General features: G+C 31.2%; 2 protein-coding genes across 6 annotated transcripts; one reads left to right on the top strand and one right to left on the bottom strand.

Annotated features, from left to right (window-relative positions):
* Positions 1-16,247: 16,247 nt before the first annotated feature.
* LOC142320403 (uncharacterized) lies at positions 16,248-102,996 on the bottom strand. Of its 5 annotated transcripts, XM_075358103.1 has the most exons (9): positions 102,808-102,996; positions 97,057-97,322; positions 54,989-55,168; positions 46,887-47,165; positions 44,209-44,520; positions 34,295-34,528; positions 27,524-27,774; positions 20,620-20,771; positions 16,248-18,134 (listed from the first exon to the last, which is right to left on the bottom strand). In XM_075358103.1, exons 1-9 carry the CDS (start codon positions 102,867-102,869, stop codon positions 16,613-16,615), a joined length of 3,258 nt encoding a protein of 1,085 aa, XP_075214218.1. In that variant the 5' UTR covers positions 102,870-102,996; the 3' UTR covers positions 16,248-16,612. The 5 variants fall into 5 exon arrangements, with proteins under 5 accessions (XP_075214218.1, XP_075214223.1, XP_075214220.1 ...); XM_075358108.1 differs by lacking the exon at positions 97,057-97,322 and having other exon boundaries at positions 16,251-18,134; positions 102,808-102,950; XM_075358105.1 differs by lacking the exon at positions 46,887-47,165 and having other exon boundaries at positions 16,252-18,134; positions 102,808-102,993.
* A 3,811-nt stretch (positions 102,997-106,807) lies between these two features.
* On the top strand, positions 106,808-130,392 carry LOC142320402 (uncharacterized). The gene is made up of 3 exons (XM_075358102.1): positions 106,808-107,288; positions 126,639-126,783; positions 129,949-130,392. Exons 1-3 carry the CDS (start codon positions 107,000-107,002, stop codon positions 130,298-130,300), a joined length of 786 nt encoding a protein of 261 aa, XP_075214217.1. The 5' UTR covers positions 106,808-106,999; the 3' UTR covers positions 130,301-130,392.
* Positions 130,393-132,850: the final 2,458 nt, after the last annotated feature.

Raw genomic sequence — 132,850 nt, 5'->3', positions numbered from 1 at the left:
CCATCTTTAGTAATTCTACTTCCCAAATAAAATTCTTCTACCTCCGTAATCTTTTCTCCTCCTATTTTCACATTCATTCATCCATCTTTGTTATTTCTAATACATTTCATTACTTTTGTTTTGTATTTGTTTATTTTCATGCGATAGTTCTTGCGTAGGACTTCATCTATGCCGTTCATTGTTTCTTCTAAATCCTTTTTACTCTCGGCTAGAATTACTATATCATCAGCAAATCTTAGCATCTTTATCTTTTCACCTTGTACTGTTACTCTGAATCTAAATTGTTCTTTAACACCATTAACTGCTAGTTCCATGTAAAGATAAAAAAGTAACGGAGATAGGGAACATCCTTGTCGGACTCCCTTTCTTATTATGGCTTCTTTCTTATGTTCTTCAATTATTACTGTTGCTGTTTGGTTGCTGTACATGTTAGCAATTGTTCTTCTATCTCTGTATTTGAACCCTAATTTTTTTAAAATGCTGAACATTTGTTTTATTCCAGTCTACGTTATCGAATGCCTTTTCTAGGTCTATAAACGCCAACTATGTTGGTTTGTTTGTCTTTAATCTTTCTTCTACTATTAATCTGAGGCCTAAAATTGCTTCCCTTGTCCCTATACTTTTCCTGAAACCAAATTGCTCCTAACACTTCTTCCACTCTCCTCTCAATTCTTCTGTATAGAATTCTAGTTAAGATTTTTGATGCGCGACTAGTTAAACTAATTGTTCTGTATTCTTCACATTTATCTGCCCCTGCTTTCTTTGGTATCAGGACTATAACACTTTTTTTGAAGTCTGACGGTACTTCCCCTTTTTCATAAATATTACACACCAGTTTGTATAATCTATCAATCGCTTCCTCACCAGCACTGCGCAGTAATTCTACAGGTATTCTGTCTATTCCAGGAGCCTTTCTGCCATTTAAATCTTTTAATGCTCTCTTAAATTCAGATCTCAGTATTGTTTCTCCCATTTCATCCTCCCCAACTTCCTCTTCTTCCTCTATAACACCATTTTCTAATTCATTTCCTCCGTATAACTCTTCAATATATTCTACCTATCTATCGACTTTACCTTTCGTATTATATATTGGTGTACCATCTTTGTTTAACACATTATTAGATTTTAATTTATGTACCCCAAAATTTTCCTTAACTTTCCTGCATGCTCCGTCTATTTTACCAATGTTCATTTCTCTTTCCACTTCTGAACACTTTTCTTTAATCCACTCTTCTTTTGCCAGTTTGCACTTCCTGTTTATAGCATTTCTTAATTGTCGGTAGTTCCTTTTACTTTCTTCATCACTAGCATTCTTATATTTTCTACGTTCATCCATCAGCTGCAATATATCGTCTGAAACCCAAGGTTTTCTACCAGTTCTCTTTGTTCCGCCTAAGTTCGCTTCTGCTGATTTAATAATTTCCTTTTTAACATTCTCCCATTCTTCTTCTACATTTTCTACCTTATCTTTTTTACTCAGACCTCTTGCGATGTCCTCCTCAAAAATCTTCTTTACCTCCTCTTCCTCAACTTCTCTAAATTCCACCGATTCATCTGACACCTTTTCTTCAGGTTTTTAAGCCCCAATCTACATTTCATTATCACCAAATTATGGTCGCTATCAATGTCTGTTCCAGGGTAAGTTTTGCAGTCAACGAGTTGATTTCTAAATCTTTGCTTAACCATGATATAATCTATCTGATACCTTGCAGTATCGCCTGGCTTTTTCCAAGTGTATATTCTTCTATTATGATTTTTAAATTGGGTGTTGGCAATTACTAAATTATACTTGTGCAAAACTGTATAAGTCTGTCCCCTCTTTCATTCTTTTGCCCAGCCCGTATTCACCTACTATATTTCCTTCCTTGCCCTTTCCAGTGCTTGCATTCCAATCTCCAACTATTACTAAATTTCCATCGAAAATTTCATCAGAAAAACTGATTATAAGCTACAATGAAAAGTTGATTATTTCAGTAGAAATAGATAAACCAAGCACTCATTACCTATAGAGTAAACTATTTTATTATTATTCAGAATATGTATGTCCCAATCTGCTAACATGTGAGGTGTCTTGTACAAACCCAGGCCGACCATTCCTGAAATTTATGATTAATTGAACCCCAACCACCAAAGTAGACCAGTATCCACTGTCTAGTATTCAAATCCATATAAACTAAACTAAACTTTTACTAGGATTTGAACCTCAGAAACTTCAACTTTAAAAATCAGTTGTTAAGCAGGTGATTTGTGACAATAAGTACAAAAAAGACCAGCTTGATGGAAATATGAAAACGGTCTTCTGAAATATAAGTACTCTATGTAATGAAAAAAATGTTATCAATATATAACAATTACTAAGTCTGAAATAATGAAAAAATATTAATTAAAATATACAATGATTACCCAGGAAATAGTTAATACCATCAACTAAAGAGGTCAGTACAATATTTTGACCATATTATGAGGAACAATAGACATCCTTGTTTGTGTTACATCTTTTTACCTTTAAAATGGGTAAATATAATGCCACTAAAAAAAAATGAAAAACAAATACTACATTATAATTAAACAGAACTCAACAAATTTATTTTATAGTAGAACACAAAAAAATTTAAGAAGTAACTAATGATCATAACACTCGATAAAACTACCTAAAAAAATTAATTAACCTCATGAAAATTCTACATTAATTACTTAAGCAAACTTTAACATTATGATACAAATTTACTAGTATTAAAAATTCAAAATACAATCAATTTTAACATTTTATCAGATGAAATGTGTATTTATTAATATAAAAATTAATTATAAGGTTAAAAATGCATTACAATCCCCAAGTAATGGGAGTAGATCAATTTTAGATAACTGAAATTTGTAATAACTCACATTTACTTAGTTCTGAGTTACAGTAGGATAATTTAATAAGAACAGCAGTTTATATAGGAAAACTATTTATTTAATATACAAAAGTAACACAAGACACATTAACAAATAATAAATTGTTTGAACTTATTTTAACTGCTTGAAAAATTGCATAAAAACTAGTTCCATATAACTTACACATTTTTTAAATAACAAAGAAAGTAACAAACTGGCAAATGGGAAGCTAGTATAATAATGCTAGATTTGTAATTTATAGTTTTGTTCATTTACAGAATGGGAATGTATATGATGTAAATAAAGATATGAGAAAATCACCTTAAATGTACCAAGTGCTCTAATGTGTTTTCTTTCTTTTTCAAGGAAGGTTCAAATACAGACAATTTTCATTATCTCTCTTGCAGTGATTGTAACGTAGACTCAACTAATTGGTAAAACACCAGCATATCTAAATCTGCAATCAGTGATGTTAGCTGCTCGTTTTCTCCTCCCTGTAAGTTGCAATTAACATAACTGGAAATATCCATTGAATTATTTAATTTTCACATGAAAAGGATATTTCATCTCTCAAAACTTAAAAACTCAGTTTGGGAATTAGTATCTTTCTCGATCCAGGTTAAATGAAAGGTGTAAATCATTCTGAAAGCTGTAAATAAATCACACACCCATCTGCTAAAACCTCAATACAGACAAATAAGACTTAAATAGAAATACTCATAAAAAATTTATAAAAATAAAGTATTAGTGCAAAAACCGCACAAAACATTTTCTCAAATTTAGTAAATGATGGATAGGTTATTTGCAATTTGTAAAAACAAAGACAGATGTTTACCGTCACATAACTTCTGCAGCTACAAGTATATGACAAAGACAGACAAGTTTTATATTTTTTAATTAACTGTGCTAAAAAAGAGTGCAGTATTTCACCATTCGGAATAAGGAAACAGGGTACTGAGTAAACATCAGGGGGAAAAAACATCAAAGAAATAAAAAAATGGAGAAAATTTGCTATCAGATCATCTCACGGACAACACATATACTGAAAATAAAAGTTGTTTAATAGAAAGTTTTGAAAAAATACATGATATTAATAAATTGCTTAAATTGACCGAGTTATTAAGTATTTAAAAGTTACAGTAATATAATTTAAATAAGTTTCAAGTTATCAACATCAATGAAATTGTAAAACACAACTGACACTAGCAAAACAATTTCAAAAAAAAATCTACAGAATTTAACCTTAACTGACAATTACTAGTTTCAGTAAAAATAATTAAATTTGAGAAATGAAGTAATGGAAACGTTTTTTTAAAATAACAAACCACATTCTAACAGCCTTTAATCACGTGAACTCTCAGATTTCTTAAGGCCTAGTCATGCGTAAAACTATGGTCAAAACTGGTCATCATATTCACAAGTGTAGATTACCTTATAATCACGGGTACACATTTATATTAAATACTGGCCATACTCATACATAAAAATCACATTTATGCACTGTCCTTTAACTATTTTTTTAATTGCGCCATTGACTAATAAGCACGGTTAATAGTACTTAAATGTAACATGTAGCAGTAGGTTAGGGATTGGTTCTGGTAGTTTTATATATTTCATTTCCATTATTATAATTCATCACAAAGCTCGAAGCTTGTCATGGAAATATCAAATGTAAATTTTATAGTGAATGAAAAGTGCCATGCTTGAACAGGATTGCTTAAGATTGTTTATTACTCAAGAATGGAGTTGTCTTTTAGCAGATAGATCATTTTTTAAAAGAAAAATCCTATTTTTTACAAATACAAGGGCTGTTTTTATTTTTCAACCTCCAATGGGCTACAAAAAAGGGTACATTGACATAAAATTATTTTTACTAAAAGTTAAGTAGTATCCAACTTATTTTTCTACATAATCACCAAAACAATTGAAGCATTTGTCGTATCGTGACAATAGCTTTCCAATGCCCTCTTTAAAGAAGTTTTCCGCCAGTAAGGTAAGGTGTATTTTGACAGCCTCCTGAAGTTTTTTGTAGGTGGCAAAGTGTTGTCATTCTCAAAAGAGGTAAAAATCACTAGTTACTAGAGCTGAACTACAGAGTGGATGGTCAAAAACTTCCCGCTTGGAATTTTTTTTTAACCTCTGGGTCTACCGTTACTACGCATTGCTTCAGAGGATGAGATAAATGATTTGTGTGTGAAAATGCCATGCCTGACCGGGATTCAAACCCGGAACCTTCGGGTCCCACTTGGAATTGAGAAAGTCTTGCATCACATTGGCACGGTGCAGTCGTGAATCAAAACCACACCAGACAAGAGCATACTTCTTCGTTTGTTCTGGATCGCTCTACAGGGGCGACATAAAGATTCACAATAAAATTCCTTTGTTATTGTTGCCTTCAGCTCCATAAATTCCACCAACAAGACACCTTTATGGTCCTAAAAAACTGTAGCCTTTGTTTTCCAGTTGCTCAGTATCTGTTTGAATTTTTTCAGCTTGTTTGGAGAAGTGTGCATCCACTGCTTAGACTGTTGTTTGGTTTCTGGATCGTCATACTGGATCAAATCTCATCGCCAGTAATGGTAGACTTTAATAACTCTTCCCCCTTATTATCGTAACACATGAGAAACATTAAGGTTGAGCCATTTGCTGTTTTGTGATCATCACTCAACATTTTTGGGACCCAACATGCACACAGTTTCTGATATTCTAGGTCTTTAGTCACAATTGTGTAAGAGAAGACCTAGAAATTTCTATGATTTCTGCAGAAAGAAACTTATCATAAACCTCCATTTGTCATGGACAAAATTATTAACACCCTCAACCAGGCGTACAGCAGCAACAGTCTTGTGTCCTTGCCACCTTCATAATCGATGTCCGTTTGCCCTTCTTTAAATTTCCTACACCATTCCCATACGCTACCGTCACTCATAAAGTTTTCACCGTACACTAGACTGATTCTACAATGGATTTCAGCAGCACTACATCATTCTCGTTGTAGAAAATTTATCACACTTGACGGGAACATCAATCACAGTGGCCATGTTCAATAGCTTGTAGCTCAGACTGATGCAGTAGAGCCGCTAATGAAAAGGTTGTGGTGGGAGGGGCGGTGCAATCACACAATGCCCAGACCTAGTTCCTACCTATCTCTTGTTTACTTAAGATGCACGATCGGAAGTTGAAAAAAAACAACCCTCGTATTAACAGACTAAACCACGAAGTTACATTTTTTTTACCTGTAGGATACTATCCTATCGTTTTACCAATCGCATCTAAATTTATTTAACTACTGTTTCTGAACAACTGGCAGACATTCAACCAGTCATCACAGACAGAAATGTTATACAGTAGTTATTTTTTCAGAATCTAGGGCAAAAAATTGATAGCTATTCTGATACGAGAAATACGTGTTGTACATCCTACAGTTTAAAAAAACATTTTCTTTGAGAATATCATGTTTACATGATTAGTCACAGTTTTTCTATTTCAAAATAATTTGTATTACGAAAACAATTTATATTATCAATAATAATGTAAAATAAATATTTTTTAGCAAAATTAAATTTTTTTAAAAATATTTTAGTATAAGTTTATCATGCTATAGTATAAATCTCAGTCATCTGAAAGATAAATCTCAGTAGAAATCTCTATGATTATTCAAATTAGAAAGTCATCCATCACTGTTGTTTAAGAAGGCTTGAAAGAGCACTAAACCCCCTCAAAAATGTAAATAACAATCAAAACAATTGAATATGAAGCAGTAAAAATCCACACAATTTCCAAGAAAATTTCACTGAATTACATGCAACAATACATAATTTATCCTGATTAAATCCAACAGTTTACTACATTATTAATGGGGGAAAGTGTTGGTTTCAGTAAAATGCCACTAATATTGCTAGCATAACAAAAGCCACATTGCAAGATTTTTTAGTCACTGCTTGACCTCAAAACACTTGTGGCCCTCATGTTCTCCACATATTTTAAACCATTATCGATTGGAGATATGTTAGTAATACTGTGAATAGTAGGTAAATCTAGCTAATTTGTACTTAATAAAACGAGCTTAATGAAATTGAATTAATCAATGAAAATAATAAAACACTACTGCTGATTATGGGATATTCATTGAGATGATATGGGATATTAGGCAACAATTTTAAGAAATTGTTGCCTAATGACTTACACTATATTCCCATATTTTTTTTGCACTTAAGAATTTTTCCTTAAAACATCATGTCCCACAGAAATACAATAAAAAAACAGGTTTATCAAAGACCAACATAAGATTAACTATTAATAGAATATTAAGAGGCATACACAGGAACTCAAGAGAAACACAGTAACAGCAAAATTAGACTTAAGCATTTAGCAACATATAAAAAGTGAAATATTTAATACACTGCTGCTGAAAAATAGATACAGATGGTGGTAACATTAGGAGTAGGTTGAACTGTAAGTGGAAGAGGGCTATGTATTGGTGGTTTGGTAATGGAAACTTGCCATCTAAAAAGATGTCTGCTACCATTTTGAAACAGAATTTTTTTTGGAAAACCATTACGTATATTCTGTTCTGTCCAATAGCAAAATTTTATAGAAACTACAATTTCTATAAAACATAATTAAATCATAATTAGACATAATTGCATTATAAACATACAGATAAAATATCAAAAAAGGTTAATTAAAATAGGATCTTGCATCACTCTGTCAAAAAAGTATAGATTTCAGAGTAATTAAAATGAACTAACTTAAAAATAACATTGAATGTGGAATTTCAAACAATATGAAAAGCAAATGTCTTGAAATAGACTTAAGAACCAACCAACATTCATGTTAAAGCTGATCGCTTTCAACATCTATAGTAAAAAAAATAATAACTGAAATATATATTATCAAAATTTGGGTTATCATTTAAAAGCACGTATATCTAACAATTGTAATGGTTATCATATACCTTTATTTCCTTTTAATTATAGAACAGAAATGTATGGAATCATACTTCTCATAATTTAAAAAATGTTCACTTCGTTTGCGAATCCACCAATAGTTTCCCTCATGCTGCTAATTATGCATCAGTGAAAACCAAGTTGAGTACAATATATTTCAGAAAAATTGGTTTAATACCAGTCTTCTAAATTAGCACATATGTGTACACTAGTGAATATTTTTTTTTACTAACACTACATTTAGTAAAAACATTAACATAATTATGTTTTGTCATCAGACAACATACATTTAAAAGTATACAAATATTGATACATAAAATTAGTATGTATGCTGCTATCTATGGTATATTGAATTTCCCCCAAAATCTTACTGTACTAAATATTATTATGTAATTTACATAAATAGAAACAAACACATTTTTGTTAAGTGCAATATATATGTATATATATATATTTTTTTTAATCTTATAACTAGTATAAATATAGTCATACATTTTTGTACACAGTACAATCATAATACAGAAATAATAACAATATCATTTAAACATAATCTAAATAAGATGAACAACATAAAATCTGTACAATATAAGTCGGTTTTGATCTGCACTACTTAAAAATATTTTTTCAATATACAAAAAAAAAAATTATTTAAAACCTACTTGAGATTACAAATATTATAAAATTATTAATATAAAAGTCAGTTTACCGTTTCAGATTTTTTAAATTTATTAATTCCTGAAACAATAGGATGATGATGTCCAAATATAATTTAATAATTAAATGAATTTTGTATATGAAAAATGCGAAGCCTGAACATTATTTGAGCCCAGACCTTCTGGATGAAAGCAAAAGAGATGCTACCATTCCACCAGCAAATTATTCAGTATTATAAAATAAAAAAAAATTCATGACTTTCAAAATACATTTTTCAACAAGATCTTTTTTAAAAAAAAATAATAATACTAGACCCTTTGTTTTTCATTCTTTGGGATAAATACAAAGATGATAGGGCAGCATTTGAATATTTGCCGATTAAAGTGTTGTAAAATTACATATAAATTTAAAATTGTATCGTTGTTCAATTCTTTAATTAAATTAGATAATTTAACTTGATGTCAAGCTGATGATACCGCTAAAATAATTAGAATTTGAGTACAATCACAAAAATCTAAACTATATAATAAATAATTTGCTTAATTTAAATTCACCATGTAATTTACTTTATGATCACTACTATATATATATTAAACTGGTGGTCTCCTAACATGATATTAATTTAGAAACACCACTTAAAATATGTCAAGTTAGAGAGTGGTTAACTTATACAAGAACTGGCCATTTTTTCTAAATGAAAATTAATAATCATTTAATTATTTGTATTACCACAAGTTTATTTTTTAAACAGATTAAAAAAACTGCAAACATGACAAAAACTGGTATATTCCTGTTAAAATTAGGTATTTTTTTTTTTTTTTAATCAGTGCCATTATCTAGTCATGAAATTACAGATGCTTATTTTTTTTTTAAATAAAGTTATAACAATACAAATTACAAACTTCATTTACTGTAAAAATGGCCAATCCTTACACAAGTTACTTTGAAATAAATAGAATCTTAATCTAATCAAATTTATATCAATTATTAATTTAACATTAATTTACTTTAAAAATATGTCTGTAAATTTTTTAATTTCACATAAATGACACAACGTTTAGTATAAGAATTTTGACAAGAGATCCCACCAGCTTGATAAAAATTTCTTTGGAATATACATTTTGATTATGATTAACAAAGGATCTAAAAAAAAGATGATGGAAGCAAACAAGTTTATCTTTGTTAATTATATCTTCTATACATAATTTACTAATTTTATAGAGCTCTGTCTTATACAACTCAAGAATAAAATTATTGTTAGATCACACGCGATTATATATCTCCAAGAATTGTTTAATAAGACTACTTGATAATAATAATAATAGGTTATGATAATACTTTAATACGGTTGCTGTTTTTCAAAACAAATAATACATACACAATGCTTAAGAGAATTGTTAGCTACAAACATTTCTTAATCTTTATAAACACGACGTCAATGAAAATGGTAAAATTTTAAAAAATTTACAGAAATGAATGTAGCTTACATTACTATACATTAACCCTGGTTAACTATATAGCCAAAAGTCATATTGTAAAAAAAATTTTCAGTGACGTTTATGATTCTACAGTAATAAGATTGGGTTACCGGTTTACTAACTTTTCTTTTTCATGTTTAACATCTGGAAATTACCATTCAGGTATCACTTCCGAGGATGAATGAGGATGATATGTATGAGTGTAAATGAAGTGTAGTCTTGTACAGTCTCAGTTCGATCATTCCTAAGATATGTGGTTAATTGAAGCCCAACCGTCAAAGAATACCAGTATCCACGATCTAGTATTCAAATCTGTATAAAAGTAACTAACTGCCTTTAATAGGACTTGAACGCTGGAACTTTCACTTCCAAATCAGCTGAATTTGGGAAGACGCATTCACCACTAGACCAACCAGGTGGGTTACCAGTTCACTACCTGATCCATTTATACTGCATTTAATAATTCCAAATATGGAACAGTATAAATAACACAATCGCACACAAAAATGGTAAAAACAGCAAAATATAACAAAACCAAATATGGAAGACATAATTAAACAATTAAATACTGTGTATAGGGAAGGTTTTTTTACAATAAAATTTAGCCTATTCATTTGACGGCCTTTAAACATACTTAAAGAATGTTATTTTGAGACAATTTCATAAATTAAAAAAAAAAAACTGTTTTTATAGCAATGAATTTTTAAGATCTAGTACAACTTGGCTAATTGTAACTGACAAACCCCACAATCAAATTATTTATATTTTTTCAGCATTTTAGTAATGTTTTAAATGGATTTTCCAAATCTCAAAATCACTAATTCCATTCTGTTTTTATTACAAAATGTTAAAGTGTGAAACTTAAAATAAATCCAGCAATGTCGAGCCCTTCTCTACCACATAAATCTATAATATTATTTAACAACCTTGTGCATCATATGGGTGCACACTGGGTTTTCTGCAAAGACCACGTGGGCCTATACGGGCACACTGCATGTCCACATTTAGTGGATCTAACAGGAACGCAGATACAGTGTATTTAAAAGCAGTATTTAGTAGATCTGGGCCCTGGGGAATATAAAATCTTAGGTTGAAAAATTAATTTCTATACCTTTACGTAAAATAAATTTTTTTGTGGTAGTATAAGTATATACTTTTGTGTCATGAGTGTTATTATGAATTTTTGCAACCATAAAATAAGCTCTAACAGCTGTGCACGACATAGAAGGCATGACACTATATTTTAGGGCAGTAGTTTATGTTACTGTTTTACAGTTGTCTGTGTGTTTTGGTTGTGTATGGTATTCATATTGAGAGTAAAAGACGCTAAATTTAGTTACTGTTTTACAGCTATACCGTGTTTTTGTTGTGTATGATACAAGTGTGGGAAGTAAAAGAATATCTGATGAATATCTACAAAGAATTTTGGAAGATAGTGACTTTGATTGCAGCGAGAATGAGACAGCTCCTTTGACAACTAAGATACAAATTCCACATTTGAACCAGATGCAGGCGAGGGGTCGGTGTACAAGTAGTGATGAGGTCATCTTGCCAAGTAAAAAGAGAAAAATAGATCCTACACCTGGGCATTCTAGTAGGCATGATTCACCTGATAAAGACTTAAATGGGTGATCCTGATATTTCTAGTTTTGCTCCAAGAAGTAATCAAGTAGTGTGCAATGAAGTTTCTTTATCTGAAAAACTCAATGAATTTATATTTTCTGCAAGACCAGGATTTAGACAAGAAGAAATCAATCCTCTCAAAAATCATAACCAGATTTTTTTTCTTATTTTATGATGAAGTTCAAAATTTACTAATTACAGAAAGAAATAGATAAACCAAACAACAGTTGCTCAAGAGTATATGTGAAGAGTCAATCAGTGAACATTCTATTTTGTGGTATGAACATTCTAAGTGGTATGACACAGATGCAAATGATCTTTTGCATTTTTTTTTATCTTATATTTGGATGGGACTTGATCAAAAACCTGCGCTTAGGGATTTTAGAAAATAAGTCCTCTATAAAAGCAAAGTTCCACACTCTACATCTTTCTGATAATGAAAACTGCCCACCAAGAGAAATTTCAACATATTTGCATGCCAAAAGAAAAGGTCTGTACTGAAGAGACAATAGTTCAGTTTTGGAACAGGTTAAGCTTCCACCAATACATCCCTGGGTGTAAAACTATTCAAACTTTATATTGATAAAGGCTACATTTATTCAGTTAAAAGTTACAGCAGCGGCAATGAAAGCCCTTAGCCACAAGAGTGGTGATGGAACCCCTCCTGAATACAAATAGAATCCTTTTTGAACAGGAACAAGGGGCTACCACATGAACTAAATAATAGCCAGACACATTTACTTGGTACCCTAAGGCAGAACCGGAAACTTAATCCGAAGGCATCACAAATGCCAAATTGAAACGGGATGAAATGAAGCTTCAAAAGAGCAACACTAAAGTTATTTTAGGAAAGTGGAGAGTAAGCGCAACATCAGTAGTAAAGTCAACACTTTTATTTTTAAAACTCAGACCGCATGAACCGATTTGGTGCACAGGTAGTCTTTATATAAAATTCCTTCCCAGCAACATTTTGACCTAAGGAAATATACTATAGAACTTACTTTTACCAGAATACAACAAAAAACTGCCTTGGTCCAGCAGTAAATGTTTAAAATTTTGGGAAGGTCGTTAACATGTAAATCATGATTGTAATAAAACAACTTCTCACCATAACTTAGTATTACTACTTAATCACTGAATCAACAACGGAACAAACACAATATGTCCCAGATCTATACTAGTTCAGTCAAGTTTCAAAAAACACATACATAATGGTAAAATAAGAACATTAGTCATTTAACATTCACCATATCTACTTATAATAATTCTGTAAAATTATTAGCGATTTGGTTCAACATTGTATGACTCATAATCAACAAGTAATCTTTACTAATTGTGGCTCTAAAAGAGATATTTTCCATACTTATAAAACACTCACAAATACCCTTAATAATAATATCCTTGAAAATTTGACAGTCTACTCAGAGATATTTAACCCTAAACTCAACCGAATATAACATTGATTCTAATTGTAAGTCAGTTTTGTTTTACATTACGACTCATCATCATCAGAAAGATTCGATGTGTTTATTTAAAATAATTTATGCATAAAGTAAAAATTCAACCTAATAAACAGTATGATGAAATGCCTCTGGAGAACAGAAAAATATTTCACACATAAACAAACAGGTGAGCCATGAAAATGTGGCCCTGACAGAATATGGAATATTGAATAGAACATATCATACGTTTGCATACAGGACATAGGGAAGGAAAATTGGAACAAGGGAAGGTGACATACACATTCCTACAAAAGAACTCCTCTCCTGTGATTGTAAGTCCCTCCCTTTCATGCTCCGACCATCAGTTGTCTGCTGAAATTATGGTGAGGTGTGTTGTGTTGTGCATTCATTAGCGATGTATTCAATACAAAGTGAGTGAATTTAGTTGTTCATAAGAACTGGTTCTTTGAAGGGAACACAAGAGTTGTACTGTAAAATTTTTCTTAATCGGCCTAAAACTAGCTAAACACAGTGCCAAACAGGATCTGTTGTAAATAAAACTAAACAACAAGGCGCCATCTGACATGTAACTTTCATTTATGGGGTATATTGAAAGGACTTGTACATATAAAGCTCCACACAAAATCGATGAACTGAAGAAGAATATCAGGACATGCATCAACAGTATTACCCTGGCAGACCCATGCATAGTTACTGGTGAAGACCATTTTCAATATTTACTATCAAGATTAGTACAGTTATGTTAGTTCTTAATATCAATCCTATTGGTGAAGACCATTATCAATATTTACTATCAAGATTAGTACAATTATGTAAGTTCTTAATATCAATCTTACATAGTTTACTGTAGATGTTGGCAGGGCTAAATTTTCATGACCCAACTATATAAATGCAATTTTCTGACTATTGCATATTTACAATGTATAGAGTACGTTTGAATTAATATTCCTGTTTAGATTTTGTATTAGACCCTGCATAGCTGGGAAAGTAAACGCAAAACCATTATTTCTCCCAACCAACTATACCTCCACAGCATTTTCACAAACTGCTATGCACTGGTGCCAAAACACTAACATTATTGAATCCCTCTATACTGAATCCATTATTGTTATCATGTTCAATACAGAATATAACACTGGGGCCTTTTACTGATGGAAGAAAGATAAATGCTTTTATTTTTTTTTACCAAAGTTCAAAAACTACGCATTTGAAAATTACCAGATATCCTAGAATTTATGATGAACTTCAATATAATCTTTTTAATACAATTCATTTTTATCAATTTTTTATTGGTCATCATTTTTTTACAATTTTTTTATAACCACCACTATGAATTAATACTTTCCCTATTTTCAACAGATATTTGACCTCACTAAAACTTTTCCTAAGTTCAGCCTAGAAAGAAAAAAAGGAATTTAGTTTTTAGAATCTAATTACAAAAAAGAAAGGGTGAATTCATTTACCTTTGTATTTTTTATTTAAATGATTAATATCTTTGACTGTCTGCAAAGAAATATTATCCACAGATACAGAGGCAAAAACTGCTAACAATACAGAATTTCAATAAACAGCTAATTATTATTCTAAAGACCAGATTATTTAACTTCAACAAAATGTATTGTTGATGTTAAACATGATGTCGCTTTAAACTGTCACACAAGAGGGATTATATTAATTTTAAGAGCTATTTCAAGAAATGGAACAAAGTAAATATTTATCTTGAAAACTTTGTTTTCAGATAACGTTCTCTTTTGTCTAAACACAATGATGTTGAAGAATTAAATTGATGGCCACTTTTACCATCAAAACCAATCTGCAGAAAATGATGAATTAGGGCAATTCCTTCGAGGTAATCATAAAAAATTATATTTTAAAAAATAATTATTTTTAAAAGACTGCAATAAATCAAGAGTTAAAAGCAATAAATCTTAGAAAAGCAAAGAAGCCAATCTATAATCAATATTTAGCTGACAATATAACAAAAATGTACAAAAAACAAATTTTCTAATACAGTGACAAATTATAAGACTTCCGTTTCATTACTTCATTTTTCAAAAGATTATATGAGAATTCCCTTACCTAGAAAAGGTCAGACCACATAATTCTGCTAAACAAGATTTTTCAAAAGTTTTCTTTTTTCAGTTTTGTAGTTTACATTTCAAAATAAAAAACAGTATTTATTATAAATGAATGTAAAGAAATCTACCAAAATACCAGCTCAGTGATTTAGATGAAATTTACACATTTTGAAAACTTTAGATAATTGCCAAAACTCTCTTTCGTACAATTGTTTTGTATTTTAATCATTTAACGACTACGTGTAATAGTAAAAACTTTTTTTTATATACATATATAACAATTAGAAGTTAAAAAACAAGATTCAGTATAATGGCCAGGCATTTTAGGTACAAAAACATATATATATCCATGTTTCATAAAAAAAAAAAAAACAGGTAAATTATTAGAGTTGAAGGCTAGATTTGACATTTGCTGACATTTTTGTCTTTTTTTTGACATTTGCTGATTATATTACATATATGATAATAGTCCTTTTTTAAATCTTATAAAACAAAAAATAAAGAATACATTTTTTTTTGAAATTAGAAAAAAATTAATATAATAAAAAAAATTGTTTCATCTTTGCATTATTTTTTCCTATGTAGGGCTTTTAGTAGAGTGAATCTCAAAAAAATTCTTTAATGATAATGCAAAATCACCAAAATTTGTAATTTATATTCCTTTATAAAAATAAAATGTTCCAAACAAATGTAAAATGTATTTTTTTAATGAAAATAATCAGATGATTAAAATAGCATTTAAGAGTATGAAATATAAAGTTCTTGTTTACATCTTTAATTTTCAAAAAAAAAATTGTAATTTTACAAACTTAGAATTATGAAGACTGCATATATGGGCTTAGAATTATAATTTAAATGGAAAAAAGATAAAGAGAGTTTGATATAAATAGTAAAATCCTATCACGCTATTGATGTTATAAGCAAGCATTCAAATAAATTAAGCCAAATGAGTGCTAAACTAACAATATTATACTTTCCTTTATAGAGATTAAAAATAAAATTAATATAACAAAACGCAAAGGGTAATTGGTAAATTAAGCAATTTAAAGTAATAAATATTTTATTAAAAATATTTTATTTTTAAATAGATTTATATATAAATTTCTCTCCTTAGAACTGGAATTATTTTTTTTGTTTATCTCATAAAAAAACTTTAAAAATAAATAATTTAAACATTAATGAGTAGTAATTTCAAAGATAATTAAACAGAGAAATTGAATCACTTTTTTACAAGTAGTGCAGTACATAATAATGAATAGATTAATTTAAATAAGTCATAACTAGTATTTAAATAAGTTATTCAATAGCTTTATTATAAATATAAAATCAAAAATTATAAAAATATACTATAATGCAGAGTAATAATTAAATAATCAAAAAAAAAAAGAAGCAATATTTAACAAATAAAACACTTTTCTTTACTTATTATTAAATTAAATTAACATTTTATCTAAAATATATAATATCTTTATTTATTTATTATATTTATTCTAAGACTGTCCTTCAGTAGGGATTGCATTAACAGTTGTTAATTTAACAGAACACTTTTTAACACTACGAGGTTCAATTTTTAAAATCTCATTTTCGTCGTCAACATCTACTTTCTCTTTTTTTATTTTAATATTTTCTAAAGTTTGAACTTTACTTTTATTACTACTGTTATTTTCTTTTGAATCGACTTTCCGTTTACCAAGAGAATGCGATACTGGTTTTCTCTTCTCTTTACTTTTGACAAAGACAGTCTCATCATATGAATTATCAGACACTTCCGTTTCATCATTATCATTAGTAATTACTTCTTTCTTGATAGTAAATGTACTCGGCAATGTCCCTGAAACATTCTTATCCTTTGAATCCACTTTGTTTTTCTCATTTCCACTTTTACTCGTTTGTTTTGAAGTATCGTTCCCTGCCTGAGACTGTTGATCACCTTCTTCAATTACTTCCACTAAAGCCATCGGATTAATATCTTCTGGTGGGTCGGGATCAGCATCCACACTCTCTGGTACTTCAGTATTACTTTCAGGCGGTTTGAAAAATTCAGGGAATTCTCTTACGATATCATCAAAATCATTTACGGTTATTTCTGACTTATCAATAAACTCTTTATAATTTTTCAGTAGGTCACAATCTACTTCCTGCATTTTAGAGCAAGACACTTTCAATAAATTATGTAACTGATTTACCAAAAAACTTACTTCATTTTGCGATATAAGATTTGATGTTGAATTTCTAATAAATACCAACCGATTATCAATATTTTTCATAGTATCCATCAATGAAGTAAGAATACCATTAAACCACTGAAGAACGCCCGGTTCTGACTGTCCGTCCTTACTTCTAGTTGTCATGCTAGAACCACCGTACATCATTAAATGACTTTGACCACCATAAGAGTTTGCTGCAATCGGTGGGGATGGTACAAAACCAGGCTGCTGGCCAACAAGAGCTGTCCTTAATGTACTTTGTTGTGGATGCGGGTACATAACAGACGGTTGGGTCATAGGAAAACCTGGTGGCTGTGGTGGGACACGTTTTCCTGGTGGTGGGTAGTATTCAGGTAACAGTTGTGGTTGTTGCCAAGGTGCTGGAGGTGCAATTTGTTGTTTAGACTGTTGTTTAGAACGTTTAGATGATGAAGGTCGAGGAGTTGACTGTCCATATACATTTTGCATCTGTGAACCCTGAACCCCTAAATTATTGGACATATATGGGCTGTCATTAACTTTATTTTGAATAGGTGGTTTAGCAGGAGGAGTTCTGACATTACTGACTTGACTTGGAACTTTAGTATCTTTTGTTTTTGACACCCTATTATCGACCGGTAATGTAGGTTGTTTAACTGCATGTTCACCGACTTCATTTGGAGGAGGTGCAGATGCAGCTGCTGCAGCAGCTTTTACTTCCTTAGGACAACAAGTAGACAGATCGGTTTCAAGAGCCATCAAATCTGACTTGCTGACTTTGGCATTTGAACTATTTATAGTCTGATACATTCCATTACGGTAGGCCCTGGAAAAAATACATTAAATGTTTAAAACTGCACTAAAAATTTCTCTATAAACTACTGTAAACTCTCTCACTGTTAGAGAAAGCAGATGATAACTCTTAAAACCAAGCTCAGGCTCAAATAACATTTCTTTGAAAACTGCACTCATATATATATATGAACAAGGTTAATTCTATTTAAACACATAATTTGATATATATATATATCATCAGAAAAATAATAAATTACCATCAAATTAGAAAATTCAGTGTATTTTGCCTTCTGCATCTAATCTACTGGAAACAGTTTTAATTTTTAACTTCATTTAATGCTACATGTACTTTTCATTAGCATAGATAAGGAGATCCAGCTTTAACAAACAGGCACTTCATCCATTAATTTTATTCTGTAACCATTGGACTGGAAAAGTCTCATCATCTCTCCATAAAAGCTACAAAGGTGCAACAGATTCTTACAAATTCACAGATAACATCCATACCAAGAATCTAATAGTCTTTAAAGCCAACATGATCCAAAAGAGAAAGAAAAGTTTAAAAATACAAAAAAAAGAGGTTAATATTAAGAAAGGAGAATCTCCCAATTAATTAATTACAATGTAAAATGAATAATTCAATTCAGAAGAAACTTTTAAATCCCACTCCAGCCCTTGTGTATCCAACTATAAATACCTTACAGACTGAGCCTTTTTACCTAGGATAGATGCAGCACTTGACTAATAAATGATATTGACCACTTTAATGTACATTGAAAAAGTAACTTTCCTCCAACAATTAAAGAAAGCAGCCTTCCTCCTCATGAGAACAGCTTTCTTAAAGGAACACGGAACATGGATAAGGATCCATGGTATCCTTATCCATGGATCCATGGATAAGGATCCATGTGTTTGTGTAACGTGCATATCTGACTGAATTATTAATTATTCAGTTTGAATTATACAGGAGAATTATATATGACATGCCTCATTCATTCCTGTCTCCAAGATTAGAGCAGATTTAAGAGTAATATATGATTATTTTTTGTCAAAATTTAATAGCTACTGTCAGCTCTTCAACCACCCTCCAGATAACATAAAAAATCAGATTTTGCTCATTCAAGAACACAAGATGCATAAAGCTTTACACATCAACTCTTATTGGTCATGCATTTCAGACTCATGTCCACAACTGTAAGCCACCATCACCTTTCTGAATACTCTTATCAAACAAATTTTAGGTTACAATAAACAACTTTCCATAATTTTCTAATTAATTAATTTTAAGGCATTTATGAATATCTGTTAGTGGAACATATTCTGCAAACAGAACAATCTTCTATAAAAGCAAAAAAAATTGACAATAAAATTAAACAGCCAGTTAACAAAACAATTTCAAATAGTACCAACAAGCTAAAGACATGAATTTATGCTGCATATTTTTTCAATCAACCAGCTTTTCCTTAATCTGTCTAATAGTTTCTTACTATCTTACTACTTGACATTATTACTGCCGACATTAAGCTACTTATCAGAACAATCTAAAAGATTTAAAATAAAATATTTTTTTTTAGTTTTTAAGTCCTTTGTCACTACTAGCTCAACCGACTATATAACCATTCATCACTTCATAATTTTGAAGTAATAAAATTCACTCTTGAGCTAAATCTGAACTGTTGCTGAATGGTGGACGAGAGAAACAATTCATTCAAATTTTCCCTCCAAATCATGTGTTAAAATTCCAGAATGTGTAGACTTATTATGCGATAATAAGTCCACACATTCTGAAAGTCCCTTATCAGTCAATCGCTAATCTCTTTTGAATAATACAGTCCAATATGGAATTTGTGTACTACTGTTGATTTAAAAAAAAAATTTATAAAATGATTTTCAGTTTTTTGCAACAAACAAAATAACCACCCTACACAATATTGTTAGATTTGACAAATTTTTTTTTCATGCAAAAGATTTAAAACAATGTTCAGATACCGGTTACGTGAAAAAAATTCTCATCAGTTCTATTTTTCCAGCACTCAAGAAATATCACAGCAGCAATATCAGTAAATTCACTGCTACAATATCACTTACAAAAACATACAGACAGATAGAATACAAGTGGGAAACCACAAATGGTCCTAGTCAATCAGTAAATGTATCACAAATGTATCAACCTTGACAAAAAAAAAATCCTGACCCAAATATTTATTTCTTTACAGAAAATCTTCTTTTAAACTTTAAATATGACTAATCATCTCAAAAGTCATACAATCTTAGTTTTAAAATACATCTTCAGTCATTAAATAAAGCAGTATTTTATACACAAGAACATTTTGTTCACCCAGCAGCTAATTAAATAGTGGAATTTTTTTAAGTATAATTAAATTTTAGTAGTAGGATCGGGGGTTAGGAGTAGTAAGAGGTTAATAACAAGCTGTATCTCGACAAATACTCTTATACAACAGCAACTACTCATTACAAAACTTACACATAAATAGTTAGTTGAAAGTAGAACTTACACGACTTTAATCCTGCGAACATAAGTAAATAAAGCAAAGGCAATAGCTCGTAACGTCCAAAGAGGTCTTGTATCACAAACATAACAGTCCCAGTTCTCTAATCTATCAACTCGTTTTACTTCTTGCATACCAAAATTTCTCAAAATACATGCCTGCAAAATACATTTATATAATAATAATTTAACATGGCAAAACATTAACATAATTATTAAATTTTATTACTACATGGTGGTGGTATATTACTTTTGTTTTGATAAACTTTTTTTTTTGTTTGGTTCAAACATCTACTTGATTCTGAAAGAAAGTGGTTGAAATTGTATAACAATCCTAGAAACAAATAACAAATTGTAAAAATTCAAACTAACCTGTAGGCCGAAACTACATGACCACCATATTTTCCAAATATTAGAACATAATTAAATTATACTTCATACTCAAAAAAATTTACTTAATTACTGAAGTAATTTACGAAAACAAAAAAAAAAAATAAAAGTAAACATCAAGAACTGTAAATTTAATCTTTAATTTCACCATAATAATACAAGTAATATTGTTGAATTTGTAATAAATTGATCATATGTAATATTTAATAAATTTGTATTTATTTATGTTGGCAACGCCATGGAACATATGAGAATAAGATAAATAATTTTAGTCTTAATAAAACAGTCAAATGGTACACATCAACACACCAATAACTAAATATTAACTGTTATAATTTTATTAACTATTTTAATTTTGATGATTATTTTAATAAAAGTTAAGTTTATATAATCAAATTCTAATGTTTATTCAAAAAACTGATAGCAGAACACGGTTTTATTAATGAAAAGAAAGAAAATAAATACTAAGTGGTTATTGAAAGTTAAAAAGAAGAAAACTTGTAAAAGAAGAAAAGTTCTATTTGTTGATTTTTAAAAACTAAGCAAAGTAGCAAATATGAAAACAGATGATATTCAAATTAGTAAAAAGAATTGTCAGATTTTTTTGAGTTTAGAAATTATAAAGACACTGCTACAAGAGAAAAAGGAGCTGCGGATAATAATGTTTGGAAAGCAGCTGATATGAAATCTAAACAGATAATATTGATGTTTGGAGAATAGCTGATATTAAATCTACGAATTATATCTATCTTTAGTGCCATTCGAATAAAAACTGGAATATATTACTGAACTTGATTCAGTGTTAAATTAAGAAGTTTGATGAAATATATCTGAAAGAAAACTAAGGCATTACAAATTATACATATAAATAATCTAAGGTATCAAACTGAAACTTTTTTCAGAAGGAATGTTATTTTTTTATCAATTCGAGAAAGAAAAATACAAGCTCAAAGCGGTTGGTGCAAAAATCCCTAACAGGAGAAACTACGATACAAATTGAAAGCACTTCTGCCATCTTATAGTTATATTACAGACTAATTGATGTATTATCCAAAGAGATAGAACAGTTGATTACCTGAAAAGTAAAATAAAGTTGAAATGGTCACTCGGCCGAGGAAACAATCAAAGTATAACAAACAGGTCAATGAATAAGCACGGTCGTAAAAATTTTATTATTCCTTTACTACTGAAGTAAATACATCAGAGATTAATAATAATAATAACAACAGTAAGTATGTAAATGCTACTGTTATTCTTTTTGTTGTAATGTAACATATTTAACAGTTTAAAGTAACATCATTATTTAAAGTGATCATTCCATTTCTTTGGTAAAAAATTCACTCAACACTACTAATGAAGATGGCTTGACAGAAAACACATTATACAAGCAACAAACAACGGAACTATAAAATACAAATGCTTTGCTAATTAAAAAATATAATCACTGGAACAAAATAACTGTACATAAACAACACCCGTTCAGGTACGTAGCTGACATTGTTGTAAACAGTGAGAGCAAAAACAATGTATATACACAAACGGTATTCAGATTAGTCAACGTGAGATTATGCTAACTATTAAAAAGGTAGTGCAATTGAAAATGTTAAAAAAAAACTCAATCTAAAAGAATCGGGGCAAAATTTTGAGGTTATGATACAAGAAGCAAAAAAGATTAAAAATTAATTTAATTGAAAGTAACATGTAGATGATCAAAATAAATGTAAAGTCTTATAAATAAATTTTTCATTGTCCAATCAGCACACTAGGTGCAATAGTCTCGTGCCAAGCAGCCTAACTGATACTCAGCAGTATGAAATTTTCAAATTCAAAATTAGTCATGTTATTGAAAACACCGACTACCCAACGTTACATAAGCATGGTAAAATCAATAGAAACAAATGATGATAATGGCGATGGAGATCCTATACAGATTGAATTAAATACAGAAACCAATATTGGAAGTTTTGTAGTTTGAAATTAGAAGTATAATTAAACAGTCAATTATTTGTTCTGAAACATGGTATCTTAAATGCCCTTATACAGCAAATCAGGCGGATAGAGCAGTTTTGTATGTAAAAAAGTTTCTTGCATACAAAATCAAATTTGAGTCAATAGGTAGATAAAAATCTTAAGTGCTGTTTTTAAGGCAAACTAGAAAATATAATTAAAATAAGCGCTATATATTTATAAAAAAAGGAATCGTCAAGAAAACAATAAAAAAAATGTTATGGAACAGTAAATATAATACAAAATGGATCACAGAAATTAAAGAAGATATGAAGAAACTCAAAATTACGATTGAAGATTTAGAAAAACTGACAAAATCAGGCAAGATAAACCAGACTACAAACAATAGGAAGGGTTATTTCACTACAAAAAAAAGATTAAGAAAAAGATCTGATTGAATGAAGAAATATTTGGCTGACAGGAAACTGAAGAACCCTTCCTATAAAGATTGACTAAAGTGGTCCCAAGAAAATCAAAAATTAATTATTACAATTTGATTAATAAAGTAGGTTTATACAATCTAATTCTAAACGTTATTCAAATAGTATTCTAATAAATATAATTAAACTACAGAAGCATGAAAAACACTATGATTAAGGGGATTTTTATCTAAGATTATACTTAGAACAAAATACTTTTTTCTGTGATAAATTTGTTTTTTCTTATACTATTCTGTACCATCGTAAAGTCTTATTAATTCATGATAAGTATTAAACAGATATTAAACCCGAGTGATAATTTAAAAAAGGATGTAAATGCAATGAAATCTGAAAAAGTCACAGATTCTATGATCACAGTACAATTGTAGTAATCAGATATTATACAGGAACCAACACAGCTATACAGCTACTTACATCCAGATCCAAGCTGAAAATCAAACCTGAGACAATCTGTTCAAGAAGCTAACGTGCAACTTTCAACTACTGATGAATTGCAGACAACTAAATATTATTTATATCCAAGAATTAATAATAGTCTTCAGTTCAGTTTTCACTAATAAAATAATTTTTTTTTAACGATTGTCAAACAATAAAAAATTTCTCAACCGTAAATTTTGATGACCATTATTAAACAATTATAAAATTTATTTATTAGGTATTCAACCTCAAAACATGAGTAAAATAAAAATTCCACTGACGGTTTGATGCCTGTCTGATTCATGCCTATAAAAAACCAGCTTTTGTTTTTCTCCACCCTTAATAAAAATGTATTACAGCAAAAATGTATTACAGGAAAGTTAAGGAAAATTTTGGGGTACATATTTAAAATCTACTAATGTATTAAACAAAGATGGTACACTAATATATAATACAAAAGGTAAAGTTGATAGATGGGTGGAATATACTGAAGAGTTATACGGAGGAAATGAATTAGAAAATGGTGTTACAGAGGTTGAAGAGGAAGTTGAGGAGGATGAAATGGGAGAAACAATACTGAGATCTGAATTTAAGAGAGCATTAAAAGATTTAAATGGCAGAAAGGCTCCTGGAATAGACGGAATACCTGTAGAATTACTGCGCAGTGCAGGTGAGGAATCGATTGATAGATTATACAAACTGGTGTGTAATATTTATGAAAAAGGTGAAGTTCCGTCAGACTTCAAAAAAAGTGTTATAGTAATGATACCAAAGAAAGCAGGGGCAGATAAATGTGAAGAATACAGAACAATTAGTTTAACTAATCATGCATCAAAAATCTTAACTAGAATTCTATACAGAAGAATTGAGAGGAGAGTGGAGGAAGTGTTAGGAGAAGACCAATTTGGTTTCAGGAAAAGTATAGGGACAAGGGAAGCAATTTTAGGCCTCAGATTAATAGTAGAAGGAAGATTAAAGAAAAACAAACCGACATACTTGGCGTTTATAGACCTAGAAAAGGCATTCGATAACGTAGACTGGAATAAAACAAATGTTCAGCATTTTAAAAAAATTAGGGTTCAAATACAGAGATAGAAGAACAATTGCTAACATGTACAGGAACCAAACAGCAACAGTAATAATTGAAGAACATAAGAAAGAAGCCATAATAAGAAAGGGAGTCCGACAAGGATGTTCCCTATCTCCGTTACTTTTTTATCTTTACATGGAACTAGCAGTTAATGGTGTTAAAGAACAATTTAGATTCACAGTAACAGTACAAGGTGAAAAGATAAAGATGCTAAGATTTGCTGATGATATAGTAATTCTAGCCGAGAGTAAAAAGGATTTAGAAGAAACAATGAACGGCATGGATGAAGTCCTATGCAAGAACTATCGCGTGAAAATAAACAAGAAGAAAACAAAAGTAATGAAATGTAGTAGAAATAACAAAGATGGACCGCTGAATGTGAAAATAGGAGGAGAAAAGATTACGGAGGTAGAAGAATTTTGTTATTTGGGAAGTAGAATTACTACAGATGATGGACGAAGCAGGAGCGATATAAAATGTCGAATAGCACAAGCGAAACGAGCCTTCAGTAAGAAATATAATTTGTTTACATCAAAAATTAATTTAAATGTCAGGAAAACATTTTTGAAAGTATATGTTTGGAGTGACGCTTTACATGGAAGTGAAGCTTGGACAATCGGAGTATCTGAGAAGAAAAGATTAGAAGCTTTTAAAATGCGGTGCTATAGGAGAATGTTAAAAATCGGATGGGTGGATAAAGTGACAAATGAAGAGGTATTGCGGCAAATAGATGAAGAAAGAAGCATTTGGAAAAATATAGTTAAAAGAAGAGACAGACTTATAGGCCACATACTAAGGCATCCTGGAATGGCTTTAATATTGGAAGGACAGGTAGAAGAAAAAAATTGTGTAGGCAGGCCACGTTTGGAATATGTAAAACAAATTGTTAGGGATGTAGGATGTAGAGGGTATACTGAAATGAAACGACTAGCACTAGATAGGGAATCTTGGAGAGCTGCATCAAACCAGTCAAATGACTGAAGACAAAAAAAAAACAAAAAAAAAAAAACAGCAAAAATAATCTCTTACCAACTGTCTCTTTAGTCCTTTAAAATTTGCCATATCCTCTTGGCCATAAAATTTGGCTACTTATCTTTTATTACATAGATAGGGGTTTTCATCACATTCATTGTTGAAATAATACTCAATTTTACTAAAAGTTATGAAGACACAAGATCAAGATTATATATATATAGGAATGATTAACATCTTCCCAATCAAACTATATCAACATTACTTATGCTGTGATACATCTTAAGCAGACTTTATATCACATTTCAACAAAAATAGGTTATAATTTTAGAGGCAACAAATCTACCAAAATGATTCCTTTCTATACTGCAATGTTTTGGCCATATAACTAAATGAGTTTGGTTAAATCTCCATGGTACTTTGGAGAGAGGGTACAACATTCTCTGGATTGCCACATGCTATTGGATGTGTAGTGGGAAATAAGACAACTCTTGTCATGTGTAGCCCAGGGATTCATAGGAATTGATATACTATTTCATACCAAAAATGACAGAGCAGCAACCATGTGTTTATCATCCACCATTCTTAACATAACCATTTTACACATGACAGACCCCATATGGAGAGCCTCATTAAGTTTTATTAATAAGTAAGCAGAACAAAAATGCTGAGCTCTCACCACATTCGGTTGAAGTAGAGGCTTCCTATACAAATTTGTTTAGCAAATGGTGAAACTTAAATATACCAATTACTGAATAGAACATAATACCCTTATGCATCCTTAGATAAATCCTACCCTTGCATCTTACATAAATCTCTACATAATAAAATCTACAATCAACCTACAGTGATAATAAAACATTCAAAGAAATAAGAAAAGATTAAAATTTCAGGAAAGAAATGAAAACAAAAATTATGATTTTTAAAGCTGGAATAATCTCTAACTCAATTTAATCTTCAACTAAAATTTCTAATTCCAATGGCATAAGGGCGGTTCAGAAAGTAACCTCAGTTTGGTTATAAAGTAAAAAACCTGCATAGATAAGTTTCACAGCATTTGGAAGTTCACATCAAGTCATTTCTTCATCTGAATGAAGCGATGAAAATCACTCGGTACCAAGTCCAGGCTGTAAGGGGGATGATTAAAAATGCCCCGTTGAAAATGATTCAGAAGTTTATGAGTTCTTAGAGCACTATGAGGACAAGCATAAAACAACGTGCAAAAAACAATATCAGATGACAGCATAGCACAACCATTTGTTCTGAATGGCTTACTTTAAAGTTTGGCTGTCTTCAAAGTTTCACAGTAGACAGCTGAAGTAGCACTTCGTGACAACGAACTTCAAAATGCCGTGAAAGGTTGGCTAGATACCCGGGCGGCTGAATTTTGTGACTGTGTTTATAAATTAGTGAAATGCTATGACAAATGCTTGAAATTTAAATGGCAACTGTGTTGGTGTTGAAAAATAATTGAAAGCTGTAGTTTAAGTTGTGTATATTTTATATGTATGCAGTTTTTTTATTTATAGCCAAATGAAAGTTACTTTCCGAACCACCCTCATAGAAAGGAATGTATCTGGTCAATTCATACTAACCTGGCAGAACACATTGCTACATGAATTGCACAAAAATACTTCACCACCTTCTCCACACCATCGGCAGAACTCATCTGAGCCATCATCTTGTGGAAAATCACCTTGACCGTAAAAATTGGCACATTTCCGACATATTAATACTTTTAGGAATCTGTGGCACACCATGTTCTTTGAATTCTGAGGGCATGCACCTATGTGTATATCACATATTGTACAGTGCAACCTTTGTTTCAACACATTAGATGAAGGATCTAAAACATTTTTGAAAAGAAAAAAGAAAAAATGAAAATGTAATACAAAAAAAATTAAATAAATAATAGAAAATTATTATTTGTTTACTATTTTATCAATCAACATAACTTTTTTTATCACATTCACATAAACTGTCTCCATATCTTTTACTCTCTGTTACCCTCTTAATATCCCACGTGCTATTTGCTTTCCCTTGCAACTTTAATTTTTTAAGCACTGCATTTGCCAACCCAACAGGTTTCACGTTAAACTTTATTCATTATTCAATAAATACACATGGTTGTTGTTACTGCATTCACTGTTAAAACTGAATAGAAAAGAAATGAACTGCTTGCCACAGAAAGAGAGCATAGCATTTCTGTCATTTATTTATATAGTTACTGCAGATATTTAAATGCAATTACAATGACCAACAGTAATGACAAATGAATTTTTGTTACAAATGAAAACTGGCAACCTGATCAGAATTTGAACTCTGAACATTTGAGAGATGTTGGAATACGGAACAGCAACAAAACACATCCAGTGCGTATAATAATTTACTAAGTAAATTACAAGAAAAGTCTGTCAATTTGTTAGTTATTTGTAAATAACTCTTGATATTTAACTCACTTTGTTTCACTTTTATCAAACCACCACCATCCTTACAAAACATTCTTACAAAATATAATTCAAAATCATTTCTTGAGACTTTATGGTTTTTCTATTGGGCACATCACAACCATAAAAACTCTTGATCTGAAACAGTCATAATAGATATCCCATCTGTAAGCAATTTTATCCAAATTCACTACACCAATGTTTGCATGTATGGTTACAGACATTTCTGTTATCCAAAGCTGCAGCAAGAGGCAAAATAAAAACTTTGTCCAAAAGGTAGCCTCACACAAATATAAGTAAATGAATAAATGTTAAATCACAGTCAATGTGGTTGGCTGTTATTCTGCCAAGCCCAATCTACACAATCATGGTGAATGAAGTTAAGAGGTAGACTTGTGATAAAAATGTGCCACCTCATTACAAATAAATTCTTCCTATACTTGTATCTATAGCATTAAATAGTGTTCATGTACATCTAGATAACCATTATAGTCGGTTCAGCAACAACATTATCAACTTTAAGAAAATTTAAATCAGAAAAAAAGATTTACCTTGGGCAAGTCCCACGCAAGTTCAAATATTCATGCGGTTTGTATGTCATTCATTCCTGACATAATGAAACAACATGATGTCATGCAATATATAATAATTATCATTACGCAGCAGCACATTACCATTATTATACATTATATTTACCACTCAGACGGAAAATGTTGTCATCACTAACAAATTTCATTACAGAAATTTTTATTCATTTAACATAAAATTCATGTCATCCTTTGTCACTATCATTCAGAGCTTTCATCAATTGTAATCTGTATTGATTAAATTACAGATATCTGTTAAGACAATTTTGTCAGAATTATGACAAGGAACATACGAGGTGCGACAATAAAGTAATGAGACTGATTTTTCTTTGCAAGATGTGGCAACCCTGCAGCTTGCGTAGGCACACCAACTTTGTTTGACCTTGGTCTATAAGCTACTTCTAGTCCAAGCGACACATTGGTGCAACTGCTCAGTTGTGAGTTGTGCTGTAATAAGTGAACACGTGTTTGTGTCTCTCCTCACAGAAATGAAACCGCAAAATATTGCGCAACGGTATGCCATTTCTTTATGCGTTAAATCAGGTGAAAACGCGACAACTTATGGTAAGCTTCAGAAGGCTTTTGGAGAGGAGGTTATGTCAAGAGCTCAAGTTTTTCGGTGGCATAAAATTTTTAGTGAGGGCAGAACAAATGTTGAAGATGAAGACCGCAGTGGACGACCATCAACCTCACGGACAGATATCAACTTGACCAGGGTGCGTGAAATCATACGATCTGATCGAAGATTATCCGTGAAAATGATTGCAGAAGAACTCAACATCGATTGAGAAACGGTTCGTCTAATATTAACGGAAGATCTTGGTATGAGAAAGATTTGTGCAAAAATGGTCCCTAAAAATCTCACACAACAACAGCGAGAAACACAGAAAGATGTGGCAGCCGATCTGTTAGAGCAAACGGAAATCAATCCAGATTTGTTGAGCCGTGTTATCACTGGTGATGAAGGTTGGTTTTTTCAATACGATCCAGAGACAAAACGCCAAAGTTCGCAATGGTGCTCAAAGGGATCAACCAGACCAAAAAAAGCTCGCATGTCAAAGTGAAAAGTGAAATGCATGCTTGTGTGCTTCTTCGATTCCAAGGGAATTGTTCATAATGAGTGGGTGCCTCCTGGACAAACAGTTAACCGATATTTCTACAAAGAGGTTTTAGAAAGACTTCGTAAAGGAGTTCTTCGTGTCCGTGCCAACATTGCTGATAATTGGATTCTGCATCACAATAATCCGCCATCCCATACTGCTCTGTCAGTACAGCAATTTTTAACCTCAAAACAAATTTCAGTACTACCACAGCCACCTTATTCACCAGATATCGCTCCGTGCGACTTTTTTCTATTTCCAAGAATCAAAATGGCGGTCAAGGGACACCATTTTCAAACAACACAAGATATCCAAAAAGCTGTGACGCGGGTCTTGGAGGATATTACAGAAGATGAGTTTCAGAAATGTTACCATCAATGGCAGAAGCGCTGGAATAAGTGTGTGCAATCAGAGGGGAACTACTTTGAAGGAGTCAACACTAAACATAACTAAAACGGTAAGCAACATTTTTTTTCACATGTCTCATTACTTTATTGCCGTACCTTGTACATGTGTGATCCATATGGGTAATCACACATGTAACCACAAATATAGCATTCACCTTATTCATAATAATAATCAACCAGAATTCAATGCAGGTTTACGTATCATTTAATGATGTATCATTCCCTTTTGGATTAGGCAGTATTACAACTAAAGAATATTTTGTCACAATATAAATTTTATTACAAAATACATTAATTTTTTTACTCCCATTATAATCAAATATTATTTTCTTGGTATATCATATTCAGAAGATAAAAAAACTGCAGTAACAATCTAACCTTCTTGGAATATGCAACACATGATTAAAAAGAGATTGGGATTTTGGTTACTTCCACCCATTCTTCAGATTCTCACACTTTTTTTTTACACAATTGCTTAACCGTAACAAAATTACTAAGATTTAGTTTTAATCCTATTACCACACATACTAAAATCAAGAACTATGCATTTGTCAAATTTCAACATAGCGGAGTATCAGAGAATGTAATTTCTGACATATACTCAGCAGACAAAATGGTTATTACATTATTACTACATCAGTTTAAAATATATATATAAAATAAAAATTATAGAGCAGAAACTCTACTAACCATGCTTTTTATAAACAGAGATCCCTGTTAACCAAACTACATATTTTTAGGCAAAAAGTAATTGGATATAAATAGGACAGACCAATAAGATAATGCATCATCAGAATACAACTGTGCTTTAATGGAAATAACTACACTTTTGTAATCAAGTCATGAATCTTTGGGAAGATTATAGAAATTTTATTTACTCCTCCAACCCAACATACTGAATTTCTTTTAATACTTTTTAAGAGAGTGAGTGAAAGATAGAAAGTGAGAGTGTGTGTGTGTGTGTGTATACAGATGGAGGTTAAATCCATGTCTATCTGTATTGTAATTACATGAATATTTTGTTATAATTAAATTTATTAACTTCCGGAAGAGACTGATATTTTAACTGTACAACACTTTTAATAAAAAATAAATTTAACATTCCTTACAGTCTTATTCATAAAATGAAATGTAACTTTAGTCATTTAATAAATTTAAGCTGAAAAAGAACACCAACACTTACAAGGAATGTCTTTGTAAACACCGTTTCTTGATATCCAAGGCAATCGCTGCCTCAATTACGGGGATAATCAAGGTTCCACTGTAGTTCCACTACATCTAAGTCCATAAAATTAAACTTTTACTAGCTGATGTCAAGTACTTCGAATATAGAATAATTCAATTCACACCGATTACACACACACTGCAAATACAAACTAATGCTCAGCTTATATTTAATATATGAGAAGGTACACGCAATTTATCATTATAAATCATTAATGAACCTGTGGCAAGAAAACCTGTACAAAGTTTATTCCGATTTTTTGTTCCTGATATTAAATTGACCGCAATAAATGACACAATTGTCTTTCTCCAATAATATGAATGGGAAGATTCAAAATAACACAGAGAATGATAAATCACAGCATATAATAACTTGGATAGAACATTATATTAATACTACATTTTCTTTCTTTAATGAAAAATATAAAACGCATTTAATAAGATATTTTTCCAACAAATATATAGTTTCACGGTATTAAAAAAAAATTACATTATGAAAACTTATCAGTTCTACAAACTGAATTAACTTTGAAAAAATGGAAATGAGACACCTTATGAATATTATACTAACTCGAGTTCATGTAATATTCATAAACAGTCCTATAACAAGAAAGTAATATAGTCAACCGTATTGCTAAATTTCATATTTTACTACTTAGTTGCTTTTAACTCTTTCAGCTCCTTGACCAGGGTGGTCCCACTGTTTCAACATTCTGTTGATACATATAAACTGATTTTATTAATTTGAATTTATATAGTTAACCAGTAATTCTTCATTAAACTACCTTGCCTTGCAATCTTGTGATATGTTCAGCACTTATCTCAGTCAATTCAACTGGATATCACGAACTGGTAGGAGAAAAAATGTAAAAATACGTTGACCTCACTTCATGTTTGTAAGTTTTATGGATAAAGTGCCAGTTCCATATTTTGTGTTATTTTAAATAACTTCAATTTATTAATTATACTGTAATATGACTAATTTATGGACATTAAATGATGCTGAAATTCTTAATGGAGGACTCAGAATGTGATCTTTTTAGTGACAAGAATTATTTGCACTGAAAGAATGTAATTCAGATTGTGATAAGTGTTATTTCAAGAAGGTAATTTAGAATTAGAAAACAATATTTTATTGTTGGGAAATGGAAGTTTATCATTAGAAAATACTATAATTTGTTTACAAAATATTAGAAAATTTTTCTATTCACAAAAACATTCTGAGACCAAAAGAGATCATTACTGGTAGAAAAAATCTAAATAAAACCAGTTTCAAAAATAAATAAATAAATGCAAAAGTACCCAGCAATTCATTAAAAAAATCTTCTAGGCATATATCTAAAAACAAAATTATAACACAATTGTCCAAAATACAATTCCAATTGAATACAAGAAAATATCAAGAAAGATAATTTTACTATACAGCCACATACTGAATTGTACGGATATAAAGCCTCATTCATATAAAATAATTTTCTCCATTTTATAATTCCAAATGACTGATCATTTAAACTTACATATGTAAAAATAATTACAAATTTTAAAAAGTTATCTTTAACTGTAATAATGAAAATAGAAAATAACTTAATTCAAAATTTAAAAATAAAATGATTTTGAAAGCAGCACTTCACTATGCTTTTTACTAAAGCTAGTAAATATACAAAACACACAATAAATGTATCCTTGCTTTGTATGTTTGAGACATTACAGAAGCACGAGAGAAGAAAAAGTATTAACTCTAGTATTAAAGTGAAAAAAAATTATTAACAAATAAATGAAGAGGCGTCTGCATAAACAATATAAGCAATTGATGCAAAGAATGCAAAAATAAAAGGAACGCAGAATATTGAGCAATAGCCAGTAAGTAGAGATAATCAATCTGCCAGCAAGAAAAATCAATCTGAGACAGGAAAAAATGGCATTTGCGACACTAGTGATGATGTCACACATAAGGAACCAAGAGTAATAGACACAATAGTCATCCAACAAATTAAAGGTTGGTTAAACTACCTGGAAAGTCAGGAAGACTTACTGCGATCTTACTGTGCATTATGTTAATAAATAACTCTTGATGAAAAAATTAGTATTTCACATCTAAATAACAACAATCAATCAGCTCATGTTTAAAATTGTATTAGGGAAGCAAATAATATACCAAATTCTTGTTTTAATTCTTTTTTACATTACTTATATTGGGCAATAACATATACCTTAAGTTTTTCATATGATTTGCACGTTAATATATTATAGAATACTACTTTATTATTATAATACTGATATCATCATTAAAGGCTAATTGTTGGATTAACCATAATTCTTTCCTTTGTCTACTCACCGATTTACTTCCTGGGAATAATTATGGTTTATTAGGAGTAGACTTTATATACAGTAATATAAATTTACAACAAATTAAATTAAATTATTTGAATTTTTGGCAATCGACGTTTGTTTTTTTTTATGTTTTCACCTTATATATATGCACAAGAATAAAAATCTAAAGACTCATAGTATATGATTCTATATACTTGTAGCCCATGTAATATCTGAAATTATCATTTAAAAAATTCCTAGGCTTTTAGGTATATGTCGATTACTACTAACCTTTAAAGTAGTCTTTTCTAAACTCTCTCTCTTCAGTCGAACATAGGAATACATTCATCGGGTCATTTTTATTCATTGGTGAATCATCATCAACGCTGACAATTTGAAAATCGGAATTATTATTATTTCTTGCAGCTGGGGAAGTGTTAGTCATATAAGAAGTCCTATTATTAACTGTCCTATTATTCTGCCTAAGTTGCATATTACGTGTCGCTACTACCTTTACTTTTGGCTCTGTAAAGACATAAATCATTAGTATAACATAATTTTTTTAAAAAATCATATGCGGCAACCAATAGTTTACAGGCAATAGCCAATTTTTATCACAAATCAGAAGAATCCCCACTGTGTTATCATATCAAAATAGACATAACACTGTAGCAGGAACAGCCTGTATTAAGTATTAAACACTTTACAAATCACTTTTTATTTTTTTTATTTTATAAAAGAATGTGAATACACCATTCATGTAATAAAATCAAATAATACTGTTACACACATTTAAGTGAATTGCTCAAAAACTATCTAAAAAAAATAAAATATCAAACATTAAAAATCTTCTTTAGATCAAGGACCAAACTTAGATTGTATTGACAATAATAGGGCAAATCACCAGATATCCTAATAACTGTAACATGATGAACATTTTTTTACACAAAAATAATACTTAAGTAGATATAGATTTTTATTGCTTGTCTGAAAAAATCTCAGGAAGTACAAAACTGATCTCAAAACTTCCTTCACAATTTAAAGTTACTTCCTTCTGAGTGACAGATTATATAGGCTAGGATTTACATCTAGGATGTAAAAATAATATTAACATCCAGGATTTCCAGATCTAGGAAGTAATTTTTCAGTTCCAGGAAACGTGATCGAAGTTTGGTAAGGGTCAACACTGTTTAACAGACATTCAAATCCTCTGAAATGTACAAAAATTGAAATATTCCCTTATTCACACCTTTATTTTCACTTCCTTGTACGAAGTAAGGATCTATTGTTATCGTAAAAAAATTTCGGTTTTCAGATTTCAACAGAAATATCCATTTTGACCATCTCTGAATCTATTTTGACTAGTTTTGGCGTGACGTCTGTATGTACCTACACACATATATATATATATACACACACAAGTATGTATCTCTAGCATAACTTGAAAACAATTAGTCGTAGTATGTTGAAATCTTGGATTTAGGACTGTTGTAACATCCAGTTGTGCACCTCCCCATTTGATTGCAATCGACTGGATCAAAAGTGTCAAAAAAAGCCTAAACTCCGAAAAATATGGATTTTGGACTTTTTCTTAATTGCAGTAAAGCTCTCACTGAGAGATTTTCAACAATATATCATAAGCGGTACTATTTTCATTGGTTTCAGAGTTTTACCCAAATAAGATTTTAATTAATGAAGTATTTGGATCTTACAAGGGGAAGGTACATCAGTTTGAATCAGACTTAATTTCCTTTTTTTAACTTTTTTTATTTATATATATTGATTTATTAACAATTTATTAACCTCAGACTGTAAAAAATTTTTTAACAAAAATAATTCAATAAAAAAAAAATATATATGAAAAAATATTAGAAGTTATTAATGAAATAAAATTTGATGTACTTCATTTAAAAAAAATGTATATGTAAGGCATCTAAGTAAGTCATGTGGCATCCACATCAGATTTTTTAAAATGTGATCTTGACAAAACAACTTCAATGCAGTTACCTCCGTGAATTTTAGTCCCCCATTTATTAAACTGAGGACCTAGTTAAAATTTTTTTTAGAAGTTAAGATATTTATTTTTTTTCTTTTAATTGTTCCAGACGCTAAATTTAAACTCTTGAAAAACCTCTATTGATTTTTGGCCTCCTTGCCTCCCAGGAATTCTTTCAACTCTTATAGTAACAATTAATTAACAATAATCAACTTACAGTGATATCAAAGTATCAATTTCTCCCACTAACCCCTTCAACTTTTTTGTCAAAAAAACACATTTTGACATTCTCCAATTGTTCTTCAAGTGTTAAACAATTCTTCCACTTCTAGAGGCAAATAAAAAATCTCTGGGTATTGTTAGGCACTCTGCTCTTCCTTCAGATCGCCATCCGAAAAAAATTTCAAAAAATCTGGCAGATCTCACAACTTAATAAAAAATCTGTATGCCTATTAAATTACATATATGATTTTTTTTTAATTGAGTAGTACGTAAAATTTTATTTCATTAGTAATTTCTGATATTTTTTCATATTTTTTTTTACTGTTATTGAATTATTATTTATTGGAAACTTTTTTTACAATCAGAAGTTAATAATTATTAATAAATCAATATATTTAAATTAAAAAAAAGGAGATTAAGTCAGATTCAAACCGATGTCCCTTCCCCTTGTAAGATTCAAATAATTCATTAATTAAAATTTTATTTCACTATAACTCTGGTTTTTTTTTTTTGTTCAGTCATTTGACTGGTTTGATGCAGCTCTGCAAGATTCCCTATCTAGTGCTAGTCATTTCATTTCAGTATAGCCTCTACATCCTACATCCCTAACAATTTGTTTTACATATTCCAAACGTGGCCTGCCTACACAATTTTTCCCTTCTACCTGTCCTTCCAATATTAAAGCGACTATTCCAGGATGCCTTAGTATGTGGCCTATAAGTCTGTCTCTTCTTTTAACTACATTTTTCCAAACGCTTCTTTCTTCATCTATTTGCCGCAATACCTCTTCATTTGTCACTTTATCCACCCGTCTGATTTTTAACGTTCTCCTGTAGCACCTCATTTCAAAAGCTTCTAATCTTTTCTTCTCAGATACTCTGATCGTCCAAGTTTCACTTCCATATAAAGCGACACTCCAAACATACACTTTCAAAAATCTTTTCCTGACATTTAAATTAATTTTTGATGTAAAATTATATTTCTTACTGAAGGCTCGTTTAGCTTGTGCTATTCAGCATTTTATATCGCTCCTGCTTCGTCCATCTTTAGTAATTCTACTTCCCAAATAACAAAATTCTTCTACCTCCGTAATCTTTTCTCCTCCTATTTTCACATTCAGCGGTCCATCTTTGTTATTTCTACTACATTTCATTACTTTTGTTTTGTTCTTGTTTATTTTCATGCGATAGTTCTTGCGTAGGACTTCAGCTATGCCGTTCATTGTTTCTTCTAATTCCTTTTTACTCTCGGCTAGATTAACTATATCATCAGCAAATCGTAGCATCTTTATCTTTTCACCTTGTACTGTTACTCCCAATCTAAATTGTTCTTTAACATCATTAACTGCTAGTTCCATGTAAAGATTAAAAAGTAACGGAGATAGGGAACATCCTTGTCGGACTCCCTTTCTTATTAGGGCTTCTTTCTTATGTTCTTCAATTGTTATTGTTGCTGTTTGGTTCCTGTACATGTTAGCAATTGTTCTTCTATCTCTGTATTTGAACCCTAATTTTTTTAAAATGCTGAACATTTTATTCCAGTCTACGTTATCGAATGCCTTTTCTAGGTCTGGAACTCTGGAACCAATGAAAATAAGTACCACTTAATACATAGCATTACAAATCTCTCATTGAGGGCTGGCTTATAACTGCAGTTAAGAAAAAGTTCAAAATTCAAATTTTTTTGGATTTTGGGCTTTTTTGGACCCTTTTGGTCCAGTTGATTGCAATCAAAAGGGGAGGTGCACAACCAGATGTTACAACGGTCCTTAATCCAAATTTCAACATCCTACAGCTAATAGTTTTTGCGTTATGCAAGAAACATATGAACATACAGACATCACGCTGAAAGAAGTCAAAATGGATTCATGGATGATCAAAATGAATATTTCCATTGAAATCTGAAAACTGAAATTTTTCACAATTACAATACTTCCTTTACTTCATACAAGGAAGTAAAAATGTATTAATGTATATGCATACAATTAACTTCTGTGTACAAATTACGGGAAAAAAATTATAATGAAAATATTCCTAATTATTATCTTATTTTCTATAGTTTTTTGCTAATTACATAACTACAGAAAACTATTTTTAATTTAACCAATACAGGGAGTACATCTTAACCACAAATAAAATGTATGCTACCTTCTAACATAAAATATTTACCACGGAAGGGCATTCCTCCTTTAATTTTTTCTAACTTAATTACTAATGGTGCATTTAAACAAAAATTAAAAACACATAAATATGTGAATAATACTGGAAAAATCATTTTTTTAAATTTCACCCAAAGCTTGGTCTCTTACAAGTAAATTATTTTGTGATCTACCGTGCTTCAAATACAATCTACGAAAAATTTCAAGTAAAAAAAAAATATAAAAAAGATACAATCTAAAATGAATTTCACAGTCATAGAATAGCAAAATTTATTTTTGTTACATGATGTAACAAGATTAGACAAAATAAAAGTTCATAATTGCATAATAAATTTATTTGACCTTAGATTTTTTTGTGGACCAATATGTGCCATTTCTTGTCTTAGTCATGGTAGTACATGACTGCCAGATGAAGTCTATTAATAGTAGTTAATAAATAATATTTCAATTATACACTTATACTCGAATATTTAAAAAAATAAAATATAGGGATTATGTTAATAAATAATATTTCAATTATACACTTATACTTGAATATTTAAAAAAATAAAATATAGGGATTATGTTAATAAATATTTTATTTTTAAACAAAAGCATTTAATAACAAAGATTTATTAAGCAGATCAAATTTAAACTTAAGATATGTATATTGTTATGTACCTTCCATAATTCACTATTTATTTAAAGAAAAAAATTGATTATTTCAATTTTAACTGAACAATTCCTTCAGTTTCTCTATTTTCAGCCAAAAACCAACCAGGCTTCACAATTAATATTAAATAATTCTTAATCATTTTTTTGCTAAAGATAATTGCTATATATCTAGTACGCTGAGTAGCACGGCACCAAAGGATTAGTTTCAAATTGATAGCTTCTGTTATAATGTTATTTATAAGGTTCACATTGTCATAACCGCTTTTATCTTTGCTGTTTTGATGATAGTTGATCAGAAGACATATGTGTCTTAACATCTTTACTTCCGTTTTATGTTACAAGAGAAGAGTTTTTTCTCGGATGGATTGCATTAAATTAGATTGGAATCATCATGTTACGTTTTTGTTTGCTGCACGGTTTCATGAAGACAAGGTTTAATTTAGAACATCATGCTATATTTATAAATAATAATAGCATTAACATGCTGTATAATAACATAATGTAATAGTACAGAGGAATAATAGAAATTTAAATAAGATTAATTTCAGTAAAATAATATAAATAATATTAAAAGCTGGAATTAACAAAATGCAACGAAAATATAAAACAGATCAATATTTAAAATTATAAAGATGAATTTTTTAAGTGAGAGTACAGAACTAGAAAATGCAAAACAGAAAATTTATTGATGAAACCTTGTGATAAAATTAATGCCAAAATGTGAGTAATAAAAAAAATTGAGCACGAAATGTAATGAAGATGATTCCTACTACACTCTTCCTGTGCTTTATGTTGGTGAAAAAATTCTGCTGCTTTCATTGAAGGTTTTTTTTACAAGTGTATATGATACGTTTGATTTAATTAGCATTAATAATAATTTTATTCCAGTAAATTTCACAGAGTAAAAAAAAAATATTCATCAAACTATTCACGGCAAATAAAATTACATGGATTAAATAAAATCTAAAAAAAGGGGGTTATAAGCTGGAATAAACATATTATTGCTTTATATGTATTATTCGATTATCATTCTATTTATTCGTTTTTTCTTTAACAAAATTACCAAACATTATGCCTGTAAAAAAGAACAACGGTAAAAACTAAATTCAAACCACTGCAGTGACTCCCTAATCTTTCAAAGATCTTTATGGAAGAGATGCAAAATCACTTCGGTTTTTAGAAGTAAACAAAATAAATTTTTAAAAGAAAAGTATCAAGTAGCCACTTTGACTTTTTTGTAAGGGAAGGATGTATCAAAGCTCACAGGTAAATCTCTTTATGAATGTTCTGTTAAGTCAGGTAGACAAGATTATTAGGAAGTGTTGTGTGTTGTCTGTCATCCTAACATCTATCATTCGTGATTCTATCACAACCCATCATTTGTGCGATATAATTTCTGCACATATGTTCAACAATAAAATAATTAAAGAAATTTAAATCGTACAGAATAGAGAGTTATGCATTTTGTGACGGTTTGAATCATTTTTTATGAAAAAATCCACCACAAAACAAATGTTATAACTGGGAATATATTTACTCATTGGAAATGTTAAAAATTTATATTTCACAGGATTTTTCTCTCAACAATTACTTTTCCTTTTGTATATAACTGATCTTCCAATGAATACCAGTTCTAAACTATTAAATTCAGACAATGCCTACTACAATAAAAGTGGGTGAGGATGGTTAAATACATCAATTATCTATAAATAGAAACTTCACTTGATATGACCAAATTATATAATATAAATTACATAAATCAGTGATCAATAATTCAAAAACTACAGGTTAGATTTTGTTATTAAACTGTCACTTTTCATTAGACTATCGAGAACAATGTATTTAGCTGATATACAGGGTGTCATTCACAGGAACCGGATGTTTTTAAAATAATCATAAAAAATTGAATATTAACTTTAAAAAAGTTTTATCGGTACTGAAACACTTGTTAAATTAAAGCATTTGTTACTTACTCATGAACGAAAAATTATGTCCGGCAAGTGATGTCCATTTTGGGCAATATATTGTTGTAGCCTATCACGGGTAACTGGCCTCAATTCTTTGCAGCATGTCTACATCAATCTGGGTAACGTGATGACGAATTGCAATCTTTAGGTCCTCCGATGTACGTGGTTTATTGCCGTACACACGCGATTACAGAAACCCTCGCAGAAAAAATCACAACTACTCAAGTCAGGAGACCGAGGGGGCCAAGGAATGTCGCCGAATCTGGAAACAATCTGTCCCAGAAACAAGTTACGAAGAACAGCCATCGTTGCCCTCGCTGTGTGCGCTGTAGCTCCATCCTGCTGGAATAACACATTTTGAAAATCGATTCCCCGGTTTCGTAACTCAGGGATGAAAAACGTATTCAACATCGCAATGTAACGATCAGCTGTAACAGTTACGGCGTCATTTTCTTCAAAAAATACGGTCCAATAACACCGACCTTTCCTATTGAACACCAGACAGTCACCTTTGGGCTATGAAGTGGTCTCTCGTGAAGCCGATGCGGGTTTCTTTCTGCCCGATACCGGCAATTCTGTTTGTTGATGAAGCCATTCAGATGAAAATGGGCTTCGTCACTCATTAACAATAACAAATTTTCATTTTCTTCAAAAACGGTAAGCATTTGTTGACAAAATTGTAATCGCTGCGTGAAATCTTGCTCGTTTAACTGCTGCACGGCAGCTATCTTGTAAGAATGGAAATACAGGTCTGTATGCGGAATTCGTCTTACCGTACTTGTGCTCATTTGAAGCGCTGCTGAATGCCTCTGAATAGAGCAGCGTGGGCTTCTGACAATGGCTTCCCTTACTCTTTCGATGTTCTCCGGAGTGCTAGCAGTTCGTCGGGGACCCGGTGGTTTTTTTCTTCAATAGCGAAGCGCTTGTTCAAAGGTTGTTTACCCGTCGTAATATTGTGTTATGAGAAGGGACACTTGCATTACGATGGATATTAAACTGACGGCGGAAATCTCGCCGAACAGCGGTTACGGATTCGTCATTTTGCACAAAACTGTCATATGCGTATAGGCGTTGGTCTAGCGTCCACGGCTCCATCTTAACGACTAAAATGTAAATGCTATGAACAAAGGAAACGTCAGACACCAGCCACCAGCCACGTGCCCCTCCCACCACAAACGCCCAAGTACAACCCACTTCAAAAACATCCGGTTCCCGTGAATGACCCTGTATTTATTTATTACTTGTCCCACATCACAACTCTGTTCTATATAACTTGTTAAACAAGGTGAGCTCAAGTTTTATTTATAATGTGATGTGAGCACTCTGTAGGAGTGTGACTTACAAGTACTGAGATGGTCACATTGCATTCCCAAAACTCGACCATTCGGTTACCACCATAGTTCCATGAAGTAACAAATAGCATGCATGTGCTACAAGAATGGATCGTTTAAAAGCGGTTATTCCACAATGGTCAAGCAATAGAGATTCCAAATGCACTTTAACATCGGTTGTCACAGATGTTTTCCTTCAATGCCAACAGTATTGAAATAGGTGAACATATTCAAAACTAATCAAAAACCTGGAGGACTACCACACATTCAAACCCCCAAAAAAATGTAGAACCAAGCCACAGAGGCAAGCAACAGCGATCAATAAGTAAACAAGTAGCTGCATTCAACATAACATTAATAATGTAACTTATTGTAGCGGCAATGAATGAAGAATTGTTAAATTGAATCTTTCCAGAACACCTTATTTCTTTGCAGGGAGACATTCCATGGTCCCATGCTCACCAGACCTTTGTCCCTGGGATTATCTTCTTTGGATATACTTGAAAGGGAAAGTGTGAAAAAACAGAACACTAAGTATGCCAGAATTTCAGTTAAACTATATGAAGAAAGTGTTGGCTATCCCCCAAAACATGTTTCAGCATGTCAAGCTGAACTTCAGCTCAGCAAGAGGCTAGAAGAGTGCAAGCCCCGAAATGGGACTATTTGGATAACTTCACTTTCAAAATATAGAGGAACTGAATTCAAGATTTTCATTTTTCATTACCAAATGACATATCTCAAGTACAATTTTCATTAATATTATTCTTTATGAAAATTTTGGTTTATCTTATTTTTTTTTGAAATCGTAAATAGAACAACACCCACCCTGTAAAAAATAAGCCATTTAATTGGGCCTAAAATTATAACCATATATTAATTTAGATAGTCACAGTTTTATACATGATATATATGAAACCCATAATTTATAATCATAAATTAAAGCATTCCAATATTTTTATTAGGTTACTCTGTTAACCCACAATACCTCAAAGCCCTCCAGCATCTCAAGTATGCTGATAAGTTGAGCTCAGAGACGTTATTCTATCTGGAATACAAAGAAAGCTATTTCTTCAACATTTAAAGGAAGTACATATTCATCAAGTAGTGTTTTAGTAGCATTGATCAATTGGTGGTCTATATAAAACTCTTCCACAAACTTCCACCCAAACAAGCATTTCCCTGTACCACTGTGTATTAAATATTCTGTACTCTCTTATCTACCTATTAACTGAAATGAACTGCTTTCTGTACTTAAAGTAACTTTAAAACCAATTAGAGCATTACCCTGAGCTCATAATAATTTCAATACATTTATAAGTTTGTTTTTACTTTCTACAAACAATAAAGTTTTGATATGGTAAAAACCTTACTTACTAAGACTTGTTAATGGTCAAATACGACAATCGAAAAACTTTTTGTGAAACCGACTATCCGACATTTCATTAAATATTAAAAAAATTTGTTGGTAGTGGTTTGTCTTTACAAAATTGTAATTGGTTTTCATTTAAAATTATTTTACTATAATTTTTTAATCGTCTAAATGATGTTCTGTATAAATGCAGAAAAAAAATTTTTAATTAATTCTAATAAGACTATATTTGAAATTATCTATCAATCATTATTAGAAGTATGTGAATGAGAAAAACAATTCAAAGAGTAAACTTTGTTTACTTTCACTGATGCCTCCATATTGCACTCTTAAAAGTGAACTGTATGATTATAATATTTAATCGCTTCTTCTTTCTTCAACATCCCTTTAAAGCAAGACAAGTAGTTTTGGAACAAGTTGGTCAACAAACAAATTTACAAAAAATTTTGTTCTTTTGAAAAAAAAAAATAATTTAAAAAGTAGAAATGATTGTATGTGAAACACTTACTTTCTTCTTTTTCTTCTTCAGAATCAATCAGTACTATTTCATTTAGAACAGAAGGTGGTTCTTCTTTAATTTTGACAGTCGTCGTATCAGTTACTGTATTACTACTACCCCTACCACTTGCACTAGTATTTACACAACGTCCCACTGTACCACTGTATTCATTGACATATTCGGTAACAACAGGTTCTGGAGGAGGAATATCTTCATTATTATCACCAGTCCTACTTACATTACCACTGCCATCACTACCACCCTCATTACTTTTTTTAACATCAGTTTTTTTACTATGTTTACTAGCTGTAATTACTCTATCTGCAATAACAAAAATAAACAATATTTAGTAAAACAAATAACGGGCATAAATTTATATTAAGTAACATCTAAATTAATGCGCTCAAATTACAGAATAAGTATAACCATCAGAGACTTAATAATTTAAACACACAAAAGATACAATATGCCAGTCATCGACTTTTTTAAGTATTATACAATATACAACAATGGATAAAAAAAAAGTGGCAAAATAATTTACAAAAAAATTAACTGAGCGTCTCAAAAACTATCAAAATGAATTGAAAAGGGAGAGGTGTTCTGTCAAAGGCGGAAGACTTGTTTATTCAATTTGAAAATTCTAAAATTTTAACTGTATCAAGAATAACACAATGATATATCATACCATAATCATCAAACTAAAAAATGCGTTTATTTTATATGTTTTTTCAAGTTCAGCGTGATTCTCATATTTCTTTAAATAAAATACAAAGAACAGAATACTTTCATACATCGTGTGGTTTTATGCTATCTGTACAAACAAATTGGACAAAAAGGCTGTTAAAAAGGTAACAATTGATCTTTTACTCTCAGTGAAGTAAGACATAGTTATCGTAAAAAAAAAAAAACTGAGCATTATAAAGAAGTTCAGCACTACAGGTGGAACAGCTGAGTGTCACAGATGGAATTTTGGTACAACATATTACTCAATAATACACATATTATTTATTTAAAAAGCTGTTTATTTAACATTTATTTAACAATTATTTATTAAAAAATGATAAAACCAAACAAATATAAACTTATAAAACACTTTTATTTATTTTCATTGCTTAGATTAGTTTTCACAATGTAAATTCACTACTTCGTTGGTTTTCACCTATATCTCCTACAGCTGGAAATCTGGAACTCTCACATTTTAATAATAATATAGATAATAAAAGTATATGAACAAAATAAGCATAATAATTTTCCTTAATGTATTCCTTATTATATTTCTCAATAATAGGAATTTCACTACGTCATCATTGACAGTGCAACTCTCTGCAATGCCATCGTATCTGCAAATCTTTCTGAGAGATGCTGTGCTGCGTATCCACAATCAAGAATTTTAGAGCAATTATTTATATCTACTACATAGTTAGTGGCTGATTCGCTATTACTAGCTGAGAATTTTATTATCTGGTCTGTCAATCAGATTAGAATTAAAGTCTTGAATTAAGAATCTTGAACATTCAACATGAAAAAGTTTGCACTTAAGACTGTATGGACTGAAATGTGTGCACAAGAATTTAAACTTCATTTTTGTCACAGTATTAAAGAAAGACCTTCACTAAGATCCAACTGCATGGTCTCAGGTAGTAGCAAAGAAGTCCATCCACCATCATATTTCTTTCTCAAAATAGAGCATAATGGACTCATTTTTAAATTAGTTCTTCATTGTCAATAAATTTAACTCAAATCTCAGTCAAACTTTTTATTTTTTTATGGTATAAAAGAAATTGTTGTAATGATTCAAATAATCACTAGTTATACCCAATGAGAATTTCTTTTTACCAGGAAGACATCTGCAAGCAATTAATAGCTATTTGTTTGGACTCCAATGTATGCTCTGAATTTCAATCTTTAGCGATTGCAGAAAGAAAGCTTTTGGCAAATTTTTTATCTGCAATATTAACTTCAGACTCTACTCTCACGCTAGTTTATGTTTGTAACAGACTTAACGTTAATATGATCCTTGAAATAAGGAAACTACAAGTTCAGTTTACAAAGAGTTAAACTGACATTTATTTCTGCTTCAAAAATGATATATTAATTTCTTTCAATTCCTTCGGCTATAGCATTATACATATTTATGTTCTCAATAAATTCCACATTAGATCTACGGTTCAACCTTTGCAATAATCTGCAATTCCTAAACTTTTTTAAATCATTACAAATAATTTTAAAGTTTTTTGTATAGTTTGTGGGAAAGTTCTTATCTTACTTGCTAACACCATTTAAAATGAAAATATGAAATTTACCACACGCACTTAAGTACAAAAATATGTGATATTTATTTCACTTGTTAGCAGTAGGATGCAAACTCATAAAATCTTATAAGTCCCGGTCTTTATCATGATTCTCCAGTTTTCAAAAGTAGCACACGTATTCCAGTGATATACAGCCACAGTTTCCTCCTAAATTAGCTTGTTTATACTTGTAACTATTATAGACATCTGAAGAGTGGCGACTGATTTTTCCTTTCATAAAAAGATTAGATTTTTATAAACAATTCCTCAGACAGATCATGTATGCTAAACTTTCTTTCCTTTTTTTTTTACCGTTTGGAAAAAACTTAAGTTCTATCTGGGAAGTGCCATAAACTAATTTTCTTAATAACAGAAAATCCCAACTTACAGTCTTACCAAGATAAAGCATATACGAATAAGAACCCAGAATTGCTTCAGAGGCATCAGTTTTTTTAATATTCTTCCAGATCTGCTTCAGTTCTTGGTTCTCATCAATGTACTTCCTTTGTCTATCAGACTCCTGCTGAGATAAGAGACAAATTGTTTTCAACTTCTGTCTTCGCTTTCTAGCTCTTTCCCGTTCTCTCTCTAAATATCTTTTATATGCTTCTGCATCTTCTTTCAGCTTTGCACGAAGTTTCCGCATACGGTCAGTCGAGGTTGACTTGCCAGTTACTGGAAAAAAAACAAGACTTTAAAAATTACAAACCTATAACTTATTATTAAACACATTAAAAATATAATTTGGTATATTATTTCTTTACACAGGCTTTGTTTGCTCGTAGCGAGCAAATATTAGAAAAGAACTCTTAAAATTAACTATGAAAAACAGTTTTGTATCTAATTTAGTGAAGGAATAATTACTCCCGCTTCCACTTATTTCTTAATAAAATATTTGTAATAAGAGATGTTAATATATTTAAGAAGAGAACATTCCTTCCTCATTAATAATGTAAGCTTTTTTCACTTAGAACTTAGGAATTTTGCAGTATGTTTCTATATCAGTTGTTTAATTTTGAGATGCACACTAAAAATTTTAAATAAAACTGATAATTGTAAATTACAAATAGTAAAAATATTGTAGGATTTCTTAACAATAAGGGCAGATTAAAAAAAACATTCCAGTTACTTGATCTAACATACGACAGTATTTTTCAAGGGTGAAACGCAAGCAATTTAAGTTAAAAAATAATACCTTGTTTACCTAACACAAATGATTTTCATATTTGAATAACTTAGATACAAACTCTGACTTTAACCAAATTTATAAACCTAACTTGCCTATCATAAAGCTAATATTAAACAGACTAAGTTTTCTATATTTTCTGTCACGGGCATTACATTGTGAGCACACTTAAAAAACATACTTTTATCGAAAATATGCTTACCTTTGAAATAAACTCTCAGATGATTCCTGAAGAAAAATCATTCGGCAATCCAGACTCTGTTAGAATACCAAAAATTCAAATAGTTGATCTTCTGCGGGGACATCAAACTTGAGCACAAAACTATATTCTAAGCAAGCAACTGTTAACATGAATTTCAACCGTGATTTAAGTAAGTCTTTAAATAAAAAAAACATATTTTATTTATTTGTTACCAAACAATAACCAAAAGACTGATGATATGTGTTTATTGGATTAATTATTAGTCAGGATCACTTTCTCACAAAATACCCCAAAACATTTCGTTAATACAATTAAACAACTAATATACAAGTAAATCGCCTTTAAAAAAAAGAATCAAATATTATCTATTTATTTCTATAAAGTTAAGCAGATATATATATATAAAAGGCTACCTATCCAGTCAGATAGCAATAATCACGTAATTCGGAAACCATGCAATTAAAAGACAGAGAATAATGAACCAAACCATTATAGTACTTCTCTGTTAATATTATTCTGAGGATAAATTATTATTTTATGATAACGATTTGATATAAATCAAAACTTTTCAGGACACCAATACACAAGATCATGTGGGGATGTGTGTATATATATATATATATATATATATATATATATATATATATACACTGAGTATACACCAATGATTTATATATATATATATATGAAGCAGGTACCTAGTGACCTTTACTTAACTTTATTAAATATACTAATAAGACACTGACACACACTATCTGGACACATAGAAAATAAAATCAAATAGTTTCAGTTAAAGATGATATACAGCTTCTGTTAAATTATACTAGCACTAAGGAGTTTACAGGTGTTAACATCTCACAACAGAACTGAGAAATGTTTTAAATTCCACTTCTTTATAAATATTATAACTCTTTAAAAAAAACTATTCATTTTACACAGATTCTAGACAAAATATTAATTACAGATAGGGTGAAATAATCAGTTAATATTGTTTGATTAAATACAATAACTTCAATAAGAATACTAATGAAATATGACTATTTTTCTCGATTAATTGAATGATACTAATATATTAACATTTTATTTATAAGAAATTATTTTTTCAATCAGCAATAAATCTAAAAGTCATCTTTTTTGACTGATATAATACTGAAGATAAATATTTTATCAAGGCACCACAAATACACAAAGCTTGTCATTTGAAATTATTAACGGAATATAGGCAAAGTATGTCAATCCCAACTACTTTTCCCAATACCCTAAAACTTTACTCTTAATGAAAAAATGTTTCTATGATTAAAATAATCATAACATACTACAAACAGACCAAGTATATATAGCAAAGATTAATCAAATCTTCTTTGAGTTTTAGTTTAAAGCTGATTTTACTCATTTGAAAGCTTTTAATCAGGGATTTTTCAAATTTTAACCTAAAATTGATTACTCTTACAATAAACTAATTTACTGAAAACATAATTTTCCTTTTTTAATAATGAGCCAACATCATTTGTATTTTGTATATGGATCATTTGTATTTTTTTTTTACATACGGTTTGGTAAAAATTTCTCTATAAAATTTACGTTAACATAATCATACTTTGTGCGAACTTGTTAAGTTGGTCCAAAATGGATACTGGAAAATAGTGATCAGCAGTTTCTTAAGCCTAAGCCATTTTTAGGTGGCAGCCCAACCCACATGATGAAAATCACAGTAGCAGTTGCTAATTAGCAGATATGCTAATATGTGCAGTTCGGTTTAAAAATAGTGGCTGCCCTTGACTGCATCAGAAGAGCAGCACTACAGTTTTGTCATGGACAAAAGGATTCCCTACAAAGAACCATAGAGAAATGTTTGTGTTTCAGTAAAAAGGTGGTTACTAAAAACAGTATGCAACTGCATCAGTAGATTCTCTCAAAGAAAATCAGAAGTTGTTGGCAAAGAACGACCTGGTCATCCTGTCTAGATCGCTACTATCAAACATAGCAGGTGAAGCAAATTATTTGAGCCGAGAAGGACTAATAACTTCAATGGGGTGTTCTCATGGTTTAACCTACAGTATAATGCACGATCATTTGAATTTCTACAAGCCATAAAAAGTGTGCTCACAATGGATGCCCAGAAAACAATAAGTACAAAATTCATTAAGTGGACCAGTGCCTGTAACATTTCTTATGGTATACCGATAAAGAAAAATAAGACGTGCATAACATGGACGTTATTGGGAATGACTCAAGGGTACATCGCTAGCAACCCTAGTCAGAACACGTTTCAATGTAATCATCATCCTTCACCTTAAAGCATAAAATTTCAAGGTTGAAATTTATGCTCTGTGGTGTAAATTATGCTTACAGAATTCTGAACATGCTTCCAGCCCATTTCCAATAGTGAAGTGATACTGAACATGCTTCCAGCCCATTTCCAATAGTGAAGTGATATTGTTAAGTTCTACTGAAGCTTTCGGCTGTAATTCAAAGAAAATTGAAGTCTAAAAACCACAGGAGAACTGCCCAACAAAGCAATGCCATACCTCATAAGGTGTCTTGAAAATGAACATTACAAATCACCTCGTATTTTTGACGTGAATTTATTACAAATTTTAAAAAGAATGTTTAACTGTTTATTTAGAAGGTTTTCAAAACAACCACAAGAACCATAAATGACCATAAAAATTAATTTTACTCATCATTCAAATATACGGTTCCACTGAATTTTAAGATTCATTTTTCCTGACTTACAAACATTTCTTGAACAATTTAGTAAAAATTTCCTAATTCTCATAATTTATACTACTGTTGTTTACTCTGAAAAATGCATACTTTTTTTTTTTGCAGACTCCACCATCCCCATAGCTACCTAAATCATGCCTTTTTTTTAAATTTATTACATTCATTTGAAAATTTAATTCTTAATGATTTTTTTAAATATACATTTAAAATTGGACTACTTTTTTTTATCATAAATTGCTTCAGTAAATAACATTTCAAAGTACAAAAAAAAAAAAAAATATTTAAGTTTCTTGCATAAAAATGAAGATCATGTTAACTAAAAGTAATATAGATAATTTATAAAAAGCAATTTTTAAAAATAATTAGCACCTAAGATTGCTTAAAAATTTTTCACAAAAACTTGCCTATATTATTTTTTAAAGTAAACAAAAAACAATATCAATAATTTAGTTTGCATAAAAATGCTAAAAAACACACATTTCAATTTTACAAATATATATGATCACAACTTAAGAAAACTAACATCACTGTGAATAAAAGTAATAGATAAGGAAACTAGAACAGAACAAATTATTTTGTACAGAAAACAAACACTAACATTTACTTAAAAATTATTTTTTCATTATTCTAACGTATTCAAAAAAAAAGAAATAGTAATTATAATATGAGATCTCATTACATACATATGTGTATAACACATAGCAACTTTTCTTCAATATCTTTAGATTCCTAATAGTTTGCCCTTTTCTAAAAGCTTAATTTTAGTGGCTATCTGTTCTTCTGCCACGGTTGTAGCTCTCAAATTTTTCCTTTCTTTCACTAGTTTTTTAATTTCTGCTTGCATTTTCCGTTTCAGGGCTCTATTTGATTCTTATAAGGTTTTTCTTTTTTGTTCAAGACAATCTTCATATCGTCTTCTAGAGCATCTCACAGCAGTGAGCATCTTTCAGTAATGAAAACATTCTCCTTGCCCCCAGCATCTACAATCACATCAAAAATCTTTCGTCGATAAACTATTATCTCTTCATGCAAGTTTTCCACAGAAGATTTTTTTAATGGAAAAGCCACCTTTGACTGTTGCATTTCCAGGTGAAAAAATTAGGCATAGTTTTACTATTTTCCACAGGTCCACATATTTTGGATTTTTTGCTAAAATAGATAAAAAATTTTATCAACTTCCTCTTATCTTTCAACTCTTTACTGTCATCATCTTCAGTATCTGGTGAAAATATTTTGAACTTGCTACTGAGAGCTCCTTTAGCTTCCACACATAGCAAAGAATATTATTTCTTCGCTTTTTCAGCTACATTTCCAGTAAATCTATTAGCTTCATACAATGCAGCCAATAAACACTTAGTCACAACAAAGTTCAGTATTGAAGGATCACAGCTGAACCTAACGATGACAGATTCCTCACAACTTTATATTTTAAAGGACTTTGTTCAACAAGCTTTGAGATAAGTTTAACTAATAAAGTTCAGCATTTTTATGAAACCTCAATTCATCACCTTCTGATGTTTTTATTTCTTTCAGATATTTAGGAGTTTGAAATCCAAGACCGATTTTGCTTAATTCACGTAAATTTTCTAAAACAATCAGATCAATTGAAATAGGTTTTGAAGAAGTTTTTGCAGCAGTTATATTACTTGATTTAATTTCTTTATGTCATCTAAAATTAGCAAGTTTCCTTCTAGGCATTTCTCACCGTCTAACCATCTTAGTTATTCAATTTTAAAGAAATTTATAGTTTCCTGTGATCGAGGTAAATTCTGCACGCCGTGCTGGGCTATCATCAAACAAGAAGTAAAGATCTCTTAAAAAGGTATGAATATACCATTTGACAATCTTTGTTTCCATGGCCTCATTTATAGCGTGTAAACCGTAAACACCAATATTCACCAAATGCTTTTCTTCAGGGCATTCCTGTATCGGCTGATCACTGAACATTTTTAAAAAACTTAAATTCACATTTGATCTGTCCACAGATATTTGCAATATTTTGTTTTTATTTAAAGGGGTTACCTTCTATGAAACCATTGAGAAGATGTTGAGCATTGGACTTTCCCAAAAATATACTGTTACAATACTTTGTTTGTACTTCCATTTGTTTCTGTATCAAAAAATTGCACAAAAGTTCATTTAACTCCTCTGTACAATTTTTGTATAATGCTTCATCAAAGCATACCACATAATTAACACAAGAACACATGTGATTTGTAGAATGCTATCAAAGTATGGTGTAAGGCCATGATTGATATCATAAGAGCATTTATTAGCTCCAAGCTGGAACTTTGACATTATAAAACTATTAGGAAACATAAAAGAAACATAATTTTAAGTTGCACCAATATCTTCACATGAACATAAGGAAAACTTATTTTGTACAAAACTGAGAACCCACATAATCTTCATCTTAGAAATACCATGTTTATAAAAAAAAAGAAGAAGACAAGGATTCAAATTTATCATTTGCTGCTGAAATGCTACTACTCTGACCAGAAGACCCAGGCAAAGAATACACAGACGTATCACCACCACCACCACCATCCTCACAATTGTTGATCAAAGTTTTAGTCTGCAGAGTTGAAGTACCACTTTGAGATAAAAACTATTTCAGTGAAGGCTGAGAATTCCTTATCTTTATTATTTTATTAGGCTGCTTTCCTTTACTATCCGAAGCCACGGCCTTTTGGCCCATATTGCCCAATCCAGAATGTTTTTTACACACATCATAAAAAGCATGATACCCATCACCTCAACCGACTGAATTCTCAATGTAAGTTTATATCTAACTGCTGGTCAATAAATTTTTCAATGGTAACTATTTGTTAAAATTTCACCGGTGAAAAAATTAACTGCAATTTGGAATATTCCTCCTTTCATATAAAAAAAAAATTATTAGGTAATGAAAACAAAAACAGGACATGTTAATGGCTGCTTGCAGGACGTAGTTGCAATGAGCTGGGCGATGTAGATGTACTTTGATATATTTTCCCAATGCTGGGAAAGTATATATCAAATATGTTTTGGTATTATTAATAAAAAATACTTTATTAATAACTAACATTATTAAACTTAATTCGGTAACAAAAATGCCCTTCTCTGAAATTTTTCCTGACTACTTCTGATTTTTTCTAAAACTAAGTTTATATTTCCTGACTTTTCCTGCCGGTAGGAACCACGATATATCACACCGTTCCAACAATTTCTTATGCGATTTCTTATGTGAATGACAATTTTCAACTTCACTAAAAAGACAATCTAACAAAAAGAAAATTATTTTCATATGCACAAAGCTTCAACAAGGTTCAAATTTTCTAGCTCTAAGACAACCATGTACTAATCAGCTTTAACAGTATTCTGAAAAACACAAAATCTGATTCAATATACAGATATATTTCCAAGAATACAACAGTATATTTTTAAAACATTTAAAAAAAAACATACGTATACAAACATAATGTTTTTTTTTTTCTTTTAACAGCCATTTCAATCTGGAGCAACATGAAGTAACCTTATCAACAGTCACCTTTTAACAAATTTTTCTGAAATTCCTACCAGCTTTAATGGGAGTTTTTCTTTATAACCCTTTTTCACTTTCTTTGTTAAAACTATGTACAATAGATAATACAGTCATTAAATCTAAGTTCAGACAAAAAAAAATGACAGCTTTACCAAAAATCTGAAATAACAACATTTTTTTTAATGACCGCCATATTAAAGTTGATATTAGAAAAATTATTAAACCTTAAATGAAATAATACTCCACCCTTCAATGTACTTGAACACTAATATTTTTTCTATTAACAAGTTGGAATGTTGGAAACACTACCAGAAAAACAATGTATTTTTACATGTAATTTTTTATTATACTTCCTACATATCTTCTTCATATAATCTGAAACTCTCAAGAATAGGGCAGAAAGGAAAAGGTTTAACACCAAGGTATAAAATCCTATTTTTTTCTATAGCATGTATTGATTTAACTCTTGAAAGAAATATTTTTTCTTTAATATAAAGTATTATTAGTAATCTTAGCCTAATAAATTAAGAAAATTTGGGAACAATTTAACAGCAGGTGTCATGGTACATAATAACATTAGGATCTCATTTATAATATAAATTTTGTAATCTGATTAAATTAATTTTAAATAGATTACATCACTCTAATTTTATAATATATATAATCATCTTGAAATGTAATGACAGATATTACAGATGTTCTGAAGGAATATGGTGGCAAGAACAGTGCTCTACTACTGTGGAGTTTCAGTAATAATTAAATCAGTACACTAGGTGTAGATATTACTAATGTCAAACAATCAGTTTACTCTTCAAAAGGAAGCAAAGGAGATAATACTTGACACTTTAAATTATCAATACCTTCAGTTTCATTATCCTCTAATGGATCACCTTCTTGAGGCTCCTCATCAACTTCCATTACAACACTTGTCTCATTATCATTTTTCTCTTCGCTTTCTTTCATACTCTTTTTATCAACAATGATCATCTGATCATTTTTATCACTATTCTCTTCACTTTCTTTTCTATTCTTTTTATCATCTGTAAATTAAAAAAAAATATTAAACAATAGAAAATAAGTACAATAGGAATTGCATTTACAGATTTATCTAACTATCTACTTTACAGTTAATCTATTTTAAATATATAACTTATTTCATCAGCGATAAAAAAGATTATTTAATTAAAATAAATCAGATTAACATGGATATTTAAAAAGAAAAATGTCCACACTACAGCGGACTTAATACATACCTTTACACTTAAAATTAGACATAATGAAGAATACTAACAATAATTAATGAACTAATATTATTAATTTAATATTATAATACTAGACTGCAAAAATATTATAAATTAATAATTAATATTTTGATAATGTCAGAAATTATATATACAGTTTAATATTCAGCACCTTTATTAAATCAGTAATAAAGGCTAATTATACTAAATATAATATTTATAAACATAACATTATATTTATTAATTATAATTAATATAGGCTAATAATAATAATAATAATAAAAGGCTAATTACACCAAATTTTGATCTCAAAAACAATAGATACTAACAAGTATATATCTAACCTCATAATTAAAGCTAAAAATGAGGATATGAAAATGAAGTCATATGATCAAGTAATCAACAAGCTGCGAAAAAATTGTGATCACAATTAAAAATATAATTAATAAAATAGGTTTTATCATCTTATTAAGATGTACAAATAAAAATTATCTTTATGTAACGTATGAAAGCTTCATGAATTAGGGTGAACATTATGATTTAAAAATGTCAAAAGATAAACCTTCCTAAAATCAAAACTACAGGCATCAACACAGATATGACCAGAAAAGAAAATTGGCTGATATTAAAAAAAAATTGATAGATTGATATAAATAAGAGAAATTTTCGAGGCTCTCTCCAAGTGTAAATTTTTTCTTTAGTACAGCTATAAAAACAAAAAGAAATTAACTACTGTTATACTTGAAAGGCTTAGTGAATTAGATTAATATTTAGGGGAAAAAAACTTAGGATATTAATGTTACAGAGCATATGATGATCTTAATGTCATGCCCTGCTACAAATGTGCACGCATTGGACAATGTGGCAATAAATATACACTAGTAGTCATAATTGGGCAGAGACTGCTACTACGACACTTCGAGGTGACTGTTTTGCTTAATGGCAAGGACCGGTTGCCTTGGAGGTGTTTAAAAGGAAAAAAGTCATAATTGCTTGAGGTAATCAATGAGTCATAATTGCTTAATCATCTCCTCACAAATGATCGCAAAAATCTTGAGATCTATAAATGAGTAAATTGCACTTATAGCAATGAGCATTATGGAAATACTCATATAACAAATCATACAACAAATACAGAAAACTATGAATATTTAAAACACCAAATAAGCAGAAAAATAAACAGCACTGAATACTGAAATCCAACCACATATTCCAAAACAACTTGGATTCCTGCGAACACTATATGGCAGAATAAGTGAAGAAGTACCAACTCAATCTTCAAGAAGAAGTGATATGGTACAGGATTTTGATTTCTTAAAAAATATTCAACAAGAAAAATTTTTCAATAACATCCAAACTCACAATAAAGCCATTAACTGTACAAAAGATTTAATATTACATGTAAATATCAGAAGCTTAAATGCTAACTTTTCTAAAGCAGAAATATTTATTAGAAGTTTAGCAATCATATCATTTATCACTATTTGTACAGACTTTGTTCCTAGAACATTAAACAGGGTGTATCACAAAGTTCTCCTGGGACTTTTACAACCTATTCTACTTATGAAAATAATGGAAAAAGTTCATATGTCCTAAAATGCTTCATTTGAAAGTTGCAGCTAGTGAAAAATTTCGCTTGGATTTCAGCTTCACTGGTGAATCTGAAATTTGTATGGTTTCTGACCTAAAAATCGAATAAAATAGGTCCCAGAAGCTTATATGCAGTAGTTTTTGAGAAATGTGGGGTGAAAATCAATAAACTCGGGTAAAAAACCCCTATTTTTTTTTTTTTGTTAAACGTACAAGAGCTTTGTTAAATGAGTAATATATAAAACTTAAAAAAAAAAACTTGTAGAGTATTTAATTCTGAACAAAATGGTGTAAGTTGAATAAAACAAAAAAAGTTAGAAAAATTAAATTTTGTTTAGAAACAATACATTACTACATTTGTCAGAGAAATACTTTCTTCACGTAAACAAAAACCAAACTCTTTTTTTGTGATGTGAAAAATTTGTAAACAAAATTTACTATTAAACATTTTTTTAAAAATGGAAATTACACAATTGTAAAATAAAAATGACTTGGATAATTTTTTTATTAATTACAGAAATGTAACAAAATAATCTGAAAAGTTATTATTTCAAAGTTGGTAATAAAATAACAACAGCTGACCAACAAAGCACAATACTATATTAGTGTTTAAGTCACCTTTTTTTTTCTGGTTGAAAAACACTTCAGCATTATCATTGCCCGAACACGATGTAAGTGTTTTAAAAACTTTAAAAAGCAACAAAATTCACAATTAAAAATGTTAAAGAAACGCCTACAATACATGTAATATAAACACAAAACAATAGTATAAAAAAAATAATAAAACAAAATGTAAACCCAAAGGAAAAATTTGTAAAAAAAATCAAAAAAATGAAAATATTAACATAAAGACACAACAAACTTAAAAACTAAATGTTAAAACACAAAAACATACAACTACCAAAAAAAGTGTGTAAAATAGCATCCCGAAGAAATAAAAAACACCCAGTCTAGAGTATCTTTCTTATTGCCCAGCATTTGACGAAAATTCCCGGGCAATTTAAACTTACGAGGGCCGCATATCCTATGCATTCCACAAGAATGTGGCGCACAGTCAAGCGGCAGTTGCATCACATGAATACCCATGCATTTACTGCTAACATCAGATACCCATGAGTAGCTCTCATATGTCCTATCTGCGATTGGCAGAGGATGACTTCCTCTCACAATGAATTTTCCTGTATGAGAAGACCCATGGCAACACAGAACCTTTAACATGCTAGAGTTTGATATCTACCGTAGCCGTCCAGTTATCTTGCCACTTTGCGCGAAGAGTGAGTTTCACACGGTTAACAAAGTCATCCTGTGAAGAACATTAGTATATTGGATACTGTGAACTGTACTGTTGTTGGCAAATGTTTGTAAATTTTAATTTGAATGTGATCAGTTTGTCATTAACCTTTTAATCACTAGGAATTTCCAGAGTGAATTGTGCCCTACAACCAAGTTTTTTTTAAATTTTTCTCCTAATCAATAATTTATTTTTTTAAACCATGTTACGGCCACTAACAGAAAATGGTTTCTACTTTTTTAACTTAGGGTGCATATTATTCAATAATTGTACAAAAGGTCAATAACCCAAGGGGGTGAAATCTCTAATTTTAAATAAATGTTGCACCTATAAGTAAAATATTTGGACCAAAGTAAACCAGTACCGATAACTTTTGGCGAAAGCTTTCAACAGTCTACAATCAAATTTTATTGGAAAAACTCTACTGTATAGTAACTGAGTTTCTATAGCAGGCTTTGAATTTACTTACAAGCTATCTTGGAATCAGATATAAAGTCAAAATTAATGATAATGAAAGTAGTTATAGAAAAGTAAAATACTGGAGTCCCACAGGAACAATTTTGGGACCACTGCTGTTTGCGCTTGATATCAATCAACTCCTAAAAGAAATTCCCCTTGAAGCAATTCTGTCTTACACTGATGATACAGCAATTATATCTGCAGGCGATACCTGGGATAAAGCGCAAGAATGGGTATCTTAGACAAGTAGATGGTTGGTTGGAATTAAACAAACAATAATTAAACGTTGATAAGATTGTACATGTAAATTTTGGTAACTACTGCGATAGTGTGTTATCACAGTCACACCGACTCAAGTAATGTAAGAATTAAAGGAACCATATTAAAGAGGTGAAAGTTGCAAATACTTAGGCATCTTCATCGATTTTAACCTAAAATTGAATAAACACATTGATTATGTTATATTTTTATGTTACAATACCAGGTGTGTAAATGTGAAACTGGAATTTGCCCATAGATGGCCCTAGCTGTCAATGTAGTTACCATCAAACCACATCATTGGCATCATTTTCTTTCTTTGACAGCTGACAAAGATTTTCAACTCGCAACAATACAAGTTTCATACAACAGCGTAGTATTAATTAGCGATGAAAATGTCGAGTTTTGAACCTACAAACTAACATTTGCAGACACCATTGATTTTCTGTTACCATTTACAGAAAACTGCTGCAGAATCGCAACAAATGCTTGTCAAAGCTTACAGTGAGCATTAGTAAATGTGATGACTTTGTAATCACAATGCTTTGAGTGGTTTAAAAAAAAATTCAAAGTGGCAATTTTGAACGTGAATACCACCAAAAAAAGTTTGAAGACAGGGAATTGCAAACATTGGATGAGGATGATGCTCAAAGGTAACAACTTCAGATCAACTAAATGTAACATGAGAAGCCATCTCCATACGTTTGAAAGCCATGGGAAAGATGATGGGAAAATGGGTTCCACATGAACCGAATGAAAGACAGCAAGAAAGCCAAAAAACCACTTGCAAAATGCTGCTTGCCAGGTACAAAAGAAAGTCATTTCGCCATTGAATTGTGACAGGTGATGAAAAGAGGATACATTTCGAGAATCCTAAGTGTAAAAGATCATGGGTAACTCCAGGCGAACCATCAACATCGATTTCAAGGCCAAATCGCTATGGAAAATAAGACAATGCTCTGGTTTTTTGTGGGATCAGAAGGGTGTGACTTATTATAAGCTGCTAAAACCTGGCAAAACCATTAATATTAAACACTACCGACAACAAATGATAGATTTAAATCAAGCATTGCGTGAAAAATGACCAGAATATTAAAAAAGTCAATACAAAGTGATTTTCCTTCAAGATAATGCACCATCACACACAGCAAAACCGATCAAGTTAATAATTGAGGCGTTCATTTGGGAATGCATGTGGCTGGCTTAGTCACCAGACTTGGCCCCATCCGACTACTATTTATTTGCATTGATGGGACATGCACTTGCTGAACAGCGCTTCACTTCTTATGAAAATGTACAAAAATGACTCGATGACTGGTCAAAAGAGTAATAGTTTTTTGGCGTGGCATTCATAAATTGTCCGAGATGGGAAAAATGTATAGCTAGCGATGGACAATACTTTGAGTAAAATATTTTTTATTATTTTAATACAATAACGTGCAATTTCTAACAAAAATTCTGCTTTCATATTTACACACTAGTATATTTTATTTCAAGCACTAATACAAGATTTACACAATAAGATTATTCAAAATTGTAAACAAAAACAGTTTTATTATCAAAGGCAATCCAATGAATTTGGAACAACTATTTACTTTTGAAGCATTACGATATCATTACCCTAGCCTTCATCAAACACTATTTTGAAAAAAAACAGTCTAAAATTATCTATAAATAAAAAAAAAAGTTAGCAATAAAAATAGTTATAATATAGCCATCAAAACTTTCAGTGAATTACTAAATGATCTAATAACATTTGATATTGAAAGTTTTTTAAAAAGTGAAACTGAACGCTGGATCAAATCTAATTTATAAGAAGGCAAGAAAATACATAGGCTCTACTGCACTATGTCTGATTAATAAAAAGTTTGTAAATTTTTATAGTTTTACATTCGTTTTATGCTTAACTATTTATATACCACATATGCATTCAGGTAACAAAGTTTACCTCTTGAGGGATTTATATTTTATATTTATATTATGTAAATCTTTCTGGTTCAATGAATAAACAATACTAATTACTTCAGGCCCTGAAGTAAACCTGGAGTTTACCTGGGGATATGCTCTGACAAGGGGCTGAATGTAATGTAAAACAATCAAATCAGCACCAATAAAATTATTATTTAATAAAGAAAAAAATTCCTCTTACTCCCTCCACTTGAACCTCAACATGTGGCATCCCTGTTAAGCTGGGCAACCCAGGAGTGAAAGTTAAGGTAACCAACTCTAGGAGGAAGGTGGGTAAGCGAGCTGATTTGTGTTGTATGCTAAGGATTTCATCCTCAGTATTATCACAGTAACTTGATGGAAACAGATTTATCTCAGAAGTGGAGGAAGTCTAAATCTGACACCTGAAGTAGTAATATACTTAAACGCAAGCAAGATTCACTTAAGAGGCGGTCCACACCATAATAGTAGTGAAGACTTATACCCTAGAGCCAGTCAATCCGGATTTAGGTTAAGTGTGTACACATATATATTATATATATATATATATAATGAAATGAATTATCTTTTTGGGATATGGAATATATATGGCCTATGAGGAAAGTTAATGAATATACTTACTAATGAGAATACTTGTTAATGATAGATGGCAGTGAAAAGATCTCCGTTCCTTGACAACCAGAAGGTAAAAGATTTAATAAGCAAAAACAAAACCGCTCTAATAGTAACGTAATTTGATAACTGTTTTATAATGAACAATACTAAAAATACATTACTAGGAATTTTTCTGTAAACAGATCTCCAATAATTATTCTTTTTCTATTTAATTGTTATATAATATTCAAAGTGTTCCATAGAAATTACACAATATTTTTTTTTCTTTATTTTGACAATCCTCATAATTTTTATATTTTGAGTGTATGCACAGATATCAGTGAACAAAATTTTAACAAAGGCAATTTTAGGCTTTAGAAACAAATCATTTAAACACCTGGAACATGTTAATCTGAATTATCTTTTCTTACTTACATGACCACTTCATTTGTTAAACAAACTGTGGTCACATTGTGTCCATTGTCTGTCTTTGCATTTCTGCGGTAAAAGTTTAACAAGAAACTTTCTTACTGAATTTAGTATATCGCAATTTTAATAGGGAATCTTAAGATTGTAGCATACTTCAGTCTACAACAAACAAAGGGAAAGTCAAACTATATTTAACAATCCAAAGTTATTTCTAACCAACCTAACTAATCGCATGCTTCACTTCGAAAAGAATCTAAAACAATACTAAGCATTTTTAAATGTAACATTTGCTGAAAAAATTATAAAATTGTTGAGGCCCGAGTTTTAGCCAATGAATAGAGTATATTAATAATAACTATATTTATTCATACTGATAACAAAAGGAAAAAAAACTACATTGTTGTGTTTGGTACATCCATACATCACCTGACTCGACACTACAATACATAAATTGACCAGTAGATGTCACCACTTGGCCTATTATAAGAATAGTAAAAGTATACGTACTCAACACGCCTCCTTACTTTTACTATTTCCAATTTTACCTTTTATAAACAAAATATTTTTTACATTAAACAATTCTTAACAAATTCCTACATTTTCCAAACTTAGCTTTAAGCGAACTTTGTAAATATATCAGCAATATTATCTCAGTTTCAACTTTAATCAAATCAATAATTCCTTTTTCATAATTTTTATTCATATAATGATATTGCACTTGAAAACCCCTTTACTACTAATCTAGCTTTATAACTATGATCTGATTTTCTAGAATATACCCACTTTACATCCAAAGTTTTCTTACAGACTTTCTTTACATTATTTACATTTCAACTAATTTCCATGTTTTGTTTTTCTTTAAACATTGAATTTCTCTATCCATTGCTTTCATCTAGAAATTTTTTTCATTATTATTCATTGCCTCTTCAAATGTACTAGGAGTATCAGCTATATTTATTAGCATAAATATTTGTATTATAAACATAATAATCATCAAATCTCTTTGGAGGTTTCTTGTTCTTTCAGATCTACAAAATACATTTTCATTTTTAGTTTTAGATTTTTCATTCAATACTTTGGTTTTCATCTGAACTTTTAAAGCCACCATTCAACGATTCATTATCTGAATTATCACTACGCTCTCTCTCAGAACTTTCACTATATACAGATTGATTATCATCATTTAATCCTATACATTTTTCATTCTTTTTAACAATTTCAACATTTCTAGCAACTATAATTCTACCATACGTAAGTACTCTTTATAATCTACTTCTGTCTAACCTAACAGAATTCCAATATCGGCTTTTTTATCCCATTTAGATTTTCTTTTTTGTTCTGGAATTCTTACAAAAACTTTACTTTCATATAAATTTAAAACATCTGGTTTCTTTCCAAAAAAATATTTCATATGGCGTTTTTGTTTTTATTGTTAGCTAAAGTAAAATTTAAATGAGTAGCTGCACAAACAATTTCAGGCCAATATCTCTTATGATATCCTGTGCTTCATCCAATAAACATCGTGACAAATTCATAATTGTTCCATTAAACCTTTCTGCTGTTCTATTTAATTCATGTACAAAGCACAGAAATTATTAATAGTTATTCCTTTTTCTTTAGCAAAATTAAGAGATTTTATTATTCAAATATTCCCTGCCATTATCACATTTTAAAACTTTAATTCTCTTACCTAATAATTCTCTAGTTATATTTTGTTACATTTACAAATTCAATATATATATATATATAGTTTAGCTACTTTACTAAAAATTTTAATATTTTACTTTTACCATCAATAAATAATATGAAATATTTTTCTCCTTTATATTCTGTTGTACTAAAAGGTCCAGGAGCCAACTGTGTGTACAATTTCCAATATATCCTGCTTTACGTCTGTTATTTTTAAATGATTTGTTATTCAACTTATTTTCAATACAAAACTTATATTTCATAAATTCATTTTCTAACTAATTACAAATTCCTGCATAAAATATTCAAGTATTTAATATTTAAATAGCCTAGTAATCTATGCAATTTCTTTTTCTCTCATATTTTCAAATTTTCTACTAGCAATGTTCACATATTTCCTCTGATTTTAAATTGCTTTTCATAATGTATAATCCTTTTTCTTTGAAAGCTAAAGCTATAATATTATTACCGCTATTCAACATTTTTGTTGTTCCTACTTTGGAAATAATGGTACTGTTCTCAGTTATTTTACTATAATTTATTAAATTCAAATGCATATTTTTTACATAAAAAACATTTTTCATTTTTACTTTATGAAGTTTAACATAGACATTAAACTAACTCACCACTTTTCCAACTTTAGTAGCTAGCTTAACAACCCCATTATCTCCCAAATAAGCATTAATATGTTTTTTTTAATAATATCTAATTTTCCATCGTTAAGTATATGATGAGTAAATCTACTGTCAAGCAACCATTTTATTTCACTTAAATTTGAATTACTTAGCTTACTATTATTTGCCCCATGATAGCCGACCGTTGTGACCCAAGTGCAATCCTTTGTCTGTGTTGGTCAAACCATTGTGAATTTCCCTGTTGCAGACTGCTTGAGTTGCCACGTCCTCTCATGTTGTTACCTCTTCCGGCTCCACATCATCATGCTGCTCGCCATCGTTCACCGCCTTCAGCTGCTTGGCTGCCATATTTGCAATTTCTTTCCAAATGACCAATTTTGCCACACTTGAAACATGTTCTTCCTTCCTCGTTTCTATTAGCCATAAATGCATTGGACTTGTTTTCTTGATATTCTCCCCCTTGATGTTTTAACTCTGCCATCTGTATTTTGCTCTTTGCATAATCTGTTGTCTTATCTGCTGCTTTCAATGTATCTATCAGATCACCAACATAGCTGTATAACTCTGGCAATGTATTTAAAATATAATTCAACTTTTCTTTCTCTGTCATTGTCACACCAGCACTTTTCAATTCATTTACAGCCTTCTCAAAATAAGAGAAAAACGATGCTGAATCACTATAATTTTAGCTTGTTTTTCCAATCTGTTTCTGTAAACTACCTGCAATACCATCGATTCTTTTTAATATAAACTATCAAATTTCTTGATTATATCGTATGTTGTCATCTCACACACAAATTCCAACTCTTTATTTGAAATTGCACTGTAGATATAATTCATTGCTTTTGGAACTTTCATCCCGATCTTCTTTGTCTTGTGCCATTTTACTTCTTGTAATAACTTCATCACATTTCTTGAATCGTAAAAATAATAATATTCTTTTCCACATGCTGTATTTCTTGTCAATCAAAATTTATAGTGATATCTCCTGGTTTGGAAAATGTCCAAACCAGGAAAATGTTCTCTTAAACACAACACTTTTATGCTGGATATAAAACACATTCACAAAGAAATAGTTCTGTAGTAATAACTTTCAGATTACTGAACAGCTTCTTGAAATATTAAACATTAATAATATGAAACACTAAAAATTATGGTAAGAAAAAACTATGATAAAGTAACAGAATAATAATAAACTGTAATAATTTGTTAAGTTATGACACTACTCATTCACTTTCTTAATTCCAGCCACAACAATTAAATTTTCTTGTAACAGCTTTCTCGTAATCACGCTCTGCTACCATTTTGTGGTCCAAGTTTTAGCCAATGAATAAAAAGAGTACATTAATAATAACAATATTTATTAATAATGATAACAAACGGAAAAAGAAAACTACATTGTTGCGTTCAGCACATCTGTACATCACTTGACTTGACACCACAATACATACACTGACCAATAGATATCGCTACTTGGCCTATTATAGTAATAGTAAAAGTACACATACTCAATAAAAACATGATAAACCAACATTACAATGATTATCAGTACATATTTTTCCAGGAGGTTCTGTTAACGGAAAAAAGTACCATTTTGATTTTTTGTTTTTAGTCAAATAAAATTTAACATTTTTGTAATAAAATACAAAAATCACATATTATTGATACTGATGAAGTAACACATAATATGAAATAATCTAAATAACCAAAAAAATAAGCTAGCATTATAAAAGTAAACTTTAAATTAAAATTTCAACTAGGATGACAGTTTTTAAACTCCGAAGTTACGTTTTCAACAATCTGGACATGTGTAAAAACATGCTATATTTAAGGTAGAATTATTGCAAAATCCATATTATTTTCTGAAAACATGTATCGTTTATATATCTCCATTGTTTGTGCCACACTGGTGGCAGGTATATTATGTTGAATTGAAAAAAGATCATAATGTAAAGATGTAGATGGTAAGCATCAGTTTTATAAATTAAAAAACTTTTTGAAATTCATCTAGTGAATTATCAAATAAATCTGCTTAAAAAGAGGATTTTTCAAAAATAAATATTAAGTTACTGGCGAGTATAAAAATAATACACATATTGGGCAAACCTAAAAACCTTTTTTGCTCCAATTTATTGGGCTTTTCATAAAGTAATACTTCTAAGACCCATTTCATTCAATGTTTCAGGTCAAAAAAACTAGAAAATCACCAAATTTATCCCCCTTAATTTGGATCCCAAGAATTTAAAGCTTCATTTAATCCTTGAATAGTTTAGTGTGAAATTTTTCACTAGCTGTAGGGCAATGTTTCTTACTAGCAATAATTTAAAAACAAAGCTAATTTATTACAGTTTATAATTGTCTTACTAACATGGATTTAAAAATAGACTATACATTGTCAAAATTTCTAAAACCCAATTTTGCAAAAATATCAAATTCTAATCTACAAATGTATTTAACAGCAGCTTCTACACAGATAATAATCGCTGAAATATTTGACAATTAAGAGTTACAATATAAATAAAAAGCATTACACTGCAATTGTGTTAAACTGTATAAGACTCAGATTCCCAATAAGGAAAACAATAGAAATGTTTAAAATAAGGAAATTAGTTTCATATAAAATAAGGAAAACAGTTTCACAATAAGGAATACATTAAATTATTATATACCCCAGTCTTTCCTATGGTTGTAACATATGTAAAGGATGAGAGGTACCAAAGATACAAGTCGGAATTGCTTTTTCTCAACACTAAAGACGCTTATTACACATCTAGTTCTATGGAGAACAGAGTAAAGATAACAGCCATGGAACTGAATTTCACCTGCATTTTGATGGGTGGGCATGCTTATATGAACAAACATCTTCAGCTTAGTAAAAATATGCAATGGAAAACCATTTCACTTTCAAGTGTTGAAGTTGTTTCATTTTATAGAGTGACGTGTGATATCAGTTTGTCTACAATGATTATGGCTTTTAAAATACACATTATATGCAATCTAGGAGAAATAATTGAAAAGGTTTTTTTTCTTCTTGTTAGCATCCAGAGATCACCGTCAGGTATTACTTCAGAGGATGATATGTATGAGTAAGTGAAAAGTCTCAGGTCAACCATTTCTGAGATGGTTAATTGAAACCGAACCACCAAAGAACACCAGTAGCCATGATCTAGTATTTAAATATGCGTAACATTAACTGCCTTTACTAGGATTTAAATGTTGGAGCTCTCGACTTCAAAATCAGCTGATTTGCAAAGATGCATTCACCACTAGACCAAACCGGCGGGTTAATTGAAAAGGTTAGCTGCCTTTATCTGGGCTACCTCACTCTTGTTACCAGCTTCTTACTTTACATTATTTGTCTAATTTTGCTTTCCTACATTACCGAGATCATTGGCCAATTTAACACTAATCTAAACCAAAAAAATATTGGCGATAGATAAGCTAAATCAACTGTTTAATAACATTTAACAAGCTAATGTGATAGCTGTGGTACCATTTGTACTAATTTCTTAGTTTATTTTTCTTTTACCACCCAAAAGCAGCAAATTTTAATAATTATTTTAAAATATGCTATGGATAAATTATTTATCTGTAACACCAATTACATCTTTGTTCATCCGCAATTTTTTGTTGTATACTTATTTTATACTTATTTTACACATTAGGCATGGATGATTAAAATATTCACCTAATTCCTCAGCAGAAAAATTAAACTCTAAATTAGTATTAAATCTAATACCTCCATTAATCATATTTAATGCACTACTAAGAACATTAAATATTTTCAATATTACACACCCATTTACAAAAAAAAAATGTTTCAATTTGATAACTATCTAATGGAGAAATACAAAAGTTATAATAAAGAATCGTACATCAGAAATTATAAGTTTTTCTAATTTTCAGAGTTTTTCTAATTATAAGTTTTTGTTGAAATGATTACAACAGCAGGCAGAATTGTAAACTATTATGTCCCCTGAACTATAAGCAGAACACAACTGTAAAAACTTTAATTTCATTGAAAATTATTTAAGACAAAATTTGTGGTAAAATGTATGAATTTTTTTAATATTAAATATCTGGCATTCAAAACATAATTAACTGTATTTCTTGATTATCTTTTGGGAAGTAATATTATTTGGCTTCATCAGTCCCAGACACATAATTAATTTACTTTCTGCTTATTTCACAGATGAAGATTCCAAATAAATAGCATGATAATTATATACTGCAGGAAAAATTCCACATTCTGTGAAAAAGTAATCATTCAAAAGTTTAAATTACAAAAGTATAAATTTATTTCATCATGCTGTAAACAAATGAATTTAATAATATTAAATTTATATTTGTAGTCCACTTTTAAGTAAATTAATACTAGAAGAAAACACAAAGAAAAAACAAAACATAGTTTCTGACCAAGAGACAGAGTATCTCTGGCATATTTCTTTAATATTATAAATTCTTAGCTTGAAATAGAGCCCAGATAAAATCAATCCTAAAGTTTCTAAAAAACAGTTAAACTATTCAAAAGCAATAAACAATTATGTGTCTATTAATAGATAAAATACCTACAGAATAAGTACTTTTCCTTTGTTTTTCCTGTTTAGGCTCCAGTAATTACCTTTCAGATAATACTTCAGAGGATTAATGAGGATGATATGTATGAGTGTAAATGAAGTGTAGTCTAGTAAAGTCTCAGTTTGACCATTCCTGAGATGTGTGGTTAATTGAAACCCAACCACCAAAGAACACCGGTATCCATGATCAAGTATTCAAATCTGTGTAAAAATGATTTTACTAGGACTTGAACGCTGGAACTCTCGACTTCCAAATCAGTTGATTTGGGAAGACATGTTTCACCACTAGACCAAGCCGGTGGGTTTACGGAAAAAGTACTGCATCTACTTATTCTATTACAACAAAAAAACCAATTTCAAAATGAAACAATTTTCAAAAATGTTTTGAAAATTTCTTGAACTGAACAAAATGGTGTCCAAATTCATCATTGTTTAATTTCTATTATAACAGACTGGTTCAAACTAATAAGTACTTTTTGTCACTAAAGGAGTATATAAAACACAAAAATAGCAAACCATCAAAATTAGTGCGACAAATCACATCACCAGAAACATACAGACTGGTTGAAATCTTACTACAGCCATATAAGTAAGTATACAGTTAATTCTACTGGAAATCAAAGAAATAAGTAATCTGAATACTGAAATGTAATCAAGACACTGAAAGTCTTTATAGAGTAGTGATTATCACTTCTACTTTTAATATAAGTATAATACTTGCAAGTAATTCCCTGCACAACTTGTTTTTAATAATTGTAATTATACAATGTGCCTTTAATTCACTACGAAAATGTTTTAAAAGATTATATCTGAAAAATATGTGCGAGTCCTTTTGAAAAATAAGTAGTCTAATGAATGCACATTAGAATGAAACAATTTCAAAATTAAAGTAGTTTTTAGAAACAATTTGCTAATAAAAAATGTAAAAAATCTCAACAGGATAATTCAAATAAAAAAAAATTATAAAAGTAAATGTAAAAATGATACAAAGATACAAATCGATTTTAAAATGTAACACAAAAATCTAAAACACAATTTTTTTTCATGGTCAACAAATTCATTATTTTCATAAAATATTAATGGAACTGACTGACACGACACAAGCACTACAAACTTTTAACTTTTAAACTTTCACAAAAAAAAATCATATTTTCTTTTAATATTTTAGTTGACAAAGTACTACAATAATTTACAACAAAACAGAAAGAAATCAATTATCAAAGATTTTTCATTCATCTCATTGTTGGTAAAAAAGGGGCCAAATTATATTTTAAAAGAAAAAGATAATATCCCAATCATGAGGTACCTGTTTTAAAGTAATTATCTAAGTAAACAGATCTACAAGCATAAACTGTACAAGCCAACTTCTTCTAAGTAATGTTAGTTATATCACAAATTATCCAATGTTTTTGCAACAATACTGCTCTGTGTATATTATGTATTCATGATCATAAAAATATAAGATGACCCATAATAAAAAGGTTTCAAATTACAATTTTAAGCAAATTAATTAGTATAACGCATTGTATGATCACAAATTGTATTTTTAAAACACTGATCAATCAAGGCAACTTGTAACATAGCAGGTTGTTTACAACAGAATAGTTGTTCATAACCTGACCTAAAAATACAATATTTTTTTTTGTGTGGCATAAAAGGTATTATTAAACCCAAATTTTTAAATCGGCAGATATTACAAAATTTTGGATTTCTTAATTAAATAATATCGACACATCCGCAACAAACATAAATTTAAAAAATTTAATGGGACTAATACTTACATTAAAAAATATAAGTTTATCGACGAAGTAAACTTAAAATAACAGAAAATAATACCTAAAGCTCGGAGCAGGTGATTTCAAACAAAATCACAAAATTGCGTACATATTTAATGTATATATAAGTACAAAACAAGAATACAAAAGCGGCTAATGAGCCATAATTGAATAAGGTTAGAAATAAAATCTTACCATTTTCTTGTTTTCCACTTTCAAAACTACCATCATGATTTTCCTCATCAACAACCATTTCTAGTTCTGTACCGTAACCATTTTCCACTGCCATTTGATAAAAAAATCGTACAAATAATACTTAATACCAACAACGAAATCCAAGCAAGTATGGCAGTTCCCGAGGGAAACTGCGATATGTGGACAGGTAGCGAAGAGCAATTGAAAACGAACTTATAAACAAAACGCGCCAAATTTCATTTTCAATTATCTAGTAATACTAAATCAGGGAGTAAGATTTAAATCAAACTAACATTAGAAGCCAAGAACAACCGCAACAATTTCAAAATATTAACAAAGCATGTAAACATTACAACAAACCAGAGGTCAGCGAATCTAATCAGTACCGCCAACAGTTTGTAATTTCTGTAACTAGTCATGAATACATTAATAAAAATTCAACAGTTAAACATTTAGATAGAAGCAGCATTCAGTCCACTTTTTGAATACCCGGAATAAAAAAATAATGAAGAAGCAAGATTAATTATATTTTCGGTAATAAATGAAAAAAATAAATACACAATTATTTGTATTAACTAGTAATAATTTTACATAAAGTGAAAACAAAATTTTGATTTTCACATATCATCGAATCTCATGTTTACAGTTACAATGATTCATATTATATCTGTATGTCTTAAATTTGATCCATAACTACTGTTCATAAACCTTTCAACTAAAGTATCGCTAAGATAGTAATAGTTGAAAACGTTTTCTATTTCGTATGATTTAAGAATTAATAAATACAACTTTTCTATTTTTCTCTAGAAAAATAAAAATCAGTACCGAAGTTTTCTACGCTTACCATCACGAAATGTTCACTCTGATCTCATTAAACAATTAAATGACAAATCCGAGGAATTTCACTTTTTAGCAAGAAAGATTTAGATAAAATTTTAAATAATTTTGCTTATTAGTGAAACATTTGTGATTATAAGCAGAATAACTTGGCATAGTAAATATAAATTTTCCTCTTGAAAACAATTTTACGGGTTCAGGAGGGTAAATCGGGAAAAGCTTATCGTTCTTTGCTATGTATTTTACCGTGAATTGGCAGCACTGAATGTGTATAACATCCGTTCCCAATCTAGAAAGTTCGATGACGCGGCGTCGACGCCTGGTATGTTCAGTAAGACCCCGCCCATAATTCGACCCATGGAAACGGAAACCACTTCTCCAACATTAAACCGATAAGTAAAATTCTCGAACACGTTAGCTGGTGGGGAGAGCGTAGTGGGGAGTTTAATACCAGTTTCTGACGTTCCTTTGTTCTACTGACTGCCGCACTCGCATCCGCCCAGCAATACGTCCAGAAATACTCACATTCAAAGCAACTTAGCTACCCACTCGTCCTCCGCAATCATCATGAAACAGCGCAACATTACCCCCTACCCGCACCATAAGAGCACACCGATCCAGTACTAGTACGATCGCGGTTGCCCGTAATCACAACCTTGCGCTGCTGGCAACTTCGTTCATCATTATGAAAACCTGCAGTATGATTAATCAAACACTTATTTCAATGAATGAACTGTAATCATCATACAACAGTCTAGCAGATCTTTACAATTAATTACTAAAAAATGCACCTAATACTTTTACGTACAGAATTTATAATAAAATTTATTACACGGCATGAAAGCTTATAAATGTATTAATTAAATGTTCTAGCATAAATTTAATCTTTTACAATACTGTATTAAGTATTAATCTTAATAATTGTTTGTTTAATCGATCAGTGGAAGAACCGAGTTCGATCTTTAATGATCGTTTTGATTTTCAGTTTAAATAAATGTAATAACATCAAACTTGTTTTAAACGATTAAAAAAAGATTTCTTACTTTGATCGTTTTTTTTTTTATTTAGCATATTTTCTTCGACAAATGCTACAATCTTATAAATACAATTGATATTAAAATAGAATTACATTTCATAACTTTATCGTAAATGGAATCTTTCTCCTTGATAATTTGAAGTGTCAATTCTTGTATAACACAGATCTTCCGGATGAAACTTATCGGTAAAGAGTTACAATAATTAATTTTCTTGTTATAGTACAACTGTATAGTTCATGAAAAGCGGCAGTTTAATCATTCGTCGAGGCTGATTATAAGCTAAAATTCAGTTTTCATATTGGTTTTAGCAAAGAAATTTAAATGGTCAAGAAAGAATACATTTTTTTTGTAAATCCTTTACTAAAGTAGGTACAAAAAATATTTCTTTTGAAGGTTCCGAAAATAGAAGATCCAAAAAAAATTACTAAATTTTATATACATCCCCATCAAAAAGCATCATCTTGCAACTACTTTAAAAATTCAGAACGAATTTTCAAAATATAAAAATAGTCTGTTATTTCCTTCTTTTGATGTATATAGCGTAAAAATGATTCAATAGACCGATTTTTAGTAAATCAAACTTCTGATATTTCCTTGCGTTATACATTCTATGAACGAGAAGTCATCGCTTAAAAAATAAAATATTAATTTATTCCAAAAATAAATATTCATAAAAATAATAACTATTCTCTTATATGAAACCAGACAGCATGAATTCCGGATTACGTACCAAGTACCTGGGTATGAAAGATAATACAAAACATACTGCACCTTAGATTGGGAGACTTTATAACAGACAAACTGCGGACCGTTTATCTAACTTAAATAAATAATAATATCAGTAAATTGTAATAACTCTAAAACATTAATTAAAAAAAGAACCCAAATCTGTTTAACAAAAAATTAAAAGAATACAAATTAAACAATTATAAAATAAAAGTCATACTTTAATATTATTGTTTATTAAAATATAAAATTATCGTTTATTAAAATAACCCAAACATTTTACATACTGCAATCTGCCGATTTCGTTTCATAATATTTACTTATTTTGTTCTTTTAAGTCGTTTCGACATCAGGTTATAAGATCCTTAAATCTAACAGATTCGTTCGCGCTTTCCAGTTTGATTTTAGAATCGAAATTCTAAAATATATTTACAAGATTATTAAAAAATAGTTTTGTAAAAGCTTCCATTAAATCCTGAGTGAAACGATTCGTAACAGTTCGTTGTTCTTTCTAAACTACCTGTGAAACTGACCCGTGACGTTGATGGAAGCACTGCATTTTCCGATATGCATGTACCGATTAAAGAATCTGAATATGGTTTTAATCTTTGGTCTTGCAGTTGTTCACGTATTAAATCGAAAATAAAACAGTTAGATATTTCAGAAAATTCCAAAGTGGCAAACCAAATACATAATTTATTTTTAGCTCCCAGCTGGATTTTCACTGTTACTAAACCTAATTCCTGAATTCTTCTATACCAACTCCGAGCAAAATGAAAACGTCAACCAATTAACTGTACGTCAAACCAAACTGATAATAATGAATTGTGAATATCATTTTCAAAATCGACAAACTTATCAATCATTTTCAGTTGTTAATGTACTAAAGGCATTCGATAACGTAGACTGGAATAAAATGTTCAGTATTTTAAAAAAATTAGGGTTCAAATATGGAGATAGAAGAATGATTGCTAACATTTACAGGAACCAAGCAGCGAGAGTAATAATCGAAGAACATAAGAAAGAAGCCGTAATAAGAAAGGGAGTCCGACAAGGATGTTCCATATCCCCGTTACTTTTTAATTTTTTCATAGAACTATTAATTAATGATGTTAAAGAACAATTTAGATTCGGAGTAACAGTGCAAGGTGAAAAGATAAAGATGCTACGATTTGCTGATGATACAGTAATTCTAGCCGAGTAAAAAATATTTAGAAGGAACAATGCACAGCATGGATGAAGTCCTACGCAAGAACTACCGCGTGAAAATAAACAAGAACAAAACGAAAGTAATGAAATGTAATAGAAATAACGAAGATGAACCACTGAATGTAAAAATAGGAAGAGAAAAGTTATGGAGGTAAAAGAATTTTGTTATTTGGGAAGTATAATTACTAAAGATGGACGAAGCAGAAGCGATATTATATAATGCCGAATAGCACAGGTAAAACGAGCCTTCAGTCAGAAATATAATTTGTTTACGTCAGAAATTAATCTAAACGTCAGGAAAAAGATTTTTGAAAGTATATGTTTGAAGCGTAATTTTATATGGAAGTGAAACTTGGACGATCGGAATACCTGAGAAATGATTAGAAGCTTTTGAAATATAGTGCTATAGGAGAATGTTAAAAATCAGACGGGTGGATAAAGTGACAAATGAAGAGGTATTGCGGCAAATCGATGAAGAAAGAAGCACTTAGAAAAATATAGTTAAAAGAAGAGATAGACTTATATGCCACATATTAAGGCATCCTGGAATAGTCGCTTTAATATAGGAGGGACAGGTAGAAGTAAAAAATTGTGCAGCAGGCAACGTTTGGAATATGTAAAATGAATTGTTAGAGATGTAGGGAGTATACCGAAATGAAACGACTAGCACTAGATTGGGAGTCTTGGACAGCTGCATCAAACCAGTCAAATGACTGAAGACAAAAAAAAGATGTACTAATAAGTGATTATTATAATAGATAGGGAATAAATATGTCTAGGAAAACAAACATTTTCATTCTCAGACGAGATTACATTCGAGTATTAATATTTATGTTGTAAAAAAACGACGATAAAGAATTTTGGTTTAAAAAAATGGACGAAAGTAAGGCGTTGGAATATGAAGATACGTATAATCTCTTCGAAAAACACGTAGATGAAAGAATATAGGATAAAATCGGAAAATTTAAAAGATATTGTGAATCTCCATACCCTCACCGAATTACCGACAAATTGGCAAACAAATTTTACATTCATTTCAGAACCGGGTTTATATTAACCCTGAATACTGGAATATTCAAACAGAGAGAAAGTGAAAAATTTTACGAAATAAATTTATTAGGAAATTACTCCCTTCATTCGACGCGAAGGAAGTAACTTCACGTATTACGTAGTAATATGGATTATTACATAGCCTACATACCACATCCAAATCCAAGTAACAAAAAGAAAACTTATCTGATGCTCTTTTAAAACAAATCAAACTTAACACCGGTAAAAATAGTCTGACACAATGTTTAATAAAAAGTGATGGGTGTAAAGATGAAATTTGCGAATAAACAATATAAATGGAAAGTCAAATAGTCGTGATGACCGACGATTACTACACGAAACACATGTTCAATTTATTGAAAAGAAAAAGAGACCAAGAAAATGATGAAAGCGAATTACCAGGCGCTCTGGTGTCAAAAAAAGAAAATCGAAAATGGCTTTGAAAAGTATAGACACAGACCGATACAAATAAGTGCGGTAAGAGAATGACATCTTACCAAAATGAAAAGAGATCCTGAAACGTGAAAACGAAGTACAAGTCGTGGGGCAATAACAAAATAAAAACTGAACGTTAAATTTCGAACGACTATAGAAAAATTGCTGGACAGCAATCGTATATTTTTCAGAGCAATTAGATATGTTTCTACGCTAAAACAATATCGTCCCAAAACATATACATTAAACAAAGTTGAATAGTTTTAAAATCTATGTTTACCTATTTGTTTAATAATTTGGAATTTCTTGTACGACTGTAGTAATTCACTCTGATACAATCTTTTCCGGTCCCGCAGTCTATACTTTAGCTTTTACATGTTTTAATAGGACACCGCTAAAACTTTTCATTATTTTTCAACAATTTCCTAAAAGGAAATTTCCCACCGTCCAAAACCGTTGCCTCGTTTACTTCTTTCAAACAGGCTCCACGTCGCTAATTCAATCGCATCAATACCTTACGGTGCAACAAATTGACGAAAAATATTAAAATTATTAATACGGACAAACAAAGAAAGGTGGGATTTCTATTAAAAAAAAAATAATATTTTTCAGATAAAATATAAATACGTAAATATTTTAAAATACGGATTAATGACCCCGTAGGATTGGTGCGCTATTCTACATGTGTGCACCCAACAGGATGAAGAAAGGGATAAAGCGAGTGCGCATTTCGTGAACGCTCATTGTAACGTAAATATGATTCAAATAGAACGATTTTTTAGAAAATTAAAAATTCTCATGTATTCATTTTACGTAAGAAAATCGGTCACGTAAAAAATTAAATATTAATCTATTCAAAAAATTAAGAAGATAAAATAAAAATAATAACTATTCACTTATATCAAACTAGAAATGCATTACACAGCATACCTCGGGCTAAAAGAAAGACTTCATATTACGCTTCAAATCTACTTTTAATAAATTATCTAACGATCCAAAAGATTTTCTAATTTAAAATTAAATTTGAAAGAATATAATTTCCCAGAAATAGTATTACTTAGTTAAAGAATTTTAAGTTAAAGTTAAGAATCTAAAGTTTTATTTAAAGAAAATTAAGAAAGTTAAAGTTAAGAATTTCAGTTAAAGAATTTTTAAGCGATATTAATTATATAATACAAGTAGTTTGTATGCTCGTTTAATTTCTTTTGAAATATTGATTGATTAATTCCTTCAAAATTATTACTTATTGTAATGAATTGATTTATTCGTTATTTTCATATAATTGCAACGCTATTATTGATAGATTATACAAACTGGTGTGTAATATTTATGAAAAAGGGGAATTTCCGTCAGACTTCAAAAAAAGTGTTATGGTAATGATACCAAAGAAATCAGGGGCAGATAAATGTGAAGAATACAGAACAATTAGTTTAACTAGTCGTGCATCAAAAATCTTAACTAGAATTCTATACAGAAGAATTGAGAGGAGAGTGGAGGAAGTGTTAGGGGAAGACCAATTTGGTTTCAGGAAAAGTATAGGGACAAGGGAAGCAATTTTAGGCCTCAGATTAATAGTAGAAGGAAGATTAAAGAAAAACAAACAGACATACTTGGCGTTTATAGACCTAGAAAAGGCATTCGATAACGTAGACTGGAATAAAATGTTCAGCATTTAAAAAAAATTAGGGTTCAAATACAGAGATAGAAGAACAATTGCTAACATGTACAGGAACCAAACAGCAACAGTAGCAATTGAAGAACATAAGAAAGAAGCCATAATAAGAAAGGGAGTCCGACAAGGATGTTCTCTATCTCCGTTACTTTTTAATCTTTACATGGAACTAGCAGTTAATGATGTTAAAGAACAATTTAGATTCGGAGTAACAGTACAAGGTGAAAAGATAAAGATGCTACGATTTGCCGATGATATAGTAATTCTAGCCGAGAGTAAAAAGGATTTAGAAGAAACAAGGAACGGCATAGATGAAGTCCTACGCAAGAACTATCGCGTGAAAATAAACAAGAACAAAACAAAAGTAATGAAATGTAGTAGAAATAACAAAGATGGACCGCTGAATGTGAAAATAGGAGGAGAAAAGATTACGGAGGTAGAAGAATTTTGTTATTTGGGAAGTAGAATTACTAAAGATGGACGAAGCAGGAGCGATATAAAATGCCGAATAGCACAAGCTAAACGAGCCTTCAGTAAGAAATATAAGTTGTTTACATCAAAAATTAATTTAAACGTCAGGAAAAGATTTTTGAAAGTGTATGTTTGGAGTGTCGCTTTATATGGAAGTGATACTTGGACGATCGGAGTATCTGAGAAGAAAAGATTAGAAGCTTTTGAAATGCGGTGCTATTGGAGAATGTTAAAAATCAGATGGGTGGATAAAGCGACAAATGAGGAGGTATTGCGGCAAATAGATGAAGAAAGAAGCATTTGGAAAAATATAGTTAAAAGAAGAGACAGACTTATAGGCCACATACTAAGGCATCCTGGAATAGTCGCTTTAATATTGGAAGGACAGGTAGAAGGGAAAAATTGTGTAGGCAGGCCACGTTTGGAATATGTAAAACAAATTGTTAGGGATGTAGGATGTAGAGGGTATACTGAAATGAAACGACTAGCACTAGATAGGGAATCTTGGAGAGCTGCATCAAACCAGTCAAATGACTGAAGACAAAAAAAAAAGCAACGCTATTATATCGTATAATTATTAATTTGGACTAAAATCACTTATTTATTTGCTATTTTTTAAATTGTAATACTATTTTGATCTAATTTTTTTCACAATTTTCGTTGATCCTTCCAGGCTAGTCCTGTATTAATTCCTTTCCATTTTCCGTTAAGTTGATTATTTAGATTTTCATAGCTCATCTCTTTAACTACTTTACGATCTGAATTAGTTTTTTTCTTGAATTTCAATACCGGAATACGTTGATCGTTCGTTACAGTTCGGTTAGCGGCATCGTATCAGAAGCGGTTAACTTTATTCTGGAGAAGATCAACTGCTATATTGTGATTTAGCTAATAGCCGGTTGTGGGAAAAACTACATACATATGGAAGGAACACTCCTAGGAATCGGAAATGAAATGCAAGTAAATATTAAGCGGTGAGATTTTTTTTCAGAGAATAAGTTTGAACTCGTAATTACATAAACTATTTTTACTGTTTGACTATTAATCGATTTCGTTTTATTTTTTCACCAAAATCAATTTTCGTCGAACATAAGAACAATAAAACCAAAACTATACGAAATCAAAAAGTAAATTTATTTATTCTTTACGCCAAAATTTTAGACCGCGAGGTTCCATATTGACCTGAACGTTCCACGATATACGAATTTTCTCGATGGTGTTTTCCTTTACGTAGTTAATCAATACTCAAGTAGTACTCCCGTGCCTTTACGTAGGAAGACTACACATTATTTCTACCTTGAAAAGCATCGAAGAAGCCTTCATCTGTTAGCCCGGTACTTTAAAATAACTAGTCCATCTCTAATCGATACCGTCAACAAAAAAAAATGTTTATTTTAACATCGCGTAAGTAGAGTCGAGTAACGGTTATCTTGTTCCAGTTCATCTGCAACTGTTAGATTCAGAAATCCAGCATACATTATAGAAATTTAACATAAGGCTTATGTTAATTTATTTCACGCACCGATAAGATGTGATTATTTGATGAAAAAAACGTTTGCTGCTTCAACTCTCTACATTTTAAGGGTATTTCCATTAATAGATGAATAAAATGGTGTTATTACTTTAAAATTAAAAGTTTGGCTAGATTTTTAATATAGATTATTTTATTTAGCATTAAAAAATATCGATACATCAGTTCTTACCTCGTATTAGAACCGTTAAATATTTTTTAAGCCCCTGTTAATCTTGAATTTATTTTAGCGCAAAATATAATAAATTGTGAGGAAGCCTAAAGGTAAATTTATTTATATGATTAATTTACCGCATAATATAGAACCTTATCCGTTGAAATTCAGTTTGGAAAGTTGTAGAGTAAGATAATTAACACTTGAACTCCAAACCTTTCGGATGAAAGGGTGAAAAAAAACACTCCGCTACAGAGATCAGCTAAAAATCTGACTCTGACTATGATATATATAAATAATAAATCTACGAATTATTTTAGAAATCCATAATTTTTAAGAAATAAAAACCTATTTAACCTAAATTTACTAATAACATGAAAAATTTGTTGTTTTTGGGGAACTTTTCTGTTAAAAAATAACTTAGATGGATGGATTAATACAATGAATTACACGTAGAAATTAAAAATGCTAATTTAAAACAATACCCGGCATGTTACTAATGACTGATATGCAGATATCAAATTGTCTTCATATCAAAATGTTTTTTTACTGACCTTTCCAAGAAAAGTACGGCATTATTTTTGGTCTCGTAGTGGGAGCAGGGGTAGAATGAATTTTCTTTACGTTTTGAGGTATAGCAATAAGAAAATAACATTTACTTAAATTCGGATTTCCTTATATATATATATATATATATATATATATATATATATATATAATAGTAATTCTAGCCGAGAGTAAAAAGGATTTAGAAGAAACAATGAACGGCATAGATGAAGTCCTACGCAAGAACTATCGCGTGAAAATAAACAAGAACAAAACAAAAGTAATGAAATGTAGTAGAAATAACAAAGATGGACCACTGAATGTGAAAATAGGAGGAGAAAAGATTACGGAGGTAGAAGAATTTTGTTATTCGGGAAGTAGAATTACTAAAGATGGACGAAGCAGGAGCGATATAAAATGCCGAATAGCACAAGCTAAACGAGCCTTCAGTAAGAAATATAAGTTGTTTACATCAAAAATTAATTTAAATGTCAGGAAAAGATTTTTGAAAGTGTATTTTTGGAGTGTCGCTTTATATGGAAGTGAAACTTGGACAATCGGAGTATCTGAGAAGAAAAGGTTAGAAGCTTTCGAAATGTGGTGCTATAGGAGAATGTTAAAAATCAGATGGGTGGATAAAGTGACAAATGAGGAGGTATTGCGGCAAATAGATGAAGAAAGAAGCATTTGGAAAAATATAGTTAAAAGAAGAGACAGACTTATAGGCCACATCCTGGAATACTCGCTTTAATATTGGAAGGACAGGTAGAAGGGAAAAATTGTGTAGGCAGGCCACGTTTGGAATATGTAAAACAATTTGTTAGGGATGTAGGATGTAGAGGGTATACTGAAATGAAACGACTAGCACTAGACAGGGAATCTTGGAGAGCTGCATCAAACCAGTCAAATGACTGAAGACAAAAAAAAATTCAAAAAATTTCAGTAAAAAAATACCCGTATGTAAAACAGTCATATGGAAGAAATATGAAGGAATGAAATCTGCGTCTCAATATAAATAACGAAAGTATTGCAAGGTAACAACGCTACTGACTGTAGTACCAGGAAAGAAAGTACTACCGTGAGCTAAATTTCTCTCCAAATGGGAAACAAATTTGTGTACGAATTACTTTATTTAGATTAAGTTTTCTAACAATTTTTTTTTTTTTAATTCAAGAAAAACGATTAATATTTTAATACCAGATGACAACAAACTTTTAGTTTTTTAAAACATCACACAAGAAATTTGTTCAGATGAAAGAGGGTTTTTTTTTTCTATCCAAATACACATTGTCATTTTTGTGTAATATTAATACGATATTCTAATTTCGCAAATACGAATGCAGGCGAACACAAACGAAGGTATTATATCTTTTATCAAGATTACTGTCTCGACAATAATAGTTTCAACAATTAAGAGGACCTTAACAAAAGCTAAAAAAATATTTCTACATTTCGATTTCTGTTTCGTGCGGTTCGATCGGGTGATTACCGAGAGAATTGTTCAAACACTATTTGTAAAAAACAGATTTATTTTGAAAATTTCAGAATTTATATAACTCATTTACAAAATAATAATATTTTAATTATTTTAAATAAATAATTTTGCACTTTTATAACGAATACGAACGTTTTATTTCCTGTAAATAATAAAATGGACCTAGCGAAAGAACTCTTTTCGATAAGAATTAAAATGTTTCGCCGTGGTATAGTCATGACAAGGTTAAAATGACTACGTCGTGCCGGTTTACACTGTCACGAATGACTACAAGAGAAAGGACTGACGTCATCAGCAGTCCCGTATTTACTAACATGAAATATGACAACTTACAGTTCTCATTCTCATTATCAGTTTTTATGTGTCGATGAATAATATTCGATCGTAATGTTTTATATTGTAACTAATGATATTAATTAAATGTTTCATTTCAAACACACAATTAAAGAAATAATAATAATAAAATAAATTTATATAGAGTATATAATAATTTGTATATTAGATCCTATGCCCTGCTCCAATTCATTGTTATTTATTTATAAATAATTATTTTTTTTTTTTTACAATAACAAAGAATTGGAGCAGGGCTTAGGGTTTAATCTTATACAAATTATTATCTATACAAATGTTGGTATTCTTTTGATCATCAGTTTAGAATTGATTCGTTAAAATAAGAATAATAAATAAAATAATTATTTATTTTAAAAAAAGGAACCGACAACAAAATGCGCTAAAATGTAAGAAATAATTATAAATAATAATAGTCCAAATACTTAATTCCTAAGACGCTTTTTAAATTGCCTGCTTCTACAATACTAATTTCTTGATATAATGTAAATTTCTTCTATAATACTACGTACATATACTTCATAAAAACCAATATCGATATTATCAGTGGAATTTATATTTGTGCTTTGATTGCTTTTCCGTTTTATATACGCCATCTACAGGACCGTTCAAATACCACATAAATATGATCATGTATTTTGGCGCCGATTCAAAGAAGTGCATAAGGAATTAATTACGTATTTGGACGAAATTGTTTCTTACATTTTAGCGCATTTTGATATCAGTTCCTTTTTTAAAATAAATAATTATTTTATAATCTTCTTTGTCTGATTAATAACGTTAAGTTATTCGGCAGAGCTAATGTGCTCCTTTTTGGTAATACAATACAGCTGCCTCCAGTTAAAGATGTTTTGTTCAACCCCCTTGACATGAAGCAGAAATATATCTACGGCATCAGTTTTCATTTTTTCAGCTAACAATAAACACGAGACAAAGAAACGACATGCAGTTTATCGATTTATTAAATTTTTTTTTGTCTTCAGTCATTTGACTGGTTTGATGCAGCTCTCCAAGATTCCCTATCTAGTGCGTCGTTTCATTTCAGTATACCCTCTACATCCTACATCCCTAACAATTTGTTTTACATATTCCAATCGTGGCCTGCCTACACAATTGTTTCCTTCTACCTGTCCTTCCAATATTAAAGCGACTATTCCAGGATGCCTTAGTATGTGGCCTATAAGTCTGTCTCTTCTTTTAACTATATTTTTCCAAATGCTTCTTTCTTCATCTATTTGCCGCAATACCTCTTCATTTGTCACTTTATCCACCCGTCTGATTCTTAACATTCTCCTATAGCACCGCATTTCAAAAGCTTCTAATCTTTTCTTTATGAAATCTACCTAAAAAGAATCAGAAGAAACGACGACATTAACTAATATTGCGAGCTGTGCTTGCCGAACGCGGTAAAAATAATGTGTGTTTTACAAATTTTCCTATTGTTCTTGAAGTTTCACAAGAATGTATTCTAATTATCAAAATGACTTCAAACTATTACCCAATAATAAGTGTAATATTTAAGTGTACATTATTTATTCACTTTGAACATTAAATTTATTATTACGTATAAATAAAAACTTTATATTTTGCGCATAATCTAATCGTAATACTGAGCGTTAAAATACGCAATGAGCGTTATTATTTTGCACAATAACAGTTTTAATATTAACGCATTACATTAGTCGATGTAAAAATATTACGTTTACAATAAAATTTTACATTTTTTTTGCGTTATAGCAATCTAAATTATTAGAATAAAAATTATTATAAAATGCAACATAATATTTTTCTGAAATAAAATTCTAGTTATTAATAAAAATTTAGCATCTTGGCAAATACAACTTGAACGACTAATAAAAGGTAAACTTTAACGATAGATACTAGAAAATAGCAATATTTTTAATCTAATAATTAATGTTTACTTCGCTTTAAATGTTCGGGCGCGTTTTCTTTTCTCTCAAAATTTCAAATTGTCCTCTCGGCTGGCGGATATACTCACTTAAACCTTATAAAAACTTCTAGGATGTGCTTACAATTATATTTTTTAAGAACGAAAGAGATGTGAAATTTCCTTTCTGTCAGCCCTTATTTCCTGTACTTTTTATATTTATACTTACTCCTTGGAGCTAGAAACCGTGTAGAACCTATGATGGCCTCTCCATCTTGTAATATTCATCCTCACAAATTCATCCTTCGCATCCTCAATCTATCGCCTCCTTGGTCTGCCCCTCAGTCTGCACCCTCTAGGGTTTCCTCTATGAACTCCCTTCATTCTTCTGCCGTCGCTCATTCGCTCCACGTGACCCAACTCGTGCCAAAAATTTCCTGCAATTCCTAGTCGCTACGTGTTCTCTGCTCACCATTTTTTACATTCCGGGCCGTATATTTTTCTCTCCCAGGTATGCAGCATATCCTCATCTTTCTTTGTCTCCGAACCGTACAAAACCACTGGCATTATTGTATTATACATTTTTATAACTTTAAATCATTTTTATCAGTTAAAAGAGCACTCGAGTACTTGAAATTCACGCACTCTTTCAAACTTATAATTTCCCAGTTCTACGAAAGGTTGATTTCCTGCTGCGGTGCATGTGTTTAGTTTTGTTAACGTTCACAATGAGCTCAACATTCTCGATCTCTCCTGCAGTCGTTGAAAACCTTCCTCCAAAACTTTCCTATTTCTGGTTATTACTTTTTATAATAAGACTATTTTACCAGAACGTTGAAAACGTTGCAACGGATGATATTTAGGGAATAGGGTCGGCGAAGGGATATGTGGCACGCAATTATTACGTTTTGTTAAATATAATGTATAATTAATCATTTTAAGGGAGAAGCATTTTCTATGGGCCATATTATACTTTCTAATGTCTGTATCATATAAAACGATGACGGTTGAATTATAATAATCTAATTTTTATTTTCGAATTGTTGCAATTATTTGAGAATAATACAAAGATTTATTCTATTAAACATCCAAACTGCTCGTTTAATTTTTCTATAACTGGAATTCATTAATAAAGGAAACTCAATTTAATAAATTATCGATATTTATTAACTTGATTTTTTATTTACATTAATACCAGAAAAAATAAAAAAAGATAATGCGGAAGATTTTTGTTTATGTAATTTTTTTTAAACGATGTATTTATTTGGATGTTGAGTTTATATTTACTATTGTTAATCGTTTCATGTTTTACTAAAAACAGTTCGCTTTAAATGGAACCGGATAATAAACATTATTATCTTATGTAATTATTAGAGACCGGATTACAAGCGTTTGGATATTAACCGGTTATTGCATATTTTCCTTAAAATCTAGTGATAATGAATATTTTCACTATATTTACAATATTTTTCGGTAGGTACCTAGTTAGTAAATGAAACCTTACGTTGTAGTCGGCCAAACTTATTAGCCGCACTGGTCTTAGAGCGCACTTACCAGCCGCGCGTCTACGGTTTTGGTAGAACAATAATATTATATTGATGGCCAAGTAAAATACAGACTCACGCGATTCGAGGACGGACGATACCGTTCAGCATCGTTCCCGCCTACTGCAGCAGTCCTGCATTTCTTTTTCCTGTTTAGCCTCCGGGAATTACCGTTCAGGTATTACTTCAGAGGATAAATGAGGATGGATAATATGTATGAATGTAAATGAAGTGTAGTCTTGTACAGTCTCAATTCGACCATACCTGAAATGTGTGGTTAATTGAAACCCGACCGCCAAAGAACACCGGTATCCACGATCTATTATACAAATCCCTATAAAAAAAAACTGATTTTACTAGGACTTGAACGCTGGAACTTTCGACTTTCAAATCGGCTGATTTGGGAAGACGCGATCACCACTAGACCAACCCGGTGGGTTTACAGCACTCCTGCCGCTAGACAATCAAACAACGCATGTTATTGTTGACGCGTTCATTACAACGGTTTAGTTTTTTATTTATTTGTGCAAAGTTTAATGTGTACCATACCTCCAGAAAAAAAGTGTCTCTTCGTAGATATATGACTATCCTGGAACATTTACATACAACGGAAATGGATTACATTGTCGAGTTTGCGAGAAAAATATTTCGTGCGTAAAAAAGCTTCAAATAGACCAGCATGTCAAAACATGTCTTCATATCGCAGGATTGAAAAAGAAAGGCCCACGACAAGTACTTATAATGCTACTTAGCGGCAAGTAGCAGTGATTTACTTCCAAATGTAAATAAAAAACCCCTTTAAAATTGATTTATGTGAAGCGTTGCTTAAAAGTAATTTTCCTCCTCACAGACTTACAAATCCTACTTTCAAACATTTTCTGCGAAAATATTGTTTGAATCAAAAGATACCGCATGAATCAACATTGTGAAAAACTACATACCAACAATTTACCTACATGTTCTAGAAGAAATACGGAAACAACTCAAGGATAACATTATTTGGATTTCAGCTGACCAAGCTACCGACAGTCGGGGGCCGTTACGTTGTGAATTTAATTGTCGGTCCATTAAAACTAGAGCATTTTTCTTCTTATTTGGAGGCCTGCAAAGACCTTGACTTTTCAAGGTCAAAATTATTCTACGATAGTCAGATTTGTGAACGGGGGTATTAAAAAAATATTTCCTTTTGCAGATGAGAGTGTTTATATTTCCCTAAGATTCTGCTCCCTATATGACCAAGGCGGCCAGAGATCCCCAAGCATTTTATCCCGATTTGATTCATGTGACGTGCTTTGCTCACGGTCTACATCGACTCGCTGAAGAAGTACGATCCACGTTTGGGAATGTAAGTAAACTGATTTCATAAAAAAAGAAGTGTTTCTTGAGGCACCTGCTCACAATAAAGCGTATAAATAAAAACTGCCAAATGCGCCTTTTCCTTCCGAACCGGTGGTAACTCGATGGGAAATGTACATTGAAGCAGTACTGTTTTACAATTTCGAGGCCATCAAAGGTGTAGAAAATGACTTTGATAGTGCAGAGGCTATGACAGTTTGTCGGTCCAAGGAAGCGTTTATCGATTCTAGTACAAAAAAAACATAGCTGTGATTATCACTCGTTTTTCCAACATACCTGCGAGTATTAAATTGCTTGGAACTCAAGATTTGGCGTTGACTGAATCTATTCAGTTAACGAGTAAAATGCGCCTAATGAATTCCACATTGCCAGAGATATTCCCGTGTAAAGTTAAAGAAAAATGTATCGTATAATAAAGTATAATAATTTAAAAATAATTTGCATTACACGTTTTTCGTTTAATAAACAGATGCTGGTTATTAAACAAGCGGATTTTTTTCCAGTTAAAATTTATTTAACAATAAATTTTCGTATCGGATAATAAAAAAATTAAAAAAACTACAGTAGCTGTTCAAAATTTCTAATTCAAAGCATACGCAGGAGTTTTTTTAAACGGTAAAATGAAGCCGATAAACTAAGCGTTTCCGGGCATATGTTGATATAAAGCTTCTTCTTTATTTCGATGAAGGAGGAACCATCCTCTGAATTCTAAAACTGGTTTTTATAAACACTCTATATATATGAATAGCTTGCCCCTTGTCGTCTCAAAAGAATTGATTAACAATGATATCTATATTACTATGTGATCGTTACAGTATATTATCCCTTCCTCGGTACTTAACGTGGAAGTTAGTTTAAAAGAATACATTTTCATATATTACTTTTCAACGCCTTCTTTCTAACGGTTACCCTTAATTATAATAAACAAAAACAGTTATTTGTTTCTGTTTTTTAGTATTATACAAAAAACCTGTTGAAAATGCTCGTGCTATAGTGTTTCGTAAGGTTCTAAAGAATCTTGTGCGTGAGAATATGAAATATTGAAATTTTTAGCGTATGAAAACTGCTATGCCCGACCGGAATTCGAAACGGGACCTCCAGATGGAAGACCGAGGCGCTACCACTCCGCATCGGAGATCGGCGGAAATATTAATCTGTTAATTAGTATTTTATTATTACTAATATTATTATTCCTTCTTTCTCATTTATTTTATTTCTTTATTGATTTATTGTTTGAATATACTTTTTCTCAGCGTCAATTGATCGCTGTTTAAAAACCAAATCAGCCAACCAGGGTCGTAATCTTGATCTCGAATTTATTTCAATCGACCTTTTGGATGTGTGTTTACTTATAATTTCTAAATCGGTTTATGACAATGAACGTTCCAGCTTTTAAGTATTTAATGAATAATCATTTCCGAGCGAACTACTTGTAACACAGAAAATTATCAATAACTGACCAACTTTTCTTTGAAAATTCCCAAATTTAGCGAGAAAAGATTAATTATTATTAGACAAAAGGTTGAGCAAGATTAAAAGATAGTCATAAAAGAACACTCTTCTTCAATTACTTAAAGAAAAATATCAGTAATGAAATAAAAATTGTCCAGATTAAGAATAAAGTGAGCAGGAAACAAAATATGACCGCACATTTTGAATGACTTTTTTTTTTTTTTACCTCATTTTGAAGCTATTTATTAAGCTTTAAACTCATCGGCTAAGTGAGTTATACTAATATAGTAAAAACAAATTTTTATTGTACACACAAATGATCTCAAAACAACGTGCACTTATCCGCAGATGTTTATAACAACCAAAAAAATGTAAAAGTAAATAATAATGCAACCTTTCCTGATACTTTGGTTCCGCACCTGCCAAAATTATTTAAAATGGCTGCAACATTCAAATCGCATTCTAGCCGACGCATGGAATATCCACGTTATATAGAGTAGTTCTTTAATATGCAGGTTCTGTTGTAGACGGTTACTATTCTACAGGGTTAGTAATTTTTTTTTTTTTTTTTTGTCCTCAGTCATTTGACTGGTTTGATGCAGCTCTCCAAGATTCCCTATCTAGTGCTAGTCGTTTCATTTCAGTATACTCTCTACATCCTACATCCCCAACAATTTGTTTTACATACTCCAAACGTGGCCTGCCTACACAATTTTTCCCTTCTACCTGTCCTTCCAATATTAAAGCGATTATTCCAGGATGCCTTAGTATGTGGCCTATAAGTCTGTCTCTTCTTTTAACTATATTTTTCCAAATGCTTCTTTCTTCATATATTTGCCGCAATACCTCTTCATTTGTCACTTTATCCACCCATCTGATTTTTAACATTCTCCTATAGCACCACATTTCAAAAGCTTCTAATCTTTTCTTCTCAGATACTCCGATCGTCCAAGTTTCACTTCCATATAAAGCGACACTCCAAACATACACTTTCAAAAATCTTTTCCTGACATTTAAATTCATTTTTGATGTAAACAAATTATATTTCCTACTGAAGGCTCGTTTAGCTTGTGCTATTCGGCATTTTATATCGCTTCTGCTTCGTCCATCTTTAGTAATTTTACTTCCCAAATAACAAAATTCTTCTACCTCCGTAATCTTTTCTCCTCCTATTTTCACATTCAGCGGTCCATCTTTGTTATTTCTACTACATTTCATTACTTTTGTTTTGTTGTTGTTTATTTTCACGCGATAGTTCTTGCGTAGGACTTCATCTATGCCATTCATTGTTTCTTCTAAATCCTTTTTACTCTCGGCTAGAATTACTATATCATCAGCAAATCGTAGCATCTTTATCTTTTCACCTTGTACTGTTACTCCGAATCTAAATTGTTCTTTAACATCATTAGTAATTAAGATAAAAAAAAGTTAAAAACTCGAATGGATTTTGTCGAATGCTGTTAAAATTAATGACATTTTTAAGTGTTATATAGAATTACTAGTCGGTCAGCCAGGGGGGCTCTGCCCGCTGGACCCCTGTGTTCATTGAACTCATGCTTACGAGATACTTAAAAATGAAAGCCCGTCCAATTTATAAAAACTATCGATATATTGTAATTTCTTCAGACCAAAAGTTTGCGGTCACTATAGGAGCTGAAACTTTGAGTGATCTGAAGAATGCGGGTTTCAAAATAGTCAGCCTCCATCTCAAATATAATAGTTATAGCTGGTTAATACTAGGAGATGGCCGTGCTTCGTTTCTCATACAGTCAAGTAACCGGAAGCAGGTGCAGCTAGTCTCGTCGGACATACACTAACTGTGTCGATGGTTGAGCTGCCGCGCAGTACACCGTCAACCCCTTAAAAAAAATCGAAATTAATTATCAAAAGAGTATTTACAACCCCAATCGAGTAAATATCTTTTCGTTTAGTATAATCAGAAACGGGAAAAATTTGCAATCATTTTTCAAGATTTTTATACCTTTCAAAGTTGAATTTAAAAAAAAATTGACTTAGATATTAGAAATAGATATTCGCATTAAAATTACACGCATTAAAAAATCAAGTTAATATCTTTATTACCAAGAAATTTAAAAAAAAGTCGTGTTTAAAAAAGGGTTAAAATTTATTTTAACCCTTTAAACTCGGAATTTCAAAAATTCTAGAAATCGGTTTTTAGATATTCATATGAAGATTACACAAATCAACAATCGAGTTGATATTTTCATTTGTTACCTAGAAATTCAAAAAATATTAAAATTTAATGTTACCTCATTTTATCCCTTTAAACTCGGAATTTCAATAACGTTATTTCTTAGTATGCACTTACACCGTAAGAAGAACGCGTATACAAATTTTCATCAATTTATCTTTTCTTACTGGACGTTAATTATGAGTCAGTCAGGACGTCTTGTTTTACGGGTAGATTTATAAAACTAACTTTTTTACTTTGCTTTTGTTTTTTTCTCTACCTTTACTAGTTTCACAGAAATTTCTGCTTCATCAGAAGGTGTTTTTTTATGAAATGTAATTAAAAATATAATTTAAATTACAAAGAAGAATGTTTACTATCTCAGCGACCAACGGAATTCATATTGAAACATTCTAAGGTATGTAAAAAAAACCGTTTGGGTCGGCGAATTTTTTAAATAACTACTCGTTTAATTATCTCTAGCGATTTCTGAGATACGATTTTTTTTAAGTTGCTGCAACCTTTTTCGATGACCTGTATATAATTGTGAAGTGAACAAGGAGAAATCAATATGCGTTTTGTTAAATATGATTTTTTAAATAGTATAAAACTCCTTTTCATAAATTTTGAGAATCGGAAGCTGCCTCGTCTCGTAATTTATTTGATTGCAGGTTGTAATTTTTAATTAAACAGGTCATTTTAATTTCAAACGCAAAAGATTGGAAGTATCAGATTAATCAAAAAGTTGGAGTAATCGTTTACAAGAATTTTAAAATTACTGATTTGCAATCAAGTAAAATATTTCCGCATCATCATGAAACGTTTAAATATGTCTTTTATAGAAGCACTGACAAAAGGTTCAAATACATATATATTTTATAAGTTTGTCACGCACCAGAAGTAAGAGATATGACTTAGACCAATTCCTCTTTTTCGTATTAAAATTTATTTTTCCAACAGTCTTGGAGTTTCATGTGACGCCTATCTGCTATCCAAACGATCAATAAATAAAGATAAACAAAAACGAAGCGCATTAGAATTACATTTACAAAATTTAAGAATAAAACATGTGACGAGACCAGAGCTAGGAATAACATCATTCCCGGCAATATCGTATGCAAATAAAATCAATTTACAAAAAAAAAAGGTGTTACTTTTTGAATTCTTTAAATTTCCACTTCCGAAGCCGATGAAAATTTAAAACAAACATTATTACCGATTTACCAATAATGTGATTCTGACTTTTAAAATATTAAAGTTTAAAAAATATTATTGTTATATTATTACGCGAGTTCTTAAATATGAGAAATTAAAAGTACGTATTAATTTTACTTTCTTTTACGAAGTAAAGGAAGTATTACGTCGTGAAAAATTTCGGTTTTCAAATTTCAACGGAAATATCCATTTTGACAATCCCTGAATCCATTTTGACTAGTTTCGGCGTGACGTCTGTACGTATATATATGCGTATGTATCTCGCATATTTCAAAAACAATTAGCCGTAGAATGTTGAAATTTTGTATTTAGGACTGTTGTAACATCTAAATTTGCACCACCCCTTTTGATTGCGACTTCACCAAAAGTATTCAAAAAAGGTCCAAAATCCTAAAAATTTGGATTTCGGAATTTTTGTTAACCGCAGTAATAAGTCCTCTCATCGATAGCTTTTCGATGATATTATTTTCATCGTTTCCAGAATTATAGCCAAATAAAATTTTAATTAATGAAATATTTGAATTTTACAAGGGGAAGGCACATCGGTTCAAATCCGATTTCATCCCCTTTTTAACTTTTTTTTTTTAAATTTAAATATATTAATTTATTAATAATTATTAACCTCCGGTTGTAAAAACGTTTTTCCAGTAAATAATAATTCAATAATAACAATAAAAAAATATATATATGAAAAAATATCAGAAGTTATTAATGAAATAAAATTTTGTGTACTTTTAATTTAAAAAAATGTGTAATGTAATTTAATATGCGTACAAGGAAGTCATGTAGTGTCCACATCAGATTTTTTCCTTAAATCTATCGACTAACTTTCTTTGAATTTCCTTTGAAAATATGTCAAATATATCACAATGTCATTATGAGAAAATCGTATGAGAAAGTCGAAGTTTAAAGAACGTGAAGATATTTTTACTTCCTTGTAGGAAGTATTATAATCGCAAAAAAATTTCGGTTCCAGATTTCTATGGAAATATCCATTTTGACTAGTTTCCGTTGACGTCTGTACTTACGTACGCATGAACCTGGCATAACTCAAAAACAATTATCCGTAGAATGTTAAAATCTTGTATTTAGGACTGTTGTAACATCTAGTTATGTACCTCCCCTTTTGACTGCAATCGACTAAACCAAAAGCGCCCAAAAAAGTTAAAAATCAAAAAAATTTGGATGGATTTTTGACTTTTTCTTAACTGCAGTAATAAGCCCTCATCGAGAGCTTTTCAACAATATATATATATATATATATATATATATATATATATATATATATATATATATATATATATATATATATATATAATAAGCGGTACTTATTTTCATCGGTTCCAGAGTTATAGCCCAATCAAATTTTAATTAATGAAATATTCCTTTCATTTCCTTTTTTTTTAATTTAAATATATTCATTTATTAATAATTGTAAAAAAACCTTTATAATAAATAACATAATTAAATAACAAAAAAAAAATATAAATGTATAAAAAATATATGTAATTTAATAGGCGTACAAGGAAGTCATGTGATGCCCACATCAAATTTTTTTACATCAAAAAATAATATCTGAATTTATTTTGTTTAACTTTTTTATTTAACAATTTCATTTTTCTCTTTTATAAGAACGGGCTTGAAAATCAAACGGGTATTGCCCATTTGGAAAAAAAATCGTTTGCATCAAAAGAAAAAGCGAAAAACTTTCATCTTGATAAAAATAAAATGTGTAGAGAAACGAAATAAACATAATGCTATCTACTGAGCATGACAGAAGCTTATCTCGAATTAAAAATGTTTTTTTTTTTTTTACTTATTAACTTTTCCGACTAATTATCTTGAATTTTGGCATGAAAATACGAGGGACGATCGATTAATTATTAAAGAGGCAATATTAATTATTCAATGACAATGAAATTAACGCTATTTTCCGGTTATTTTCAACACAATATCCGGTTACATTCAGACACTTCTCCCACCTCCCTGTGATTTTTTCTTATCCCAATTGTAAAGAACTAGCCCACCGGACTGGTCTAGCGGTTAACTCGCCATCACAAATAAGCCGATTCGAAGTCGAGAGTTCTAAAGTTTAAATCTAAACTTTTATACGGATTAGAATACTAGAACGCGGATACCGGTGTTCTTTGGTGGTAGGGGTTCAATTAACCACACATCTCAGGAACGGTCGACCTGAAACTGTACAAGACACTTCACTTGCATTCATACATATCATCCTCATTCATCCTCTGAAGTAATACCTTACGGTGGTTCCGGAGGCTAAACAGAAAATAGAGAAACTGTGAATTAATAAAAACTCGAGTAGCGACGTTGAATATTATTTTAGTTCTACGAGAGCGACTGTAATGTCATTCCGACCCTTCTTCTACGTGATACCTCGATAAACATGCGGGCCCTCGTTCTCACTTCTTCAGCAGCATACTTCATACCCGGTACGCTAGCTAAAGGACACAATAGTACAAACATAGCAAACTATCACGAGAACGTTGATTTCTATATAACTAAAATACATTTTTGGGGGATCGTATATAAGAATGGTCACGATCGGCAACGCGAATACCGTCTACAGTATCTGCAAAAAAAAATATTTTCAATTCAATTTCTTATGATCGCTGCCTGCTTAATTAATTATAAACTTTAAAACAAAACATTAAAATAATGAAAAAGTTTTACAGCAATTGCTTTTTTGTACAATATCCTCAATTATATTTAATGATACACCGAGACGGTTTGCAACTTTAAACAGAACAAAACTTTCTGAATTGCACAATGAAATATTTAAAAGAAGAATATTAATTTTGAAATAAGAAAAGTTATCGGTATATTTTGAGCTAAATTAATTTACTCTGATTACGCATGTCATACGTTTTAATTTTTAAATGATTAATATAAAAATATATTTTAAAATTAAACAATGATTGCAGATGTTATTTATTCTCTCAGTATATATATATATATATATGTCGGAGAATAAAGTACAGTGGAGTATCTTCCGACAAAACGATGAGAATATTCTTTAGAATATCTGTATTTTTAGTAGTTTTAAGAAATGTACTATTACTTGTAATATTTTGTAAAATAAGGTTTAAATTGTTTTATTGCGGTAGGCTTAGGCCTAGGTAGGCACACGGTTGTCAACGTAGTCGGGATCCCAGGACGATAGGGGTATCATAAAATTAATAAGGAAAAGGAAATATGCAGTAGGTATATTATTTGAGAATATTGAGAAAAGGCAGTCTTGCTTTGGAACCCAGATCGAACAGACGTCCTGGTGATCGCGAATTCGTTATTTCCCTGAGCCTCGGTCTATCGCAAGTTGTTTTAATATTATTTGAATTCTAAATTAAATTAATCTTATATTATGATTCGTGTACTGCTGAGTTATTGATAAGTGATAGTTATCATTTGTAATTATTTCATTGTACGAGTTATCTACTCATTTTTATTAATTGAACTTTATTATAATCTTATATATTCTCCACTTGTAATAATAAAAATGAGTGAAACACAAAACGTTGAATCCCTGACAAATCTCCTCGCCTCTCCGACATATATATATAACTGAGATATATATATATTATGAACTGATATTTGTGACAAATATATATATATATATAACTGAGATATACTATATATATATATATATATATATCTGAGATATACTATATATATTAGAGTAACTGAGATATACTATATATATATATATATATATATATATTTGTCACAAATATCAGTTAATAAAAATTCACAAAAATGGAAATATAAAATAAAAATCTCTTTCGGCACGCGGAAGTAGATTTCACGGGTGTTACGTAGGGGGATAAAAAATATTTTAAACATACAGTTAAGAAAAACTTCAAATTTACTCAGTACGACAATGGTTGAGTGTGAAAAAAGGTTTCATATGATTAGCATACGACAAGCCCCATCTTCCTACAATTCCAGCGACATTTTGGTCATCCCTTGCCGTAAGGGTTGCTCATATCAAAACTTGTTTCAGACAACAATTTTAAGTAACGTTTAGAGAACTAACGACCACTATAAACCGATTCGATACTGTGCCTATTAAGAGAGGTATGATTTTTTTTTTGTCTTCAAAACCCCATTTTTTCAACCCCCTGGACCAACGGTCGGTGATATCAAAAGACTTTACTTAGATAGGTTTTAGGCTCATATCCACAAAATAGTAGAACCTTAAACCGAGTTCGATATTTTACTTAGTAAGAAAGTTATAGCGAAATTTTGTTTTTTCGAATAAGCCCCCCTCCAACCATTTCCACACCCGTGGTCTGCTTTTGCCCATTAACGAACTCGTCCGAGATTTTAGGCCGTTAATTTTATGTATTAATTTGAAAGTGATTGGCGCAAAATTACGGCAATTATCGTGGCCACAAGAAACTGAAATATATAAACTCTTGAACTGACGGTTTTTTCGTGTCTGGAGGATGTGAAACGCGAAGACATTTCGAAATTTTCCGGAAGTCGAATCACGGTACCCGTTACAATACGTAGCTTTCTTATGAAATCTATTTAAAATACAAGGATATATCTATTCAAAATTTTGATGTGTTCAATTGTCGTTACTGATCAAATGAATCGTTTCATGACCATAATTAAAATTATTTTTCGTAAATAAAAAATCAGTGTTCCAAGAATATTAAAACGCCTGAAAATCCTCCCGTACCATATTTTTCTGCATCAGGAATTGCATGGCAACCACTTTTTTTTAATATTCTATTTTCCGAATCAGATTTTAGAGATATATTTAGAACGTTTCAATATATTTCGAATTTTAACTTCAAAATAATAAGAATAATTGAAATAAAAAATTACCTATTTTTTTCACGTTCAAAGATTGCAGATTATCTGATATCGGCCGAAGGTGTCAAAGGTGTAATGGCAAGTTGATGATCTATAATTAAAACTTGTCAATTTTGATTTTTCTGATATTCTCGATTGCTGCCGATGTCGTTTCTACGAGAGTGAAATATAAAGAATTTGCTTTACGTGTATAAATTTAATCGTATTATTTTTACGAAAGTAATACATTAAAACTTTGAATCGACTTACTTTTTGCTGCAAGATCAGAAGTTCCTTGAAGATTGTTCTTATCTAGTATTTTTCGATAATTTATATCGGTACCGATAATTTGATTATTCCCGTTAAATATCGTCGGTATGCTGCCTTTTCGGAGACGAAAAAGCTGGTCTCTAAAATCCATACACTCGTCTGCAAAATGTTGTGAGCACAGATGATGATTTTTTAATGGTTTCCAGTTTGAATCGTAGCCCATATTTTTCACCCAAAGTTGGAGGACTCTCTCGTCTGACGGAAATCTATTTCATACGAGGTTTAAATTTGTTAATTATAAATTTAAATATAATACATAATCAAATAAATAAATATATATATATATATACACCGGGTGGTCCATTTAAATTGAGACATATATATCTCAAAAACTACACATTTTAGGAAAATATGTTTCCTATTAAAGTTTTTCCATTTCAAGGGAGAAATACGTTCACAACCTACGCTGTCCTTGATAAACTTAAATAAAATAAAGGTCATTTCAAGGTCAACTTTTTTTTACGAAGGATTCGGTAATTATATTTCTTCTTGGCTTCCGTCACCCCAATTTAGCGATTATACTAGCTGTAGAGGCGTGCCTTTGGAACGCCCTCCGCAGCTAGGCCCTGCGGAACGGTAATCGTTAGCGCACAGATTTGAGCGTATTTAGTGAAAGATCGGATCTGTACGTATTACGTCGGGTGAGTGCAATCAAAACATAGGGCTAAACGAATTAATTTCCGGATGACCAAGATCCGGTCGATCAAGAGTGTACCCGATGAGTTAAAGAGTTAGCGCTCGACCTGCTGATAGTTACGCCGTTTGAATCGTAAAAATCGGACCAGCGGTTGCCGAGATATTACGGTGGCACCCCCTCCCCAATTTCCGATCGGAATGGATTCAGGGATGGTCAAAATGGATATTTCTGTTGAAATCTGAAAACCGAAATTTTTTTCGATTACTATATTTCCTTTACTTCGTACAAGGAAGTAAAAATACATTTAAAAATTAAAAGTATCTGAAAGTTGACTTTTTGTTTAATCGTATTAAAGAGCTCTTTAAATTTTAAATATTTTCGTCGAAGGACAAATTCGAAGACCGGTGGGATTTTTAATTTTTAAATACCTGCTATTTCTACAACGTAATAATTCATCTAAAAATTAAATATCTACGGTTTAATCGTATTAAAGAGCTCTTTAAATTTTAAATAACCGCGTTTAAATGTTTTCTTATCGATGTAAGACCGGTGAGGACTTTTAATCTTTAAATCCCTCCTATTTCTACGACGTCATAATACATTTAAAAATTAAACCTCTCTGAAAAACGAATTTTTCGATTAATCGAATTAAAGAGCTCTTTAAATTTTAAATAACTGCAGTTAAATATTTTCTTATCGATGTAAGACAGGTGAGGACATTTAATTTTTAAGTACCTGCTATTTATACAACAAGAGAAATACATTTAAAAATTAAATCCCTCTCAAAGTCGATTTAATATTTAAATACCTTCTTTTCTTTCTTAATTTTATTTATTATTTTATTTAGACGAATTTACTTTTTTTAAAAAGATATTTTAATTTTTTTCCTGTCGTGTTCTTTAATTTTTACCATCGTTTTTATTATTGATTTTTTTTTGTATTATTTTTTCACATCGCAACTTTAAATTTGTAGTAGCATTATTTATTAAAGAGAAATTTCGATGAAATAATAATTATTTATATTCTTTCAAAAGGACGATCGATTACAAATTTTACTTATCGTCAGAAAAAGATCGGAAAAATAATTAAAAAATTACTTTTGTAATTGACTATAAGTTCAGAAATTGAATTAATCGGTTTTCCAATGCGTCAGGTTAAGTCAATATCGATCGTTTCAAAGAGAGCCGATAATATTAGCGATTTTCTTGATGAATCAATGTTAGGTAGATTTCATAAGAAAGTTACGTATTGTAAGGGGCACCGTGATTAGAATTCCGGAAAATTTCGACATATCTTCGCGTTTTACATCCCTCAGACCACAAAACCATCGTCAGTTCAAAAGTTTATATATATACTTTCTTGTGGACACGATAACTGCCGAGTTAGGAATTAGGAATCGAGTATCTTTAATCGATTGTTCGGTCGATTAAAAATCGAGTAATAAGATTTATTGTTCAATCTATACTATCGTAATAAAGAGCATTTGTATGCGGGTCTGTGTGTCCCGCTTATTTTATCCGGAAATACCGATCACTAGCGGAAAATCCCGATTCGTTAGTACATGTCTCGTGGTGGTCAGGTGTATACTTGTTATATTATTATATATATCGAAGTTTGGGAAAAATTTAGTACTTTTTAATAGGACCCGAATTTTTTGAAAAAAAATCGCAAATATCTCGAAAACGGTCGGTCCTAGCGGTCTGAAAAAATTTCTCAACCCCCTTTCTACGGGGGTTGATAATCCCATCCGTTCCCAGAGGTTCCTGTCAGATGATAATATTTTCAAAATAGGGATCTATATTATTTATTACAGAATCGAATTCTTCGCAAAAAATTTATAATTTCATTTCAGAATTTTTTTTTTAAATTGTAAGTTTTTCAGTTATTCATATTCAAAAATGCTGTAGACCTATAAATTGGTGGTTTTAGTTTCATCAGGTCTGGCCCGGCTGACGAGTTACATTCAGCTGATGATAAATTATAATAAAAGAAAATTACATTTTAAATAAAAAACAATAAACGCTAATAATAGAAGAAGAAAAAGAAATTGAGCGTGTAAACACCAGCGTACTTTTTAAAATAGCCTAAAACTGGTGTTCAAGTTTCAAATGACATTTGTCTAAGTGAACGTATTACCAGTGTCTTCAGTTAATCCTTTTATTACTTTGTCACCGGTCGACTATTAGATATTAAATTAATTAATTTTTTTTAATTGAAATTACGGAACGATTTACAATTAGAGAAAAAAATCTGATGTGGGAACCACATGACTTCCTTGTACGCCTATTAAATTACATATACACATGTTTTAAAATGAAAAGTACATAAAATTCTATTTCATTAATAATTTCTGATATTTTTTTTTTATTATTATAGAATTATTATTTATCGTAAAAATGTTTTTATAAGTAGAGGTTAATAATTATTAATAAATCAATATATTTAAATTTTTAAAAAAATGAAAAAAGTAGATGAAATCTGATTCGAACCGATGTGCCTTCCTTTTCTTAGATCCAAATATTTCATTAATTATATTTCATTTGGCTATAACACTGGAACCGATGAAAATAAGTACCGCTTATTATATATTATTGAAAGCTGTCGATGAGGGCTTATTACTGCAGTTAACAAAAAGTAAAAATCCAAAAAATTTGGACACATGCTTTTTTGGACACTTTTGTTCCAGTCAACTGCAATCAATAGGGGAGGTGCACGAGTAGATATTTCAACCTCCTCAAGCTAATCGCTTTAAGTTATGCGAGATCACGCCGAAACTAGTCAAAATGGATTCAGGGATGGTCAAAATAACCCACCGGGTTGGTCTAGTGGTGAACGCGTCTTCCCAAATCAGCTGATTTGGAAGTCGAGAGTTCCAGCGTTCAAGTCCTGGTAAAGCCAGCGTTTTTTTACACGGACTTGAAAACTAGATCGTGGATACCGGTGTTCTTTGGTGGTTGGGTTTCAATTAACCACACATCTCAGGTATGGTCGAACTGAGAATGTACAAGACTACACTTCATTCACACTCATACATATCATCCTCATTCATCCTCTGAAGTATTATCTAAACGGTAGTTACCGGAGGCTAAACATGAAAAAGAAAGAAAAAAGGTTCTATACCGTTGTGTATTATTTGATTAAAAAAATTCATTAAAACATATATGGATTTCATCAGGTTAATCCTTTAATTGGTCGTTTTTTATTTAAAAATTTAATTCTCTTTTATTTATAATTTAACAGCCGGAGGTGTAACTCGTCAGTTGGGCCAGACTTTTTTTTTTTTTTTTGTTTAACTTCCGGGACACCACCGCTAGTATTGCTTCAGAGGATGAGACGGATGACAATGTAGCGCGTGAAAATGTCATGCCTGACCGGGATTCGAACCCGGAATCTCCGGATGAAAGGCAGAGACGCTACCGGCAGTTGGACCAGACTTAATGAAACTAAAAACACCAATTTATAGGACTGTAGCATTTTTGAATATGAATAACCAACCAAAAAACTGCCATTTTAGAAAAAAAAAGTCTGAAACGAAATTTTAATTTTTTTTTGCAAAGAAGGCGATTCTGCAGTAACAAACAGGTATATTAAAAAAATAAGTTGACCTTGAAATGAACTTTATTTGAACTTATAAAGAACAACATAGGTTGTGAACGTATTTCTACCTTGAAATGGAAAAACTTTTAACAGGAAATTTTTTTTCTAAAATGTGTAGTTTATGAGATATAGATATATTTCAGATTAAATGGACCACCCGGTGTATATATATACAGAATTTTTCTAAAATGGTGGGCTGGCTATACTTTTTCGGATTCTACTTGTAAAACTAAATAAAAAATATCCTTACGAAAAATGGCATTTTCTCTTTCGTTCTCCCACTGTCTGCCATTTTGTCATTTTTATATAAAAATGTATATCTCAAGTTCGGACAAACGAATCACATTAATATTTGGTAAAAGTGTTGGTAATAGATTTTTAAAATTAGCTAAAAATCAAGACTTAAATACCTTCCAAAATTACAAAATGGCGGCCATGTTATTTTTTCAATCCGTTATATCTCCATAAATATTAATTTTATCAAAATTTATGTTATTTAGTAAAATATTAAGCCTTTTATTTTGAACAAAACGACATTTTATTTTTGCAAATCGGTTAACAAATAGCCGAATTATGGCAGAAACTTGATGTTATAATTATGTGTCTGTTATCATGTCCTCCACTTTACGTTCAATTCGTTGAAATATTAATTGTTTTTATTTATTGTTCATTCTAGTATTGTACATCAGTATCAAATTAAGAAATAATTTTCTCACAGTAATAGAACTAATAATTATGACACAAAATTACATCAATTTTCTCCCATAACTCGACTATTTGTTAACGGATTTAGAAAAAATAAAATGTCATTTTGTTCAAAATATTAATTAATATTCGCTAAATATTCATAAAACAACATAAATTTTGATAAAACTAATATTTATGGAGATATAACGGATTGAAAAATAAACATGGCCGCCATTTTGTAATTTGAGAAGGTATTTAAGTCATGATTTTTTGCTAATTTTAAAACTTTACTACCAACACGCTTACCAAATATTAATGTGATTCGTCTATCCTAATTTGAGATATAAATTATTATATAAAAATAACAAAATGGCGGCCGGAGTGGGGGGGGGGTACGAAGGAGAAATAGCCATTTTTCATAAGGCAATTATTTTGTTTAGTTTTACAAGTAGAATCCGAAAAGTTCAGCCAGCCCACCATTTTAGAAACACTCTGTATATATATCAATTTTTTTTTCATAAAGCTTATTAATCAACTAATAAAATTTCAAAAATTGTTTACCCACGTGTTTTTTGACGATCAATTAAATTAATAACTGTGCAGTTGATATCAATTTTAACTGAATCGCACAATCGTTTTACAACTGCTGTATATATTTAATCGAATTTTTTTTATTATTTATGAAAAACAATTTATTTTGAATTTACAATAATTACGCTAGTTTTGTAATTCTTATATTGTTATAACCTCAAATCCTACGTTGTACTTACTTAAAGAAAGATACATTGTCCGATTTCGTATCTTTTGTTTTACAAAATACACAGTTTCGCATGATTTTTACTCACGAGTTTATTTTCAATTTACGAGTATTCACAATCACAATCACAATCAATTGTTTTTTAATGCGATAAAAATAGGTCACTATTCAAAATAGAAAATCAGAACACTTCTATGTATCGGTTTAAAACACTGATCTCTATATAACTGGATAGGGGATCCTTATGGAGTAAAATACAATTAAGTGCTCAATATTGAAGCACACTCTAGCGCCGCAGAATGAGATGCTGGGAACTAAATAAAACCGTTGTACGCTTGCGCGACTATAATGTAATTGTGATTTTACTCGGTTTCGATAACCAAAAGAACGGTTATTTTCGCAACGCAAGAATAAATTTAGGTATAATTGTAAAAGATTTATATAGAGATCGCATGTATAGTTGTATAGAGATCAGTGTTGAAAATATAAAATCAGAACGCTTTTACTGCATCGATTTAAAACGTCGTTTTATGCCTACTCTTACACTTAACTCTGCGCATGCACAGTTTCGTTTTATTTAGTTCTAGTCACTCATTTGATGACGCTAGTTTACGCTTCACTATCCAGTTGCATACAGATCAGCGGTTTAAAAAGTGGTTTATCCCTCCCTACTCTTACACTTACCTCTGTGCATAGTTCTAGCCACTCATTTGGTGACGCTAGTTTACGCTTCAATTTTACCAGTTCCAATACATGGAATCCTCTATTCAGTTATAGAGATCAGTGCGCTAGAAGCTGATTAGAGATGCCACGCGTGAGCTGACCCCAATTTTTTTTTCATTATATATATATAATTAAAACATGAAAGAAAATAAATTGGTTTTAAAAATTGTACAATTAATAATAATAATAATAAAAACATATTTTTAATTGAACTGAATATTAAAAATATTTCTCCTCACTTTTTTCTACAAAATCTCTTTTAAATTCTTTGAAACGTAACTAAACACATAATTCTTGTTCGATAGCTATGACAGCCGATCCACTTAATCTTCTTTTCTGTTCTGTTTAGCCTCCGGAATCACCATTAGGTATTAATTCAGAGGATAAATGTGAATGATATGTACGGATGTAAATGAAGTCTAGTCCTGAATACGAATGTTAATGAAATGTAGTCCTGTACAGTCTCAGGACGACCAGTCCTGAAACGTATGGTTAATTGAAACCGAAACACGGTATCCACGATCTAGTATTCAAATCCATATAAAAGTTTACCGGGATTTGAACCTTACAACTCTCGATTTCGAAATCAGCTGATTTGCGATGAAGAGTTCACCACCAGACCGATCCGATTAACCTATCTTGAGTCATTGTCGATCTCAAATAGTTTTTAATTATTTTTAGTTAAGAAAAACTTCTTTCACAGCTTACTACGGATAGTAGCAAAGTTAGTATAATTCAAAGGGCAATATTAAATTAATTCAATATTAAGTATAATTCTAAGGCCCGAAATTTAATGATGCGATGAATTTTAACATTTCTCTTGGGGGAAATTTTTTTATATTAAAAGTAATATCGAATTTATAATGCGTCATATTAAAATATAATTTAATTAATTACAATCTCTATATGTCAGACAATAACAAACACAAGAAAATGTTCTTGAAAATTTCCCGTTTTTTTCGAGAATGGGATAACGAGTAAATTCTCAAATAACAAAACTTTTAAATTCATATTTATACCGGTAAAAAAAATTAAATAATCACTTATTTTTTAGTAATTACTACCCGCTTGATAAAACTGGGGTATATTTGTCCACTGACGAAACCACTTGTCCAACAGGACCGATTACAAAATCGAAACAGATTATATATAAATATTACATGAAGACATATCAATAAGAATTATATGACAATACGTACCGTATTTCTCGCAAATACAACGTATTAACAACGCCTTCTTTTCATGTTTTCGTCACTTTTCCGCTTCACAAATACAAAATTCTATTATAGAGTTCAAATTAATCGACTCCTTAAATAACAATAGGATTCACTGTTATACAAAATATTATTAAGCGTTTGTCGATGTTCACTTTTGAAACCTAACCACGCTATCCGAGGAAATTCGTAGGACTACACAATCCATTGCAAAAATTTAGAACAATCACTTGCAGGTAGTATTTACTTCAAACGAGATTTGAAAGCCTCTATATTGTAAATCACCAAAATAAACATAACAGCTTTGTTGTTTTTTCTGAATGTCCTTATTTCAAACTACATTTCCACAAGTCGGTCATAAGAATTTTTTTTTTTCAAAACGGACTAAGTGAACGCAAAAAATATATTTGCGGAATTGCACTTGAAAGCGTCAATGTATGCCGACAGACATTTATTATTCGTTTCGGGGATTCTATTAAAGATCTCAGAACGCATGCAATATACCTGTAGCGTGTTGAAAATGTACGACACGTTGGTGTTTTATAATATTTTATTTGCTTTTATAAAGGTTATTTTTTCTCTACAACTATTTTTGCCGCTCCCTCCCCCCCAAATCTGTTGTTTTGGGTAAATTCCCGGTTTGGAATTTACCCGTACCTAGATCTGGGTCTGTTGTGAACGGATGGAACTTGCGGTTAGAAAAGGCCTTGCCAAAGGGATTTAGAGGACTTGCCAAAAATTTAAGTGTATAAAAACTACAACCGTGTTTGTAGAAAATATCTTTCGAAATTTTTACCCAAGCTTTTTAGAAATTGAACCTTACCGTTTTGGGTACTAGCAATTAATAATTTTTCCTGTAATTTTTATATGTGTATAATGCAATGAGGTTGGAATTACGTGACAACAAATGCTAAAGTATTTCATTGAAGATCGAATATAGATAGAATCTCTTAATTTACAAGCTAACACTATTCTATACGCGCGAATTAATAATTAATGTAAGATTATTACTTAATTAAAAAGGTTTTACGATTGTTTAGAATATCAAATCTCGTTTCTTATCGGTAAGATGCTCTAGAAAGTCACGAGCATCATTTAAATTAAATAATTTCATCCACAAACATACTTGTTTTCCGGAAAAGTGTGGAAATGTATCAAAGGAAACTGAATATTCATAAATCAAGGTAAACGAGTTTCAAAATTTAATTAAGTTGGAGGGGTTATAAAAAGCAAGATCTCGTAGCTATTGATTAAATATGAAGGATTGAAAAAATATTTTTCGTGGATATACGTTAACGAATACGAAGAAAAAACAGCAGCCAGTAAACGAGAAGAAAATTTTTTTTTTTTAATTTACGTATATGTTGAAGCCCTTGGGCTACCGCACAACGTTTTAAGAATAAAAATATTGTTTGTAAAGTATATTTATTTGCCGATTCAGTAAAAAGAAAGAAGGAAAAGAGCTTAAAAACTGAAAGGAAATATAAAAGGCTCGTCGGTCAAAAAGGTGTAACAAAATATTATAAGGTCATCGCCTCATATCCCTTGCATGTGTAAAGGTGCAAATAAAAAAGAAAATCAAATCGGTTTTTTTAATGTAATCTCCTCCTCCTGATCAAGAGATAACGATCATTTTTGAAATATTTATGGCTCATTCCAGTCTAAATGGGGAAGTTAAGATTTAGAAACTTAGAACTGGAGTTGAAAATTATGTTTCACATTCCTTCTTAAATAAAAAAAATTTATGAGATGTCACTAATTAGAAAACGATGACTTTTTTATATAAGAAAAAAAGAGAGAATTAATTACTTATAATCACACAGCGCGTATTCACGGGCAGTAAATATTGTAGAATACAGCAGTAATTGCTGCGAAAATATTTACGTTGTGAGGAACGTAATGTTGAAAAAATCGACGAAACTACTACTGCCAACTGCCGTAACACAGCTGGCGTCAGAAGTAGCTTCAAGGTCATGCGCCAACGAATGCGCGTGAGCGATTTTTTCATGCAGTATTTACTGCTTCTGCTACGATCACGTGCAGTAATTACAGCTACGTCATTTATCAGTCGAGGATTGTTATACATGAACGCTGAACTGCGTCATTATTTTTATAATATGCTTCATTTAAAAACCGTTTCGTGTTATTCCATTATTGTTTAGTTTTACTACAGTAGGGATCGTAATAATTTCAGTGCAATTTAATCTTTTTTTTAATTCGATATTATCTCGGACGTGCTTTCGCTCGTATTTTAACAAAAAAAATGAAATGGATGAAATGATAAACGAAAAAAAGTCAAACCTTTGTCAGGAATCGAACCCGAGACCTACAGATCATGAAATCAGTATGCTAACCGGTTCACCGGTCGGTCGGCCGATGGATTATATAGACAGCGAACAAATTATTTTAGAAATAGAAAAGTATCCACACCTATATGACACAACAAATGAAAAATACAAAGACAGAAATGAAAAACAAGAAGCTTGGGGAAAAGTTGCGGAAGCTGTCATGGGAGAAGGTTGGAAAGAATTGGGCGCTGAGGAAAAAAACAGTATCAGTAAGTATTTACAGTTATTCATTTAAAGACGTTTATCGTTTATATTAATTTACATTAATAATGAAATTAATTTACATTAACTTCATTATATACAAAGACTCTATTTTTTTCCTGTTTAGCCTCCGGTAACTACCGTTTAGATAATTCTTCAGAGGATGTATGAGGATGATATGTATGAGTGTAAATGAAGTGTAGTCTTGTAAACATTCTCAGTTCGACTATTCCTGAGATGTGTGGTTAATTGAAACCCAACCACCACCACAGAACACCGGTATCCACAATCTAGTATTCAAATTCATGTAAAAATAGCTGGCTTTACTAGGACTTGAACGCTGTAACTCTCGACTTTCCAAATCAGCTGATTTGGGAAGACGCGTTAACCACTAGACCAACCCGATGGGTTTATACACAAAGACTATGCTCTCGCAGCTAAACTCGTGGCGCCAGCAAAATGCAATAGTATAGTATAAAAAATTCGGTCGGTAATCTTTGTGCTCACGAATCTTATCCTGCTGCTCTGTCCAGCTAGGAGACTTAGTAGTCGACCGTTGGGAAGAATGCGTATCTCCTGGTGTACAATCTGATCCTTAACAGGATGCTTTACAGTTGTGTGGCGTTACCGGTTTGTGGATTGACACGATGCACGTGTTTAATAACTATCCACTGAACCTGGCTTCGTCCGGGTGCAGTGTATAGTGTGATTATTACCATCATCTCCTAATACGATTGTTTATGTTGTACCGAAGAAACAGAGTAAGGCTAAGTTGTATGAAATACAAGGACCATTATCGTGTGTAAAAATCGTCGGAAATTATAAAAGTAAAACAAATTAAAACTTTCAAATTTAATGACTTTTTCTTCTTCCTGTTTAGCCTCCGGTAATTACCATTCAGGTATTACTTCAGAGGATGATATGTATTAGTCTTGTACAGTCTCAGTTCGACCAGTCCTGAGATGTGTGGCTAATTGAAACCCAACCGCCAAAAAACACCGGTATCCACGATCTGGTATTAAAATCCGTATAAAAGTAACTGCTTTTACTAGAACTTGAACGCTGAAACTCTCGACAATCCAAATCAGCTGATTTGAGAAGACGAGTTCACCGCAACATCAACCCGGTGGGTTTTAATGACATACTGCATCGATTAAAATTCACCGATTAGATATATTTTATAAATGAAAATTAGGACCATCTTTTTTGTTAAATGCATTCTTCCACTTGAAATGTGATAACACTTTTAAAAATTTGAAATGATCAACAACTCTTTTTAAAATTAAATGAAAATTTCTGTTCTAGAAGTTTTTTTTGTAACTAATTATTCAGATCCGTCTTTAGTACCGCCAATTACTCAGTTGTGAGAGGCTACACAATTAGCTTTAAAAATTCTCATGCAATTTGAAAGTCGTCGTTTAGGTTTTTTTTATATTTTAAAAAGTTTTATCAAGTTTTACCATGTTGATCAATAAATAAATAAAAGTCTTAGCAGTAATTAATTGTAACTTAGTAAATTTAAAAAAAGTTTTCATTTTTTATTAAATTCAGTCACACTTAGTGACAAAATATGTCCTTCAGTAAAATATTAAAGATGTATCTATCTCTTTAAAATATTTTTAATAAATATAATTTAAATGATTTTATTTGCATATAGCAGAACTCATTCATCGTGTAGATAATCAGTATATCTTGCTTTCACTTGTTTTCACTACCGCCTTGGATATTTATCAAAAACGGTTTTTGAAATGAACAATTATTTTAATTTTTGTCTATGCTAAATGAATATTTAGCGTCAACAAAAATTACTGAAGTTTTTGCTTAGAGGATAAATAAATAAAATCTTAAAAGTAAATGTTAACCAGGAATTGATTATATAACAGCTGATGTAATGAAGAAATCAATGCGTGTTCAAGACGTTCTAATATACTCATAATTATGTTGTTTGAATTAGCAGAAGTATTTCCATTTGAGGAATTTAAAAGAATTTATTTAGGGATTTGAGGGATATTTATTTTAATGTAGCAGCTGCTAAATTAAATTATTTATAAAATATGAACATTGTAGTATATGAAAATGTCAACTCAAATCTAGAACCTTCTGCATGAAAAGCAGAGATGCTACTAGTTTGCCAAGGAGCTCAGCAGAGTGTTATGTTATTGTCAAACTGATATCATTAGAGGCCAGTCTTTTGTTTTTGAAGTCTGTTTTTTCGCCTTTCATTTATTTTAATTAATTTAGAAATTTTTTTTTTAATTTTCTGATAAAAGAATATTAAAACAATCATCAGAATCAGTTCGTTTAGTGGAGAGTTAAGCTTAAAAAAACACAAAAAAGTGTTTTAATCATACGAATTGAGCAATTCAGTTGCGATTGAGAAATTAGCAATCAACCTAATAAAATTTTTTGGATTATAATTTATATGTTTCTTCCCATGTTATTGCATAGTTGATTCTGAACTGCACAAGAGAAAAATACATTTTCATTGTAAAATTTGGACACATATTTTTTAAACAATAAAACTTTCTTATAGAAAAACCGTTAAAATTTCTAACATAATCAACACGATTCTTCTATGTCAACTGACTATCTAAGATCATTCCAAGATATTGACACTATCAATCTTAATGACAGTTACACAGTTTTCCATCTACATAATTTACTTATTGATGTTTTAGACTATCAGTTAAATTATCCCTAGATCTTAAACTAAATACTACAAAATTTGTTTTTTGAACATTTAGTGAACAAAGAACATTTACTTGGCTAAAATTGAATGGAATTACTATTCCATTCAATTTTAGCCAAGTACTTATGTGTATGAGATCGCTGACAATATTAATATATAATTGCTGTATACTTATTGATCGATAGCAGATTGCCATATTATCTGCGAAGGCAACAACTTCACCTTTAGGGTTTACCTGACCTAATTAGTACATTCCAACCTAACTGATAGAATTCTATTTTGCAAATATGTCAAGAACCACTTATTAACACTCCCTGTAATACCCATTTTTTTCATTTTATATAGTAAAATTGAATGCTGCATTGTATCAAAAGCCTTTGGCATATCTAAAAATCTGATGTGGAACCACATGACTTCCTTATATGCCTATTAAATTACACATCCACATTTTTGCTGCACTTCATTTTAACTTATTTCATTTGAAAGTGAGATATGAACCTCCAATTCTTTAATAAAATGGACAGTTACACTATTGCTGAAATATTAATTTTTTTTAACATCAGATATTTATACAATTATACTAATTCAACAATCTTACATGAAATATTAGGATAGAGTAAATCTTTATTACTCTTTATTACTCGTATTACTAGATCAGTATTATTCAAATCTTTGCAAGTTACTGATAAACAAAAGTTTCAGATTTCTGGTGTGAAGTATAAATAAAAATTAATAATAATTTAATTATTACGTTCAGTGAACTACTGTATACTGGTTACAAATGTTAATTTCAACCTTACGCTGTAAAATATTCGGTTTTTATTATTGGAATATGGTGAATAATCAAAAATGAAAAAGAAACAATCATACAGGAAAAAGAAAGGTATAACAAGAAGATGAATATGAAGAGAAAAAAATTTAAGAGCAAGGGAAGAATAAAAAAATTAAGAGAAGATGATAAATATGAAGAGGAAGAAAACTTTAAGACCAAGGAAAGAATAAAAAGATGAATGTAAGAGAGAGAAAATTTGAAAACTAGAAAACGTGTGCACAAATTAAGATTGGAAGAATTATATCAAACCAAAGAGCAATTAAAAGATTGGCAACAAAAAACAGATAAATGAAATGATCATTAACTCTGACTTAGAGAGAATATTGTCCGATAATATCAGAAGAGTAATGAACTAAAATAAAAGAATTTTTTTAAATTTATTAAAGATCGGGCATGTATGCCTCAGTGTATATGTTGTTCTTGTGAGGGTCTGTCTGTTTATCAGTCACTCTCTTGTTAAATTTAATGTGGATAAAATTAAACAGAAGTTCCAGAATAATTAAATAAAATTAAACAGCAATTAAACTAGAAAATCCAAAAATAATACAATTCTAAATTATAATTTTCAATTAATATTAAGTAATCAGATGTTTCACAAAATCTTGCAATCAAAAGGAGAGGTGTACAACTAGATTTTACAACCGTCCTAAATCCAAAATTTCAACATCCTTTGGCTAATCATTTTTTAATTATGCAAGATACGTACATACGTACAGACATCACACTGAAACTAGTCAAAATGGATTCAGGGATGGTCAAAATGGATAATTCCATTGAAATCTGAAAACCAAAATTTTTCACGATCACAATACTTCCTTTACTTCGTACAAGGAAGTAAAAATAGGCTTATTACTTTCTCATTATTGTTAACACCTTTCTTTATATCTTAGAGTAGTCGTGATTGCTTTTTCTGAGATAGGATTTTTACAAAAACTGCACTGATTTTGACTAAAAATTCTCTTTGATTCAAAAAATATTCGAGCCTTATTTTTAGTATTTTCTCAACTATGATCAAAGATATTGAATTTCTATCAATTGTGACTTGTATTTAATCTTTGTAATTTTTCTATTACTTCAAAAAATGTTTATTAAAAGAATTTGCAATATCATTATCAAGCTCATATATTCCCCCACCCAGTTTCAAATAACTTTGTTAATTTTTTCAGATAAAACTGAATTACCAATCAGGTTATTAACAGTATTCCATTGTAATTTAATATTATTTCTCTGCAATAAAATAAATTATAATGATAACTCTCCGTGGTATTATGTAATTCATTTCAAAGTCTATTTTTAAACCTAATATAATATTTTTTAATTTAGTATTATAAGGTTGTCTACATGTTTTCTCCTCCTCTATGAATCATGAGACCTTGCCGTTGGTGAGGGGGCTTGAGTGTTCAGGGATACAGAGTAGCTGGACCGAAGGTGCAACCATATCGGAGAGGTATCTGTTGAGAGCCAGACTAAGGAATGATTCCTGAAAGAGGGCAGCAGCTCTTTCAGTAGTTGTTAGGGGCGTGAGTCACAATGACTTAAACGGCCGTATCAACATCACTCAGTCCTCTGAGTACTGCGCACCTGAAAGCAATGGAAAACTACAGCTGCTTTTTTTCCAAGAAAATGTGGCTCTCTGCATTTTCACATAGCAATAATGGAGGCGCCTTCTTTGGTAAAATATTCCGGAGGTAAAATAGTCCCCCGTTCGGATCTCCGGGTGGGGACTACTAAGGAAGGGGTCACCAGAAAATTAAAAAATAACATTCTACGAGTCGGAGCGTGGAATGTTAGAAGCTTAAAAAAGGTTGGTAGGCTAGAAAATTTAAAAAGGGAAATGGATAGGGTGAATGTGGATATAGTAGGAATTAGTGAGGTTCGGTGGGAAGAGGAAGGCGACTTTTGGTCAGGTGATTTTAGAGTAATTAATTCAGCGTCAAATAATGGGCAGGCAGGAGTAGGTTTCGTGATGAACAAGAAGATAGGGAGGAGAGTGGAGTATTTCAAAACGCATAGCGATAGAATCATTGTAATAAGGATAAAATCAAAACCTAAACCGACAACGATTGTTAACGTTTATATGCCTACAAGCGCCCATGATGATGATGAGGCAGAGTGTGTATACGAAGAGATTGATGAAGCAATTAAACACGTAAAAGGAGATGAAAATTTAATAATAGTTGGAGATTGGAATGCAAGCATTGGAAAAGGCAAGGAAGGAAATATAGTGGGTGAATACGGGCTGGGCAAAAGGAATGAAAGAGGGGACCGACTTATAGAGTTTTGCACGAAGTATAATTTAGTAATTGCCAACACCCAATTTAAAAATCATAATAGAAGAATATACACTTGGAAAAAGCCAGGCGATACTGCAAGGTATCAGATAGATTATATCATGGTTAAGCAAAGATTTAGAAATCAACTCGTTGACTGCAAAACTTACCCTGGAGCAGACATTGATAGCGACCATAATTTGGTGATAATGAAATGTAGATTGGGGTTTAAAAACCTGAAGAAAAGTTGTCAGATGAATCGGTGGAATTTAGAGAAGCTTGAGGAACAGGGGGTAAAGAAGATTTTTGAGGAGGACATCGCAAGAGGTCTGAGAAAAAAAGATAAGGTAGAAAATGTAGAAGAAGAATGGGAGAATGTTAAAAAGGAAATTCTTAAATCAGCAGAAGCAAACTTAGGCGGAATAAAGAGAACTGGTAGAAAACCTTGGGTTTCAGACGATATATTGCAGCTGATGGATGAACGTAGAAAATATAAGAATGCTAGTGATGAAGAAAGTAAAAGGAACTACCGACAATTAAGAAATGCTATAAACAGGAAGTGCAAACTGGCGAAAGAAGAGTGGATTAAAGAAAAGTGTTCAGAAGTGGAAAGAGAAATGAACATTGGTAAAATAGACGGAGCATACAGGAAAGTTAAGGAAAATTTTGGGGTACATAAATTAAAATGTAATAATGTGTTAAACAAAGATGGTACACCAATATATAATACGAAAGGTAAAGTCGATAGATGGGTGGAATATATTGAAGAGTTATACGGAGGAAATGAATTAGAAAATGGTGTTATAGAGGAAGAAGAGGAAGTTGAGGAGGATGAAATGGGAGAAACAATACTGAGATCTGAATTTAAGAGAGCATTAAAAGATTTAAATGGCAGAAAGGCTCCTGGAATAGACGGAATACCTGTAGAATTACTGCGCAGTGCAGGTGAGGAAGCGATTGATAGATTATACAAACTGGTGTGTAATATTTATGAAAAAGGGGAATTTCCATCAGACTTCAAAAAAAGTGTTATAGTTATGATACCAAAGAAAGCAGGGGCAGATAAATGTGAAGAATATAGAACAATTAGTTTAACTAGTCATGCATCAAAAATCTTAACTAGAATTTTATACAGAAGAATTGAGAGGAGAGTGGAAGAAGTGTTAGGAGAAGACCAATTTGGTTTCAGAAAAAGTATAGGGACAAGGGAAGCAATTTTAGGCCTCAGATTAATAGTAGAAGGAAGATTACAGAAAAACAAACCAACATACTTGGCGTTTATAGACCTAGAAAAGGCTTTCGATAACGTAGATTGGAATATATTGTTCAGCGTTTTAAAAAAATTAGGGTTCAAATACAGAGATAGAAGAACAATTGCTAACATGTACAGGAACCAAACAGCAACAATAACAATTGAAGAACATAAGAAAGAAGCCCTAATAAGAAAGGGAGTCCGACAAGGATGTCCCCTATCTCTGTTACTTTTTAATCTTTACATGGAACTAGCAGTTAATGATGTGAAAGAACAATTTAGATTCGGAGTAACAGTACAAGGTGCAAAGATAAAGATGCTACGATTTGCTGATGATATAGTAATTCTAGCCGAGAGTAAAAAGGATTTAGAAGAAACAATGAACGGCATAGATGAAGTCCTACGCAAGAACTATCGCATGAAAATAAACAAGAACAAAACAAAAGTAATGAAATGTAGTAGAAATAACAAAGATGGACCACTTAATGTGAAAATAGGAGGAGAAAAGATTATGGAGGTAGAAGAATTTTGTTATTTGGGAAGTAAAATTACTAAAGATGGACGAAGCAGGAGCGATATAAAATGCCGAATAGCACAAGCTAAACGAGCCTTCAGTAAGAAATATAATTTGTTTACATCAAAAATTAATTTAAATGTCAGGAAAAGATTTTTGAAAGTGTATGTTTGGAGTGTCGCTTTATATGGAAGTGAAACTTGGACGATCGGAATATCTGAGAAGAAAAGATTAGAAGCTTTTGAAATGTGGTGCTATAGGAGAATGTTAAAAATCAGATGGGTGGATAAAGTGACAAATGAAGAGGTATTGCGGCAAATAGATGAAGAAAGAAGCATTTGGAAAAATATAGTTAAAAGAAGAGACAGACTTATAGGCCACATACTAAGGCATCCTGGAATAGTCGCTTTAATATTGGAAGGACAGGTAGAAGGGAAAAATTGTGTAGGCAGGCCACGTTTGGAGTATGTAAAACAAATTGTTGGGGATGTAGGATGTAGAGGGTATACTGAAATGAAACGACTAGCACTAGATAGGGAATCTTGGAGAGCTGCATCAAACCAGTCAAATGACTGAAGACAAAAAAAAAAAAAAAACATGTTTTCTCATACAATAATTTTTCCTCTTGCAAATCCTCTTTACTAACATTTCAATTACCCATGGTTTGCTTTTAACTATTCTGGTACACTTAATAATCTTTAACTACCTCTTAATATGCTCATTTACTTTACTTACAAAAAACTGAAAAGCTTCATCAACATTTTTAATTTCATAGAGATTTTCCAGTTTAAAAATAAAAGGGCATCTCTTAATTTTTGATAATTAACTTTTACAGTTGGTTCCAATATTCCTTAGTTTTTTTTTAATAATATCTAACAGATTAGTTTGTAACTCATATAATGAATGATCAGTAATATTTATATCCTGAACCATAAAATTTAACATATTTATTCGCACAATAAAATTTAACATTTATATAATTAATACATGTGCCTGATAACAGTCTAGTAATAGTATTAATGTAGGAATCAAATCCATAACTTTATAATAAGCAACTATATTCAAATACATAGTTTTGTTTATGAAGTAAATTAAGATTAATGACTCCAATTAATATTACATTATTAATACTTTTCAAATCAGATAATACACTGTTTAATTCATGAATAAGTATAAATTCTGAATAACGATGGAATCTACAAAAAAAAGCAATAATGCAGCATTTAAAGCTATTCAAACAGAAAGTTATTAATAGACCATTACCAGATATCATAATAAATTTGGTCTTACATGTTATCTTATTCTTAACAAAAACAATCACCCCTCCAGGCCTTTCATTTTTATTACAATTAGCATTGCTATAATAACCATCAATTCTATAGTTATTAGTTATTTAATTCACCTTCAGAGATCCAAACTTCTGAGGAACAACAATATTTTGAAGACGGCTAACATATGTTACATTAAAATAATAATTCAAAATTTTTTCTTACACTTCTGATATTCTGATGTATTAAAAACACACTTCCCTCACTTTCCAACATTACACGCACTACTTAAATTCGTAAACATCTTTTGCTGTTTTCAATACCATAACAGGTGAACCATCAACCTTACACATAAAAATTTTTCCACTTCTTATCCACAAATACGTGTATCCTTTTTCCTGCTTTGACCTCTTAGCCAATGAAAAGACAATTTGCCTTCTTGAGCATAGTGATTCATTTATATATATGATTCTAGGTTTACCCATTGTTAAATTCATATGTCAAGTAGAAAAATCCCTTTTTACTAGTCTTTTCAGAATTTCTTCCTTAATATTTCGTTTTACAAATTTTGCTATTATCAGTGCAGGATCTCTTGCTTCAGTTTTGATTCTCAGGAAATGACATGTTTCAATCATGTCTTTCTTGACATCATCCCAAAGTCTTGTTAAATGAAACAACAATTTCTTCCATGCCTTCATTAGGAGTTTGTAGTATCTCTACACAATTTATATGGAAATAATATTCAGTACACAAAAACCTGTTTTCTAGTTCATAATTTTTTTCTTTGATTATCTTAATTTCTTTTTCATACTTTTCAATCTTCTCATGATAAACTTCAGCTAATTGTTCTTGTTCTTCTATTCTTTTGCTTATATCTACCATGACTGAATGACAAAAATTAATAGACTCACCTAGATTTCTTTCCATTTTTGTATTGCCTATTGCATATTAAAAAGCTTGACAATATCCTCTAGTGTAATTTTCCCTTCAGACAGCAGTCTCTAAGGCTCTTTCTACTGTCTCCTTGACAAACATTCTCCATTCTTTTCTTTTTGGATTCTTCTCCATTCTATTTTTTTGTTTTAGAAATTTAATTTCACTATTTGGTATGTCATGCATATACTATGAGATTTCCCATTAAAATCACAATATTGTACATACAACTATTTTTTTTTCAACTATTTTCTTATTATAAATTTCACAAGTCATCTCAATTGATTAATGATAGAAGGTAAAAACATTTACAATAAAAAATGCCAATCAGGTGGAATTTGACACTGGAATTAAACAAAATACATTAATATAGATTATTATATCAATTATAAACAGAAACTGATAATAAGAGTAAAACCACTGCCTCATGTACAACTCTCTACGATTGCCATAATGAAAACTGAGTAAAGAAATCTAAGTAAATGGTCAACCAAAACAAGTCCCCAAACTTCAAGCTCTGACTCAATACTCAGTGCATGAATATAGATAGCAACCAAGTGAAGTATGCTAGTAATTAAAAGTAGTAATTAAAACTTAGTTAAAAGTAGTAAATGAATAATAGGTAATAAGAAAAAACTTACATCAAAGTAAACAGTAGGCCTAATGATAAAGATAAATATATATTAACTACATTATCAGTATTCTGATATCCACAACTGCTTTCTAAGCCTTCTGCATAATGTGTCCATGCCAGTCTATTACCATTTTAAAAGAATGAGTCATATATATCTTTTATTTTTCCTGTTTAGCCTCCGGTAACTACCGTTTAAGATAATTCTTCAGAGGATGAATGAGGATGATATGTATGAGTGTAAATGAAGTATAGTCTTGTACATTCTCAGTTCGACCATTCCTGACATGTGTGGTTAATTGAAACCCAACCACCAAAGAACACCGGTATCCATGATCTAGTATTCAAATCCGTGTAAAAATAACTGGCTTTACTAGGACTTGAACGATGGAACTCTCGACTTCCAAATCAGCTGATTTGGGAAGACGCGTTCACCACTAGACCAACCCGGTGAGTTACACTGAAAATTTCTGCACATTTTTTAGAACACCAGGATCATCTGGATTATACCATAGTATGTGTTTGTGAGCTAAAGTGTCATATAAAACTTTTAAAAGAGTTTATTTCTTTTACAGAAAATTTGTCTTCATCTTTGTGTAAAAAAATATCACTTATATTTTTCCCTACTTGTCTCAAGACAGCAAGTGTATTCTTCATTTACAAAGGGTGTTTAGAGACATTAGAAAATTATAGATTAATATCATCATTATCAGTGTTTTCTACAATTATTGAAAGCTTTTAACAGAGTGTTTGGAATGTTGCTGCGCACTGGAATTATGGAAGTTAACGACAAAACTTTTGTAATTATTACTTTGTATTTTTATTTCATTATTTTATAGAAATGGATATAACAATAAGTAGAATACTTTATGAAAGGTGTTGCAGATGACCTTTTCCAACATCACTACAACAGTGCACACATTTCAATTTGTTTTCAAAATTAACCAGCTGATGTACTGGAATGTCTCATACATATATCATTATTGTAGTTTTTAGTTCATTAATCGTGCATGGTCTGTTGCGATACATGTTTGTTTCACTGTCCCCCACCATAGAAAATAACCTAGGGGGGTCAGATCAGATGATTGTGCAGGCCAAAAACCCCTCAAAGGGATCTGTACACCAAAGACATTTTGTAAAAAAGTCATTGACCTGTTAGCTGTGTGTGCACTCTGGCACCATCTTATTGAAACAAACCATGATTGATTTCCATTTCTGTAACTGACAAATGAAGTTTGTTAAAATAGCACAGTAATGATCACTATTAACTGTATTTTCAAAAACTCTTATATGTACAATACATGACTTCCTTGTACGCCTATTAAATTACATTTACACATTTATTTAAATTGAAAAGTATATAAAATTTTATTTCATTAAAAACTTCAGATATTTTTTTTTCTTTGTTGTTATTGAATTATTATTCATTGAAGAATTTGTTTACAATGAGAGGTTAATAATTACTAATAAATCAATATATTAAATTTAAAAAAAAAAAGGATATGAGGTCTGATTTGAACTGATATGCCTTCCCTTAAGATCCAGATATTTCATTAATTAAAATTTTATTTGGCTGTAACTCTGGTACCAATGAAAATAAGTGCCACTTATGACATATCCTTCAAAAGCTCTCAATTAGGGCTTATTACTGCAGTTAAGAAAAAGTTCAAGATTCAAATATTTTGGGCTTCTTTGGACACTTTTGGTTCAGTCGATTGCAATCAAAAGGGAAGGTGCACAACTAGATGTTACAACAGTCCTAAATCCAAAATTTCAACATCCTACGGCTAATAGTTTTTGACTTATGCGTGATACATACGTACGTACAGACGTCACGCCTGAACTAGTCAAAATGGATATTTCCATTGAAATCCTGAAACTAAAATTTTTCACGATCACAATACTTCTTTTACTTCGTACAAGAAAATAAAAATATTGTTCCTACAAAGCACGTCTACTCACACCAACCTAACTCCAATTTTCACTTCATGTAAAGATTGTTCGTGTAATTCATGGGGGTTAGCTGTCAACCGCAGTCATGTATTTTATGAATTATATACCCTCCCAGATGAAAGCATGCTTCATCTGTAAAACACGTAATGTTGAGGATACCTACAGAATTTTGATCAATAAAACATTTAAACCATTGACAATAATTTAGTCGTTTGGAATGATCTGTAGGTTTCAGTTCTTGAACACACATTATTTTGTTTGGGAAAATTTGAATTTTTTTTCTTAGTTTTATGTGCATTAGCAAGTCTTAATATCTTGCTGCTGTGCTTACACATTGACTTTGATGGACTTACAGCTGTAGCATCCGAAATATCAAGTAGCATCTGTTCATTTAGTTAAGGTGGTCTTCCATTTTGATCAGCATCTTCAACAGAACCTGTTGCCCAATGGAAACTTTTCAGAAAACTTGTGCTTCACTAAATCAGTATACTTATCACCTTCACGAAAGAGTGTTCAATGAAAAAAATGCATTCCTCTACCAAAAGAACCATTGTATTTCTCAGCTATTTCTGCAGCTTTTCTTCCCACTACACACTTAGCTGCAGAATACTTTTCACTATACACGTATGCTACACCAGGTACACTACATGAATTACAACATATACATTTACTCGACTACACAACAACATCCAACACAGTTTTCTCTTTCACTTACACTTGATGATGTTGCGACATCGTACGAAATGCAACCGTAACCCAAGGTGGGAACTATCGTGCCGATGGGTGAGTGGCTCTATGGAGTGAGTCTCGAACGATGTCCTCTGGGCACCAGAGCAAACCCAGTTGTATTTAGCTCTAGCTCCAGTACGTGTGCGCTCTGCTGGAGCGGTCTATTGTATCACCGGTTCTCGTGGGACCAAAGTTTCAGTTCCTACACCCAATTCTATGATAGGTGGTGGTCCATCTGAAAAAACCACCACTTTAAGTCTGGTGAAAAGGCCTCGGTCAGCTTCGTCTGACGAGGATAATTTTACAGCCAATGAAGATGGTGTTCGGTGCAAAAATGTCCGCTTTGTTGTTGTTAAGAATAATCAGGAGGGTGGCTCCCTTCAAAAGAACTCACCTTTCTTGATTAGTAAATGCATCACAGGATGTATTGGTTCTCCGAAGAACATTAAAAAATTACGTGATGGGACAATTCTGGTGGAGACATATAACGACGAGCAGAGTCGGTCTTTGTTGCGTCTGACCAATATGGGCGGCATAATCGTAAGTACGGCATGCCACAGGACCCTAAACACCAGCCGAGGAGTGATTTTTTGTCGTGACCTTCTAGAAATGAATTTGAGGGAAATTGCTGATGAACTTAGTACTCAGGGTGTTGTAGAGGTGAAACGTATGATGAGATGGCAGAACGGAACAGAAGAACCGACGCCGTCCCTTATACTGACGTTCGGTCCGAGGATTAGAGTGGGTTACCTCTCCGTTCGGGTACGCCAGTTCATTCCCAACCCACGGCGGTGTTTCAGGTGCCAAAGGTACGATCACACTACAACATCTTGCTCGAGGTCGGAGATCTGTGCTTGATGTGCTACCGAAGGCCACAGTGACGCTAACTGCGAGGAAAGTGAAAGATGTGCGAACTGCAATGGTTCGCATACGGCTCGCTCCCGGGATTGCCCAACCTTTAAGGAAGAGAAGGCGATTCTCAAGATCTGTACTGAGCAGAAACTCTGTTTCCCGGCTGCACTCAGGGAGTATAGGAAGATAGTTAACTCACGTAATCTCGTTCAACCTGATGTGTCCTTCGCCACTGCTGCGTCAAAACAGACTGCTACACCTGTTCATGCTCCACAGTGCGGATCCTGCACGTAACTTAAGAAGCTCGTTCAGATGCTTTCCGATCAGGTTACTTCGCTTACGGCCACTATTTCCGGGCTGACAAGGGTGAGTGAATAGTCCTGTGTCGCAGTAACTGAATCCAACAGTGTGGTTCATAAAAAAGTTCCTGCTCCTAACATGCTGCCGGTACGGGCAGAGGCTACCACAGACGGCGGTAAGCCGACTAACAAGGTCTCCACGAAAGTGACCCGCACGGCCACCCCCTCTGGGATGTCAGTAGTGACATCCCGTTCTCATAAATCTCCTCCGCCGTCACCCCATATATGGAGGATATGGTTGAGGAACCTCCCGACCCAAATGCGTCGTTGTTATCTAAGGTGAACACAAAAAAAAAAAAAATAGAATCATTTACAACTGAATTCTATATGGTTTCCTGAATATATTTATTATTTATTATTATTATATTTATATTTTTTACTTTATTTTAATTTTATGAACATTATTTAGTGGAATGTTCGGGGTGTACGGTCCCGCATTGGAGATATTGGAGTACTGACGCACCTACATGATCCGATTGTCATGTGTTTCCAGGAAACTCATCTTCAGCGACATGACCCGATCGCACTCAGGGGATACTTTTGTGAGAGATTCGACTGTGTAGTGGACGGTAGGGAGAGTGGTGGAGTGGCTATTTTCATGAGGGATGAGGTATCAGCTACAAGGATTCGACTGACCACTCTCGTTCCTGCTGTTGCAGTGAAGATCTCTGTCCCCTTCAAGTTGCATATCTGCAATCTATATCTCTCGCCGAACACTGAGTTCAGTGCTCTGGATATCTCAGACCTCCTCGCACAAATACCATCTCCATCATTAATAGTGGGAGACTTCAATCTTCAATGCCCACCATGTTTCTTGGGGCTCGACTTTCTGCTCCACTCGGGGAAATATAGTACACGATGTGAGACAGGACTTGGGCTTTTGTTTTCTGAACGATGGTTCTCATACATTCATGTCTTTATAATCTGGTACTGTGTCTAATATCGATCTCTCCATGTGCTCGCCGGCTTTACTCCCTCGTTTTGATCGGTCTGTTTGTGATGATTTTCATGGCAGCGACCATAAACCAATTGTTCTTTTCGTTTCGGTGTGGATCACGAGGTTCGGAGAAGGCCACAGAGGTGGATTGTCGAAAAGGCGAATTGGGATGGATATCGTATGGCCTTCCAATCGCAGTGTGACGTCGGTGCGGACATCCTTGAGCAACTTTCCTCTTTTACGTCCAAAATACTTGAAATAGCCAGCAGATATGTCCCACAAACATCGGGTAATCCTAAACGTCCTTCCGTTCCGTGGTGGAATGATGATTGCAAGTGTGCTATTCGGAATCGACGGCGAGCACTACGCAAATTAAATAATAGACCTACAACTGCACATCTAGATATGTACCGCAGGGCTAGGGCAGTGTGCCGTCGGGTCTTCTTGACCGCTAAGAGGAATTCATGAACGAAGTATGTGAACTTCATCTCACGTACTACTCCCACGTCTACTGTTGGAGAAAAATCCTTGCAATTTTCAGGTCGCAGGGCAATCTATTCTCGGTCTCGTCGATGAGGGGGAACTCCTTACGACATCTTCGGCTGTAGCAAATACTTTAGCGAAATCTTTCCGTTCGGTGTCTCTCACCTCGTCATATAGTAACGACTTTCAGAGGTACAAAGCACGGATGGAAGTATTGGGGTTGAATATTGGTGTTTCGGATGGTGAATTGAACACTCCATTCTTACTTAAAGAATTGTTGCACGCACTTAGCATCTCTCGTAACACTTCCCCCGGGCCGGACAACGTTCGCCTTTGTATGCTTTCGCACCTTCCTGACTCAGCACTACAACATCTTTTGGGTATTTACAACGCTTTATTCTCCGGACAAGTCTTTCCGCCCGACTGGTCGGAGGCATTTATTATACCGGTACTAAAGCCTGGCAAAGAGAAAACCGATCCCTTAAGCTACCGCCCTATTTCTTTAACAAGCGTGTTGTGTAAAGTAATGGAGAGGATGGTGAACCGCAGGCTTGCGCGGTACTTAGACAAACATGGTTTTCTTTCTTCGGAACAGTGTGGTTTCCGACATGGGAGATCTTCCATTGACCATTTGGTGTCGATGGAGACAGCCATACAAAACGCCTTCCTGAACCGCCAACAGCTCGTTGCTATCTTTTTCGATATAAAAAAGGCGTACGACACGGCCTGGCGACGTGGCATTCTTAACACCCTTAAGAGGTGGGGGATCACTGACAACATGCTTGCTTTTTTCCGGGGATTCTTGAATCACCGGACGTTTCGTGTTCGTGTAGACGATTCACTTTCAGACAGTGTCGTCTCAGAAAATGGGGTACCGCAAGGTAGTGTATTAAGTGCCACCTTGTTTTCTGTGGCCATAAACAGCATTGCCAATTGTGTACAGGCTCCTGTCGCTTGATGTCTTTTCGTTGATGATTTTGTTATTTACATTGCGAGCCGCCCTATACCCACTGCGGAGCGACTGATGCAGAACATTATATTTCGCCTTGAGGCTTGGTCAGGGACTACTGGTTTCACATTTTCACCCGACAAGATGAAATGTGTAGTCTTTTCTCGGCTACGGAACCCTTCTAATCCACGGGTGTTTCTGAACAGGGAGCTTATTGCTGTCTCTACTTACGTCAGGTTTCTGGGTTTGATTTTTGATAGCCGTCTTACTTGGGTCACACATATGAGGAATTTGAGGACAAAGTGTTCCAACCTTTTGGATGTGATGCGGGTCCTAAGTAACACCAACTGGGGGGCCGATCGGTCGTGTATGTTACGTTTTTACTACTCCCTTGTTCGTTCCCGTTTGGATTATGGTTGTGTCGCCTATTCCTCAGCTCGTCAAACCGTACTTAAGATGCTGGACGGTGTGCATCATTCTTTTCTTCGGCTTGCCACGAGTGCGTTTAGATCGAGCCCTATCGCAAGCTTACTTGTAGACATAGGCCAGCCATCACTTTGGGATAGACGAGACCAGCTTTTGTTATCTTATTTTGCCCGTCTCAGCGGACAGCCGAATCACGCAGCTTTTGACCCAGTTCTTAAGAATTTCAGGAAGTATGAGGACCGTCCACGTTGTACTGCGCCTGTGGGTGTCCGTACACGACGTCTGCTGCAGCGTATGAATGTTGGCACTCCCTCGTTCTTTCCATCATGTCCGTGCTCGAATCCCCCGTGGAGAATAAACCGTGTAAATTTTACATTTGATCTTACAACGTATGATAAACGATCAACGCCACCTATTGTTTACCAGCAGGTGTTCCAGTTTCTCCTCACCAAGTCGAAACCAGACGTGGTGGTATACACTGATGGGTCGAAGCATGACGGTAACATTGGTTGTGCTTTTGTTTTCAATGAAACAGACTTATATGTTTGGCCTACCCGGTGTTACGAGTGTGTTCACCGCGGAACTACTCGCAGTCGATAGGGCTCTAAGTATCGTCGGCCCTAAATATAGGAAGATTCTTATTTGCAGTGACTCGTACAGTGCTCGCCAGGCGTTGGAAAACCTTTATTCCGGACATCCTGTCGTCGTTGGCATTTATGATAAAATCGATGAGTTAGAAAAACGAAACAAGGGGGTAGGTTTTTGCTGGATCCCTAGCCACGTTGGGATTCTTGGTAATGAGAGGGTAGATTCTGCTGCGATAGATGCGTGTATTCAGCCTCCTTTCACCACCCGAGTTACTACCTTTGATTTTATTAATTATATAAAACAATCACTGCGAGCAAGGTGGCAAGGTGGTTGGACGGCTGCCGTCGATAGTAAACTTCAATGGATTTAAGACTCAGTGTTGCCGTGGGGCTTCTCTTGCAGGAACTCTCGTCGTGAGGAAGTGGTCCTCTGCCGGTTACGGTTGGGGCATACGAGGGTCACGCACGAATATCTAATGTCAGGAGGAGACCCACCCCTGTGCACACGATGCAACTGCCGCATGACTGTGCGCCACATTCTTGTGGACTGCGTATGTTATGCGGCGTTGCGTCGTCAATTTAATATACCCAGCAGCATTCGTGATATCTTGGGTAATGATGGCAGGGTTTTGGAACGAATGTTTCTCTTTTTGCATAGTACTGGGTTAAAGCAAAGGATTTAATATATTTATATATGTTTTTCTATAAAGAGAGTTTTTTAATAATTTTAACCTTTATTTTCGATTTGATTTTTTAGTTCTATGGGTTTAATTTTACTATCCGGGGTGGGATTTTTGCACAACCCATCAGAGTTAGGTAAGTTTTTATACTTTCTTTATTCTATTATTTTATCTTTAATATTTTATCAACTTTGTCTGCGATATTAGTTTTGGGTTTTATTTTGCCTTCTTCGCTTGTTTTAGTAAATTTTTATTATATGATTAATATTATGTTTACACCTTGTATAGCTTATTATTTTGGAGTTATATTACCCTTTTAATAATAACTACCGGGCGATGATAACGCCCAAGCGTTTTTCGCCCACAAACAACCAAATAAAAAATATATATATATATTTCTCACAACTGCTGATTCCAATAAACGAAACAAAACAAAGCACATTCAATCTCAACTGACATCTTGATTTATTACTCAGCAATGTCCAATGAACCCACAGGGCAACCTGTGTTCTTTTAGCAAATGCTGAAAGAACAGATTATACCACATAATTCTAAAGCATACTCCATAGCTCTGTATATATCTTTAACTATTTATTCAGCAGTATTATTTTATTCTTAATAAATAAATGATTTATACGGTTCACTCTTTTATATAAAAGTGATGCATTAGGTTTGAATCATGGAGATAACAATTTAACTATAATAAAAATAATAATCACTACATAAATATACATTAAGCGCATTGAGAGAGTTATAATAATACCACTAAAAGGACCTATTTCCCGGTTATGTTACATTGATACTGACCTATCTGTATAAATACTGTATATAGAGATCTGATATCTGCAATGAAATGAATGAATTTTTTGTGTTAATGAAGCAGGTGAGTCTTATTACCTTTAACAATAAAAGTAAATAGATTAAAGTCATGTAATATTAAAATAAAGTTATTTTGTGAGCATCTAAAAATGATGTACAATAAATAATTTGTATAATAAATAAATTTGTTTTCAGGAACAGAAATTCAAAGGCGTTGGAAATGTTTAAAGGATGCTTTTTTGAGATCCTTAAGATTGCAAGGGACACCTAATGGTCCTAAAAAGAAATATGTATTTCATAAACAGATGGCATTCCTGTTACCAACAATACAAAGTCAGAAGTAAGATTTACTGAAAATTTTCCGATTACTGAATATTTCATAAATAGGCTGTAGTGTAAAAAAATAAATGAAAACCATAATTAAAATTTACTATCATTGAATTTAATTTCACAATATTTAATATTATATATCTGTGTAACCACTTCCACCTTTAGGTTAATGGAATTCTTTCAAAAATGTAACTGCATCTGCTCTAAAACTATACCATGTTCTAAGAACTATATTCTAAAAATATTTTAAAAAATAAAGTATATTATAAATAAAAAAGTATATTATAAAAGTGTACGTAAATTATCTAGTGTTTTCTTTCATTATTTTATAGATACAAAACAAATTTAAAGAAATGCATTAATTTATTTATGAAGAATAATCTGTACTTTTCACAAAATTTTAAGCATTCAAGATGAAGGAAGGTATAAATTATAATTTGTCTAGTTTGATGCTATTGTGTAATACAGTAAAAGTAGTATAATGGGTAAAATTGCTAAGATATCCAGAGTCATTTATTGACCCTGGTTCATGATTACCACTGCAAAGATTTCTTGGTAGAGCCAAGAAAGATGGATGAAGTAAGGTGTTCATAATGTGTAACAAATAAATACTCTGATACACATAATTAAACATCTTATAGATGATTTCAAAATTGTATTGGTATGTTAGTACATAAAAAAAGCTGCTCCAGCATTTGACAGAAAAAAGAGAAACTGATAAAACCATGATCAGAGCATTACCACAAAACATTTACTTATAGAAATAGAAGAGATTAAAGTTCATACATAAAAATAATAAATGTAAGAAATTATTTAAGCAAATCTGTGAAGTTATTAAACAAATAACATAAATACAAAAAAAAAAAAACACATTAGAAGGTGTTACCAAAAATTATCTGTACATGATAAATGAAAATGCAGAAATTCGGGTTTGTTTTCAATTAATATTCTTAAAAACTCAACAGAGTAATATTGAAACAGCAATATTGTAATGTTGTAGTAACACATTTAGTGCTTGAAAATATGTGCCCGATAGAATCTATGGTTGTTGACTGACAAACACAAGATTACACAAATTTTGTAGTGGTGTAAGCAAGCAGATGCTTTTTAACATCTCCCATAACAATGAATGAGAATAGATGCACTTCTTATGCCTAAGAACAATTTGTTTCGGTATAATAGCATCATGCAGGATCTTGGATGGAAACCCAAAAAACCAAAAGCCATCTCAGATGGGAAAATTAAACCATGCATTTTTCTGGTACTCATAAAAGCACTGTACATGAATTTCCTTATAAGTTATTATGCAATTGTAAAAATATTAATACTGCTGAGAATATTACCCAACACAAAGACCCAATGAAGACCACATTCAGAAACAGAAGAAAAAAGTTCAATTGTTAGTGTCATTTCTTCATGTGCCCATTCATATATGGCTGCTTGTTTCGTAGCTACTATTCATAAATTGAAGTGAAACCTTATTCTCTACACAATTTTGACCTTGCATCTTTAAACTAGTACTTCTTTGATCCCTTAAAACAGCATCTAGGCAGAAAAAGACATGGTAGTAATTAGATAAAACAGCCTTCTTATTGTGCCACCAAAAGTGCCACCAAAAAACTTCTTGAATGGCATATGAAAACTTTCAGATCACTGGTACAAGTATATTACAAACAAGAAGATTATATTTACTAGGTGCACCTTCTTTTTTTGTAAGTGGACCATGAGTTCTGTTCTGTTTCCCAGTTATGTCACATTTGCCCAGCCCTGGTACATTGATTGAAATGGTAATTTATCAGCTGCTTCTGGGTATTTGCACCTTCAGTAAACATATAATAGAAAATATTAGACCTCCAGTATACAAATATTGTTTTATTAGAATACATTACATTATTATTATTATTATTATTATTATTATTATTATTATTAGTAGTAGTAGTAGTAGTAGTAGTAGTATATATTAGTGTATAAACTAAGAGTGTACTTATTCAACAGTAACTTAATACCATTTTTTCATTGTTAAACTGATTTAAAATTTCCTTTTAGCATAATTAAATTCAAATTAACTAATTAAAACATTGTTTTCAGTACTTTTCCATTAACCGGCGCTCATCCCCATTTATTTTGTCATTTTTTCATAATTTGAACTGCCAAAAGATTAAACAAATTTTTATGATTAAGTTGTTATATTTTAAATAAATTAATATTTCAGATAGGTTGTCAATAAATAAAGCGATTCTCCCAATTTTAATCAGTAAGAGTCAGTAGCTTTATTTGCCAAACTAAACATTGGCTTTAATCATTGATGACTGAGAAAACTCTTTATAAAGTCTTAAATGTTACTTGATTGTGTTACTCAACATAACAACTTGTAGACCTGCAAACATCCAAGGCAAACAATCATGCTAAATATGAGACAAAACTTGGTGAGTTGCTCTTTCTCTTAGTATATATTTGAAATTTCAATGATATAGTTTTAAAATAAGTATGCTATCTTCTTTTCTGTGACAATCATGCAATTTGTGTTTTTTAATGTCAAAGTGAACCAAATTTAACTAAGAGCTTTTTAAAATTTTTACACAATAATTCTCATGACCATCACTCTCATTTTCATCTTCAGAGACTGGAGCTGCTGTTATTGTTGGTGGTTTTATGGAGCACATCTCAACACATATCTGGTAAAAATATTATACATTTACCCCTGAAACATTATAAAATATAAATACATACAACAATGATAAACTAAATGAACAAAGACAATTCATATCCAACACGCTTCTTACCCACAGTTTAATATGAGTCTGCCTAAAAAACTGCAAGCAATACCAGGATTTACAGTAATTAATCTAGTAATACTAATCAAGGACTAGTGACACCAGCACCAGTCATTTAAGAGGACTAAAAAAAAATTGAAAACATTGTGATATTTATTTTTAAAAATCTCTATATTAATTTATTAAATTTGGTTTCATTTTATAATTTTTTAAAAACTGGTATTTTTATATACTAATGAATTGTTGAGAAAACTCGGCATAGTTTTATACAATCACTATATATTAATATTTTTTTAATTTTATGGCAATTCATGTAGATAGAAAATTGATGAAATAACGTGTGGGTGCTAGTTAATAAGGAAGCACAGGTACCATGTTTTCTATCTCATTCTATTTTTCAGAATTTGGAGAAACTTGAACAACCCAGAATCAAAGCAGTTAACACTGAAAATCATGGATGATTCTACACAGCCTTCTAATTGTGTATCTACATCTCTTCAGCCAGAGAACAGTGCTCCACCTGCCAAACAAAGAAAGAAATCAGATGAAAGTTTTGAAAGGGAGCCTGTAGTAAATGTATTACATGAAGTGAAATCAAAATCAGATGATAATAATAATCCTGACAAATTATTTTTGTTATCAATATTGCCTAGAATTCAAGAATTAAATAACTCTGATAAGTTAGATTTTCAAATTAAAGTTATGCAGTTACTGAAGCAGTACACTGATGCATCAGGATCTCAAAATAACTGATAATAATTCAGTCCTAGTTAATGAATTTAATGGGAAACACATTTATGGCAACATTGTACACAAAAAAAAAATTAAAGTTTTTCTAAGTATGATACCATTTCTTGAATTACTCTTTTGCTTAATTACAGATCTGTAAATACAATTTTTCTATCACCTTTAGTTTTAAATAAATTACACTTAAAAACAATTAAGGGAAAATATAGTTAAAATCTGTAAAACGTATAATTTTCATGGCCATATCTGTGTTAGAATGATTTTACTGATGCTTTTCTTCTATAAATAGCCTCAGGCACATCCTGAATTAATGTCCAACAGTGTTCCATTTCCCTTTATAGTGGCTTTTCATCACCAAAATGTTTTGGTGGAAACATTCACCGTGTTCGTCACTTACATCTCCGAGGTTGTCCAGGAAAAAATTCAGATGTGAGTGGAGGAAATGTATTTTCAAAACATATTACATCCCACAGCTCTGTATGAAGTAAGAAGTTGATTAACAATATCGTGGTAATTGTATTTTTATTTGCCGAGAAACGTTTTGTAAACATCTTTAAATGAAGCCCAAGCTTCACTTTCTACATTATTTAACATTGAGTTAAATACATCATCTTTGACAAACTCTCTTATTTGAGGACCAATAAAAGTAAATAAAAGTAAACTTAAAAGTTGACATCTAAAGCCACACAAATGTAAGATAAAGCTACCCCTAACATTATCTAATTTAAATGAAAAAACAGTAGTAAAAATAAATAAAAGTAAACTTAAAAATTAAGTTTACCTATTTTTTACCTTTAATTTTTTCTTCAGTTTGATTCGGAAATTTCTGCCTGATGTACAAAAATCTGGGAATATCCTTCATTGCTTTTACAAAATTTTTCATTAGTCCTAGCTTGATATGGAGAGGAGGTAAAAATATTTTTTTAGGTTCAACTAAGGTCTCATGAATAATATTTTTCTCATTTGGAGTTAAGTTGTCTCATTTCTTCCACTCTTTGGCAACATAATGTTTATCCCTAGCTCGGCTGTCCCATTCACAAAGGAAACACACATAATTAGTATAGCCTAACTACATGCCTGACAAAATTAATAACTTTCAAATCACTACATATGTTCCAGCTATGTTTTCTATAATTTATTTTTTCAAGAACGTCTTTCATCACATCATACGTTTCTTTCAAATTTATACCATAAGCGATTGATATCAAAGGATGTTTGTTACCGTTGTGAACCACTTTTAAACTGTACTTGGATGAATCTATGAAAAGGCACCAGTCCTCAGGTTTATGAACTTGTCCTAAGTGCAACATAAGCTCATCAATATTTGTGCAATAAACCAAATTATTTTCATCAATAAAGTACTGAGAAGGTTTTTTGTGAGCTTCAGAAGCCCAAAATTTTTGTATTTTTTTAAAGGAAATTCCAACCTTGCATTCTTAATCCTAACATTCAGCTTGATTTTTGATAAATTTAAATCCCTAAGTCATTTAATTCACCTTGTGATATAACATGTGGCTTATTGGAATATAATTCAAAATCAAAATCATTGTTGTCTTCTTCAGTACTGCCCGATTCTTCATCGCTGCTTTCGAAACATACATTCACAGGTGGCTTAGGAACTAGAATAATTTCACTGTGAGGTACAGGCTTGATTACAGAGTGCAATGAAGGATAGTTTACAACAGTATGTTTAGATATTTTAGACATTCCAGACACACTTGTTAAACAAAAGTAACAATCGGTTACATGATCCTTTGGTTCATGCCAGACCATAGGTACACCAAATGGCAAAGCCTTCCGTGTACCTTTCAGCCATCTTCTTAAATATACAGAACAATTAATTAGTGCATACTATATGAGGAGCCCACTTCTTATCCTGATCACCAATTTTACACTGAAAGTACAAATTATATGCTTTTTTAATTAAAGGTGAAATGTTTTTTCTATTTGATTTTACGGTAAACTCACCACATACATAACAAAAGACATCCACAACTAAAGGCATTATGACACTGCACTGTTAGCAAACGTAAGACAGCAATAAGACTGAACAAAATTAATTCATTCCTAAATTCAGTGCTTAATACAAACAACACAGCTGTGTTTTCAGCTGCACAGACATGATTAACTTGTCCATGAAGGCTCGCTCTTGAGTATTAGATATGACGTCATAATATGTGACTATGATATGATTCAATTCTGTTGGGAATAAAATTTAAGCTTAAACTCTGTACAGCATTAATGGTTTACCATAAAACTACAAAGCATGTGTATGCTTATGAGCAAATATGTGTATTACAAAAGAGTGTATATTGTATGTATATTACTAGCAAATATGTGTTTCCAAAGAATTGAAAAAAGAAGTCCTTTTTTATTTATTATTCTCTGTAAACAATATTGTTTTATTAGTTTAAGCATTAGTCTTATTTCTTATAGTTTAATTATTTGTACATTGTAATTCATATTTTTTTCCATTATTTATTTATATTTTATGGCCCATTACGGTAGTAGTGCAAAGCAAATTTATTAGAACTTTAATACTGTAACCAATTGATC

This window comes from Lycorma delicatula, chromosome 2, assembly GCF_047948215.1.
Source record: "Lycorma delicatula isolate Av1 chromosome 2, ASM4794821v1, whole genome shotgun sequence".
In the NCBI taxonomy this organism is placed as follows: domain Eukaryota; kingdom Metazoa; phylum Arthropoda; class Insecta; order Hemiptera; family Fulgoridae; genus Lycorma; species Lycorma delicatula.
This window is presented reverse-complemented; position numbering and strand designations above follow the sequence as displayed.

Excerpts from the sequence above, each read along its gene's own strand:
- LOC142320403 (XM_075358103.1), bottom strand. The coding sequence starts at position 102,869 with ATGCGAAACTGTGTATTTTGTAAAACAAAAGATACGAAATCGGACAAT. Across the intron at positions 47,166-54,988 it reads AGAGGATAATGAAACTGAAG|TAACTGGCAAGTCAACCTCG; the intron begins GTATTGATAATT and ends TTTTTTTTCCAG. Across the intron at positions 18,135-20,619 it reads GTTCGCAGGATTAAAGTCGT|GGCCTACCGTAATGGAATGT; the intron begins GTAAGTTCTACT and ends TATTTTTTCCAG.
- LOC142320402 (XM_075358102.1), top strand. The coding sequence starts at position 107,000 with ATGGATGAAATGATAAACGAAAAAAAGTCAAACCTTTGTCAGGAATCG. Across the intron at positions 107,289-126,638 it reads TGAGGAAAAAAACAGTATCA|GAACAGAAATTCAAAGGCGT; the intron begins GTAAGTATTTAC and ends ATTTGTTTTCAG. Across the intron at positions 126,784-129,948 it reads CCAACAATACAAAGTCAGAA|AATTTGGAGAAACTTGAACA; the intron begins GTAAGATTTACT and ends TCTATTTTTCAG.